The sequence below is a fragment of the Amblyraja radiata genome, chromosome 8, assembly GCF_010909765.2.
Source record: "Amblyraja radiata isolate CabotCenter1 chromosome 8, sAmbRad1.1.pri, whole genome shotgun sequence".
NCBI lineage: Eukaryota > Metazoa > Chordata > Chondrichthyes > Rajiformes > Rajidae > Amblyraja > Amblyraja radiata.
In genome coordinates this window covers 82,115,088-82,259,266 of record NC_045963.1, presented here as the reverse complement: position 1 = coordinate 82,259,266, position 144,179 = coordinate 82,115,088, and the positions used below count along the sequence as shown (strand labels likewise).

General features: G+C 47.6%; 2 protein-coding genes and 1 pseudogene across 2 annotated transcripts; 2 read left to right on the top strand and 1 right to left on the bottom strand.

The window, feature by feature from the left end:
• Window positions 1–30,658: 30,658 nt before the first annotated feature.
• pcsk2 (proprotein convertase subtilisin/kexin type 2) lies at window positions 30,659–91,555 on the top strand. Its single transcript, XM_033026352.1, has 12 exons — window positions 30,659–31,022; window positions 50,377–50,481; window positions 59,115–59,228; window positions 64,447–64,555; window positions 65,919–65,956; window positions 72,765–72,841; window positions 75,849–75,937; window positions 77,141–77,316; window positions 80,021–80,236; window positions 82,044–82,144; window positions 88,473–88,700; window positions 90,725–91,555. The coding sequence occupies exons 1-12, from the start codon at window positions 30,828–30,830 to the stop codon at window positions 91,218–91,220; spliced, it is 1,944 nt and encodes a 647-aa protein (XP_032882243.1). The 5' UTR covers window positions 30,659–30,827; the 3' UTR covers window positions 91,221–91,555.
• A 4,088-nt stretch (window positions 91,556–95,643) lies between these two features.
• Window positions 95,644–119,357, bottom strand: bfsp1 (beaded filament structural protein 1). The gene is made up of 7 exons (XM_033026351.1): window positions 118,858–119,357; window positions 112,511–112,571; window positions 111,271–111,366; window positions 108,247–108,336; window positions 100,327–100,538; window positions 98,434–98,522; window positions 95,644–97,121 (listed from the first exon to the last, which is right to left on the bottom strand). Exons 1-7 carry the CDS (start codon window positions 119,214–119,216, stop codon window positions 96,193–96,195), a joined length of 1,836 nt encoding a protein of 611 aa, XP_032882242.1. The 5' UTR covers window positions 119,217–119,357; the 3' UTR covers window positions 95,644–96,192.
• An 8,308-nt stretch (window positions 119,358–127,665) lies between these two features.
• On the top strand, window positions 127,666–127,742 carry LOC116976589 (annotated as a pseudogene).
• Window positions 127,743–144,179: the final 16,437 nt, after the last annotated feature.

Genomic DNA, 144,179 nt, shown 5'->3' with positions numbered 1-144,179 from the left:
CCACAGATTCACAACCCTCTGGGTGAAAAGGTTTTTCCTCATCTCCGTTCTAAATTTTAGTTTAGTGTAGTTTAGAGATACAGCGCGGAAACAGACCCTTCGGCCCATCGGGTCCCCGCACATTAACACTATCCTACACAAACTAGGGACAATTTACACATACACCAAGCCAATTAGCGCACAAACCTGTACGCTTTGGAGTGTGGGAGGAAACCAAAGATCTCGGAGAAAACCCGCGCAGGTCACGGGGAGAACGTGCAAACTCTCTGTACAGACAGCGCCCGTAGTCGGGATCGAACCCGGGTCTCCGGCGCTGCAAGCGCTGTAATGCAGCAACTCTACCGCTGCGCCACCATGCCCGCCTTTCATTGAAAAGTACTTTTTGCAATTGCTGGGCACAGGCAGGGTGTGGTGGCTTATGTGTTGTAAACACAAACTCCCAGGTTTTGACACCAATTTTATTAAAGGGTTGTGATCATCAAAAAAAATTTGAAGACGACAGCACAAAGAAGTCATAGAGACAGGCAACACAGAAACAGGCCCTTCGGCCCAACTTACCCATGCCCACCAAGATGCACCATGTCAGCTAATCTCATTTGCCTGCATTTGGCCCATATCATTCTAAGCCTTTCCTATCCATGTACCTGTTCACTTATCCTTTAAATGTTGTTATTGTACCTACTTCAAGTGAGTTGTCTGGCAAATTGTTCCATAGACCCACCACCCTCTGTGTGGAAAAAGTTGCCCCTCTAGTTCCTATTAAATCTTCCCCTCTCATCATAAACATGAAAGGCGGTCATGGTGGCGCAGCGGTAGAGTTGTTGCCTTGCGGCGAATGCAGCGCCGGAGACCCGGATTCGATCCCGACTACGGGTGCTGTCTGTGCAGAGTTTGTACGTCCTCCCCTTGGCTTGCATGGGTTTTGTCCGAGATCTTCGGTTTCCTCCCACACCCTAAAGACGTACGGGTTTGTAGGTTAATTGGCTTGGAAAATGTAAAAATTATCCCTGGTGTTAATGTGCGGGGATCGCTGGTCAGCACGGACCCGGTGGGCCGAAGGGCCTGTTTCTGCGCTGTATCTCTAAACCATGTCATCTGGTTCTTGACCCCCTTACCCTAGGTGAAAGACTCTGTGAATTCACCCTCTCTTCCCCTCATTGTACCTGTGTCATTTCTATCCCAGATTCAGGCACAGTTTCTTCCCAGCTGTTATCAGGCAACTGAACCATCCTATCACCAACTAGAGAGCGGTCCCGAGCCACCATCTACCTCATTGGAGACCCTCGGACTATCTTTAATCTGACTTTACTGGACTTTATCCTGCACTAAACATTATTCCCTTCATCCTGTATCTGTACACAGTGGATGGCTCGATTGTAATTATGTACAGTCTTTCTGCTGACAGGATAGCATACAGTAAAAAGCTTTTCACTGTACCTTGGTATACGGGACAATAAACTAAACTAAATCTTGAGCAGTCTGAATAAGGGTCTCGACACGAAACGTCACCCATTCCTTCTCTTCTGTCCCGCTGAGTTACTCCAGCTTTTTGTGTCTATCTTCTATTTCTTTTGAGATGTCCAATGAATCACACTCCACGCTGCCTGCTCCAAAACCGTGACATCAATTCTCCTTTGAAATTTACAATTGAATCTTCTTCCACTGTCTTTAGATGCATGAAACTGTATTTCTCATCTCTCTTTGGCTTCGTTTGCCAATTATATTCATCTAGATATGATATAAAACATATAAAATTATAAAAGGACTGGCCAAGCTAGATGCAGGAAAAATGTTCCCAATGTTGGGCGAGTCCAGAACCAGGGGCTACAGTGTTAGAATAAAGGGGAGGTCATTTAAGACTGAGGTGAGAAAAAACTTTTTCACCCAGAGAGTTGTGAATTTGTGGAATTCCCTGCCACAGAGGGCAGTGGAGGCAGGTACAGGATACTGAGTTGGATGATCAGCCATGATCATATTGAATGACGGTGCAGGCTCGAAGGGCCGAATGGCCTCCTCCTGCACCTATTTTCTATGTTTCAATGTTTCTAAATCACTGGATGGATTTAAGAGAGAGTTAGATAGAGCTCTAGGGGCTAGTGGAATCAAGGGATATGGGGAGAAGTCAGGCACGGGTTATTGATTTTTGTGGATGATCAGCCATGATCACAATGAATGGCGGTGCTGGCTCGAAGGGCCGAATGGCCTCCTCCGGCACCTATTGTCTATGTTTCTAAGACCCCTGGTTGCAACATTCCTGCCACAGCATTCCATTTCTTCCACAGTTGTTACCAGATCAATTTTCTCGAGCCAATTATGGAGTTAATTTTGAAAACACTGTCAGCAAAATATCACTGATTGATTCCTGAAGCATTCCCCTAGGATCATTGACCAATTTCAGTGTAAACTCCAGTCAGTAGCTATTCATTGTTGTAGAAAATGCAAGATGTACAAGGCTGCACCATTCATCTGTTGCTGATTGAGGTATTTGTCAAGAATACAGTAGTACCAAGGAAGGTGGCTCTAGAACAAGAATCAACAATGCTGCATTCCTTCTTGCGATACATTCCCTTTGATATTTAATTTAGTTTTCGAGATACAGCGAGGAAACAGGCCATTCGGCCCACCTAGTCCGCAACGACCAGCGATCCCCGCACATTAACATTATCCTGCCCACACTAGGGACAATTTTACATTCATACAAAGCCAATTAACCTACAAACCTGTATGATTTTGGAGTGTGGGAGGAAACCGAAGATCTTGGGGAAAATCCACGCGGTCACGGGGAGAATGTACAAGACAGCACCCGTAGTCAGGATCGAACCCGTGTCTCTGACACTGTGAGGATGCTGTAAAACGCCACTGTGCCGTATCGTTTGGGACAATACGGATTGGTGGGCCAAAGGGTCTGTTTCCACACTGTATGTCCAAAGTCTAAAGTCCAATTTCTAAAGCTCTGCCTTCATCATCATGATACCAACTAAACCACCTCCTAAACCAACTTCATAAGATAGACGCAAAACGCCGGAGTAACTCAGCGGGACAGGCAGCATCTCTGGAGAGAAGGAATGGGTGACGTTTCGGGTCGAGACCCTTCTTCAGACTGGATCTGGGAGAAACCACCCTCTCGTACTGCAACTGGATCCTCGACTTCCTGACTTATAGACCACAATCAGTGAGATCAGAGGAAAACATCTTCCAGGATAATTCTCAACACCAATGCCCTGCAAGGATACATTCTCAGCCCTCTACCACACACCCTATACACTCACGGCACTGCGGTCAAACTCTGCTCCAACTCCATTTACAAGCTTGTCAGTTCTTGGGACAAGATGGAGTCTTCTTCTTGTTGTCGAGTCCACACACAAGATTACAAGTTGTTCGGCCAGATCTGAACACACTTCTCGGCATCTGCACACATTTGTGTCTGTCTTGTCGCTTCTTGTGCTTCTTGTGTGTGGTGGTGGAAAGATCGATGGAAACAGGGCCGCGATCGACATGAACACTCTTCCCTTGACCCCACAAGATGGAGTATAGAAGGAAGATAGAGAGATTAATAAGATGGTGTCAAGATAAACAACCTCGCCATCAATGACAGCAAGACGAAGTAGCTACAGGAAATGTGCGTGTCAAGTCCAGAATGTACAAACTCCATACAGACAGCACCCGTAGTCTGGATCGAACCTGGGTCTCTGGCGTTGTGAGGCAGCTGTAAAGCACCACTGTGCTATATCTTTTGGGGCAATACGAATTAGTATAAATCTTTACTGACCAACACATTGAGGAGAAATCCATCTTTGATGGAACTAAATTTGTGTGTGAGAATTGGCCATTGGCTACTGTCAGCTGCTCCATTGTCTAACTCAACATTCAGTCTTGAATTAAGCCACGCGTTTACATGAGTTCCCACAAGTTAGTTGTCCGTGTTGTAAATATATTCTTATTTTATGTGTGAGTTACTACATAGCAATGTGTAAAGTCGGGTCAGGGGGAGTTGCCCCCGCGACAGGTACCATGTAATCCCGCGCTACCTGCTCCATGGTCGGATAATCGGCAACTAAACCGTCACCTCCACCTGGTTTGCCAGGTGAGGAGGGAGCTGTGGACCCCCAGCAGGACCAAAACCAAGACCTGTCAAAGGGAGGATGAGCTTCTAGCGAGCTGACGGCCATCCACACTTCAGTAGGAGTTGCGATCACTGTCGTACACGGCATCGTAAGGCATCATCATCGTTGATGGTTTCAACGATGAGTTGCTGTCAAGTTGGGAAAAGAGGAAGTACAATGGGATCTGGGGGCCCTTGTACATCAGTCTATGAAAGTAAGCATGCAGGTACAGCAGGCAGTGAAGAAAGCAAATGGCATGTTGGCCTTTATAACAAGAGGAATCGAATATAGGGGCTAAGAGGTCCTTCTGCAGTTGTACAGAGCCCTAGTGAGACCACACCTGGAGTATCGTGTGCAGTTTTGGTCCCCTAATTTGAGGAAGGACATTCTTGCTATTGAGGGAGTGCAGCGTAGGTTTACAAGGTTAATTCCCGGGATGACGGGACTGTCATATGCTGAGATAATGGAGCAGCTGGGCTAGTACACTCTGGAGTTTAGAAGGATGAGAGGGCATCTCATTGAAACATATAAGATTGTTACGGGCTTGGACACGCTAGAGGCAGGAAACATGTTCCCGATGTTGGGTGAGTCCAGAACTAGGGGCCACAGTTTAAGAATAAGGAGTAAACCATTTAGAACGGAGACGAGGAAACACTTTTTCTCACAGAGAGTGGTGAGTCTGTGGAATTCTCTGCCTCAGAGGGCGGTGGAGGCGGGTTCTCTGGATACTTTCAAGAGAGAACTAGATAGGGCTCTTAAAAATAGCGGAGTCAGGGGATATGGGGAGAAGGCAGGAACGGGGTACTGATTGGGGATGATCAGCCATGATCACAGTAAATGTCGGTGCTGGCTCGAAGGGCCGAATGGCCTACTCCTGCACCTATTGTCATTGTATCTATTCTACTGTATGATGATGATGAATGTGTAAAGAAAGCAAAACAACAAGACATTAGACAATCAACATGTTCTAATGTTTTTGTTTAACCTTTTGTTTAAAGGTTACAATGGCAGCTCCAGTCAATGGCCATCGAATGGCAAATGGAATGGGAAGACTGGATGGAGCTAAAGGTAAGACATAATGGAAGATACTGTAGATGCTAGTTTACACTGAAGATAGACACAAAATGCTGGAGTAACTCAGCGGGACAGGCAGCATCTCTGGAGAAAAGGAATGGGTGACGTTTCAAGTTGAGACCCTTCTTCAGACTGAGAGTCAGGGGAGTGGGAGTCTAGGGATATAGAGTTTGATCCTGACTACAGGTGCTGTCTGTACGGAGTTTGTACGTTCTCCCCATGACCTGTGTGGGTTTTCTCCGGGATCTCTGGTTTCCCACACTCAAGACGTGCAAGTTTGTAAGTTAATTGGCTTCTGTAAAATGTAAATTGTCCCGAGCAATGGTGGTAGTGTGCAGGGATCGCAGGTCGACGTGGACTCAGTTGGCCAAAGGGCCAGTGCCACGTTGTATCATGAAACAAAACTAATATCTAAGCAGGACCTGAACAGTCAGGATAGAACGTGGGTCTGGGGCGCTGTACGGCAGCAACTCTGCCACCGTGCCACCCCAGAGTTGTACAGAGATTTTACAATCTTCCTGTGACCATGAAGGTTTTCTCCGGGTACTCTGGTTTCCTCTCACATCCCAAAGGTGTGCAGTACAATCTCTGCCTGCCTCTGTTCCAAAATACTTGGTAATCCTCAGCTCCAGCCATTGCAGAAGACAGTCGGCTGGGGTCCCTGGCATCTGCCTCTCATCATAGATTCATACAGCATGGAAACAGGCCCTTCGGCCCAACTTGCCAACACCGGCCAACATGTCCCAGGTATACTAGTCCCACCTGCCTGCGTTTGGCCCATACCCCTCCAAACCTGACCTATCCATGTACCTGTCTAACTGTTTCTTAAATGCTGGGATAGTCCCAGCCTCAACTACCTCCTCTGGCAGCTTGTTCCAGACACCCACCACCCTTTGTGTGAAAAAGTTTCCCCCTCGGACTCCAATTAAATATTTTCCCCTTCACCTTAAACCTCTGTCCTCTGGTCAATAGACAATAGGTGCAGGAGTAGGCTATTCGGCCCTTTGAGCCAGCACCGCCATTCAATGTGATCATGGCTGATCATCCCCAATCAGTACCCCATTCCTGCCTTCTCCCCATATCCCCTGACTCCGCTATCTTCAAGAGCCCTATCTAGCTCTCTCTTGATAGTATCCAGAGAACCGGCCTCCACCACCTTCTGAGGCAGAGAATTCCACAGACTCACCACTCTCTGTGAGAAAAAGTGTTTCCTCGTCTCCGTTCTAAACGGCTTACTCCTCATTCTTAAACTGTGGCCCCTGGTTCTGGACTCCCCCAACATCGGGAACATGTTTCCAGCCCTTAGCGTGTCCAAGCCCATAGTAATCTTATATGTTTCATCCTTTTATCCTTCCAGAGTATTTTCGGCTCGACATTCTTTCTGCTTGGAGCAGTGTTGAGGATAAACAGCATTATTTATTTGAGTAATCAAAGATAAGATTTATTAAACAGGAGCAATTTTAATTGGGAACATTGTTATTCGTGGCAGTTAGATGTGTTCATGGATTGCATGTTAGTTGAATGGCCAGAGCTGCTGAATGCAATATTTTGCAGCTGCTTATCGAGCTATAGGCTTCACGCAGCTCTCAAATCTTTCAATTTCTAATCATTCTTTAACACACCCACCCAGAAATAAAGGATAGGCGCCTGCCTTATTAACATTTTAAGTGATTTTTCCATGGGGAACAACTGGAGGCTCTTACCGTTTAATTTGCTGTGATGTGTATTTGGGTGAGTCATCCCTGCCACAATGGTCCCACCAAGAGACCGCGGTTACGGCAACAGATACTGGTTAAAGCCCGATGTGATGAAAGGTCATCGTGGATTATATGTGGAGATTGTGTGTCTTCTCTTCAATAGCTACAATCTTGAGTTGAAACACTAATCAGAAACAGCATGCATTATTTAAAAGATTCAGTTGTCAACCAAATCCGTGGATTTTGCAAGCTTCAATTATTTAAACGTTTTTGTGCCAGTTTGTTGTTTGGGTATTAGCAGCAAAAACAGGCCCATCGTCCCACCGAGTCCGCGCCGACCAGCGACCCCCGCACATCAACACTCCCACACACACACACGCACACACACACACACACACACACACACACACACAAACACACACGCACACATACACACACACACACACACACACACACACACACACACACACACACACACACACACACACACACACACACACACACACACACACCCACACGCACACACATACACGGGACAATTTATAATTTTTACCAAAGAAATTCTCCGACAAACCTGCATGTCTTTGGAGGAAACCGGAGCACCCGGAGAAAACCCACGCAGGTCACGGAAAGAACATACAAACTCCGCACATACAAACACCCAGAGTGAGGATTGAAACAGGGTCTCTGGCTCTGTAAGGCAGCTACTCTAACGTTAAGATTATTAATGGTTCGGACACGCTAGAGGCAGGAAACATGTTCCCGATGTTGGGGGAGTCCAGAACCAGGGGCCACAGTTTAAGAATAAGGGGTAAGACATTTAGAACGGAGACGAGTAAACACTTTTTCTCACAGAGAGTTGTGAGTCTGTGGAATTCTCTGCCTCAGAGGGCGGTGGAGACCTGTTCTCTGGATATTTTCTAGAGAGAGATAGATAGGGCTCTTAAAAATAGCGGAGTCAGGGGATATGGGGAGAAGGCAGGAACAGGGTACTGATTGGGGATGATCAGCCATGATCACAGTGAATGGCGGTGCTGGCTCGAATGGCCGAATGGCCTACACCTCCTGCACCTATTGTCTATTGTCTATTGAAACTGAACATAGAGTTTGAATCTCCACAGATTGTTCCTGACTTTCCACTTTAACATCATCCATGGAATGGTTGTAGAAATCCACCATCAATAAATAGAAATGTAATGTCTGTTAAGGGGAAATGCTTTTAAAAACATTGAGTACAAATCTGCCGCTGTTATTTTCCACTGGATGTTTTCCACTCAGTCATTTATTGAATAAAAGCTGCCTATCTGTTATTGTTCATTGCACAGTGAAATTACAATATAATCCTGTGTTGAAATGATTTTCCTTATCGCTTTTCATCGCGCCAGCTGAATATCCTGTAGTAAACACAAAGAGCAGGCAGCCTTGCTTATGAAAATGAAACAGCATCAGCCATAACTTCAGTATCACCCTCACAGAACAAACGTTACCTGCTAAAACAACTTATTATTCAGACATTTAAGCATCGTAAAATATCCCAGCACATTCCAAAGCATTGTTAGGCAATAGAATTTGATAGTAAAGCCACATAGAGATATATTTAGGGCCTCCTCCACGGTCAGCGTGGGGCCAAACACAATTTGGAGGGACAGCACCTCATATTCCGCTTGAGCAGCTTCCCACCCCACTAGTTTAAATATTGATTTCTCTAACTTCAAGAGCCCTTGCATCCCCTCTCTCTCCGTCCCTCCCCCACCCTAGATGTCATACTAGCTCACTGCCAACAATTGACCATTGTGGGCTCCACCTTTCCTTCATCATTGTTACTTTTTTGCCTATCTTTCATTCGTCTGTTCTATATCTCTCTACATCACTCTCTAGATCGCTCGCTTCCCTCTCCCTGACTGTCAGTCTGAAGAAGGGTCTCCACCCGAAACGTCACTGAGTTGGATGATCAGCCATGATCATATTGAATGGCGGTGCAGGCCCGAATGGCCTACTCCTGCACCTAATTTCTATGTTTCTATGTTTCTATGTCACCCATTCCTTTCTCCCCAGAGATGCTGCCTGTCCCGCTGAGTTACTCCAGCTTTTTTTAGTCCATCTTCTGGTTTAAACCAACATCTGCAGTTCTTTCCTACACAAGATATATTAGGGCAGTTCAACTTACAGAGAACAATAGATTTATGGAATGCCTTTAATAGAGAAGAGAGAAGTAGAGAGGGTTAAACAATAAATATGGTTGATAGTTTTCCTAGCTGAATCCATGGTGGGACAATTACACTTGGAAATGATCTAGATTGGAAGAGTTGAGTAGAATTTGGAAGATTGTAGAGGTGTGGAGAGTTAAGGGCCTGTCCCACTAGGCTATTTTCATGGGATTGCCGGTGACTGTCATAGTCGTAGCAGGTTGCCGAAAAAACGGCGACTGGACCCCCCTCCGACATAAAATTTGAAATAGAATCATAACTTTAACAAAAACAAAAAACTAAGTCAGCACCGGCGACAACCTACATCACCTGGCGACAACTACGACAGCGCCTACGTCAGGAGAAGTCAAGCTACGCTCATTGGCGCCAAACCCGCTGTCGCCGACTGTCTCCGAAAAACATGTTGAAAACCCAGCGGTGACCAGAAAGACGCTACAACTATTTGGGCGACTGAGGAGACGACTCACGACCATACGTGGTCACCCCGGCAACCATGTGGCGACGGCCTGTAGTTGCCTAAAAATCACCGAAGTGGGACAGGCCCTTTACAGAGGCTGGGAGGAGTGTCGTGGAAGTGACATGCAAGAACTGAGGGGAAAGATTTAAACTGAGCACCTCATCATTCAGCATGTTCTTTAATTCAACTGAGACTACACATGCTCCCCCCACATTATTGCAATGAGATCAGAGTTTCACAATGTTCTGCTACCACTGAATGGGCACCATGACTGTAAGCAGTGCAATATCCAGCGTCTATGATGGCTCTTTAAACAGACGGAGTCATAGATTCGACATCTTTCCACTGACTGTTTAGCACGTAAGAAAAGCTTTTCACTGTACATCAGTCCACATCAGTCCAGCTGTCCAGGGTCTGAGCTCCCCAGAGGAGCAATGGTGAAGCTCAACAGACTTGGTACTGGAGTTGGGCGTTTCAATGCCAGCGTGTGGAGATGGGGGCTCCCTCCGCCAGAGCCCAGCCTGTGAATGTGGAGCAGAACAACAGACAGCCAACCATGTCATCTCTGGGTGCCCGCTCTACCACCCACCACATGGAGCTGTGTCAGGGCCTGGCAGACATTGACGCCAACACAGACAACAAGCTGGCTGCTCAACACCCACCCGGCTTGTGATCTAACTATTCCTTTGGTTTATTTATGTTTCACTCGCAAGAAGAAGAAGAATACACATGACAATAAACTAAACTCAAAAAAGTCATGAAGTCAGGAACCAGGCCCTTTGGCCCAACTAGTCTAGGCCAACCAAGATGCCCCATCTTAAGCTAGTCCCGTTTGGCCCACATCCCACAAAAGTCCCAGATATCTGAGATAGACAATAGACGATAGACAATAGGTGCAAGAGTAGGCCATTCGGCCCTTCGAGCCAGCAACGCCATTCAATGTGATCATGGCTGATCATCCACAATCAGTACCCCGTTCCTATCACAGGTTATTGGTTGGGGACGATCAGCCATGATCACAATGAATGGTGGTGCTGGCTCGAAGGGCCGAATGGCTTACTCCTGCACCTATTTTCTATGTTTCCTGCCTTTTCCCCATATCCCCTGACTCCCCTCCAGATGGAATCATGAAAGCGATGGATGGAAGTTTTATCCATCACCCTTTTTATTCTGTTTATTCTGAGCAAGCACAGCACAATTCACTGATGCATCGTCTTCCATGCTGTAGCATCCCTTAACAGGAACATTGCCTCAAGAATAACCCATTCAGCCCTCAAGCGCAGCCTATTATTCTGTGAGGCCATTGTTGATCTGTGTCTTAATCTATTCATCCCACTTGGCTTTACATCTTTCAATGCCGGGCTCCATATTCTTTTCTATTTTTAATTGGAAGATACTGCATTGAAACAGGCCCATTGGCCCACCAAGGCAATGCCGACCAACGTTCACCCATTCACACTAGTTCTATGTTATACCATTTTCTCTTCCACTCCCTACACATTTCTTCTTCTCCTCTTCTTAAGCCCTTTGCTCCTCTAGGGAGCATCGGCCATTGACTAAATGAGATTAAGTCTGAGGTCATCCTTCTCGGCCCCTCGGACTCAATCAAAATGATAGCAGGCAGCCTTGGAAGCCTTAACCCACTACTCAAACCTCACGTCAAAATCCTTGGCGTGATATTTGACTCAGCATTGAAATTTGACAAACAAGTCAATGCCGTGGTAAAAGCTAGCTTCTTCCAGCTTCGGAGGATAGCTCAAATAAAACAATTCCTCCAGTTTGATGACCTCGTAAAGATCATCCACACATTCATCTCCTCCCGCCTCGATTACTGCAACTCTCTTTTCACTGGCATCAGCCAATCTTCCCTGTCCCGCCTGCAACTGGTCCAAAATTCTTAAGGGGTTGGACAGGCTAGATGCAGGAAGTTTATTCCCGGTGTTGGGGAAGTCCAGAACAAGGGGTCACAGTTTAAGGATAAGGGGGAAATCTTTTAGGACCGAGATGAGAAAAGCATTTTTCACACAGAGAGTGGTGAATCTGTGGAATTCTCTGCCACAGAAGGTAGTTGAGGCCAGTTCATTGGCTATATTTAAGAGTGAGTTAGATGTGGCCCTTGTGGCTAAAGGGATCAGGGGGTATGGAGAGAAGGCAGGGGTGGGATACTGAGTTGGATGATCAGCCATGATCATATCAAATGGCGGTGCAGGCTCGAAGGGCCGAATGGCCTACTCCTGCGCCTATTGTCTATGTTGTTGGCAGTTCTTTCGAGATCTCCCCAGTTGAGCCCACTCTCAGCCACTTCTGTCTGGACACCTCTTCTCCAGCTGTTCCAGGGCCACCTCTGTTCATTTGTCTTCGGGGGTTCAATTTCAGGGCTTGCTAGGTGACGTTTGTGGCAGGTTTCCTGAGGGTGTGTCCAATCCAACTCCATTTTCACCATCGAATTGTAAGTCAATGGGCTCCTGGTTTGTTCTTCTCCACAGGTCCACATTGCTTACTTTGTCTCTCCACCGGATGTGAAGAATCCTCCCAAGGCAGGTGTGAATACACACTAGGGGCAATTAATGTTATGGCGGCCAATTGACCCGCAAACCCGCACGTCTTTGAAATTTGGGAGGAAGCCGGAGCACCCGGAGGAAACCCACATGGTCAATGGGGGAACGTGCGAACTCCACACAGACACAATGCCCATGGTCGGGATCCAACTTGGTTCTGGAGCGCTGTGAGGCAGCAACTCCATCAGCAGCGCCACAGTGCCGCTGTTTTACTATTTTACTTCGGAGTCACGTGAGTGACTACGTGAAGAACCCCGCCAGGACGCATGCGTGCCATATCGCTACACGCATTGCAACGAGTCACAGCAGGGGGAACGTCGTTCCCTTAGCGGCAGAATTTGAAAGCCGGGAACAGCAGGTAAGAAGACTCTGCGTTCCTTGCACTTACCTTACAGGTGGAGACATGGACCAGACCTACGAAGGCTGCGGAAAAGCTGGCGGGGGAGAACCGCGGAGTTGAGGGCAGCCAGCAGCAGCAGCTAACGGCACGCCAATCTCCCGTAATGGGAACAGCTGTGCCCGACTTCGCGAAGCAAAAAACTAACAGAGTCGTTGACTCCGATGAGTCCGACTCTGAATAGCCGCGACGGCCAGTGCCCGTGAGCATTGGAGCCGGTTGGAGCGGCTGCAGGAACTGGAGCAGCCGCGAGTGGCCAGTGCCCGAGAGCATTGGAGCCAGCTGGAGCGGCTGTTGGAACAGGTAAGTGGCAGTCTCCGGGAGATGGAGATTAGTCACAGTGGGCAGCTAGTAAGTCCTACAGCAGTACCTCTTGTAGGGCTGCACAGTGTTTCTCCCTCATCAGAGGGGAGTACAGGGGGTCAATTCTGGGCTGACCCTGAAGAGGGGTGCAGAACATACCCCTAGTGCACATGGGGTGCAAGAAAACCTATTGGATATGGTGTCCCAGTTTATTCAACCCGACCAAACTGGCCAAAACCTGGAACCTAAAATAGCTGCAAGTATCGACTACTTGTCATTCAACCAGCTATAAGGACAGGCATTATTGGACACCACAGCAAGACACTTACCACCAGGGAACTGCAAAACACTGAATGTTCCCAGTGTCAACCAGTGTACTTGAAAACATGTCGGAGCCTCAATCAGAGCCAGGGACTTGAAACTACAGAAAGTTCTGAAAGTCCTAATAGCGGGAATTACGGTTTTCGCCCGCACAATAAACAAAAAAGACATGACACAAGATCACCAGGATGCACTGGCTTTATTTTGCAACTACCAATACGAGTAAACAGCATTAGGAAGAAGTGCCATCCAACCGGCTTTAGACCCTAATTTGCAGGCCTATGCAAACCTGGAACCTCCAAACCACCAATATTACTATTTGGAGGCAACTTATCAAAACAGGTAAAAGAACTTGACGAAGAGGGTAAAACCCTGGGGCTCATTAAAGCAACGTCTAAAAACTACTTTGGCCAGAAAAAGCACCACTACGCACCACCAGTCGGCCAAGACAAACTGGTGAAAGCACAAAGGCCAGGAACACTCAACATCGGTCTTTTTAGGCCATGGCCCAGACCGGCCTTCCTGGGGAATGCGCTAACCCTCAACACCGACCCAACTACAGATCCAGACACCGGCGCCTCAACGTCCACGGAGGATGCCGAAAAAGTAACAAACCTACCAATAGTAACCATGGAGGTAGGTGGGTCTGGTTCCTTACGAGGTTGGTGGGAGATTACAATTCTATCTGGATGCATGGAATAAATTAACTACCGACACATATTTTCAGAAGTATAGGGTTATACCATAGAATTTATACAAAAACATAATCCTCCAGTTCAGCATGTACCGAACCGAATGTTCGTGCTTACAGGCAAAGAAAAATCAAAAGCGCATGCTGAACTACAGTGGCCATATAAAAAAGGAGTAATGGAGGAAACCCAACACGAATCACAGGAATTCGTGTCCAAAATCTTTATCGTAAACAAGATGATGGTTGCCGCATCATCATAGATTTGACTAATTTGAATACTTTCGTACTATATATTCATTACTAGATGGAAACCTTTGTTACTGCTAAGCAATTGATTTCCTAGGTTACTACATGGCAATCATCGTTTTAAAAGATGCTTACTATACAGTACCCATTAGAGGTGATCACAGATGTTATTTAACACAATGGATCATCTGGGGTTCACCCTTAACTCAGTTCACATGTCAGTGACTTTGCCGAAAGAAAAGGTTACAGCCTTAATGGAGGCTTGCAGCAAAATCATTGACATCACAAAACCATCCATCAGACTGGTAGCAAGAATAATTGGCATAATAGTGGCTGCGTTTCCAGCCACACAAATCGGACCTTTACATTATCAAAAATTACAGAGGGCTAAAATACGAGCACTCAAAAATTATGGTGGTCATTTTGACAGACCAATGAAGCTACCAACAGAGGCCATAATGGAACTAAAATGGTGGAAAGATAACATTAGGCATTGTTCCTATCCAAACATTATCAGCTACCCGTCTATGGAACTACATACTGATGCCAGTGCACTTGGATGGGGTGCTACCAATTCCATCTCCAGCTGTGGGGGAGATGGAATGCACAGGAGGTATCATTATTACAAACACTGGGCATAAACTACCTGGGAATGTTAAGTGCATTCCATGACCTTAAGTCATATTGTTCTGGGTTATATCACCAGCATGTTAGATTACAAATTGACAACACCACCGTGGTAGCATATATCAACCATATGGGTGGAAACAAATCGACATTATGTGACAATCTGGCCAACACAATTTGGCAATAGTGTATCCAGAGAGAGATATTTGGATATCAGCTACCTACTTACCAGGTAAACTAAATTTAGTGGCAGACAACAGGTCACGCAAATTCAATGAAAACACTGAATGGATGTTGGATAAAAAATGTATTTGCTGAAATTACAGCACGGTATGGCACACTAGATATCGACCTATTCGCATCCAGGCTCACACCAGCTATCGAATTATGTTCATGGGAACCAGAACCTGGGGCAGTGGCAACAGATGCATTTTCGCTGCATTGGGGGATTGTTTATTTGTGCATTCCCTCCTTTCTGCCTCATCAGTCGGGTATTTAGGAATATACAGCAAGATTCCGCGTCTGGTATTTTGATAGTACCCGATTGGCTTACTCAACCATGGGTCCCGGTGATACTCTACATGGTATTAGAACCATGCATCACCATCCATCATAGACCTAATTTATTGGTTCATCCCGCAACAAGGGAAAGTTACCCATGTCATAATTATATAAACCTATTAATTTGTAGAGTTTGAAAGCACCTCTACTACACCTGGGACTGACGGACCGAACAGTGGATATTATTTCAGCGGCCCACAGACAGGCCACCAAAAAACAGTACTCGGTGACATCAAGAAATGGGAAGTACTGTCACAACAATAAACATCACCCACAGATCTATGAACATCCCGTCTGTTCTGGAATTCCTGGCAAGCCTCCATTACAATGAGAGGCTCAGTCATAGAGCCATCAACTGCGCCAGAAGTGCTCTGTCAACATACCTGTGGCAAGGAACTGAGCGGCATTCTTTTGGGACACACCCTGGTAACCAAACTCATGAGGGGCATTTTTAATGTTAATCCCCCAAGAACCAGGTACTCCCAAATATGGGATGTGAGCATTGTACTGACCATGTTAAGAAACTGGTCTCCAGCTACAGCTCTGTCCCTACAGACACTGACTATGAAAACAGTCATGCTGATGGCCTTGGTCACGGCACAAAGGGTCCAGTCACTACAGAAACTAAGGCTGGACAACATGATTATTTCATCTGGAAATTTAACTTTTCACATCAATGAATTAGTCAAACAGAACAGACAGGGGTCAGCAGGCCTAAAAACAGAATTCAGGGCCTACCCGACAGATGATCGTCTCTGTATTGTAACACACTTACTATTATATATGGAGTATACTAAGATCATCAGAAGGAAAGAAATGGCACTTTTAATCAGCTACAAACAGCCACTCAAAACAGTGACAGTCCAGACCCTCTAGATGGCTGAAACAGGTCCTAATAAAGGCTGGAGTAGACACTAGCATTTTAAATCTCACTCCACCAGGGCTGCAGCTACATCGGCAGCTATGAAGTTGGATGTTCCTATGGACCAAATCCTCAAGACAGCAGGATGGTCAATGGAGAAAACTTTCCAACGATTTTATAACAAACCAGTCATTGAACCTGGAACATTTGCAGAAACAATTTTAAGTTCTGTAATATAATTTACCCCATAAATAGGGGCTATAATTTGGTGTTAATATATTTATCGTTGGATTTTCAATATCGTATTGATGTCTGATGATGTTAACACTATTCTCCCCATAATCAAGGCAGATGTGATGCATGGACTCGTTTCCACAGCATGAAATCACAGAGCTTTAAAATCTTCACGTAGTCACTCACGTGACTCCGAAGTAAAATAGTAAGATTAAACGAGAACTTACCAGTTTGAAGTTTGATCGTTATTTTATGAGGAGTAACGTTGAGGGATTACGTGCCCTCCGCTCCCACCCTTGATCATATACTCAACTGGTATCTCTTCTCTAATCTTACTATGTTTAGTCATTACAGTTATCTGTGATTTCACACCGCTGCTTTGAAGAATGACACGCATGCGTCCTGGCGGGGTTCTTCACGTAATCCCTCAACGTTACTCCTCATAAAATAACGATCAAACTTCAAACTGGTAAGTTCTCGTTTAATCTTACTATTAATTTATTTTAAAGTAAATTGTGTCTTACAAGTTTCGTTTATTTATTGTCACGTGTACCGAGGTACAGTCAAAAGCTTTTGTTGCGTGCAGTGGAAAGACTACATGATCTGAATGGTGGCCGATTAGGAAAAGGGGAGATGCAACAAGACCTGGGTGTCATGGTACACCAGTCATTGAAAGTAGGCATGCAGGTGCAGCAGGCAGTGAAGAAAGCGAATGGTATGTTAGCTTTCATAGCAAAAGGATTTGAGTATAGGAGCAGGGAGGTTCTACTGCAGTTGTACAGGGTCTTGGTGAGACCTCACCTGGAGTATTACGTACAGTTTTGGTCTCCTAATCTGAGGAAGGACATTCTTGCCATAGAGGTAGTACAGAGAAGGTTCACCAGACTGATTCCTGGGATGTCAGTACTTTCATATGAAGAAAGACTGGATAGACTCGGCTTGTACTCGCTAGAATTTAGAAGGTTGAGGGGGGATCTTATAGAAACGTACAAAATTCTTAAGGGGTTGGACAGGCTAGATGCAGGAAGATTGTTCCCGATGTTGGGGAAGTCCAGGACAAGGGGTCACAGTTTAAGGATAAAGGGGAAATCTTTTAGGACTGAGATGAGAAAAACATTTTTTACACAGAGAGTGGTGAATCTCTGGAATTCTTTGCCACAGAATGTAGTTGAGGCCAGTTCATTGGCTATATTTAATAGGGAGTTAGATGTGGCCCTTGTGGCTAAAGGGATCAGGGAGTATGGAGAGAAGGCAGGTACGGGATACTGAGTTGGATGATCAGTCATGATCTTATTGAATGGCGGTGCAGGGTCGAAGGGCCGAATGACCTACTCCTGCACCTATTTTCTATGTTTCTATGTTTCTATTACAATCGAGCCATTTACAGTGTACAGATACATGATAGGGGAATAACGTTTAGTGCAAGATAAAGCCAGCAAAGTCCGATCAAGGATAGTCTGAGGGTCACCAATGAGGTAGATAGTAGTTCAGCATTGCTCTCTGGTTGTGGTAGGATGGTTCGGTTGCCTGATAACAGCTGGGAAGAAACTGTCTCTGAATCTGGAGGTGTGCGTTTTCACTCTTCTGTACCTTTTGCCCGATTGGAGAGGGGAGAAGAGGGAGTGGCCGGGGTGCGATTGGGCCTTGATTATGCTGCTGGCCTTGCCGAGGCAGCGTGAGGTGTAGATGGAGTCGATGGAAGGGAGGTTGGTTTGTGTAATGGTCTGGGCTGCGTCCACAATTCGCTGCAATTTCTTACAGAATTCTGCTGGCAATTTGATCCTTGAGGCTGCAACTATATAGTTAGTGCTAAGTAATGACAACCAAACATTCTGATGGAATAGCCAGCATGTACATAGCTGCTTATGAAATAATAATCACACACAAACCAAAAAGCAGTGGGCAATCGGTAATGACATGTGGGCTGCCTGATTGATTATAACATCAAAGCAAGACCATCAGGCTAAATGATTTTTTTCAATTACAATCAACAATTCATCCATGGGCGAAGCTTTCATCTGTGAGTCACGGATAACAACAGTATAAACCTTTTTAGAATAATAGGGATATGATTATATTATATTGAACACAAGGAGAATTTTCATCCCAAGGGTCCATTATAACTATTCGGAGGAAACATTAGCCATCCATTTCAATAATCTGGTCTGTGGAATTCTCTGCCTCAGAGGACGGTGGAGGCCGGTTCTCTTGATGCTTTCAAGAGAGAGCTGGCTCGAAGGGCCGAATGGCCTACGCATGCACCTATTGTCTATTGCCTAATCATCTAATACCTTACAAATATTGAACTCTCACAAATTATTTTTCTTTCGCAGCCTAAGAATATTAGTTTTCCTCTGTGTGATTTTTCTTTTCATTACATAGAACATACCCAGTATTCCAGTGCTCAAAAATACATTTTATTTCCCATTTTTCCCGTGTCTTCTGATATGCGTGCATTATCAGCGAGGACTTCAATATCCGATCTTTCTGTCCTGGGCCTCCTCCATGGCCAGAGTGAGTCCCACCACAAATTGGAGGAGCAGCACCTCATATTTCGCTTGGGTAGTTTACACCCCAGTGGTATGAACATTGACTTCTCCAATTTCAGGTAGTCCCTGCTTTCTCCCTCCTTCCCCTCCCCTTCCCAGCTCTCCCACAGCCCACTGTCTCCGCCTCTTCCTTTCTTCTTCCCGCCTCCCCCCCCCCCACATCAGTCTGAAGAAGGGTCTCGACCCAAAACGTCACCTATTCCTTCACTCCATAGATGCTGCCTCACCCGCTGAGTTTCTCCAGCATTTTTGTCTACCAGCGAGCAATGGGAATTCATTTTCACTGTTGGCGAACTGTATATTATGGTTGGCCAAACCGTTCAACAATAAGGTTCAGAGTGCTGGAGTAACTCAGCGGGTCAGGCAGCAACTCTGAGAAACATGGATAGGTGATGTTTCGGCTTGCCGCGGGTGGCGCAGCGGTAGAGTTGCTGCACGCACCCCGCGCCAGAGACCTGGGTTCAATCCTGACCGTGGGTGCTCAACTGTACGGAGTTTGTATGTTCTCCCCGTACAGGTTGGTAGATTAATTGGCTTGGTGTAAATGTAAATTGTCTGTAGTGTGTGTAGGGTAGTGTTGGTATGCGGGGATTGCTGGTCGGCACGGACTCAGTGGGCCGAAGGGCCTGTTTTCGCTCTGTATCTCTAAACTAATCATCTTCTAACTGATTGGGATAGGGGAAACTCCAATCTCCCTGCTCCAACCAGTCCGAAGAAGGGTCCCAACCCGAAACGTCATCTGTCCATTCCTTCCACAGATGCTGCCTGACCTGCTGAGTTACTCCAGCACTTTCTTTTTAGCTCAAGATTCCAGCATCTGCAGCTTCCAGTGAGTCCAGGGTACTTAACTTGTTGGGAATGTAGAGAGAGAGTCAGATTCACAACTTCTTTACATATTCCTCCTGTATTTAAGTCCAGTTACACAGAAAGAATGACCTCTGCTTTTAAATAGTCCGTGCTTTCTCCCTCCTTCCCCTCCCCCTAGCCAGCTTTCCCACAAGTCCGCCTGTCTCCGCATCGTCCTTTCTTTTTCCCGCCCCCTCCCCCGACATCAGTCTGAAGAAGGGTCTCGACCCGAAACGTCACCTATTCCTTCGCTCCATAGATGCTGCCTCACCCGCTGAGTTTCTCCAGCATTTTTGTCGACCTTTGATTTTTCCAGCATCTGCAGTTCTTTCTTAAACAGAAGGAATGAGGGATCAGATAATTAACTTAAGAGTCACTTTAATTTCATGTTTCGTGTATCTTGTTGGTCGATCAATTGCCCCCTTGGTATAAATAAAGTTCTATTGTATCATCATCATCATCATACTTTATTAGCCAAGTATGTTTTGCAACATATGAGGAATTTGATTTGCCGTACAGTCATACCAATAAAAAGCAACAGAACACGCAAAATACATTTTAACATAAACATCCACCACAGTGACTCCTCCACATTCCCCACTGTGATGGAAGGTGAACAAAAGTTCAATCTCTTCCCTTCTTTGTTCTCCCGCGGTCTGGGGCCTCGAGCTTCCGTTGATGGGGAGATCTTGGCTCCAGTAGCCGGCGGCGAGCCGTCCACATCGGGGCGACCAGGCTCCTACATCGGGGGGAATCTCAGCTCCCCCGCGCCGGGCGATCTGACCCCAAGTTGGGGCTGGTCGAAACGTTCTGCGGCTTTGGAGCTTCCCATCATCGGTCTCTACCCGAGACTGCGAGTTCCTCTATGGTAAAGTCCGCAGGCCGTGGTTGGAGCGTCGATCCCAGACAAGGGATCAGCTCCGATGGTAAGTCCACGTCCCCGCGATGGGGCTCAAAGTCAGTCCCGAGCGAGGCCGCCAGCTCCACGATGTTAGGCCGCAGAGCGACAGGAGATACGATCCGGAAAACAGTCGCATCTCCGGCAAGGTAAGAGATTGAAAAAAAGTTTACCCGACCCCCTCCCCCACCCCCCACATAAAACAAACCAGAGAACATTAACATAAACTTTTAAAACGCACTAAAAATAACAAATAAAAGACGAAAAGACAGACAGACTGTTGGCGAGGCTGCCATCATGCGGCGCCCCCTGGTGGTATCGTATTGTATCGTTAACACTGAAATCCTTTCAAAGTGTCTGCCAAGTTAATTCCAAGACAATAAATACAGCACTTGTATGTCTTTCAGGCAAATCTTCTCACTCAACAGTAGTATGTTCTGCCTTCAACTCTGGTGCCAGGACTACCCCACATACAGATGGAAATGGGCCTTGTACTGACAGAAGGAACAGTGAACAGACTGATTCTCGCAAGAACAAGGTTGCAGAAGGTTTAGAAGAAGACAACCCGGGACATGTGGAGGCGGAAGAGAGCGACTCGGCGAGGCTGGAGGATCCGGAGGTGGCAGGCGCTGCAGACGAGAAGGAGGATGAAGAATCACTCGCCACGGACAGCACAGAGCACCTGGCCAAACAGATTCAGGTGATCATCAACTTGAGAGTGAACGTGGAAGAAGACAATGAGAAGGACCTGCACTCAGATGAGGCTCTCGAATGATTTACAGCACTTGTTTTATCACTAATGAAACAAGTATGACCTACAAAATCAAAACTCTTTCCTGCGTAACTTTCTCCACCCTAAGAAGTGCAAAAGGATTTTTAATCAATATTTGGTATACAAACATATTTTAGGTACAAGGTGTTGCTGTCAAAAATAAATAATTTTCGATCTTAGTTTATACTGTATAGAGCTGGGTCCCAAATGCAGAGAACATGTGATCGGCAAAGTCAATTTGACGATATTATTGTGCTGATGTGAAGAAGGAAAAACTATGACAACATGTATTTGTGAAGTCTTGAGTTGTCTGGACAATGCTCACTGAGGAAGCTTAATTCGGGTCGAGACGTCACCCATTCCCTCTCTCCCTAGATGCTGCCTCACCTGCTGAGTTACTCCAGCATTTTGTGTCTCCCTTATTTCTGTTAAGGAAACATGTTCCCGATGTTGGGGGAGTCCAGATCCAGGGGCCACAGTTTATGAATAAGGGGTAAGCCATTTAGAACGGAGATGAGAAAACACTTTTTCACACAGAGAGTTGTGTGTCTGTGGAATTCTCTGCCTCAGAGGGTGGTGGAGGCCGGTTCTCTGGATACTTTCAAGAGAGAGCTACTGTAGATAGGGCTCTTGAAGATAGCGGAGTCAGGGGATATGGGGAGAAGGCAGGAATGGGGTACTGATTGGGGATGATCAGCCATGATCACATTGAATGGGGGTGCTGGCTTGAAGGGCCGAATGGCCTACTCCTGCACCTATTGTCTATTGTCTATTGTTAAGACTGGTTTATTGTCTGAAGAAGAGCACCAGTTGGAATTTATGTAATATTTGGAGAGTTTCCTCCTGTGTTGCAAAGAAATGTGAATAATATGTTCAAAGATGATGGACAAACTTGGACTGTTTTTCTGTGGAACGTCAGAGATACAGAGGGGAGACCAGATTGAAGATCTTCAGACCATAAGTTGGATCATGTCATAAGATCATCGGTCTGAAGAAGGGTCTCAACCCGAAACGTCACCCATTCCTTCTCTCTAGAGATACTGCCTGTCCCGCTGAGTTACTCCAGCATTTTGTGTCTACCTTGAATGATAGGTGGATACAGGTGAGGGGGATTTTTGATTGGCAGTTCGTTGGACAAAGGCCAGAGAAGGAAAGTCTAAAGGTTTGAGATAAGGATAGAAGAGGTGTGAATTGTGAAGCCAGAGGAAAGAATATAGGTGGAAGGGGAGAAATGGGTGCATGTCCAGGTGGGACATGGGGAAGAAAGGGAGATTACTTCATGTCCGGCACAGGCATTGCGGGCCGAAGGGCCTGTTTATATTTTGGACTATTCAATGTTCTATTTTCTATGATAAAATATCCTTTGCTGCTTCACAGATCATCAGATAAAATATGACACCAATTCACATAAAAAGATATAATCATCTATGACCAAAGAGTTAGTAACGAGAAAGATTTTAAGCAGTTTGGAGAAGTTTTGTAAATAAATTCCACTCGGCTCAGTTTATTATCAGTCCTAGTGTAGGTGGACAAGAGATGTGTTCACTGAATGATGACTCGAAGTTGCTCTCATCTGTCCGCTTGCCAAAAGCAAATGCGAGGAGGGAAATGCATTCAATTTGTAGATCACTTGGAAAAAAAGACAGCATTTGACGAAACTCCCAAAGCCCGAGACCAAGGTTCGACCCTGACCTCAGGTGCTGTCTGTGTGGAGTTTGCATGTTCTCTCTGTGACCGTGTGGGTTTCTTCCAGGTTCTCCAGCTTCCTTCCACATCCCAAAGACGTGCGGTCCTGTAATCTAATTGGTCTTTGTGAATTGGATGTGGAAGTGGGATAGCATAGAATTAGTGTGAACTCAATGGGCCGAAGGGGACCTGTTTCCATGCTGTATCTCTAAACGAAACTAAACTCATCGTGCCAATTTGTTAAATTAGGAAATTGGAAAACATGAATGACTCTGCACTTATGATCCCTGTGAGTCTGATATTGACAGAATTCCTTAAGGTATATTCCAACACATTTTAATTGCTATAAATAGGTTTGCAGAAAATGATGATGAAAGTGTATTTTTTAAGATCCCATTTCATGGTGAAGGCTGGCAACAATGTCTTTAAATAGTGCAACTGACAACAGTCACGTTATATCATGTGAGAATTAAAAGTATTTTGTGTCCATGTGGAGCTCTATTTATATTTGCATCACTAATGTTTCAATTCGCAAATCTCTCCAGAAAGGTTACATTTCTGATCCAGTATGCCTTCTTTTTATAGCAAAAAGTCAGCTTTTAATCCAGCTCAAATAGAATACAAACAATAAATAAACTGCAAAATTAATTGTTACTTAATTGTTATATTTATTTTCTAACCTGCATATCAACTGTGACTGTGGACAAAACAAACGTGTCAAAGTATAGACGTGTGAAAACGCACACCTCCAGATTCAGGGACAGTTTCTTCCCGGCTGTTACCAGGCAACTGAACCATCCTACCACAACTAGAGAGCAGTCCTGAACTACTATCTACCTCATTGGTGATCCTTGGGCTATCCTTGATCAGACTTTGCTGGCTTTACCTTGCACTAAACGTTATTCCCTTATGAATGAATGATTAAGTTTATTGGCCAAGTATTCACATACAAGGAATTTGCCTTGGTGTTCCGCCCGCAAGTGACAACATGACATACAGTGACAGTTAAGAATGACATATAAAACATTAAACATTAATAATAAAACATTATTGATTAAACATGTGAATTAAATAAAATACCAGAGCAAAAGGAGGCTGCAGGTTTTTGGTTTTATGAGTAGAGCTACTACTCGTGGAAAAAAAGTTGTTTTTATGTCTGGCTGTGGCAGCTTTGACTGTCCGGAGTCGCCTTCCAGAGGGAAGAGATTCAAAGAGTTTGTGGCCAGGGTGAGAGGGGTCAGAGATGATTCTTAAGGGGTTGGACAGGCTAGATGCAGGAAGATTGTTCCCGATGTTGGGGAAGTTCAGAACAAGGGGTCACAGTTTAAGGATAAGGGGGAAATCTTTTAGGACCGAGTTGAGGAAAACATTTTTCACACAGAGAGTGGTGAATCTCTGAAATTCTCTGCCACAGAAGGTAGTTGAGGCCAGTTCATTGGCTATATTTAAGAGGGAGTTAGATGCGGCCCTTGTGGCTAAAGGGATCAGGGGGTATGGAGAGAAGGTAGGTACAGGATACTGAGTTGGATGATCAGCCATGATCATATTGAATGGCGGTGCAGGCTCGAAGGGCCGAATGGCCTACTCCTGCACCTATTTTCTATGTTTCTATGTTTACAGTTCATCAATGCAGGGAAGGTTGCAGCCAATAACCTTCTCAGCTGATCGGATGATTCGCTGCAGCCTCCAGGTGTCGTGCTTGGTGGCTGAGCCAAACCAGACCATGATGGAGAAGGTGATGACAGACTCTACGATGGCCATGTAGAATTGGACCATCATTGCCTGTGGCAGATTGTGCTTCCTCAGCTGCCGCAGGAAGTACATCCACTGTTGTGCCTTCTTGACTATGAAGTCGATGGTGGCCATATCATATATCTGTACACTGTAAATGGCTCGATTGTAATCATGTATTGTCTTTCTGCTGACTGGTTAGCACACAGCAAGGGCTTTTCACTGTACCTCGGTACACGTGACAGTAAACTAAACTAGACTAAAACTAAAATTACAAGTTATTGGTATTGAATGTGTTTGATTAAAATGCTCCTTTAATGACCTTGAAGGATAACAGTAATACTGATTTATGCCCAAAGCAACACATTAAACTTAGGGAATTAGCTGCCTCTGAGGATACTTCACTGCTCGGTGGACTGAAACTTTCCACTAATTATTTTTATTTACTCATGGTATGGTTCTTGGTTCTTGGTTCTTGTTTACTTGGTCCTCCAAAATATTCCAACTGGAATTTAAACTGGAGGTGGTGAAGGGAGGGATTAAGCCAGTAAGGGTTATTGGGAAGAAAGAGCTACTTTAAATTTAGTTGCATCAGGTTGGGTAACTATAGTAGGGTGGAGATTATTCCATGCTTTAATTGTGCGGGGGAAGAACAAATTGCTGTACACATCTGTCTTTGTAGCTGGGATCACAAATTGGATCGAATGCCCTCGTCTGCTCCTAATTGGTTTGGGGTTGGTGTAGGTCTTGTGATCTATGTCTAGCTGACCATTTAACATTTTGTAAAAACAGGTCAAACGGTGAGCTTCACGTCTGTCTTGGAGAGGGTTCCACCCCAGAGAATTCAGAAGTTTGGTGACACTCGCTTCTCTCTCATAGGTGTTAGTAACAAATCGAGCGGCCTGTCTTTGGACACGTTGGATGGATGAAATGTTTTTATCTGTGTATGGGTCCCAAGCTGCAACTGTGTAGTCCAAATGAGGTCGAACGAGGGTGAAATACAGCTTCTCCTTGACAGAAGCTGAACAATGATGAAAGTTGCGCCTCAGGAAGTTTAGGACACCTGTTGCTTTCACTGTTGCATGATGAGTTTGACCATTCCAATGCAGATCATTTTGCAATTTGATGCCAGGATACTTGGTTTGTTTGGATTCTTCAAGGGTGACACCAAGTATGTTGTAGGATGTGACGCCTGGATTCCTCTTTCTGGTGACACGCATGGTTTCACATTTGGAAGGGTTGAACTGCATGGAAGGTATGAAGACACAAAAATCTTAACAAGTGTTATATTTATCTTGAGACGACATGACACTAATTTCTATATTGAAAGCAAGCGATTGTGTTGAAAATGGAGACACAATAATAGCAGAAGCTGGAATCTTGAAAACAGAAAATGTTGGAGAATATCACCCATGATCAAGTTGAATGGCGGAGCTGGCTCGAAGGGCCAAATGGCCTACTCCTACACCTATTAATAATAATAATATCAGCGGGTCAGCCAGCATCCGTGGAGGGAATGGACAGACGACGTTTCAGGACGGACCCTTCAGAAGAAGAAACTACAGAGGATTCCCGACCCAAAACATCATCTGTCCATTCTTTCCACAGTTGCTGCCTGACCCACTGAGTTCCTCCAACATTTTGTGTTTTGCAATTGTATTGAAATCAAGTTCTGTTATAGACAATAGACAATAGGTGCAGGAGTAGGCCATTCGGCCCTTAGAGCCAGCACCGGCATTCAATGTGATCATGGCTGACCATCCACAATCAGTACCCGTTCCTGCCTTCTCCCCATATCACCTCTCAGCTATCTTTAAGAGAACCTATCTAGCTCTCTCTTGAAAGTATCCAGAGAACCTGCCTCCACCGCCCTCTGAGGCAGAGAATTCCACAGACTTTATCTTTTATTTTACATATATTTGTGATTTTAGTTTAGTTTAGAGATACAGCGTGCAAACAGGCCCAATGGACCACTGAGTCCGCACCGACCAGCGATCCCCGCACACTATGTTCCCGGTGTTGGGGGAGTCCAGAACCAGGGGCCACAGTTTAAGAATAAGGGGTAAGCCATTTAGAACGGAGACAAGGAAACACTTTTTCTCACAGAGAGTTGTGAGTCTGTGGAATTCTCTGCCTCAGAGGACGGTGGAGGCAGGTTCTCTGGATGCTTTCAAGAGAGAGCTGGATAGGGCTGAGTATATGTTGAGGAGATGTTTACGTGGATCACAGACTGTGCCATTGTCCTTGCTGGGTACATGCCTCTCAGTGACGCAAGCACTTGGATATTTGGATTATAGTTGGTCTTCATGCCACAGATGGTCGCCATGGTTAGATTACAAGCTCTGATCTTGGCATTAAAATTTGTAATTTGAGATGGAACATGCATGGCACGGTGGCTCAGCGGTAGAGTTGCTGCCTCACAGCGCCGGTGACCCGGGTTCCATCCTGACTGACTACGGGTGCTGTCTGTACGGAGTTTGTACGTTCTCCCCGTGACCTGCGTGGGTTTTCTCCGGGTGATCTGGTTTCCTCCCACACTCTAAAGACCTACAGGTTTGTAGGTTAATTAGCTTGGCATAATTGTAAATGATCCCTAGTGTATGTAGGATAGCGGTATGGGCCTGTCCACTTAGGCAGTCGCCTGAAAAAACAGCGATTGTCAGAGTGGAACACACACTCACACACACACACACACACACACACACACACACACACACACACACACACACACACACACACACACACACACTCACCCACACACACACACACACACACACACACACACACACACACACACACACACACTCACCCACACACACACACACACACACACACACACTCACACACACACACACACACACACACACACACACACACACACACACACACACACACACACACACACACACACATAGTTTCCTTCACCATCCCATTATGCAGGCAGGGGACAGGGCAAGCGGGGGGAGCACTGTCTAAAAATTCACATGTTGCAAAGCCAAGGTGATACAGACACACACCGCGATGAACAGGAATGTTGGCGCTGTAATTAAGACGGCTAATGCACAGTGTACGGTAAGTCCGTTAAAAGAGGGGGGAGAGGGGGGAGAAGAGGGGGGGGGGGAGATGGGGGAGAGGGGGGAGAGGGAGGAGAAGAGGGAGAAGGAGTGGAGACAACTTTTAAGAAGCCAGAGAAACACAACTGTGAAGCTCGGCGGACATTAACATTCACTTTAACGGTCGGTTATCCTTGGTTCTGAAAACTACTGCTTACCTTTATTTTTCACAATGAGCCAATGAAATTCACCGGTCAGCACCGGCTCCAACCAACAAGAACCTCCGAGAACCTTCGACCTCCTGGCGACCCACATACGGCACGAGAATTCTCGCTACTCTCCATGGCGGCTTCATACTAGTCGCTGCTAATTTTTCAACATGTTGAAAAATTCTCGTCGACCATAATGAGGCTGCGACTAGTTCCCAGAATGCGGGAACTCCTCACGACAATGATGGCGACTCCCCGGCAACCACCCGCGAACATGTGGCGACCATGTGGCTACTGCATAGTCTCCTGCAGTCGCCTAAAAAGTCACCTAAGTGGGACAGGCCCATTAGTGTGTGGGGATCATTGGTCGGGGTGAAGTCAGGGGATATGGGGAGAAGGCAGGAACGGGGTACTGATTGGGGGTGATCAGCCATGATCACATTGAATGACGGTGCTGGCTCGAAGGGCTGAATGGCCTACTCCTCCTGTTGTCTATTGTCTATAGTGCGATAAAATAGAACTAGTGTGAACAGGCGATTGATGGTCGGCGTGGACTTGATGGGCCGAAGGGCCTGTTTCTTTATATTAAACTGTACATCCTTATGTTTCATGGTGTCGATGGTTTTATAAAAGTAGATGACAACATTGAGATCTTTGAACTGGAGAAAATGGTGAGGAACACAAAGGACTGGAGGAACTCAACGGACCAGGCAGCACCTGTGGAATGAATGGACAGATGCTGGCTGACCCGCTTAGTTCCTCCAGCACTTCGCATTTTACTCAAGATTCCGGCATCTGCATTTCCTTGTGGCTCTCCACCATGGAAGGGATTTACAGGAAACGTTGCCACAAAAAGGCAACCTGTATTTCTTCACTCCATAACATAACGAAGAAGGTACAGGAGTCTAAAAACCGTGACCAGCAGGGTCAACAACAGCTTCTTCCCAACAACCATCAGGCTGTTGAACACTGTACACAAACCTCAACCATCTTTAGTTGTACCAATATGAGTTTAGTTTATTGTCACGTGTACTAAGGTACAGCGAATAGCTTTTGTTGAATGCAAACCAGTCAGCGGAAAGACAATGCATGATCAAGCCATCGAGAGAAGGTAGACAGAAATGCTGGAGAAACTCAGCAGGTGGGACAGCATTTATGGAGCGAAGGAATAGGTGACATTTCGGGTCGAAGAAGGGTCTGAAGAAGTCTGAAGTCTGAAAAAGGGTCTCGACCCGAAACGTCACCTACTCCTTCTAGATGCTGCCTCACCCGCTGAGTTTCTCCAGCATTTTTTTCCACCTTCGATTTTTCCAGCATCTGCAGTTCTTTCCATCAAGAGTGTACAGATACAGGATAAAGGGAATACTGTGAATAAGTGCAAGGTAAAGCCAACAAAGTCCGATCAAGGATAGTCCGAGGGTCACCAATCAGGTAGATAGTAGTTCAGCACTGCTCTCTGGTTGTGGTAGGATGGTTCAGTTGCCTGATAACAGCCAGGAAGAAACTGTCCCTGAATCTGTAGGTATTGGGGTAATTAATTGGGGTTCAGGACTGGGTACTGGGGTTATTCATTTATTGCAATTGTATTTATTATACATAATCCGCGTTTGTGTATTGTGTTTGCAGGCCTGGATTGCTGCTGCTAGGAAGATTTCCATTGTTGCTGTCGGTACAATTAAACATGTGTCCCAAGGAACTGCAGATGCTGGTTTAAACCGAAGATAGACACAAAATGCTGGAGTAACTCAGCGAGACAGGCAGCATCTCTGGAGAGAAGGAATGGAAGACGTTTTGGGTCAAGACTTCCTCAGATTGTTACTCCAGCATTTTGTGTCTATCTTCGGTTTAAATCAGCATCTGCAGTTCCTTCCGACCTAAATAATTTACACGGCCTGTCTTGACTTTGGTCTCACCCTGGTGTGAGATGATATCAATGATGCATTTTATTAATATGATATCAGCCCTACGCAGCCCCTTTCCCTCTCCCCTCCTCCCCTCTCCCTTTCTCTCCCCTCTCCCCCACCCCCCTCTCCTCCTCCTCTCCCCCTCTCCCCACTCCCTTTCTCCCCTCCTCCCTCTCCTCCTCCTCTCCCCCTCTCTCCACTCCCTTTCTCCCCTCCTCCTCTCCCCCTCTCCCCTCTCCCCTCTCCCCTCTCCCCTCTCCCCTCTCCCCTCTCCCCTCTCCCCTCTCCCCTCTCCCCTCTCCCCTCTCCCCTCGTCCCCTCTCCCCTCTCCCCTCTCCCCTCTCCCTCTCCCCTCTCCCTCTCCCCTCTCCCCTCTCCCCTCTCCCTTCTCCCCTCTCCTCTCTCCCCACTCCCCCTCTCCCCTCTCCCTCTCCCCCCTCCTCCCACCCCTCTCACCCTCTCCACCCTCCTTCTCTCCCCTCTCCCCTCTCCCTTTCTCTCCCCCCCCCCCCCCCCCCCCCTCTGCCCCCCTCCTCTCCCCCTCTCTCTCCTCTCTCCTCTCCCCCTCTCCCCCCCCTCCGCACTGAGCAGCGGGCATGTGATGTTTTTGACGCGGCTACGATGTGATCCAGTGAGATGTCTGTATGCTCTGTAGCCGGGTCCGGCGGGGGATGCGAGGCAGCATTTATTTAAAGCCGAGCGCGGAACCGCATTGTCCTCCCGGGCGGGTCATACTGACTGACTGGCTGTGCAGAGACGAGCGAGTGATTCCCCCAACCCCATCAGCCTGAGCCGCTCAGTCCATCTCACACCCCCTCGCCCCCCGCCTGCCCGTCCTGATATGAAGGTTGACCGTGTGAAGGAGGGGAGCTGCTCCCTCATCTGCCTCTTGCTCAATGCGCTTGTCTTTGCGGCGGCGGCAGCGGCCACCAGCCCGAAGATCTACACCAACCACTTCTTGGTTGAGCTTCACGGAGCTGGGGATGAGCTGGCCCGGAGCGTGGCCGCGGACACCGGCTTCACCGCGCTCAGGAAGGTAGGCAGCTTGCTTCCTCCGTCCCCACCCTCACCCCCCACCACTGCCCAACCCTCCCCACCTACACATGTATCAGCCTGAACAAGAGTCTCGACCCGAAACCTCACCCATCCCTTCTCTCCACAGATGCTGCCTGTTCCGCTGAGTTACTCCAGCTTCTATTCATGTACCATCTACATAAACACCATGCAGATAGACACAGAGTGCTGGAGGAACTCAGCGGGTCAGGCAGCATCTCTGGACAGAAGGAATAGGTGACGTTTTGAGTCGGAGCCCATTTTCAGTCTGAAGAAGGATCTCGACCCGAACGGTCACCTATCCATGTTCTCCAGCGATGCTGCTTGACCCGCTGACTTATTCCAGCATTCTGCGTCTCTCTACGGTGTAAACCAGCATCTGCAGTTCTTTCTTACACACACACATTCACACACACACACACACACACACACACACACACACACACACACACACACACACACACACACACACACACACACACACACACACACACACACAAACACTCTCTCTCTCTCTCTCTCTCTCTCTCTCACACACACAAACACTCTCTCTCTCTCACACACACACACTCACACACATACACACACACACACACACACACACACACACACACACACACACACACACACACACACACAAAGCTGGAGTAACTCAGCGGGACAGTCAGCATCTGTGGAGAGAAGGAATGGGTGACGTTACCGGTCGAAATCCATATCCCTGTTAATTTCCATTTCAAACGCAGACATCGCCCGGTCAAACAGACGCAACTACATTTAAGGTAGCTCTTCTTCTCAAATAATCATTTTTTGCTTTAGTCCATCCTCCACCACCGGCCAGTTTAAATTCCATTCGGAATATTTTGGAGGACCGAGTACCAAGAAGAAAAATAAAAACTGTGTGAAGAAGGGTCCCGACCCCAAACGCCGCCTGTCCATTCCCCTCCACAGATGCTGCCCGACCCGCTGAGCTGCCCCAGCCAGCACTTTGTGTTTTTGCTCAAGGTCCCGGCATCGGCAGTCCCTCGAGGCTCCACAACCTTGGTCTCGTTGAACGGGTTGTTGAGGGTGGTGAATCTGTGGAATTCATTGCCACAGAAAGCTGTGGAATCCACAAGTCAGTGGATATTTTTTTAAGGCAGAGATAGATAGAGTCTTGATCAGTACGGGTGTCAGGGGCAATGGGGAGAAGGCAGGAGAATGGGGTTAGGAGGGAAGAGATAGACCAGCCATGATTGAATGGCGGAGTAGACTAGATGGGCCGAATGGCCTAATTCCGCTTCTATTCCTTATGGCCTTATGAATTAGTTGCGGGGAGTTGTGACTGACGCCGACTCCAGTTTCCCCGGGCCGTTGGGTTAGCAGACTCGCGGCCCTTCGGTCGCTGCGAGGGATAGGCGCTATTTGGGGAGTTTTACATCAGAGCTTCTCAATCGGCCTTGCCAGCTTTAATCGGTGGTCGGTCCATTTCATTTCAAGCAATAAACCTGTCACGGCAACCTTCATCCAACCTGGTGAAAACACGCCCATAAGATCATAAGTGATAGGAGCAGAATGAGGTCATTCGGCCCATCTACTCCGCCATTCAATCATGGCTGATCTATCTCTCCCTCCTAACCCCATTCTCCTGCCTTCTCCCTATAACCTCTGACACCTGTACTGATCAGGAATCTATCGATCTCTGCCTTAAAAATATCCACTGACTTGGCCTCCAGCAGCCTCCTGTGGCAAAGAATTCCAACCTCACTTCCCAATGCAAAAATACCTCATCCTCTGGGCTAATTCACACTGGCCTGAATTCCCCATTAATCGAGCACCACATTCTCACTGGCTGAGAGACACACGACGTGCTGGAAGGGACTCAGCGGGACAGGCAGCATCTCCGGTCATCATTTTCTCCAGAGTTACTCCAGCATTTTGTGTCTATTTTTCGGTGTAAACCAGCATCTGCCGTCACTTCCTCCACATCCTCACACCATTCGATAGTGTCAAACGCTTCGTTAGTCGGCGACCCGATGAGAACTGTCGAGCGCCTTCATCCGTTCATCTACCGGGTGCATGTTTCATTGCCTGAAGTGAGCCTACATGTACATGAACAATGAAGGAATAGGGGGTCATCTGTGTGAAATGGAGCGTCAGCCAGGGTCGGGGGCGCGATACATCTTTCATCTGTTTCAAAGCAGCGAGTGTAAGGCACCTCCTCCACCAACCCCTTCCCCCTCTCCCCCTTCCCCTCTCCTCCGCCTCTCTCTTCCCCCTCTCTCCCCTGCCCCTCCCTACCCCCTCTCCCCTCCCCCTCTCTACCTCACCCCCTCCCTACCCCCTCTCCCCACCCCTCTTTACCTCCCCCTCTCCGCTCCCTTCCACCATCACCTCTCCTCTCCTCCCCTCCACCATCACCCCACCCGCCTGCCGCTCGATGTCACGAAACGCCAATCTGATCCACTGGCACACAGAGAATCATCCATATAGGGCGGCAGAGGAGTATTAAAGTCGCCGGCCTCTCTCTCTGCGTGGACATCGCTCAGGCTCCGGGCTCTTGATGTGATAATACGAGCGTTCAGCGTTCCCTGTAGCTAAAGAGGCCACGCTGACAATCCAGCGGCTGTACACTCTAGAGCAGGCTAGGAACCCCTGCTACAAGAGACTGCAGGTGCTGGAATCTTGAGCAAGACACAGGTGACGTATTGGGTGGAGGGTTCCTTCCAGAGTTACTGGACGCCTGTCCCGCTGAGTTACTCCAGCACTTTGTGTCCATCTTCCATTCTCAGAGACATAGTTTCCGTGCTTCATTGTAACGCTGCGCTCTCCGAGGTCCTGAAACTGTCTCTCACCTGGTCTCGCTGCAACTGTGAACGCCAGGACCCGGAAGGGGGAAGAAGAGACCCGGAATGTCACCCATTCCTTCTCTCCAGTCCTGCTGCCTATCCCGCTGAGTTACTCCAGCTCTGTGTGTGTGTGTGTGTGTGTGTGTGTGTGTGCGTGTGTGCGTGTGTGCGTGTGTGTGAGTGTGTGAGTGTGTGAGTGTGTGCGTGTGTGCGTGTGTGTGTGCGTGTGTGCGTGTGTGCGTGTGTGCGCGTGTGCGCGTGTGTGCGTGTGTGTGTGTGCGAGAGTGTGTGTGTGTGTGTGTGTGTGTGTGTACCCCAAACACAGAGTCTAATCTATTGCCTCTCTGCTCCTGAAACATAGAGCAAAATAATGAGTCAGCCAGGGGTGCCAATCCCTCTCGTTCCTTTGCCATAGATTTTCTGACTTTCCCCCACTTGGCAGTTCACCCCGATGGGAAAGCTGAAGCTACGATGAGACTTGGTCAGGAACGTCTCGAGGGCTTTATTGTCATATTGTGAAACGTCACCTATCCATGTTCTCCACAGATGCTGCCTGACCCGCTGAGTTACTCCAGCACTCTGTGAAACGTCACCTATCCATGTTCTCCACAGATGCTGCCTGACCCGCTGAGTTACTCCAGCACCTTGTGTCTATCTTTTTGTTCCGAGCGTTGATTAGAATCGAATTCTTCTTCGGCAGATCCAGCGATCAATTAAATGTCAGGGCACACCACGTTATTATTTTTAAATAGGCATTCCAAAAATCAATAAAAGCATTTTTTTTTCCTCTCTGAAGTCCTTAGAGTTTCTCCACGTTGAATAGAAAATAAAGACCATGACCATGTGGCTCCTGAAGTGGGATTCTGAGATTTCAAATATTTTACATATATCAATTATGATGGTGAATTACTCTTGGAAATCATAAACCCAGCAATCAGCCCAGCATGCAATAAAATAGTAAGATTAAACGAGAACTTACCAGTTTGAAGTTTGATCTGTATTTTATGAGGAGTTACGATGAGGGATTACGTGAAGAACCCGCTCAGTGCGCAGGCGCGGCATACTTCAAAGCAGCGGTGTGGAATCACAGATAGACACAGTTATTGAAGTAAACATAGTAAAGATAAGGAGACATCAGTTTATGAATTTGACCCATATTATTGAGGGTGGGAGCGGAGGGCACGTAATCCCTCATCGTAACTCCTCTAAAATACAGATCAAACTTCAAACTGGTAAGTTCTCGTTTAATCTTACTATTTTACTTCGGAGTCACGTGAGTGATTCCGTGAAGATTTCAAAGCTCTGTGATTTCAAACCGTGTAACAGTTATTACTACATCACTGCCGAAGTCTTTGAGGGAGGAAGTGTGTTATCGTAACCAACCAATGAATCTGTTTGTAGAAAAACACAATGGTATTTTTTAACAATAACAACAAAGAAATTAAATTGCTCACCTGGCCTTAAATTAAATATTTGCAGTCTGTGATATCTTTCCTGCAAATAAAACAGGTTTATCCAACGGCTTATTATAAAATTTCTGAACGGTCTTTCCCCCCACCATCCTGCTGTAGCCAGGATGTGGTTTATAGGCACGTCCATTCTTTTATCCATCGACGTGGATGCTGCCCTGGTGGAATAAAATTTGTACATGTTAGTTTTTATCCCAGCAGCTTTTAGCACCTGCTTGAGCCATCTCGAAATGGCTCGTCACCCGACCATAAGGTTTTTTATGACTGACCCACAAGGCTTTTCATCTCCCTCGAATATTTTGGTTGTGTCTATGTAGGATAATAGGGTCATGGCACATAACCGTGTTTCTGGCGGATAAGCCCGGAATTCCACGACTGGATTAGGTGTTCCTGGTCTGCTCTGTTTGATCATTCCCTGGATAACGACAGAGATCTGGTCTGGAGCTGTGAGCATGGTGTCCAGTCGCAATAGGTGTAGTGACTGGACCCTCTGTGCAGCTACAAGTGCCATCAACATGAGTGTTTTGAGCATAGATGGTTCCAGGTTGAGGGATCTGGCTGGTGGCCATCCCCTGAGGTATGTCAGGACCACACTGACATCCCATATATGGGTGTACCTTGGTCTAGGGGGTTAGAGTTGTAAATACCCTTCATTAGTTTGACCACCAGCTGGTGGGACCCCATGGCCTGTTGTCCTGGAGTTGGTTTTAAATAGACAGGCAGGGCAATTCTAGCTGTGTTGATGGCTCTGTAGCTGAGTCCTTCATCGTGGTGAAGGTTCGCCAGGAATTCCAGTACGTTGGTAACTGTAGCGGTTGAGTAGGTGGTCCCTGTATCCAAGCAGTACTTCATCCCATTTTTTGATGCTGGACAAGTGCTGTTTTTTAGTGGATGTTCGGAGGGATGCTGACATGGTGTCGACGGTTTGTTATGATAATCCCAGTCCCAGAAGTGGTTTGTGCAGAATCTGCAACCCAGGAGTTTGATTTTTTCATGGCACGGGTGGCTTGTGCCCGACACTGGGTGTTAACAACTCTGGGTCACTGGGGAATACCATCGGAGTTTCAACAACCATGTCATGGAGTATTGGGAACCATGGCTGTGTAGGCCAGTCGGGTACTATCAAAATACCTGAAGCAGAGTCCATTTGTATTGTGCGTAGTCCCCGACTGATGAGGCAGAAGAGAGGAAATGCATAGAAGAAGAATTCCCCCAATCCAGCGCGAACGCATCTACCGCTGCTGCCTCAGGGTCTGGTTCCCAAGCGACTTACATAGGTACCTGGTGATTTAGCCTCGATGCAAATAAATCGATATCTGGCGTGCCATATTGCTTGATAACTTTTGTGAATTTTTTTTTGGGGGTTTTAACATCCATTCGATGTTGTCATTAAATTTATGTGACCTGGTGTCTGCCACTGTATTTAGCTTACCTGGCAGGTAAGTTACTGATAGCCAAATATGTCTTTGGACACACCATTGCCAAATTGTGTTGACCAACTTGGCGCATGATACCGATTTTATGCCACCCATATGGTTAATGTAGGCCATCACCGTAGTATTATCTATTTATAACCAGACAGCAGAAGGCTCCCTGTGAAAGAAAAACCCGACGTCAGCTTACCTGACGGTCCGTTCTTTCACCTCCATAGCGGGAGCGCCTGACTCCCGCTGTGCCGCTGTTGCTCTGCTGGACGTAATGCCGCGCATGCGTGCTGAACGGGTTCTTCACGGAATCACTCACGTGACTCCGAAGTAAAATATATATTAAACTGTTAAACATTATCCGTGTTTCTCATGGTTCAATTGTGAAGTGAACACAGTCTTGGGTAAATCAACGCCTGATTGTTGATTTATTTTGCAGATTGCACTGAGATTTCTGTTTAATCTTTTGCTGAGGCAGCTGGATATTAATTGGCATTTAAAAGACACTTGGACAGGCACATGGATAGGAAAGGTTTAGAGGGATATGGGCCAAAGGTGGGGAAATGGGACCAAGCATCTTAGATGGGGAATCTTGGTCAACATGGATATACCACCAGGGGGCGCCGCTCGATGGCTGCCTCGCCAACAGTCTCTCTTTGTTGTGTTTTTAGTTTGTTATAAAATGTATGTTTTAGTTTATCTTTAGTTGTGTATTTGTGGGGGTTGGTGGGAAACTTTTCTTATCTCTTTCCTCGACGGAGATGTGACTTTTTCCATGTCGTAAATTGAAAAGACTAGGCTTGTATTCACTGGAGTTTAGAAGGATGAGGGGGTATCTTATAGAAACATATAAATTTATAAAAGGACTGGACAACCTAGAGGCAGGAAAAATGTTCCCAATGTTGGGCGAGTCCAGAACCAGGGGCCACATAGATAAGGAAGTGTAAGGTGTAAAAATATGACAACGGGGATGGAGATCCAGGAAAATGTAGAATGGAAATGGGAAGGTGTGACTAGTGGTGGGATCCCGTTGGAGGTGGCAGAAATGTTGGAGGATTATGTGGTGTATGCGACGGCTGATGGGGCGGGAGGTGAGGGCAAGGGGGGCTCTGCCCTTGTTACGACTGGGGGGAGGGGGAGCAGGAGCGGAGCTGTGGAATATCGAGGAGACCCTACTGAGGGCATCATCTATGATGGAAGAGGGGAACCCCTGTTCCCTAAAGAATGAGGACATCTCCGATGACCTGGTATGGAACACCTCATCTAGGGCGCAGATGTAGCGTAGACGGAGGAATTGGGAGTAGGGGATGGAGTCTTTACAGGAAGCAGAGTGGGAAAATGTGTAGTGCAGATAGCTGTGGAAGTCAGTGGCTTTATAATAGATGTCAGTTGATAGTCTGTCTCCTGTGATGGAGACGGTGAGAAGGAACGGTAGGAGAAGGTCCTTGTTTCATTCATGGCAGAGTTGTTTACGGTCATTTAGCGGTTACATAAATATCCTCTTTCAAAAGGGCCTAATGGTTTGCAATTTATCATTCTGTTTGCATATCTGCTCTTTTGAATACATGAATATATATTAAATATGTAACAGTTAAAAGATAGCTGTGTGTGGGAGTATGAACGCCTTGCTCTGGCAGGTGATGATCACCAGCAGCTATTTCTGAATTAACATGTCGTGGCCCACAAAAGTAGATTGGGCCCTAAATGTCCTGCCAGAGGACTGCTATACGTTAGAGTCACGAGTCACAAGGCATGAATCAAGAGAGCTTTATTGTCATATGGGACGACAGATGGCACAATGAGCTAAGTGTTCGGCTGGCAACCGGAAGGTAGCTGGTTCGAATCCCGCTTGGAGTGCATACTGTCGTTGTGTCCTTGGGCAAGACACTTCACCCACCTTTGCCTGTGTGTGTGGATGTAATTATGTGAAGCACTTTGGGGTCAATGCAGGTTGACTAAAAATGTGCTATATAAATAAAGAAATTTAATTTAATTTAATATGTCCCGTAACCGATCAATGAAATACTAACTTGCAGCAGCACAACAGATCTGTAAACATAATACTCTGTAAAACCCAGAATACACAACAAAATAAAAGCTCAGTGTACATATATATATATATACTGAACTTTGTTATTGTCGTCCATATATATATATATATATATATATATAGACACACACACACACACACACACACAGACACACACACACACACGCACACACAGACACACACACACACACACACACACACACACACACACACACACACACACACACATGCACACTCACGCACACACACACGCACACTCACACTCACGCACACACACACTCACACTCACACACACACACACACACACACGCACATGCACACTCACGCACACACAAACTTACACACACACTCACACTCACGCACACATACACACGCACACACACACGCACACGCACACGCACACACACACACACGCACATGCACACTCACGCACACACACACACACACACACGCACACTCACACTCACGCACACACTCACACACACACACGCTCACGCACACACACACTCACACACACACACACACACACACACACTCACACTCACACACACACACACACATGCACGCACACACGCACACACATGCACACGCGCACATACACATATACACGCACACGCGCACACACACACACATGCACGCACACGTACACACACACGCACACACATACACACACGGTGATCTTATAAAGGTGTATAAGATGATGAGATGAATAGATCAGGTAAATGCACAGATCCTTTTACCTAGAGTAGAGGAACCAGAGTAGAGGACATAGGTTTAAAGTGAGGAGGGAAAGATTTAATAGGAACCTGAGGGGTGATTTATTTGCACAAAGCGTGGTGGGTGTATGGAAGGAGCTACCGGAGGATGTAGTTGAAGCAGGCACTATCACAGTCAGAAACATTTGGACATGTACATGGATAGGACAGGTTTAGAGTGGTATGGGCCAAATGCAGGCAGGTGGGGCATGTTGGTCGGTGTGGGCAAGGGTGGCCAAAGGCTCTGTTTCTATGCAGTATCACTCTCTGACTCTGACTCTAATCAAAATGGGATCAGTGATTTAACAACTAACCTTTCCAACCTTTTCCCTGTTGCAAAAATCATTGGAAACATTTGAGTTGCAGCGCGGCTATTATCTACGTATATCCCAAGTCATAATTACTGCTACATTACTGCTTAACATTCTCTGCAGCCCTGAAAAAAACAGATTTTTGGACATTTCATTTTTATTAAATAACAGCATTTTAATTCACCCCGTTGTGGGTAGAATGTGGAGGCTTTGGAGCGGGCACAGAGGAGGTTTACTGTAATAATGCCTAGACTAGGGGGTAGTAGCTACAAGCAGAGGCTGGACAGACTTGCATGGTATCACTGGAGATTGAGGGGAGACCTTGTCTCCAATATATAAATATGTAATATTATGAGAATCATAGCTAGGGTATAACTCCACACCTGTAGTATTGTGTGCAGTTTTGGTCCCCTAATTTAAGGAAGGACATTCTTGCTATTGAGGGAGTGCAGCTTAGGTTTACAAGGTTAATTTCCGGGATGGCGGGACTGTCATATGCTGAGAGAATGGAGCAGCTGGTCTTGTATACTCTGGAGTTTAGAAGGATGAGAGGAGATCTCATTGAAGCATGGAAGATTGTTAAAGGGGCTGTCCCACTTGGGCGACCTAAACCGCGAGTTTGCCCTCGACTCATACTCGCAGCGTGGTTGACACGAGGTCCTCGGAGGTCTTTGTAACTCTCCTTCATGCTCAAGAGTAGTCCCCGAGTACTTGAGGCCTCAGCTAGGTCGCGGCGTAATTTTCAACATGTTGAAAAATGCCCGCGAGTAAAAAAAGGGTCGCCATGGAAAAAATCGACACTTTTTTTACTCGTGGGTTTAGTCGAAGTAGGTCGTAGTAGGTCGGCATGTTAGTCGTAGGTTATCAAAGGTAATCGAAGGTAGTCTTCATCATAGTCGAAGGGAGATCGATGGAGGTCGTCTTCACTCTCCACTATTCGGTGTCCAATTTTCCCGAAGTTAGTCGTAGCTAGTCGTAGCTAGTTGAAGCTGGTCTTCAACGTAGTCGAAGGAGGTCTTCAACATGTCATCTCCTAAACTCTTCTAAACTCGCCAATTAGGTCGCCCAAGTGGGACAGCCCCTTAAGGGTTTGGACATGCTAGAGCAGAGGTAGGAAACATGTTCCCGATGTTGGGGGAGTCCGGAACCAGGGGCCGCAGTTTAAGAATAAGTGGTAAGCCATTTAGAACGGAGACGAGGAGACACTTTTTCATAGAGAGTGGTGAGTCTGTGGAATTCTCCGCCTCAGAGGACGGTGAAGGCTGGTTCTCTGGATGCTTTCAATAGAGAGCTATATACGGCTCTTAAAGATAGCGGAGTCAGGGGATATGGGGAGAAGGCAGGAACGGGGTAATGATTGGGGATGATCAGCCATGATCACATTGAATGGGGGTGCTGGCTTGAAGGGCCGAATGGCCTACTCCTGCACCTATTGTCTATTGTCTATTGTTAAGACTGGTAGTAGGTCGGCATGTTATTCGTAGGTTATCGAGGGTAGTCGAAGGTAATCGAAGGTAGTCGTAGATAGTCTTCAACATAGAAACATAGAAAATAGGTGCAGGAGGAGGACATTCACAACTCTCTGGGTGAAAAAGGTTTTTCTTAGTCTTAAATGACCTCCCCTTTATTCTAAGACTGTGGCCCCTGGTTCTGGACTCGCCCAACATTGGGAACATTTTTCCTGCATCTAGCTTTTTAAAGTCCTTTTATAATTTTATATGTTTCTATAAGATCCCCCCTCATCCTTCTAAACTCTAAACATAGTCGAAGGAGGTCTTCAACATGACACTTTTTCAAACTCTCCTAAACTCTTCTAAACTCGCCAATTAGGCCGCCGCAGTGGGACAGCCCCTTTACAAATTCGAAGGAGAAAATGGATTCGGATTGGACACATCCTCAGAAAACCTGCCACAAAGATCACCTGGCAAGCCCTGAAATGAAACCCCCGTGGAACAAGGAACAGAGGTGGCCCCAGGTACAGCTGGAGAAGAGGTGGCCAGGCAGAAATGTCTGAGAGTGGGCTCAACTGGGGAGATCTCGAAAGACAATAGACAATAGGTGTCTATTAAGGTTGCTGGTTTTGGAGTAGATTTAATTTCCATGATTTATATCATCTGGAAATTATTTGCTGCAAACTATTTGATATTTGAAGCTTTGCATTTGATTAAATGGCAACCTCATTAATGGAAATCCCAATCGCCCTTTAATCCCCAGGAATAACATATGCGTCACATTATACCACGCATTTTTTGAAGCTATGAAGGGAATTGACGACTTAGTAAATTGAGAAAGCTCCTTCCGAAGCAAGTGCTGGATCAATGGCGTACACACCAATAACATGTCAGAATTGTTGTGAAGTTTAAAGCCCCTGTCCCACTTAGGCCATTTTTTCGGCGACTACCGGCGACTAGGCTGTCGCCACATGGTCGCGGGGTGACGCCTGTATGGTCGTGAGTCGTCTCCTCAAGTCACCTAAAGAATCGTAACGTTTATCTGGTCGCCACTGGATTTTGAAATGTTCAAAACTTTTCAGCGACTGTGGGCTTGACGTAGCTTGTCTTTTCCTGACGTTGGTGCTGTCGTAGGTTGTCGCCAGGTGACGGTGGTTGTCGCCAGGTGATGCTGGTTGTCGCCAGGTGATGGTGGTTGTCGCCAGGTGACGGTGGTTGTCGCCAGGTGACGGTGGTTGTCGCCAGGTGACGGTGGTTGTCGCCAGGTGACGGTGGTTGTCGCCAGGTGACGGTGGTTGTCGCCAGGTGACGTTGGTTGTCGCCAGGTGACGGTGGTTGTCGCCAGGTGACGCTGGTTGTCGCCAGGTGACGCTGGTTGTCGCCAGGTGACGCTGGTTGTCGCCAGGTGACGCTGGTTGTCGCCAGGTGACGCTGGTTGTCGCCAGGTGACGGTGGTTGTCGCCAGGTGACGCTGGTTGTCGCCAGGTGACGCTGGTTGTCGCCAGGTGACGCTGGTTGTCGCCAGGTGACGCTGGTTGTCGCCAGGTGATGGTGGTTGTCGCCAGGTGACGGTGGTTGTCGCCAGGTGATGCTGGTTGAATTTGGTGAATTCCATTGGTGACTACCTACGTCAACCGGCGACAGGTAGCGGCGACTGGATTGTCTTCAGTTGTCACCGACAGGGTCGTTGCTTGACGTAGCTTGTCGCGGGTGGACGTAGGTTGTCCTTGGTGTGGTCGTCGGTGGACGTCCTATTAGGTCACCGGTTGTCGGTAGCTTGCCGTAGCTTGACTAGGTGGTAGGTTGTCATAGCTTTTCGTAGACATTGTCGTAGGCGGGGGGGGGGGGGTCCAGTTGCCACTTTTTCGGCGACCTGCTAAGACTGTGACAGTCGCCGGCAACCGGCGACAAAATTGCCTAAGTGGGACAGGCCCTTTAAGGTCATAAGGTCCCACATCCCAAAGACATGCAGTTTGTGTGTTATTTGGCCCTCTGTAAAATTACTCCTAGTGTGTAGGGACTGGATTTGAGTATAAGAGCAGGGAGGTTCTACTGCAGTTGTACAGGGTCTTGGTGAGACCACACCTGGAGTATTGCGTACAGTTTTGGTCTCCCAATCTGAGGAAAGACATTCTTGCCATAGAGGGAGTACAGAGAAGGTTCACCAGACTGATTCCTGGGATGGCAGGACTTTCATATGAAGAAAGACTGGATAGACTCGGCTTGTACTCATTAGAATTTAGAAGATGGAGGGGGGGATCTTATAGAAACTTACAAAATTCTTAAGGGGTTGGACAGGCTAGATGCAGGAAGATTATTCCCGATGTTGGGGAAGTCCAGAACTAGGGGTCAAAGTTTAAGGATAAGAGGGGAAGTCTTTTAGGACCGAGATGAGAAAATCATTTTTCACATAGAGAGTGGTGAATCTGTGGAATTCGCTGCCACAGAAGGTAGTTGAGGCCAGTTCATTGGCTATATTTAAGAGGGAGTTAGATGTGGCCCTTGTGGCTAAAGGGATCAGGGGGTATGGAGAGAAGGCAGGTACAGGATACTGAGTTGGATGATCAGCCATGATCATATTGAATGGCGGTGCAGGCACTAAGGGCCGAATGGCCTACTCCTGCACCTATTTTCTATGTTTCTATGAGTAATTGGGATAACATGGAACTAGTGAGAATGGGTGATCGATGATCGGCATGGACTTGATGGGCCGAAGAGCCTGTTTCCATGCTGCATCTATAAACTAAACTAATTACAGCAGTATCTTGGTTTGCTGGGCCTTCGTTGAATCTCTTTCCCTGCAGAACGGCCAATGTGGTTTTTTTTCTGCTGTAAAAGCTGATGTCATGGATAAAATATTCAGGACAATCTAAGCACATGAACAAAGGTGGGTTGTGTAGATTAGTGCCCACAGGCGTATGAGAGAGCTCTTTCCCTCTCTCCATTAGATTAGTAGCGTGCATGTGGAGATGAAAGCACTTTGAGCTACCTCGACAGAGTTGCTAATAAAAGACTATAGATTCTAATCACTTTGTGTCAGCCTGATCTTCATCCAACAGGTTGGTAAGTAATGCAGGCATGTTATTACAGCGAAACTACCTTCTGCCACCAGCCCCATCTGCCAGCACCCCCCCATCTGCCACCACCCCCCCATCTGCCACCACCCCCCCTTCTGCCAGCACCCCCCCATCTGCCACCACCCCACCCCCATCTGCCAGCATCGAACAATCAGATTGCAAAATATATCTTGACTCCTGCTCCAAGCTCCAAAATCTATTCCCAAAACGATGCACAGAGTTCAATAACTACACCAAGGGTGGCACGGTGGCGCAGCGGTAGAGTTGCTGCCTCACAGCGCCAGAGACTCAAGTTCGATCCTGACTACGGGTGCTGTCTGTACGGAGTTTGTATGTTCTCCCCGTGACCACGTGAGCTTTCCCCGGGTGCTCCGGCTTTCTCCCAGACTCCAAAGGCGTACAGGTTTGTAGGTTAATTGGTTTGGTGAAAATTGTAAATTGTCCCTCGTGTGTGTGTGTATAGGATAGTGCTAGTATATGGGGATTGCCGGTCGGGTGGGCCAAAGGGCCTGATTCACCACTGCATCTCTAAACAAAACTAAATTAAATTAAGATGTCAATACAGGTCTGCGGAAGGATCTCGACCTGAAACTTCACCCATTCCTTCTCTCCAGAGATGCTGCCTGTCCCGTTGAGTTACTCCAGCATTTTACTCCAGCTAAAAACATGTCTGTGGCTATCCCCATGTTAATGTCTCTAACAGCAACAGGGGATGAGAAATTTCACTCAGACTTAAAAGAAGCTGTTAACTGGAATGAGGTAAGGAAGGGGAATTGTCAATTCCTTTGTCATATTAATCACGCCTCTAACGAGAAATATATAATGACAGTAAATCACTACTTCATATGGGAGAGAATAAATGATTCATTGGGACTTACAGAGCGTGAAAACTACCGGGGGCCTGGTCTAAAGCCACGTATGAATAAACATTTGTACGTGCGGGGAGAAACCAGGGCTGGCGATGAGTCAGATCAATAACAGAAAAGTAAAGAGATATCGTCACATGTCCAACCTACCTGTGAAACTGAAATAATGGCAACATTATTTTCGCAAATGCCTGAGTCAAGTCAAGAGCATTTTATTGTAATACTGGACCAAGTGGGACCCGTTGGGTCGCGTTCCTTCAACGCGCGGTTGTGGGGGGTGGGGGGAGGGGGTGAGAGGGGAGGGCCTGCAGTGTCACACACATACACTAACCACCCCCCCCACACACACACTAACCGCCCCCTTTGATATTATATTAATCTTATTCATTTGCTCCTTTTTCCCATCCCCCGCCCTATCCACTCACGCATAGCCCCTAACTGTGCAGGCGCGGTTAGAGAGAGAGAGGGAGGGGGATAGAGAGGGAGGGTAAAGGGGGTAGAGAGGGAGAGGGTGAGGGGGGCAGAAAGGGAGGGTTGAGGGAGGGGGGTAGAGATTGAGGGGTAAGGGAGGGGCGCGCGGCATCACAGGTGGGGGCTGGTCTCCGAATGCAATACTCCACCACTCACCCATAGGTCCTAATTCTCACCACTCCCTAGAGAGGGGGGGGGGCAGAGGGAGAGGAGGGCAGAGAGGGAGGGGGGGGGGCAGAGAGGGAGGGGGGCGGAGAGGGAGGGGGGGGGGCAGAGAGGGAGGGGGAGGGGCGGAGATGGAGGGGCAGGGGGCGGAGAGGGAGGGGGAGGGGGCAGAGAGGGAGGGGGGGGGGCAGAGAGGGAGGGGGACATGCCCAAGTCAAGAGTCAAGAGCATTTTATTGTCATATGTCCCAAAACAGAACAATGAAATACTTCCTTGCAACAGCCCATAGAATATGTACACATCATACTCTGTAAAACCCATAATGAATATATATATTTTAAAATCAGTATATATACAAAATATACAAACAGACAAGTAAATCAGCAATGGCAGTGTCAGACAAAGCGTTATATACAGCACAGAAACAGGCTCTTCGGCCCAACTCCTCCATGGAGACCAAGATGACCTATCTAAGTTTGTCCAATTTTCCCAGCAGTTATCCACACATGATACAGTGTAGGAGGATGAGGGGAGATCTTATAGAGGTGTACAAATCATGAGAGGAATAGATTGGGTAGATGCGCAGAGTCTATTACCCAGAGTAGGGGAATCGAGGACCAGAGGACATAGGTTCAAGGTGAAGGGGAAAAGATTTAACAGGAATCCATATAACCATATAACAATTACAGCATGGAAACAGGCCATCTCGGCCCTTCAAGTCCGTGTCGAACACTTATTTTCCCCTAGATCCATCTACCTGCACTCAGACCATAACCCTCCATTCCTTTCCCGTCCATATACCTATCCAATTTATTTTTAAATGATAAAATCAAACCTGCCTCGAATAATCCGAGGGGTAACTTTTTCCCACAGAGGGTGGTGGGTGTATGGAACAAGCTGCCAGAGGAGGTAGTTGAGGCTGGGACTATCCCAACGTTTAAGAAACAGTTGGACAGGTACATGGATAGGACAGGTTTGGAGGGATACGGTCCAAGCGCGGGCAAGTGGGACTAGTGTAGCTGGGACACTGTTGGCCGGTGTGGGCGAGTTGGGCCGAAGGGCCTGTTTCCACACTGTATGACTCTATGACTATAACTCTAAGTGTAGTGGGCATTGTGAAAGGGCAACACAGTGGTGCTGTAGGTTGAGTTGCTACCTCTCAGAGCCAGAGTCCCGGGTTCAGTTTAGTTTAGTTTATTGTCACGTACACCGAGGTACAGTGAAAAGCTTTTTTGTTGCGTGCTGTCCAGTCAGCAGGAAGTCAATACATGATTACGTGCGTAAGAAGGAACAGCAGATGCCAGCTATTTACAATATATATTAATGATTTGGATGAGGGAATTGAAGGCAATATCTCCAAGTTTGCGGATGACACTAAGCTGGGGGGCAGTGTTAGCTGTGAGGAGGATGCTAGGAGACTGCAAGGTGACTTGGATAGGCTGGGTGAGTGGGCATATGTTTGGCAGATGCAGTATAATGTGGATAAATGTGAGGTTATCCATTTTGGTGGCAAAAACAGGAAAGCAGACTATTATCTAAATGGTGGCCGACTAGGAAAAGGGGAGATGCAGCGAGACCTGGGTGTCATGGTACACCAGTCATTGAAAGTGGGCATGCAGGTGCAGCAGGCAGTGAAGAAAGCGAATGGTATGTTAGCTTTCATAGCAAAAGGATTTGAGTATAGGAGCAGGGAGGTTCTACTGCAGTTGTACAGGGTCTTGGTGAGACCACACCTGGAGTATTGCGTACAGTTTTGGTCTCCAAATCTGAGGAAGGACATTATTGCCATAGAGGGAGTGCAGAGAAGGTTCACCAGACTGATTCCTGGGATGTCAGGACTGTCTTATGAAGAAAGACTGGATAGACTTGGTTTATACTCTCTAGAATTTAGGAGATTGAGAGGGGATCTTATAGAAACTTACAAAATTCTTAAGGGGTTGGACAGGCTAGATGCAGGAAGATTGCTCCCGATGTTGGGGAAGTCCAGGACAAGGGGTCACAGCTTAAGGATAAGGGGGAAATCCTTTAAAACCGAGATGAGAAGAACTTTTTTCACACAGAGAGTGGTGAATCTCTGGAACTCCCTGCCACAGAGGGTAGTCGAGGCCAGTTCATTGGCTATATTTAAGAGGGAGTTAGATGTGGCCCTTGTGGCTAAGGGGATCAGAGGGTATGGAGAGAAGGCAGGTACGGGATACTGAGTTGGATGATCAGCCATGATCATATTGAATGGCGGTGCAGGCTCGAAGGGCCGAATGGCTTACTCCTGCACCTAATTTCTATGTTTCTATGTTTCTATGCCTGTTTAAACCAAAGAACAATTTACAGTGTACAGATACATGATAAGGGAATAACGTTTAGTGCAAGGTAAAGCCAGCAAAGACATCCTGATTTTGGGTGCTGTCTATGTGGAGTTTGCTCATTCTCCCTGTGACCGTGTGGGTTTCCTCTGGGTGCTCCGGTTTCCTCCCACATCTCAAAGACGCGCGGGTATGTAGATTGATTGGCCCTCTGTAAAAATTGCCCCTAGTGTGTAGGGAATGGGGGTGGCATAGAACGAGTGTGTGTGAGTGATTGAAGGATGGCATGAACTCGGTGGGCCGAAGAGCCTGTTTCCGTGCTATATCTCTAAACTAAACTACATTCAGGTGATGCAACCAATGGAACAAACATTCGGTAATGAAGAAGCTGTTGTGGATATTTAATTAACCGTGAAGATAAAGTTATTAATTTTGTTTTCACAGGTTCACAAGTCTTAGGAGTAGAATTAGACCATTCAGCCCATCGAGTCCAGTCTGCCATTCAATCATGGCTCCTAATCCAATGTTCCTGCCTCCTCCCCATAACCATGCCTTGACAGCCGTATTGTTACTTACTTACTTCCTGCCTATTCAGCCTCCTGGCATGTAGGGCAGCAAGGAAGATCCTCCACTCCTGTGTGTTCTGGGCCAGCCTCTGGACACTACCCCAGGTCAGGTCAGCTCCATTCTTCTCATTTTCTCCTCTACAGTTCCACGCCAGGTGGTTCTTGGGTCTCCCTCTTTCTTTTAGTCAAAAAATGTATTCAATTATTTAAAAAATAATATTACACACAATAAAACAAGCCAGAGCCCACCACTATAATACAATACAAACATATATCCACAATAAACTACGATCCAGCTATGTTACACACCTTGTCAAGGAAGCATTCAACACCCTGCAGAGCCCAGCGGTCCCGGAACTCCCCCAGGGTGCCCGTGGACAGGGCGTATTCCCTTTCTAACCCCACCCGGGCACGGACATATCCCCGGAAAAGGGGCAGGCAGCCGGCTCGGGTAGAGCCCTCCTCCACCTGGCGCCTTGACTCGTGGGTGCCCAGCTTGGCCAGGCCCAGGAGCAACCCAACCAGGACATCTTCAGCCCTACCCTCTCCCCTACCTGGGCACAGGGTGTCCAAAGATGAGGATGGTGGGGGAAACATGCAGCCAGAAGGCAAGGAGCAGCCCCTTTAGATATTGGAACAGTGGCTGCAGCCTCACACACTCCATGTACACGTGGTACACAGACTCTTCCAGCCCGCAACAGTGGCAGGCGGCTGGCGAGTCTGTGAACCACGAGAGAAACAGGTTGCGGGGAACACCTCGATGCAATCCCCTCCACCCCAGGTCCCCAATGTAGAGGGGGGAGAAGAATCCCTGCGTAGAGGGACCCCAACCAGGGGCCCCCCTCGTGACCGGAAGGCAACACCGACCGCCACTTGGTGTCTGGATAGTGGACCAGGGCGAGGAAGTGCAGGGTGTGGAGGAGGAGCCTGTACAGGACACGCCTCCCTGCGTCTCAGAGGGAGATGAAGGGTGTCGAGGAAAAGCGACTCAAATTGTGTGGGACCGGCTCCCGGGATGGATTACAGAGCCTGAGTCCGACGAATACTTCCGGCTGAGCGGGGACTTGCTCAGCTGCAAGTACTCCACACGTTTGAACCCCCCCTGACAACCGGTGGGGCGGTGGTTCTCCCTCTTTTTCTTTTCCCATCCGGTGTCCAGTGCCGGGCTATTCTTGGGATGCTGTCTGCTTCTCTTTCACCATTGACATTCATCCTAGCAGCTGTCGATAGCCCTGGATGTCCATCACACCCAGTAGTGTTGATGCCTTCAGTTGCTGTTTGTGTAACACATGTGTTTTACCAGACAGGGTTGTTAGCTCCTGTGCTCAACCACCAACCTGGAGGACCAGTGGATCGATCGCTCTTCGTCTCACCTCTACCCTTCCACCTGTCCAGCACGGGAGACCCTAACAGGAGATGAATCTCCCGCTGGTGTAGCTCTAGGGGTCACTGAGACACACAAACTCCCCGACCACGACAAGATTGCAATCCCACGGGGAGAATTTAATAATAAGGAACAACAAAATAATATAATATTTTAAAAAATAATGTTTCAGCTTATTCTCTGTAATGTGACTGAGTTTGTTTGTTTGTTTATTTAACTGCAGCTTCCGTTTGCTGAGGGACTCTATCACTTCACTCACAGTGGCATCCCAAAGGCCAGGACAAGACGCAGCATTCACCACACGTACTATCTGGAAAGAGATGCCAGGGTAAGCCAATACATTTCCCTATCTCGTAGCAACTTTTCCTTATGCCCCTGTCCCACTTAGGCGATCTTTTAGGCGACTACAGGTGACTAGGCTGTCGCCACATGGTTGCCGGGGTGTCGCCTGCATGGTCTCCTCAGTTGCCCAAAGAGTCGTAACTTTGTTCAAACCTTTTCTGTGACAGTCAGCGCCCGTGGGTTTGACGCCAACGATCGTCGCCAGGATGACGTTGGTTGTCGCCGGGTGATGACTTCGGTGAATTCCATCGGCGACTACCTACATCAACCAACGTCAACCGGCGACTGAATTGTCTGACCTTGCCGTAGCTTGTCGCAGGTGGACGTATGTTGTCGTAGGTGTGGTCATAGGTGGACGTCCTAATGGGTCGCCGGCTGTCGGTAGCTTGCCGTAGCTGGACGTCGACTAGGTGGTAGGTTGTTGTGGACATTGTCGTAGTGGGGGGTCCAGTCGTCGGTTTTTCTGCGACCTGCCACGACTTATGACAGTCGCTGAAAAAATTGCGTAAGTGGGACAGGCCCATTAGGCAACAATTATTAACCTCGAAGAGAGACACAAAAAGCTGGATGTAACTCAGCGGGACAGGCACCATTCTCCTGCCTTCTCCCCATAACCCCTGACACCCGTACTAATCAAGAATCTATCTATCTCTGCCTTAAATATATCCACTATATATCTTTAAGAGTATTTCTCTTGAAAGCACTCAGAGAAATGGCCTGCACTGCCTTCTGAGGCAGAGAATTCCACAGATTCACAACTCTCTGGGTGAAAAATCACCTCTCATCCTTCTAAATTCCAGAGTATACAAGCCCAGCCGCTCCATTCTCTCAGCAAATGACAGTCCTGCCGTCCCGGGAATTAAACACGTGAACCTACGCTGCACTCCCTCAATAGCAAGAATGTCTTTTCTCAAATTAGGGGACCAAAACTGCACACAATACTCCAGGTGTGGTCTCACTAGGGCTCTGTACAACTTTCAGAAGGACCTCTGTGCTCCTATACTCAACTCCTCTTGATTTAAAGGCCAACATGCCATTCGCTTTCTTCACTGCCTGCTGAACCTGCACGCTTACTTTCATTAACTGATGAACAAGGACCCCCAGATCTCATTGTACTTCCCTTTTTCCCAACTTGACTCAATTCAGATAATAATCTGACTTCCTTTTATGCTACCAAAGTGGATAACCTCACATTTATCCACGTTAAATTATCCACATCCATGTACCTGTCTAAATGTTTATTTGACGTTGGGATAGTCCCAGCCTCAACTACCTCCTCCGGCAGATTGTTCCATACACCCACCACCTTTTGTGTGAAAATGTTACCTTCCAGATTCCTAGTAAATATTTCTCCCCTTACCTTAAACATTGGCATCATGTTGGGCACAGACATTGTGGGCCGAAGGGCCTGTTCCTGTGCTGTATTGTTCTATGTTCTATCTTCTGCAGTGATAACTTTGTTCTGCGTACTATTCAAACGCATCATACAATAATCGGCTGTCACTCTAAACCAGTATGACTGTCCTCTCATGGAGGACGCCAGTGCGAGAATTTGTTTAACGTGGGGAGACTGGTGCACAGACAGACACCACACGTGGGGTCCTTGACAGATCTGGGTCAGGATCCAGTGGCATGGAGTCCAAGACGACCGGAGACCCTTTTCTGCTGCAGCCTTCATCCGCCTTCCCAGCCGTTGTGACGCTCCACTAAGGTCAGCCATCGTCCTCCGCCTGTTCCACCGTTGAGGTCTTGGTTGGATTGGCTCTTTGTCAGAGACCTCCCCCTCGACCTTACCGCCATGGGTGGCCCTGCCAGGAGCATAGCTCCAGACGGCATTGCTCTCAGATAATACCACATAAATAAAATCAAGAGAATCTCAGGTACAATAGGTGGAGCAAAGGGGAAGATACAGTGCAGAATATAGTTCTCAGCATTGTAGCGCATCAGTTCCACAGACAAAGTCCGCAATGGGGTGGAGGTGAATCGGACAGTACCCTAGCTTATGGAAGGACCGTTCAGAAACCTGATAACAGAGGGGAAGAAGCTGTTCCTGAGTCTGGTTGTGTGTGTTTGCAAACTCTGTATCTTCCGGCAGCTGGGATCAGGGAGAAGAGGGAATGATTGGGATGCAATTTTATTTGTCAACTGAAGAAGGGTCTCGACCAGAAACATCACCTATCCATTTTCTTCAGAGATGCTGCCTGACCTGCTAAGTTACTCCAGCACTTTGTGTCTATCATTCTGATAAACCACTGTTGAAGCCTCTCCAAAGCCTCCACATCCTTCCTGTAATGGGGGTGACCAGAACTGCACGCAATACTCCAAATCCAGTCGAACCATCATTTTATGAAGCCTTTTAAAAAAAAAAGACATTAAAGGGTTTATTTCCAACATCCTTTGAATATTCTATCTTTCCATTATAGTTTTACTGGAACTGGGAAGGAATAAACTGTTTGTTTAGAGAATCAGCACGGAAACAGGCGCTGTGATGATGTAAGTCAGTAACATTAGCGCTGCGCCACTGTGCCGCCGTGTGGAGTGGCTGGAGGTGGAAGATCATATTGTGAATCGTACAGGAAAGCGGTCGACTAGAGTCTGTGTTCCTAAACGCCATGCAGTTTGACAGTCTCCGTGGAGGCAGACTGAAGCATTTACTGAGATGAAGCCAGACGTAAATTGTTAAAATTGCTGTATTTTGCAGCCAGGGTCTGATTTTGCGGAGGAGCAGATTGCATCAAATCTTACCTTAATTCAATTCACTGCCATCAAGCAAAAAAAACCCCAGCATCTTAAAGCAGTGACCATTGTGGCAGTGTAACTGAGCAAGCTTCACTTTGAGGTGAGTGGGTGATTTTGCCCCGGGCTTTAGGCTTGAGCAGTGGTTTGTACTGGCGACCTGGCTGTCGGCACCCGTCATGGGTCGTTGTAGGTCGGCGAAAATGTTTAGCATGTTGAAACTCCAGCGGCGACCAGAAAGACGCTACGACTCTTTGGGCGACTGAGGAGACCATACAGGCGACACCCTGGCGACATGTCGCGTGGTACATGAAGCCTGTATGGTCGTGAGTAGTCGACCAAAGAGTCGGACATTGTTCTGGTCGCCGCTGGATTTTCAACATGTTGAACATTTTCGGCGACCTGTAACGACCTATGACGGGTGCCGGCAGTCGCCAAAAAAGTCGCGTAAGTGGGACAGGCCCATAGGCGTCAGAATCCTGCTCCGTCACTTTGTGGCAGCACGGTGGCGCAGCGGTAGAGTTGCTGCCTCACAGCGCCAGAGACCCGGGTTCAATCCTGACCACGGGTGCTGTCTGTACGGAGTTTGTACGTTCTCCCCCGTGACTGCGTGGGTTTACTCCAGGAGCTCCGGTTTCCTCCCACACTCCAGAGACGTACAGGTTTGTAGGTTAATTGTCTTCGGTAATAAAAATTGTGAATTGCCCCTAGTGTGTAGGATAGTGCTAGTGTACAGGGAGCGCTGGTTGGCACAGACTTGGTGGTCTAAAAGGCCTGTTTCCACGCTGTATGCCTGAAAGTCTAAAATTAAAGATATCACAGCTAAATAAACCCACTGTCTAATTTTAAGTCGCTAATTGATCTAGTAACTACTGCTGGTTGTGGGAGCTGCCAAAGGATGTGTTTCCGAACTTCGCCCTTGAATGTCCTACAGTATCTCTGCACTTTCCCTTGCAACCGCAGGAAATGCTACACTTGTTGCTTTACCTCCCCCCCCCTTGACTCCATCCAAGGACCCAAGCAGTCTTTCCAGGTGAGGCAGAGGTTCACCTGCATCTCCTCCAACCTCATCTATTGCATCCGCTGCTCTACATCGGTGAGACCAAGTGTAGGCATGGCGATCGCTTCTCCCAACACCTCCGCTTGGTTCGCACTAACCAACCTGATCTCCCAGTGGCTCAGCACTTCAACACCCCCTCCCATTCCGAATCCGACCTTTGTGTCCTGGGCCTCCTCCATGGCCAGAGTCCCACCGCAAATTGGAGGAGCAGCACCTCATATTTCGCTTGGGCAGTTTAAACCCCAGCGGTATGAACATTGACTTCTCCAATTTCAGGTAGTCCCTGCTTTCTCCCTCCTTCCCCTCCCCTTCCCAGCTCTCCCACAGGCAAGCCTACTGTCTCCGCCTCTTTCTTTCCTCTTCCCCCCCCCCCCCCCCCCCCCCCCCCCCCCCACCTCCACATCAGTCTGAAGAAGGGTCTCGACCTGAAACTTCACCCATTCCGTCACTCCATAGATGCTGCCTCACCCGCTGAGTTTCTCCAGCATTTTTGTCTACCTACAATATGTGTTCTTTTGGCTTTTCACCTCATGAGTTTTGGTTGCCCCGTTATAGCAAATAAGTTGTTAATGTGGAGGAATTTCTTTAGTCAGAGGGTGGTGAATCTGTGGAATTCATCGCCACAGAAGGCTGTGGAGGCCAAGTCAGTGGATATTTTTAAGGCGGAGATTGGCAGATTTGTTATTAGTACGGGTGTCAGTGGTTATGGGGAGAAGGCAGGAGAATGGGGTTATGAGGGAGAGATAGGCATTGATTTTATGGTAGAGTAGATTTGATGGGCCGAATGACCTAATTCTGCTCCTAGAATTTATGACCTTATGTTCCGTAAAGGGTCTGTCCCACTGTACGAGGTAATTCCAGAGCTCTCCCATAGAAACATAGAAACATAGAAACATAGAAATTAGGTGCAGGAGTAGGCCATTCGGCCCTTCGAGCCTGCACCGCCATTCAATATGATCATGGCTGATCATCCAACTCAGTATCCCGTACCTGCCTTCTCTCCATACCCTCTGATCCCTTTAGCCACAAGGGCCACATTTAACTCCCTCTTAAATATAGCCAATGAACTGGCCTCGACTACCCTCCCGAGTTAAAAAAAAATCAAACTCGTGGTAAGTACGTAGAATGAACGTAGCAGGTACGTTGGAGCTCGGAGACGTCTTTTAGCGGCTCGCAATGCTAACGGCAGGTACTCGGGAAATGCGGTAAGCTCGTGAAGATTGTCCACGAGAGCCCCGAGTACCTACGAGCGGCTATCTCCGAGTTCGAATCAGGGGAAACTCGGGAGAACTCTTGAATTACCTCGTACAGTGGGACAGGCCCTTAAAGCTGCAAGCCCGTTGAGAGGAAACTAGGAATCACTAAACCCTGGGTGATTCCCCTCTGTTGTAAACGCTTTTATTACAATACTTCAGTTTTCAGGGAAAGTAGAAACCAAAGTGATTCAGTCCCTTCAGACTAAAGTCAAGTGGCTGAGGCCAAACTACAAGCCTATGCATAGGTTGCAAATGGATTAAATTGGATTGGAAAACAGGCATGAAATACATACTGTGATTTCTGAATGTAATGTACCTCATGCAAGCAAAGGTTGCTCTGCTTTTCACTCGAGAATAACCCTGAATGCTTATTTCATTTGATAAAGAAGATGATTGATATGAAATGAGGTGTTATGGAAGACTTATTCAGCCTGGGAAAGCATCCAATATTACCAAGATTTATGACACAGAGGAGAAGACGCAGGCTGGTCTTATCCATTCGAACAGATTCACAGTGTTATCTCGTAGTGACCAAAAAGCTGCTGATAAATACGTGCTTATAAAAATGAAAATTAGATGCCATTCTTTTAATCTAACACAGAAAATGCTGAAAGATTTCTGGCAAAGGGTTTCAATCTGAAACATTAATTGTTTCTCTTTGGACAGATGGAATTCTTTGCCACGAAAGGCTGTGGAGGCCAAGTCAATGGATATTTTTACGGCTGAGATAGATAAATTCGTCATTAGTACGGGTGTCAGTGGTTACGGGGAGAAGGCAGGAGAATGGGTTCGAGGGGGAGTGTTAGATCAGCCATGATTGAATGGCGGAGTAGATTTGATGGGCCGAATGGCCTATTTCTGATCCTCGAACTGATCCGAGGAAGGTTACCCATATTTTTTCTGTTTTTTGTTTTCGATTTCGAGTGTCGGCAGTTATTTTTTGATTGACCAATTCTTTTAATCCTGTCATAGAGTCATGGTGATACAGTGTGGAAACTGGCCCTTCGGCCCAACTTGCCCACACCGGCCAACATGTCCCAGCTACACTTGTCCCACCTGGCCACGTTTGGTCCATATCCCTCCCAACCTGTCCTATGCACGGATAAATGCACCATGTGATGTGTAATCTGTAATACTAGATAACTAGATCATAATAGTGCAAAACTGAATATATAGTGCAAAGACAACAAGGTCTATAATAGGTCGTAGTTACTGAGATATTGGTTTGGGTTGAAGGTAGACACAAAATGCTGTAGTAACTCAGTGGGACAGGCAGCATCTCTGGAGAGAAGGAATGGGTGATGTTTCAGGTTGAGATCCTTCTTCAGACAGCTCGACTCGAAATATCACCCATTCCTTCTCTCTAGAGAGGCTGCCTGTCCCACTGAGTTACTCCAGTATTTTGTGTCTACCTTCGATTTATACCAGCACCTGCAGTTCCTTCCTGCACAGTAGTGGTTAGTGGTGTTGATTGATTGACATTGATCGATCGATCAATTGATTGACTGACTGACTGATTAGTTGATTGGTTTGTTGGTTTGTTGGTTGATAGATACAGCATGGAAACAGGCCCTTCAGCCCACCAAGTTTATGCTATGACCCCATTCACGCTGGTTTTGTCTGATCCCACTTTCTCATCCACACCCAACGCACTGGGGGGCAATTTACAGAGGGGCCAATTAACCTACAAACCCGCACGTCTTTGGGATGTGGGAGGAAACCGGAGCACCTGGAAGAAACCCACGTGGTCACAGGGAGAACGTGTAAACTCCACACAGACAGCACCCATGGTCAGGATTGAACCCGGGTTTGTGGCGCTGTAAGACAATAGGTGTACCAGCTTCCCCAGATCGATCAACGTGTCCTAGAGCCCGCTGGTCGCTGGGAAGAAGCTGTTCTTGAACCTGGAGGCCATGGTTGTCAGGTTCCTGTACCTTCTTCCCCATATTACGAATGAAATGAGAGTGTGGCCGGTGTTGTGTGGGTATTTACTGAGGCTGGCTGCCTGCCTGCCTGCCTGTTTGAGGCAGTGCCTCCTATAGATCCCTTTGATGCTGGACATTCATATGCTGGATGATCAGAATGTTTGTTTAAGGTAGACAAAAGTGCTGGAGAAACTCAACGGGTGAGGCAGCATCTATGGAGTGAAGGAAATAGGTGACGTTTCGGGTCTTCAGTCCGAAGAAGGGTCTCGACCCGAAACGTCACCTATTCCTTCGCTCCATAGATGCTGCCTCACCCGCTGAGTTTCTCCAGCATTTTTGTCTACCTTTGATTTTTCCAGCATCTGCAGTTCTTTCTTAAAAATAAAGTTTGTTTAAGTCGGTCGAGAATGTGTTGTTTGTCCGCTGCTCAGAATTTGTGCTCTTTCGGTGAATGATTTAGTTCAGTTTATTGTCACGTGTACCGAGGTACAGTGAAAAGCTTCTGTTGCGTGCTACCCAGTTAGTAGAGACAATACATGATTACAGTCGAGCCACAGTGGCTGAATAATGTTCAGTGATTACCCCACACACGAACACTATCCTACACACTAGGGACAATTTACAATTTTTTACCAAAGCCAATTAACCTACAAACCTGTACGTCTTTGGAGTGTGGGAGGAAACCGGAGCACCCGGAGAAAACCCACGCAGGTCACGGGGAGAACGTACAAACTCAACAGACACACAGCCCAAGGTCTCGGAGAAGATCTTGGGGAAAACCCACGCAGGTCACGGGGAGAATGTACGAACTCCGTACAGTCTGCACCTGTAGCCAGGATTGAACCTGGGCCTCCGGCGCTGTGAGGCAGTGACTATACAGCTACGCCACCGGGCCTCGGTAAGGTTTGAGGGGGATGTGGACCAAATACAGGCAAATGAGACTAGCTGAGTTTGGCATGTTGTCTGTCATGGACAAGCTGGTCAAGAGGGCCTGTTTCCACACTGTATAACTCTATGAGCACCTTGTCATTCCAATGAAGCCCTTATGGCGGGCGAATAAACGAGCCACGCGTGGTGAAAACAAAGAGAACTTTATTGCGCAGGGAACGATATCAACACACACGCGAATGGGGGAGTGATGACCCAGGTCAATAGACAATAGGTGCAGGAGTAGGCCATCCAGCCCTTCGAGCCATTCAATGTGATCATGGCTGATCATCCCCAATCCGTATCCCATTCCAGCCTTCTCCCCATATCCCCTGACTCCGCTATCTTTAAGAGCCCTATCTAGCTCTCTCTTGAAAGTATCCAGAGAACCTGCCTCCACCGCCCTCTGAGGCAGAGAATTCCACAGAGTCACAACTCTCTGTGTGAAAAAGTGTTTTGTTTCTGTTCTAAATGGCTTGCCCATTGGTCTCCAGACTTATGCTAGGGCACACCTCTCTCTAAACCTTGTGACGACTGCTTCCTGCCATCGCCCAGTCACGTGACCCCACTCCCGACTGCCAAGGGTTCGAATACAGGTGGCCTGACCACCGGGTGGCGCCACACCCTTCTCTTTTAAGTAACATCGCCATCGTCATTAACCTTGATCCCAAATGAAAATGTGTAAATCTGCTCCTGTATGTTGTTGATCTTGCAGGTGAAGCATGCGGTGCAGCAGGAAGCTTTCAACAGGAAGAAGAGAGGATACCGCAGCATCCATGACATCGGTATCACCATGAACGATCCTTTGTTTACCAAACAATGGTATCTTGTAAGCAACATTTGATTCACATATATCACATTTAACGGCCCGCCCCGCTTACGCGAATATTACAAAGGTAGACAAAAATGCTGGAGAAACACAGCAGGTGAGGCAGCATCTATGGAGTGAAGGAATAGGTGATGTTTCGGGTCGAGACCCTTCTTCAGTCTGATGTTGGGGGGGAGGGGGGAGCGGGAAGAAGAAAGGAAGAGGCGGAGACAGTGGGCTGTGGGAGAGCTGGGAAGGGGAGGGGAAGGAGGGAGAAAGCAGGGACTACCTGAAATTGGAGAAGTCTATGTTCATAACGCTGGGGTGTAAACTACCCAAGCGATATATGAGGTGCTGCTCCTCCAATTTGTGGTGGGACTCACTCTGGCCATGGATGAGGCCCAGGACAGAAAGGTCGGATACAGAATGGGAGGGGGAGTTGAAGTGCTGAGCCGCCGAGCCAAAGAGACTCTTTGGATGACTACTCACGACCATACAGGCGTCACGTGTCAATCATGTCGCGGGGTGACGCCTGTATGGTCGTGAGTAGTCACCCAAAGAGTCGTACCTTTTTCTGGTCAACGCTGGATTTTCAACATTTTCGGCGACCTGCTGCGACTATGACGGGTGGATAATGTCAGACACATTTATCTATTGTTTTTTATGGTCATAAGTGATAGGAGCAGAATTAGGACATTTGGCCCATCAAGTCTACTCCGCCATTCAATCATGCCTCCACAGCCTTCTGTGGCAAAGATATCCACAGATTCACCACCCTCTGATTGAATAAATTCCTCCTCATCTCCTTCATAAAAGAACGCCCTTTAATTCTGAGGCTGTGCCCTCTGGTCCTGGACTCTCCCACTAGTGGAAACCACCTCTCCACATCCACTCTGTCCAAGCCTTTCACTATTCAGTAAGTTTCTATGAGGTTTCCCCCTCAACCTTCTAAACTCCAGCGAGTACAGGCCCAGTGCCGACAAACGCTCATCATATGCTAACCCACTCATTGCTGGGCTGATTGTCGTAAACCTCCTCTGGACCCTCTCCTGTGCCAGTGCATCTTTCCACAGATATGGGGCACAGAATGTTTATACTTATTCCTCGAGAGAAAGGATGGGTTACTTTTGGCTCAGAACCCTTTGGGGAAATGGAACAAGCTGCCAGAGAAGATAGATGAGACTGGTACTATAATTCCCAAAACCTCGAAGGGCCGAATGGCCTACTCCTGCACCTATTGTCTATTGTCTATTGTCCAATGTCTATTGTCTATAACAACATTTAAAAGAAGATAGACACAAAATGCTGAAGTAATTCAGTGGGACAGGCTGCTGAGTTACTCCAGCATTTTGTGTCTATCTTCAGTGTAAACCAGCATCTGCAGTTCCTTCCTAAACATTTAAAAGACATTTGGACAGGTATATGGACAGGAAATGTTTAGTGGGACAAACACAGGGCAGGTGTGAGTAGTGGAGAAGGGTGGCCTTAGTCAGTCTGTACATGTTGGGCCGAAGGGCCTGTTCCTGTGCTGCATGACTCTGTGACTCTATTTGTAATCACCTGTGTATTCAGTAGACTGATGACATGTCTGTTAACTTTCCCTGCAAGGCGGAACGGTGGCACATCGGGTAGAGCTGCTGCCTCGCAGCGCCATAGACCCGTGTTCGATCCAGACCTCAACTGCCATCTGTGTGGAGTTTGCACATTCTCCCCGTGGCTGCGTGGGTTCCCTCCGGGCGCTCCGGTTTCCTCCCGCATCCCAAAGGCGTGTGGGTTTGTAGGTTATTTGGCCGATGCAAATTGTCCCTAGTGCGTAGGGAGTAGATGAGAACGTAGAATAAAAAATATATTATGGATTCCTGGGGCTAGGGTAGTTAGACCAATTCAAAGTTGACTGATTATCGGCCGATGGAAGTGGCAAGGAAAACCCTAGCCAAGTGAGCAACACGAACACTGTCCTCTCTCCACTTCCTTGAACACAGAATTACATGGTATTTTATACTGTTCTTTTGTCACCTAAGCACATTCTAAAGACATTAGTCATGGTCAGAGGTACAGTCAATACACATTACTATAGGATGCATCTGAGTTTGTCTCTTGTCAATCATCAGTTGCATCAAAGGCATCGGTCATTTGGTACAAGGCAGTCGCATCAAAGGCATTGGCCAGAAGGCAGTGGAGTCCGTCACTGGATGGATTTAAGAGAGAGTTAGATAGAGCTCTAGGGGCTAGTGGAATCATGGGATATGGGGAGAAGTTAGGCACGGGTTATTGATTGAGGACGATCAGCCATGATCACAATGAATGGCGGTGCAGGCTCGAAGGGCCGAATAGCCTCCTCCTGCACCTATTTTCGATGTTTCTATGTTTCTATCAGTCACTGCAAACCTCAAAGGCATCGGACATTGTCTCAATACCCCTCACAGGGACTAGTCTGGGCTTCTCTCTCTCATCAATTGGTAGACGCATTTCAAAGTAATCGGTCATTGTCTTAATACACAGCAACCTGAGGCAAGCCTGGGCCTGCCTTTCTGTATCAATCTACTGTTGAAAAGCTTGCGTTAAGATGAAATATAAGTGTAATCTAGCCCAGGAATCCATAATATATTTTTATATTTTTAACAGCATTTAGCCTAATCAGGCATGGACTCGGTGGGCCGAAGGGCCTGTTTCCATCCTGCAGCTTTTAAATAAAACATCCAGACCCTCATTTACAAAAATTCCCTCTCAAAACATCTCTGAAAAATGATAGACACAAAATGCTGGAGTAACTCAACGGGTCAGGCAGCATATGTGCAAAAATATTAGGGTCAGGACCCTTCTTCTGAAAAAAGAACCCTACTTACTGATATAAGACACAAATTTCTACAATGCCCTCCAATATCACCTTGTGTGCTTTGAAATCACACTTTGTTTGGGAACACTCCTTGAGGCAGTTCTATGATTTTATGAATATATGCATTTTTTCTGCTGAAGTAGCCTCATAAATACCACTTGCTATTGTTGCCGTGGCAACGTGAATGGATGGGGAGGCACAAACTTCATCGTGCCAGCATTGCTAAAAGCTAAATTCTCAATGAGTAAAATTGCATGTCAGTCCCTCGAGATGATTAAACATTCATTTTGGTGGTTTTCTTCATTGAGATACGAGTTAGATGATTATCAGTACATGTGGTCATGTTGGCGCAGCGGTAGAGTCGCTGCCCTCCAGCGCTCACAGCACCAGAGAACACGGGTTCTCCCCGTGACCTGCGTGGGCTTTCTCCAAGACCTTCGGTTTCCTCCCACATTCTAAAGACGTACAGGTCTAGAGGCAGGAACCATGTTCCCGATGTTGGGGGAGTCCAGAACCAGGGGCCACAGTTTAAGAATAAGAAGTAAGCCATTTAGATGAGGAATAGTATAGTTGCTGCCTCACAGAGCCAGAGACCCAAGTTCGATCCTGCCTACAGGTGCTGCCTGTACGGAGTTTGTACGTTCTCCCCGTGACCTGCGTGGGTTTTCTACGGGTGCTCCGGTTTCCTCCCAGATTCCAAAGGCGTAGAAGTTTGTAGGTTAATTTGTTTGGAATACTAGTAAATTGTCCCTAGTGTGTGTAGGAATGCGTTAGTGTGCGGGGATCGCTGGTTTGCACGGACTCGGTGGGCCGAAGGGCCTGTTTCCACACTATATCTCTAATCTAAACTAAATTTGGACAGATACATGGATAAGAAAGGTTTAGCGGGATATGGGCCAAATATGGGCAGGTGGGACTAGTGTGGATGGGATATCTTGGTCAGCATGGGCAAGATGGGCCGAAGGGCCTGATTCCACCTTGTATGACCCTTCACAGATGCTGCCTGATCCACAGAATTCCTCCAGCAATTCGTATTAGGTTCAGATTTTAAGCATCTGCAGCCTTTTGTGTCTCAAAGTAAAAAATAACAGGAAGGGTCTAATTTCCTCGCTAAGCTTTTCAGACCCAAATAATCTAACGCCCTGCAATAGATAGAAAAGTTCTATACAATTTTACCCCCGTTATTTAGTTTTGGTTTGGTTTACAGATACAGCATGAAAACAGGCTCATCAGCCCTCCGAGTCCACGCCGACCAGCAATCCCCGCATATTAACACACACTAGGGACAATTTTACATTTATACCAAGCCAATTAACCTACAGACAATAGACAATAGACAATAGGTGCAGGAGGAGGCCATTCTGCCCTTCGAGCCAGCACCGCCATTCAATGTGATCATGGTTGATCATCCACAATCACTACCCCGTTCCTGCCTTCTCCCCATATCCCCTGACTCCGCTATTTTTAAGAGCCCTATCTAGCTCTCTCTTGAAAGCATCCAGAGAACCTGCCTCCACAGCCCTCTGAGGCAGAGAATTCCACAGACTCACCACTTTCTGTGAGAAAAAGTGTTTCCTCGTCTCCTTTCTAAATGGCTTACCCCTTATTCTTAAACTGCGGCTCCTGATTCTGGACTCCCCCAACATCGGGAACATGTTTCCTGACTCTAGTGTGTCCAAGCCCTTAACAATCTTATATGTTTCAATAAGATACCCTCTCATCCTTCTAAACTCCAGAGTGTACAAGCCCAGCTGCTCCATTCTCTCAGCATATGACAGTCCCGCCATCCCGTGGATACCCTAGAGCTCCACAGAACCAGGCTAAGACTTATCGCAATTTACAAGGAGATTCACAAAATCACGCCATCAAACATCCTAGAGCAGCAACCGCCATGAAAAAGACAAATTAACGGTCCCTACATCATCAACATTGCTACCAATATTCCCTTTACCCAAGGACGATAAGGAATGGAATGTTACCACCCAACACACGTGCTGCTCCCGATCTTAATTCATTTAAAAAGGGGATTGAGCAACTAGATCTCCTCAACTTGGTCGAAAAGGCCCACTTCAAAATGTAATCGCTATGCTACTCACTCCGACATGCACAAGATAACCACTGTTTGCGCAGTAATCAACCAGAACCAGAACCAGAACCAGGTGTCCAGCGCTGCAAGGCAGCAACACTACCTCTGCGCCACTGTGCGCCCTAACCTGCGTGAATGAGTGATCGACGGTCGGCATGGACTGGGTGGGCAGTAGGGCCTGTTTCCGTGCTGTATACCTAAAACTAAAACTTAATGAAAACCACTTGCGCGTGGTGACTAGAGTTAACGCTAGCGTGTAATGCCAAGGAACGTCTGGTGCCAATAACAAGACCTGTTTCATATTTTTGTCACATTAGGTCAACACTGGGCAAATTGATGGAACTCCTGGATTAGACCTCAATGTGGCAGAGGCCTGGGAACTGGGTTACACGGGGAAAGGAGTCACCATTGCAATCATGGATGATGGTAAGCGCTAAATGAGAATATCTCCCGACGGTCTGCACCTCCGGGTCAATGCCTGTGGACGGTTATAGTGTTGCCAACTGTCCCGTATTAGCCGGGACATCCCGTATATTGGGCTAAATTGATTTGTCCCATAAGGGACCCTCCTTGTCCCGTATTTGACCGCTACTCCTCTGGTCGAGGGGAGTGTCGGGTCGGAGCGCCGCGTCCGGCCCCGCCTCACCCGTCCCGACGTAGTGCAGCCTATGGAGTGCAGCAACAGCAGCAGCAGCACCTCGCCCGTGGCCCCGTCGGTCGGTCGGCAGCCCGGTCAGCAGTCCGACCTTCGGACCTTCGCTTACCGCCGACACCACCACCACCCCTCCTTCTCACGGCCGATCATCGGTTCACGAGTTGGACGGGGCACCGTACTGCGGGGCCTGGGACAAAACTCCTCAGCTGGCCCGCCGGCTGGGCTTTGTGTGCAGTCCAGCACCCGGGCCAACTCATCATTCACCCAGCCACGGTCAACGAATCGCCGTGGGGAATTTGTCCCGTATTTTGACCTTTTGTCCCTTATTTGGGAGTGAGAAAGTTGGCGACCCAAACACTTTCACTACATGATGTATTTTGAGGAGGGGAAGCTTTGTGTTTTGGCATCTTTGCTAATCTCTGTGTAATTGTTTGCCGGCTTAAAGATGTGTATAAACCATATCTCATTCTGAAGTCATTACATGGACATGTTTTGCTCCACAAGTGGCTGCTACCAGTGAGTGGAGCAGAGACTGGAGTCCATCTTGGACACATTACTGGAGTAACTCAGCGGGTCAGGCAGCATCTCATACGCTCATAAATTCTAGGAGCTAGAATAAGGCCATTCGGTCCATCAAGTCTACTCCACCATTGGCTGAGCCACCCTACACTCTCAACCCCATTCTCCTGCCTTCTCCTCATAACCCCTGACGCCATTACAAATCAAAAATATGCCACCCTCCACCTGACAAGTGTCCATTGACTTGGCCTCCACAGCCATCTGTGGCAATGAATTCCAAAGATTCAACACCCTCTGACAAAATTAATTCCTTTTCATCTCCTTTTTAAAAGTACGTCTAAAATTACGTGCCATTTCGGGCAGGACCTTTCTTCTCGACCTGAAACGTCACCTATCCAAGTTGACCAGAGATGCTGCCTGACCTGCCGAGTTACTCCAGCACTTTGTGTCTTTCTTTCTTGTGTATTAACCAGCATCTGCAGTTCTTTGCTTCTACAGCATGAACGTGCGATTATGCCTTGTATACCACGGTGTTTGTAGCTCAGCTGGTTAATGCTTTGGAGATTCACCATCCTCACCCTTCAATAGTTTAACCTATTTATTATTTAATTGCAGGAATCGATTACTTACATCCTGACTTAGCAGACAACTATGTAAGTACCCAATAGGTTTCCCTGTCAGTTTTATTATAACTTTTGTTATGAAATGTCGATTCATTGATAAATGACACAAGTACCAAGATTTATTTTTAATACAAAATGCTTTTATTCAGAACAAACAAAAATACAGAGTAGTAACAGGATCAAAGAATGCCTATATTAGTAGTTTATAAACAAAGTTATCAAATTAAAATATTAACATTTCTATCTATAATACATTCGACCTCCCGCGGTGACCATCGTTCACAGAAGGCCTCCAGAGTCCCCGTGGACACCGCATGTGTGTTCCCTCTCCAGGGACACGCGGGCACGGACATAACCCCGGGAAAGGGGAAGGCAGCCGACCCCTGTGCGACCATCGACTGCCCGCTGCCTGGACCCGCGAATGGCCATCTTGACCAGGCCCAGGAGCAGACCGACAGGGAGACCCCTTCAGATACTCGAACAGGGGCTGCAACCTCTCACACTCCATGTAGACGAGGAACACGGTCTCTTCCTCACCGCAGAAGTGACAGGCGGCGGACGAGTCCTTGAACCGGCTCAAGTACCTATCACAGGCCACGGCTTTGTGCAACACTCTCCACCCCAGGTCCCCGGTGTAGAGGGGGAGGACTCCCTTGTAGAGAGACCTCCACTGGGGACCGTTCCCCTCGTCAGGTGGTAGCACGGACCGCCAGGGTGTGTCTGGATGGAAGACGAGGGCGAGGAAGTGGAGAGTGTGCAGGAGCAGCCTGTACAACACGCGTCTCTCCGCGTCACGGAACAGCAAGCTGGGCATCTCGGAAAGGCAGCTCATATTGCGTGGGACAGGTACTGAGATGGGTGCTGTAGTGATGCAGTTGCTGCCTCACGGCACCAGAGGCCCAGGTTCAATCCTGACCTCAGGTACTGTCTGTGTGGAGTTTGCAGGTTCTCCCCGCGACTGTGTGGGTTTCCTCCGGGTGCTCCGGTTTCCACCAACATCCCAAAGAACGTGCGGGTTTGTTGGTTAATCCACCCTCTGTAAATTGCCCCTGGTGAATAGAGAGTGGATGAGAAGGAACGAGTGTGAACGGGCGATCGTTGGTCGGTATGGACTCGGTGAACCGAAGGGCCTGTTTCCATGCTGTATCTATGAGATAAAATACAGTGGATAAATGATTGAAGGCAGACACAAAAAGCTGGAGTAACTCAGCAGGACAGGCAGCATCTCTGGAGACAAGGACAATAGACAAATAGGTGCAGGAGGAGACCATTTGGCCCTTCGAGCCAGCACCACCATTCAGTGTGATCACGGCTGATCATTCACAATCAGTACCCCGTTCCTGCCTTCTCCCCATATCCCCTGACTCCGCTATCTTTAAGAGCCCTATCTAGCTCTCTCTTGAAAGTATCCAGAGAACCTGCCTCCACCGCCCTCTGAGGCAGAGAATTCCACAGATTCACAACTTTCTGTGAGACAAAGTGTTCCTCATCTTCGTTCTAAATGGCCGACCCCTTATTCTTAAATTGTGGCCCCTGGTTCTGGACTCCCCCAACATCGGGAACATGTTTCCTGCTTCTATTGTGTCCAAACCCTTAACAATCTTATATGTTTCAATGAGATACCCTCTCATCCTTCTAAACTCCAGAGTGTACAAGCCAACCACTCCATTCTCTCAGCATATGACAGTCCCGCCATCCCGGGAATTAACCTTGTAAACCTACGCTGCACTCCCTCAATAGCAATGGGTTGGGTTGATAGGTACTTGGCCATAAATAATACACTTCATAAGTGCAAAGAGTAGTCTGGCACTGTTCCCAAACTTTCCCAATCATGTATCTGTACATGAATGGCTAGATTGTAATCATGTATTGTCTTTCCGCTGACTGGTTAGCATGCAACAAAAGCTTTTCACTGTACCTCGGTACACGTGACAATAAACTGAACTGTAAACTGTAAACTGACCTGCGGAGTCACTGAGATACCATCAGGAAACGGCTTCCCACGTACAACTGCTACATTCAGCCGCTACACTTAAACACCTTGCAGCTTCCATCGACACAAATACCGCAATCTAATTCCTTTTTTCACAATTAATAATGAAAGGCAATTATACAATGATGTCACTGGCACACATTTTCAAAACTAACATGAAATAAAATTACAATCCTGCTTCAGTAAACCTCCAGAATAAGCAAAACAGTAACACACACACTAGAGATTCAGTCTGAATCAGGGTCTCGACCCGAAACGTCGCCTATTCCTTCGCTCCATAGATGCTGCCTCACCCGCTGAGTTTCTCCAGCATTTTTGTCTACCAGATATTTCTGATACATTAATCCCGAATATCTGATACTGTCTGATTTCAAAATGATTTCTCTCAACATGGCTTAGAGGAGATTTTCATTTTTCAATGCGGAGTCTTGTCTGAACAAGTATCAGATTTATTGCAACGGAAGAAATGGCCTTTCAGCTGTGAAATATTGAATGTCAAATATAACCCCAGGCTTATCAAAAGAAGGTCAATGATAGAGGTAATGTGTTTTAAAGCTGCTTTGTATTCTCAATTTCATCTTAGAATAAATGCTAAATTGATCAAAGATCACTGGATTTATTTTATAACAATCTTGGCTTTTCCCATTATATTATGGAAAATTCAGCTAAATTCAAATATATCAGTACTAGGGTTAATTGGCTTTGGTAAATTGTAAAATTGTCCCTAGTGTGTGTGTGTGTGTGTGTGTGTGTACATTAGTGTACAGGGATTAATCGCTAGTCGGTGGGGACTCGGTGGGCCTAAAGGCCTGATTCCACGCTGTATCTCTAAAGTCTAAAGCAAAACAGAATATTATTTCTAAGGGGAGGAACTGCAGGTCTTCAGAAGCTCGTGTCTTTGTTCATGAATTATAGAACATTTCCATTCAATCAGGAACAGGCAGTAAATAGGGGAAGTGTGGGCTGAAGTCTCTTTTCGTGTTGTATAGATCTATCACTATCACTCTACAGTAGATTCAAGTCAAGTCAAGTCACATGTATTCATCACATACACAATGAAGTGCAGTGAAATGAATTTGACAGCAGTGGTACAATAAAAAAGAACACACAATACACAATAAAAATTTAACACAAATTTCCACCACAGAATTCATCACTGTGGCGGAAGGCACAAAGTTTAGTCAGTCCTCCTCCATTTTCTCCCGTGGTCGGGACCGCAACCCTCCACAGTTGCCGCTGCGGGCGGCCAGATGTGCAGACGAGGTAAGTCCTGAACCGGTGCTTCCCCACCGGAGACCGCAGCTTCAAGTTGGTGCAGGCCGCAGGCCGGCGGTCAGAGCTCCTCTCCAGGGATCCCCGGCGAGGGATCCCGCTCCGGATGGTAAGTCCCTGCCACATCCGTGATAGATGTAGGCCGCGGGCCGGCGGTGGGAGCTTTTCTCCTCCCGGGGTCCCCAACGAGAGATCCCAGGCTCCGGACGCCGCGCCAGCTGGAGCTCCACAGACCGCGGCTTCAGGCTGCCGCGGGCCAGTGCCCCCACCTGTTGGTTGGTTGGTAATGCAGGCTTCCAGGAGTGCAAAAGTAGGGAAAGGTCACCTTCTAGCTGCAGCCTGCATATTTGTGAAAATGGATATTAACCTTGAAGAACGTATACATCAAATTCACAAGACTGATTCATAAGCTTCTGAGAAGCTTCGGTTTATAAAGTCTACTCCACCATTCAATCATGGCTGATCTCTCTCCCCTGCCTTCTCCCCATAAACCCTGACACCCATACTAATCAAGAATCTATCTTTCTCTGACTTAGAAATATCCATTGACTTGGCCTCCACAGCCTCTGTGGCAAATAATTCCGCAGATTCACCACCCTCTGACTAAAGGAATTTCTCCTCACCTCCTTCCTAAAAGAACGTCCTTTAATTTTGAGGCTGTGACCTCTGGTCCTAGACTCTCCCACTAGTGGAAACATCCTCTCCACATCCACTCTATCCGAGCCTTTCACTATTCTGTACATTTCAATGAGGTCCCCACCCCCCCCCCCCCTCATTCTTCTAAACTCCAGTTTAAGGCACTAGCCCAATTATTTCCTGATTCTTAACGCCTTGTCCACTGATGGTGTAATACATATTTCTTGTGAAAGTAATTGCCAGAAATATATATGAAAAATTAAGTGAACTGCGTTTTATTTCATTATTTTTGACGTGAAGCAGATTGGGTTTCAGCAAGGCAAAATGATCATATGTACCCGTTTTGGAATTTCACTTTGTAATTTGACAAGAGTGTTGGAGAAACAGAGGCAGGTTCACTAGGGATTGTCAATTGCGTTTGTTGATTTTTCTTCTAATTCGATCAGGGAGCGATGATTGGTACAGGGCCTGGTGGAGCAGCAGATTCATATGTTGCCCTTGTCACATTAAACTTCACTTTACCCTGGACACAGATCTTGCTGTTGTTGAGGAGGCTCTTGATCCACTAACAGCCGAACCATACTGAGCATCCCACAAAGAACTGCAGACGCTGGTTTGGCACCAAAGATAGACACAAAGTGCTGGAGTAACTCAGAGGGTCAGGCAGCATCTCCGGTGACAGTGAAGAGAATCTGAAGCAGTGTCCCGATCCGGAACTTCACCTCTCCATGTTTTCCAGCGATGCTGCCTGACCTGCTGAGTTGAGTTTAGTTTATTGTCAGGTGTACGTTGAAAATCCTTTGTTGCGGGCTAACCAGACAGCGGTAAGACAATCCATGATTACAATCGAGCCATTCACCCTGACTCATTCGCTAATGCATTCATAAGCTCATAGGTTGTAGGGGCAGAATTAGGCCATTCGGCCCATCATGTTTACTCCGCCATTCTATCATGGATGATCTATCTTTCCCTCTGCAATGACCTATGACGGGTGCCGGAAGTCGCTGAAAAAGTCGTGTAAGTGGGACAGTCCCATAATTCCTCCCTCTTCGCCATTCAGATGCTCCTGGACACTTGCCTATTTGAACAAATGCACCCAGTTTCCCTGTCTAACATTCCTCAAGTGTCAAATTCTGTATCATTTTACTATCGCAAAGCTACAAGGACAAAGCTGTTTCTACTCAAGTCTTTTTCTTCCAACAATAATGTTAATCTTTAATCACTCAACGGCAATTACTTTAAACTGACATTTAAGTTGACGTTTTAACTTAAATGTCAGTTTAAAGTAATGGCCGTTGAGTGAACCCCATGGGCAGTCACGACCAAAGTGTTGGACCTGTCGTTAGCGTTATGAGTTCCGACAATCCCGCTAGGTTAATTCTATGCGATTACCACGAGTTTGAATTGTTTTAAACTCGGGATCACTTGTGGGTGGACCCGCACCGTGAGACAGGGCCTTTACAAGTTCAAATGAAATCAATAATACTTTTGCAGCAGTGGCCTTCAGTCCTTTGTCTTACAGAAGATATATTGGTGTTTTTAACAGTACAGTGAGGATTGAATAGAAGGCATGGTACCTCCAACAAGGAGCAGCAGCTGTGGCAAATTCCATCATTTTGCTGCTCAGACGGCTTCAGCAGCACAGGAAGTGTCGTTTATCAGCTGAAGTGAAATGTGCCTTTAAGCCCCTGTCCCACAGGCCATTTTTTCGGCGACTACAGGCGACTAGGCTGTCACCACATGTTCGCGGGGTGACGCCTGTACGGTCGTGAGTCGTCTCCTCAAGTCGCCCAAAGAGTCGTAACGTTTTTCTGGTCGCCGCTGGATTTTGAAATGTTCAAAACCTTTCGGCAACTGTGGGCTTGACGTAGCTTGTCTTCTCCTGACGTAAGCGCTGTCGTAGGTTGTGGCCAGGTGCCGACTTCGGTGAATTCCATCGGCGACTACCTACGTCAACCGGTGACAGGTACCGGCGACTGAATTGTCCTCAGTTGTCACCGACAGGGTCGTTGCTTGTTGTAGCTTGTTGCGGGTGGACGTAGGTTGTCGTAAGTGTGGTCGTAGGTTGACGTCCTAATGGGTCGCCGGTTGTCGGTAGCTTGCCGTAGCTTGACTAGGTGCTAGCTTGTCGTAGACATTGCCGTAGGGGGGGCAATCGCCTAAATGGGACAGGCCCTTTAGTTTAGGAAGGAACTGCAGGTGCTAGTTTACACCGAAGATAGAAACAAAATACTGGAGTAACCCAGCGGGACAGAAATGGGCGACGTTTCGGGTCGAGACCCTTCTTCAGGTCACCCATTCCTTCTATCTGGAGATGCTGCCTGTCCCACTGAGTTACTCCAGCATTTTGTGCCTTAAGGACCTGTCCCACTGTACAAGCTAATTCAAGAGTTCTCCCGTGTTTCTCCTAATTCGAACTCGGAGATTTACGGTAATAACCGCTCGTAGGTACTCGGGGCTCTCGTGGACATTTTTCGCAGTGCTGAAGAGCTTACCGCGTTTCCCGAGTACCTGCCGTTAGCGTTACGAGCCGCTAAGAGATGTCCCCGAGCTTCGATGTACCCGCTACGTACATTCCACATACTTACCACTAGTTTGATATTTTTTTAAACTCGGGAGAGCTCTTGAATTACCTCATACAGTGGGACAGCCCCTTAAGTTTAGTTTAGAGAAACAGGCCCTTCGGCCCATCGAGTCGACGCCAACCACGATCCCCGCACATTAACACTACCCTACACACACTAGGGACAATTTTTGTAAGCTAGCATCTGCACTTCCTTGCCTCTCCCGATTACGTGAATCTCCCCTCTCCCATCAGGCAAAAGGTACAGAAGTGTGAAAACGCACACCTCCAGATTCAGGGACAGTTTCTTCCCAGCTGTTAAAAAGTATTTTATCCATTTAAGTTTACATCTTATGTTTCTTTTTATCTTGCAGAACGCAGAAGCCAGCTATGACTTCAGCAGCAATGATCCCTATCCCTACCCCCGCTACACGAAGGATTGGTTTAACAGGTAGATGGACACATAACTCAGGCATTCCTTGTGAGCTCAGGAAGTCTCTAATGGATGCTTGTATGAAGGAGTATACAGACTGAATATGATAGGAAACTGAATGGTGATCAATGATAGTCGAGAGCACTATCTGCCTGCGTTATCTTGAGGCATTGATTTTCTTAACCACGCGTTCTAACTAAAGCATTTGAAAGTACTTTGTATTATACTTTTTCATCCATTTACTATTGAATTTGTCTGTGGGAGTTTAAAGTCATGTTTTTCATGCTACTGATGCACAAATGTGCTCAGACTTACCTTTTGATCAATTATCTCGCAGCTGGATATAGAGAAAGGACTTGTTTTTCTGCTTAGATGGTACATTAGAGTCTCGACCCGAAACGTCACCCATTTCTTCTATCCAGAGATGCTGCCTGTCCCGCTGAGTAACTCATTCAAGAAGGAACTGCAGATGCTGGAAAATCGAAGGTAGACAAAAGTGCTGTAGAAACTCAGCGGGTGCAGCAGCATCTATGGAGCGAAGGAGATAGGCAACGTTTCGGGTCGAGTCCCTTCTTCAGACTGATGCAGGGAGGGGGGGGGGGGCGGGGAGAAGAAAGGAAGAGGAGGAGCCAGAGGGCTGAGGGAGAGCTGAGAAGGGGAGGAGACAGCAAGGGCCACCGGAAATTGGAGAAGTCAATGTTTATGCCGCTAGGGTGCAGACTGCCCAAGCGGAATATGAGGAGCTGCTCCTCCAATTTCCGGTGGTGCTCACTCTGGCCATGGAGGAGGCCCAGGACAGAAAGGTCGGATTCGGAATGAGAGGGGGAGTTGAAGTGCTGAGCCACCGGGAGATCAGGTTGGTTAATGCGGACCGAGCGAAGGTGTTCGGCGAAACGATAACCAAGCCTATGTTTGGTCTCACCGATGAGTAACTCCAGCTTTTTATGAATTTCTCTAGTTTGGTTTAGTTTAAGGGCCTGTACCACTTGGGCGATTTTTTCGGCGACTGCTGGCGACTGTCACAGTGGCAGCAGATCCCCGATAAAGCGGCGACTGCTGGCGACTGTCACAGTGGCAGCAGATCCCCGATAAAGCGTCGACTGGACTCCCCCCCCACGCCAATGTCTACGACAAGCTACGACAACCTACGTCCACCCGCGACAAGCTACGCCAACCTACCCCCTAGTCGACGTCAAGCTACCGACAACCAGCGACCCATTAGGACGTCCACCTACGTCCACACCTACGACAACCTACGTCCACCCACGACAAGCTACGACAAACAACGACCCTGTCGGCGACAACTGAAGACAATTCAGTCGCCGGTACCTGTCATAGGTTGACGTAGGTAGTCGCCAATGGAATTCACCGAAGTCAGCACCTGGCGACAACCTACGACAGCGCCTACGTCAGGAGAAGACAAGCTACGTCAAGCCCACAGCCGCCGAAAGGTTTTGAACATTTCAAAATCCAGCAGCGACCAGAAAAACATTATGACTCTGTAGGCGACTTGAGGAGCCGACTCACGACCGTACAGGTGTCACCCCGCGACCATGTGGTGACATCCTGGTCGCCTGTAGTCGATACCTAAAGATTAGGCAGATATTTTAGTTTAGTTTAGTTTAATTTGATAAAAAGAGAAGGGGAGACGAAATGGGTAACAACTGGAAGAGCCAATAGGCGTTGCTGGAACAAGTGCAAGGTTTTGGCAAATTAGTTGCCGAGACTACGCTTGGTCTCGCTGGAATCAAGTAGTCCACGCGGGGAACTGTGGGATGTTGTCTGTGGGTCCAGGACAAGGGGTCACAGCTTAAGGATAAGGGGGAAATCCTTTAAAACCGAGATGAGAAGAACTTTTTTCACACAGAGAGTGGTGAATCTCTGGAACTCACTGCCACAGAGGGTAGTCGAGGCCAGTTCATTGGCTATATTTAAGAGGGAGTTAGATGTGGCCCTTGTGGCTAAGGGGATCAGAGGGTATGGAGAGAAGGCAGGTACGGGATACTGAGTTGGATGATCAGCCATGATCATATTGAATGGCGGTGCAGGCTCGAAGGGCCGAATGGCCTACTCCTGCACCTAATTTCTATGTCTATGTTTCTATGTTGTCTCCTCGATGGAAAAACGTTTCGGGGGGTGATGGGGAGGTGGGAGAAGAGGGTAGTTGTTTGTAGGATGGTTCGCGGGCGGTCGCAGTGGCGCAGCGGTACAGCAAATGCAGCGACGGAGACCTGGGTTCGATCCCGACTACGGGTGCTGTCTGTACGGAGTTTGCACGTTCTCCCCGTGACCTTGTGCTCGGTCCACTAAGGCCACTGGATTTCTTGGTTGCCAATAAATTCATGTTCATAAGTGATAGGAGCAGAATTAGGCCATTCGGCCCATCAAGTCTACTCCGCCATTCCATCATGGCTGATCTATCTCTTCCCCGTAAACCCGTTCCCCTGCCTTCTCCCCACATCCCCTGACATCCATACAAATAAGAATCTATCGATCTCTGCCTTAAAAATATCCACTGACTTGGCCTCCACAGCCATCTGTGGCAAAAAATTCCACAGATTCACCACCCTCCGAATAAGAAATTCCTCCCCATCTCCTTCCTGAAGGAAGGTCCTTGAATTCTGAGGCTGCAAATTATTTTACGAAATAATAAAAAATCTTTTAAACTCCCATTCACGTACTGACCCTACTTGAATAGACAATAGACAATAGGTGCAGGAGTAGGCCATTCGGCCCTTTGAGCCAGCACTGCCATTCAATGTGATCATGGCTGATCATCCCCAATCAGTACCCCGTTCCTGCCATCTCCCCATATCCCCTGACTCCACTATTTTTAAGAGCCCCATCTAGCTCTCTCATGAAAGCATCACCTCTCTTGAAAGCATCACCAGTCGTCACCAATCCGTGTTCTCCAGAGATGCTGCCTGGCCCGCAGAGTTCCTCCAGTACTTTGTGATTTTCTTTTTTGTGAACCAGCACCTGCAGTTCCTTGTTTGACCTGTGACTTTGGGATTTTCTCGTGCAGCCACGGAACACGGTGCGCCGGGGAGGTTTCTGCAGCGGCCAATAACAACATATGTGGTGTGGGGGTGGCGTACTCCTCCAGGGTGGCAGGTAAGGCGTTTCCTCACGGACCTGCAGTCCGAATAAACCGAAGGACCAACAGCTTCCCAACCGAACATTTAATTTCTGCGTGAATAGCAAAGTTAAACCAAGGGCGGCACGGTGGCGCAGCGGTAGAGTTGCTGCCTCACAGCGCCGGAGACCCGGGTTCCATCCTGACCACGGGTGCTGTCTGTACGGAGTTTGCACGTTCTTACCGCGACCTGCGTGGGTTTTCTCCGGGATCTCTGGTTTCGTCCCACACTCCAAAGACGTACAGGTTTGTAGGTTAATTGGCTTGGTATAAATGTAAATTGTCCCTAATGTGTCCCTGGTCAGTGCTGGCTCAATGGGCCGAATGGCCTGTTTCCGCGCTGCATATCTAAACTAAACTAAGCAAAGGCGCAGCTTGTCGAGTTCATTAGTTCGTAAGTGATTGGAGCAGAATTAGGCCATTCGGCCCATCAAGTCTACGCCATTGAATCATGGCTGATCTATCTCTCCCTCCTATCCCCATTCTCCTGCCTTCTCCCCATAACCCCTGACACCCGTACTAATGCAGAATCTATTAATCTCCATCTTGAAAATATCCACTGACTTGGCCTCCACAGAATTCTGTGGCAATGAATTCCACTGATTCACCACCCTTAGACTCAAGAAATTCCTCCTCATCTCCTTTCTAAAGGTACCTACTTTAATTCTGAGGTTATGGCCTCTGGTTCTGGACTCTCCCACCAGCGGAAACATCCTCTCCACATCCACTCTATCCACAACTGCCACCTCACGGAGCCCAGAGACCCAAGTTTGATCCTGACCTTGGGTGCTGTCTGTGTGTAGTCTGCACGTTCTCCCAGTTGCCACATGGGTTTCATCCGGGTGCTCCGGTTTCCTCCCACATCCCAAAGATGTGCGGGTTTGTAGGTTAATTGCATTCTGTAAATTGCCCCCAGTTTCACCCAGAGAGTTGTGAGTCTGTGGAATTCTCTGCCTCAGAGGGCGGTGGAGGCCGGTTCTTTGGATACTTTCAAGGGAAAGCTGGATAGGGCTCTTAAAGATAGCGGAACCTATTGTCTATTGTGTAGGGTGTGGATTAGACAGTGGGATAACATAGAACTACCTGTAGTATGAACGGGTGATCGCTGGTCGGTGTAGACTCGGTGGGCCGAAGGGCCTGTTTCCGCGCTGTATCTCTGAACTAAACTAAACATCTCCTAGGCATTCGTATGTTGGACCAACCCTTCATGACGGACATCATTGAAGCATCTTCCATCAGCCACATGCCTCAAGTTATAGACATCTACAGTGCTAGTTGGGGACCCACTGATGATGGTAAAACTGTAGATGGACCTCGTGAGTTGACCTTGCAGGCCATGGCCGATGGGGTCAATAAGGTAAGTCCTGGGGTCAAGGGATTTATTGTTGAGTCGCCGATAACTTTGCACAAAGACGCCAATCTCCCACACTGATATGAAGACAATAGACGATAGACAATAGGTGCAGGAGTAGGCCATTCAGCCCTTCGAACCAGCACCACCATTCAATGTGATCATGGCTGATCACCCCCAATCAGTACCCCGTTACGGCCTTCTCCCCATATCCCCTGACTCCGCTATTTTTAACTCTGTCTAGCTCTCTCTTGAAAGTATCCAGAGAACCAACCTCCCACCGCCCTCTGAGGCAGAGAATTCCACAGACTCACAACTCTCTGTGTGAAAAAGTGTTTCCTCGTCTCCGTTCTAAATGGCTTACCCCTTATTCTTAAACTGCGGCCCCTGGTTCTGGACTCCCCCAACATCGGGAACATGTTTCCTGCCTCTAGTGTGTCCAAACCCTTAATTATCTTATATGTTTCAATAAGATCCCCTCTCATCCATCTAAACTCCAGAGTGTACAAGTATAGAAGGGCTGGATACCCCCTGGAAATATATACTGGAAGCAGCGCAAGATTGCTTAGTTGATTAAAAGATACAGCATGGAAACAGGCCCTTCAGCCCACCGAGCACGCTGACCATCCATCACCCGTTCACGTTAGTTCTATAATACACCACTTTCGTGTCCACTCCCTACACACGAGGGGCAATTCACCGAGGGCCGATTAACCTACAAGCCCGCACGTCTTTGGGACGTGGGAGGAAACCGTAGCTGAGTTACTCCTGTACTTGGTGACCGATGGATAGCATTGGCCGGGGGGAGGGGGGCTGAAGGGCCACTCGGGCAGCTTACAACCCAGCGGTATGAATATTGATTTCTCTAGCTTCAAGTGACACTTGCTTTTCCTCTCTCTCCGTCTCTCCCCCACCCGAGTCATGGTCGTACTAGTTTCATTGTTGTCCTGTTGAGTTTCACTGTCTGTATAACTCGTTACCACCTACCCCACCACCAACAACGGACCATTGTGGGCTCCACCTTTCCTTGGTCATTGTTGCTGCTGCCTTTGATCTATATTTTTTGCTTATCTTTCATTCATTTGTTATTTGCACCTTTTCATATCTCTTGGTTCCGTCTTTTCTGACTCTCAGTCTGAAGAATGGTCCTGACCAGAACCGTCACCTTTCCATTTTCTCCAGAGACGCTGCCTGGACCCGTTGGGTTAGCCCAGCTTTTTGTGTCTGGCTTCAGTGTATTTCCTTGTTGTAATCTCTAAACTAAACACACAGACGCTCTCCTCCTGTGGTTCTGTGTTGTGCATTGAGCAATTATCGTACCTGACGGATGGACAGGTGAATACAAACGGTATCGAAGTGTGAAAATGGGCACCTCCAGATTCAGAGACAGTTCCTTTTTTTAGTTTATTTCGTTTTGAGAAAGAGGCCCTTCGGCCCACCGGGTCCGCGCCGACCAGCGATCCCCGCACATTAACACTATCCTACACCCACTAGGGACAATTTTTACATTTACCAAGCCAATGAACCTACAAACCTGTACGTCTTTGGAGTGTGGGAGGAAACCGAAGATCTCAGGCGAAAACCCACGCAGGTCACGGGGAGAACGTGCACACTCCGTACAGACAGCACCCGTAGTCGGGACCGAACCCGGTTTACCGGCGCTGCATTCGCTGTAAGGCAACAACTCTACCGCTGCACCACCGTGGCCACTCTGAAAGATAGGGCAATATTTCATCCCAAAGATAGACACAGAATACCAGAGTAACTCAGCGGAACAGGCAGCATCTCTGGAGGGAAGGAATGAGCGATGTTTTGGGTTGAGCCCTTCTTCACACTGAAGAACTCGGCGTGCCCCACTGAGTTACTCCAGCATTTCGTGTCTGTGTTCGGTTTAAACCAGCATCTGCAGTTCCTTTCTACAACAATAGACAATAGACAACAGGTGCAGGAGTAGGCCATTCGGACCTTCAAGCCAGCACCGCCATTCAATGTGATCACGGCTGATCATCCACAATCAGTACCCCGTTCCTGCCTTCTCCCCATATCCCATGCCTCTGCAATCTTCAAGAGCCCTATCTAGCTCTCTCTTGAAAGTATCCAGAAATTTCTTCCCAGCTGTTATCAGGCAACTGAACCATCCTACCACAACCAGAGAGCAGCGCTGAACTATTATCTACCTCATTGGTGACCCGAGGACTATCCTTGATCGGACTTTGCTGGCTTTACCTTGCACTAAACGTCATTCCCTTATCATGTATCTGTACACTGTGGACGGCTCGATTGCAATCAATAGACAATAGACAATAGGTGCAGGAGCAGGCCATTTGGCCCTTCGAGCCAGATTATTCTTAATAATCTTATATGTTTCAATAGGATTCCCTCTCATCCTTCTAAACTCCAGAGTATACAAGCCCAGCCGCTCCATTCTCTCAGCATATGACAGTCCCGCCATCCCGGGAATTAACCTTGTAAACCTACGCTGCACTCCCTCAATAGCCTCAAATTAGGGGACCAAAACTGCACACAATACTCCAGGTGTGGTCTCACTAGGGCCCTGTCCAACTGCAGAAGGACTTCTTAGCTCCTATACTCAACTCCTCTTGTTATCTATGGTATTTCCGCTGACTGGTTAGCACTCAACAAAAGCTTTTCACTGTACCTCGGTGCACGGGACAATAATCTAAACTGATTCATGTGTTGTGTTCCTCAGGGTCGGAACGGCAGGGGGAGTATTTACGTGTGGGCTTCGGGTGATGGTGGCAGTTACGACGACTGTAACTGCGATGGCTACGCATCCAGCATGTGGACCATCTCCATCAACTCGGCCATCAACGACGGTCGCACCGCGCTCTATGACGAGAGCTGCTCCTCCACGCTGGCTTCCACCTTCAGCAACGGGAGGAAGAGAAACCCGGAGGCTGGTGTGGTGAGTGTGGCTCTTTAGCGACACAGTGCGGAACTCACACTGAACTTATTTTCTCTCTCTCTCTCTCTCGTTTATTATATTGTGCTGCTGCAAGCAAGGTTTTCATTGAAGTTAAGGGTCTGTCCCACTTGGTGATTTTTTCGGCGACTGACGGCATCACATCAGTGTCGCCAAAAGATTTTGAACATTTCAAAATCCGGCGGTGACAAAAAAAATGCAATGACACTTGAAAAACACCGCGCATCAATACGCCATCGCGGCACATCACGTTGAAATATTTTCGGTGGCCTGATACGTCAGTCAATGATTCCGGCAGTTGCCGATAAAATCAGCAAGTGGGAACTCAGCGGGACAGGCAGCCTCCATGGGGAAAAGGAATAGGTGACGTTTCGGGTGGAGACCCTTCTTCGGACTAGTCAGGGGAGAGGGAAACGAGAGATATAGACAGTGATGTAGAGAGATAATGAACAATGAATGAGCAACAAGTTCGGTGTTCTATCTGGGACATATGACAATAAAACAGTCTAGACTATACTGACTCTTGAAACAGGCTCTTCGGCCCACTGAGTCTGTACCGCACCGACCCCTGTACACTAGCACTATCCTACACACGCCAGGGACAATTTACAGGCCAATTAGCCTGCAAACCTGCACGACTTTGGAGTGTAGGAGGAAACCGGAGCACCCGGAGAAAACCCATGCAGGTCACGAACAAACTCTGTATATGTAGGCGGCACCTGGAGTTGGGATGGAAGCCGTGTCTCTGGTGCTGTAAGGCAGCAACTCAACCGTTGCCCCACCTCGAGTCTCATTGTTCCAATCGACCTTCGTTGTGCAGTCACCAGCTGAGATTTTATGAATGAAGGAATGAATGAATGAATGAATGAAGGCATTAATGAAGGAATGAATGAAGGAATGAAGGAATGAATGAATGAATGAATGAATGAAGGAATGAATGAATGAAGGAATGAAGGAATGAAGGAATGAATGAAGGAATGAATGGATGAATGAATGAATGAATGAAGGAATGAATGAATGAATGAATGAAGGCATTAATGAAGGAATGAATGAAGGAATGAAGGAATGAATACGTCATTACCACACGTGACAAGTCACAGTCAGATTCTTTGCTCGCGTACCCGAGGTTTGCCAATAGCGCCACATAAAGTTACCAACTACCCCCCCGCCAGGACCCTTTTGTCCTTTCCCCCTCCCTCTGCCTGGTCCCCCAATGTCCACTGTCCTTCCCCCCTCCCTCACAATAGACAATAGGTGCAGGAGTAGGCCATTCAGCCCTTCGAGCCAGCACCACCATTCAATGTGATCATGGCTGATCATCCACAATCAGTACCTCTTTCCTGCCTTCCCCCCATATCCCCTGACTCCACTATCTTTAAGAGCCCTATCTAGCTCTCTCTTGAAAGTATCCAGAGAACCGGCCTCCACCAGCCCTCTGAGGCAGAGAATTCCACAGACTCACAACTCTCTGTGAGAAAAAGTGTCTCCTCGTCCCCATTCTAAATGGTTTACCCCTTATTCTTAAACTGTGGCCCCTGGTTCTGGACTCCCCCAACATCGGGAACATGTTTCCTGCCTCTAGCGTGTCCAAACCCTTAATAATCTTATATGTCTCACGTTGGTCCCCCCACGTCGGATTCTCCATTGTTCCTGCTGGCCGTGATGTCCACATGGACAGGGGCTGTAGCTGCTGATGATGTTTACCATTGAGAAGCCCCAGCATGCGGGGGATGGGCTGTTTACTTTGGCTGACGTCCTAATCATTCATTATAATTGCTTTCTTCGAAAGGCAACGACTGATTTGTACGGCAACTGTACTCTGCGCCATTCTGGGACGTCTGCTGCCGCTCCTGAAGCTGCCGCTGTCTTTGCCTTAGCTTTGGAAGCCAAGTATGTATGGCCGGTTTTATTCATGATGTTACACTACCTCCCTGATTCATTATTTGTCTGTTACTGTGGTCACGACACCCTGTTAACTCATTGTAATCTTCAGTTTAGTTTCGTTTAGTTTAGTTTAGTGCCATAGAATTCAGTGAATCATTCGATCAGTTGAGAAGGAGATAGATAGATAGATAGATAGATAGATAGATAGATAGATAGATAGATAGATAGATAGATAGATAGATAGATAGATAGATAGATAGATAGATAGATAGATAGATAGATAGATAGATAGATAGATAGATAGATACTTTATTAATCCCCTCAGGGGAATTCAGATGTCCAGTAGCCAACACAGTCAGAACGTAAAGCAGGCAATACATAAAAGAAATAAATACTTAAAAATAACCCAATAAATAACTATTAAAAGTGAAAAGCAAAGCTGCACAATATTGGCTGCAACCTTCCCTCCATTGATGAACTGTACACTGCAAGGGCCAGGAAGCGAGCGGGCAAGATCATCTCTGACCCCTCTCACCCTGGCCACAAACTCTTTGAATCACTTCCCTCTGGAAAGCGACTCCGGACAGTCAAAGCTGCCACAGCCAGACATAAAAACAGTTTTTTTTCCATTCAATAACCAAATATCTGTAGCCTCCTTTTGCTGCTCTGGTATTTTATTTCATTCTTCAAATGTTTAAATTATAATGTTTTATTCTCAATGTTTTAATGCTTTATGTTTTTTTCTTAATGGTTTACTGTATGTCGTGTTGTTACTTGCGGGCGGAGCACCAAAACAAATTCCTTGTATGTGAATACTTGGCCAATAAACTTATACATTCATTCATTAATTCAATGTGGAAGCAACTTGCCCATGCTGACCAACATGCCCCATCGACACTAGTCCCACCCTGACCAACATGCCCCATCTACACTAGTCCCACCCTGACCAACATGCCCCATCTACACTAGTCCCACCCCGACCAACATGCCCCATCTACACTAGTCCCACCCCGACCAACATGCCCCATCTACACTAGCCCCACCCCGACCAACATGCCCCATCTACACTAGTCCCACCCCGACCAACATGTCCCATCTACACTAGTCCCACCCCGACCAACATGCCCCATCTACACTAGTCCCACCCCGACCAACATGCCCCATCTACACTAGTCCCACCCCGACCAACATGCCCCATCTACACTAGTCCCACCCCGACCAACATGCCCCATCTACACTAGTCCCACCCCGACCAACATGCCCCATCTACACTAGTCCCACCCCGACCAACATGCCCCATCTACACTAGTCCCACCCCGGCCAACATGCCCCATCTACACTAGTCCCACCCCGCCCAACATGCCCCATCTACACTAGTCCCACCCCGACCAACATGCCCCATCTACACTAGTCCCACCCCGACCAACATGCCCCATCTACACTAGTCCCACCCCGACCAACATGCCCCATCTACACTAGTCCCACCCCGACCAACATGCCCCATCTACACTAGCCCACCCCGACCAACATGCCCCATCTACACTAGCCCCACCCCGACCAACATGCCCCATCTACACTAGTCCCACCCCGACCAACATGCCCCATCTACACTAGTCCCACCCCGAACAACATGCCCCATCTACACTAGTCCCACCCAGACCAACATGCCCCATCTACACTAGCCCCACCCCGACCAACATGCCCCATCTACACTAGTCCCACCCCGACCAACATGCCCCATCTACACTAGTCCCACACCGACCAACATGCCCCATCTACACTAGTCCCACCCCGACCAACATGCCCCATCTACACTAGTCCCACCCCAACCAACATGTCCCATCTACACTAGTCCCACCCCGACCAACATGCCACATCTACACTAGCCCCACCCCGACCAACATGCCCCATCTACACTAGTCCCACCCCGACCAACATGCCCCATCTACACTAGCCCCACCCCGACCAACATGTCCCATCTACACTAGTCCCACCCCGACCAACATGCCCCATCTACACTAGTCCCACCCCGACCAACATGCCCCATCTACACTATTCCCACCCCGACCAACATGCCCCATCTACACTATTCCCAACCCGCCGAACATGCCCCATCTACACTAGTCCCACCCGACCAACATGCCCCATCTACACTAGCCCCACCCCGACCAACATGCCCCATCTACACTAGCCTCACCCTGACCAACATGCCCCATCTACACTAGTCCCACCCCGACCAACATGCCCCATCTACACTAGTCCCACTCCGACCAACAAGCCCCATCTACATTAGTCCCACCCTGACCAACATGCCCCATCTACACTAGCCCCACCCCGACCAACATGCGCCATCTACACTAGTCCCACCCCCCTGACCACATGCCCCAACTACACCAGTTCCCCCCCGACCAACATGCCCCATCTACACTAGCCCACCCCGGAACCAATATGCCCCATCTATACTAGCCCCCCCCGACCAAACATGCCCCCTACACTCGCCCACCCGACCAACATGCCCCATCTACACTAGTCCCACCCCGACCAACATGCCCCATCTACACTAGTCCCACCCCGACCAACATGCCCCATCTACACTAGTCCCACCCCGACCAACATGCCCCATCTACACTAGTCCCACCCCGACCAACATGTCCCATCTACACTAGTCCCACCACGACCAACATGCCCCATCTTCACTAGCCCCACCCCGACCAACATGCCCCATCTACACTAGTCCCACCCGGACCAACATGCCCCATCTACACTAGTCCCACCCCGACCAACATGCCCCATCTACACTAGCCCCACCCCGACCAACATGTCCCATCTACACTAGTCCCACCCCGACCAACATGTCCCCATCTACACTAGTCCCACCCCGACCAACATGCCCCATCTACACTAGCCCCACCCCGACCAACATGCCCCATCTACACTAGCCCCGCCCCGACCAACATGCCCCATCTACACTAGCCCACCCCGACCAACCTGCCCCATCTACACCAGTCCCACCCCGACCAACATGCCCCAACTACACTAGTCCCACCCCGACCAACATGCCCCATCTACACTAGTCCCACCCCGACCAACATGTCCCATCTACACTAGTCCCACCACGACCAACATGCCCCATCTACACTAGCCCCACCCCGACCAACATGCCCCATCTACACTAGTCCCACCCGGACCAACATGCCCCATCTACACTAGTCCCACCCCGTCCAACATGCCCCATCTACACTAGTCCCACCCCAACCAACATGCCCCATCTACACTAGTCCCACACCGACCAACATGCCCCATCTACACTAGTCCCACCCCGACCAACATGCCCCATCTACACTAGCCCCGCCCCGACCAACATGCCCCATCTACACTAGCCCCACCCCGACCAACCTGCCCCATCTACACCAGTCCCACCCCGACCAACATGCCCCAACTACACTAGTCCCACCCCGACCAACATGCCCCATCTACACTAGTCCCACCCCGACCAACATGCCCCATCTACACTAGTCCCACCCCGACCAACATGACCCATCTACACTAGTCCCACCCCGACCAACATGCCCCATCTACACTAGTCCCACCCCGACCAACATGCCCCATCTACACTAGTCCCACCCCGACCAACATGCCCCATCTACACTAGCCCCGCCCCGACCAACATGCCCCATCTACACTAGCCCCACCCCGACCAACCTGCCCCATCTACACTAGCCCCACCCCGACCAACATGCCCCATCTACACTAGTCCCACCCTGACCAACATGCCCCATCTACACCAGTCCCACCCCGACCAACATGCCCCATCTACACTAGTCCCACCCTGACCAAAATGCCCCATCTACACTAGTCCCATCCCGACCAACATGCCCCATCTACACTAGTCCCACCCCGACCAACATGCCCCATCTACACTAGTCCCACCCCGACCAACATGCCCCATCTACACTAGTCCCACCCCGACCAACATGCCCCATCTACACTAGCCCCACCCCGACCAACATGCCCCATCTACACTAGTCCCACCCTGACCAACATGCCCCATCTACACTAGTCCCACCCCTGACCAACATGCCCCATCTACACTAGTCCCACCCCGACCAACATGCCCCATCTACACTAGTCCCACCCCGACCAACATGCCCCATCTACACTAGTCCCACCCCGACCAACATGCCCCATCTACACTAGTCCCACCCCAACCAACATGCCCCATCTACACTAGTCCCACCCCGACCAACATGCCCCATCTACACTAGTCCCACCCCGACCAACATGCCCCATCTACACTAGTCCCACCCCGACCAACATGCCCCATCTACACTAGTCCCACCCCGACCAACATGCCCCATCTACACTAGTCCCACCCCGACCAACATGCCCCATCTACACTAGTCCCACCCCGACCAACATGCCCCATCTACACTAGTCCCACCCCGGACCAACATGCCCCATCTACACTAGTCCCACCCCGACCAACATGCCCCATCTACACTAGTCCCACCCCGACCAACATGCCCCATCTACACTAGTCCCACCCCGACCAACATGCCCCATCTACACTAGTCCCACCCCGACCAACATGCCCCATCTACACTAGTCCCACCCCTGACCAACATGCCCCATCTACACTAGCCCCACCCCGACCAACATGCCCCATCTACACTAGTCCCACCCCGACCAACATGCCCCATCTACACTAGTCCCACCCCGACCAACATGCCCCATCTACACTAGTCCCACCCCGACCAACATGCCCCATCTACACTAGTCCCACCCCGACCAACATGCCCATCTACACTAGTCCCACCCCGACCAACATGCCCCATCTACACTAGTCCCACCCCGACCAACATGCCCCATCTACACTAGTCCCACCCGACCAACATGCCCCATCTACACTAGTCCCACCCCGACCAACATGCCCCATCTACACTAGCCCCACCCCGACCAACATGTCCCATCTACACTAGTCCCACCCCGACCAACATGCCCCATCTACACTAGCCCCACCCCGACCAACATGCCCCATCTACACTAGTCCCACCCCGACCAACATGCCCCATCTACACTAGCCCCACCCCGACCAACATGTCCCATCTACACTAGTCCCACCCCGACCAACATGCCCCATCTACACTAGCCCCACCCCGACCAACATGCCCCATCTACACTAGTCCCGCCCCGACCAACATGCCCCATCTACACTAGCCCCCCCCCCGACCAACATGCCCCATCTACACTAGTCCCACCCCGACCAACATGCCCCATCTACACTAGCCCCACCCCGACCAACATGCCCCATCTACACTAGCCTCACCCCGACCAACATGCCCCATCTACACTAGCCCCACCCCGACCAACATGCCCCATCTAAATTAGTCCCACCCCGACCAACATGCCCCATCTACACTAGCCCCACCCCGACCAACATGCCCCATCTACACTAGCCGCACCCCGACCAACATGCCCTATCTGCATTAGTCCCAACTGCCTGTGTTCAGCCCCTCTGTACAAAAACAAATGCCCATATTTTCATGTCATGAGAGTAGTTCATCGAGTCTACTCCGCCATTCAATCATGGCTGATTTATCTCTCCCTCCAAACCCCATTCTCCTGCCTTCTCCCCATAACCCCTGACACCCATACTAATCAGGAATCTATCTATCTCTGCCTTAAATATATCCACTGACTTGGCCTCCAGAGCCGTCTGTGGAAAATTAATTCCACAGATTCACCACCCTCTCACTAAAGAAATTTCTCCTCATCTCCTTCCTAAAGGAACGTCCTTTTATTCTGAGGCTGTGACCTCTCGTCCTAGACTCTCCCACCAGTGGAAACAGCCTCTCCACATCCACTCTATCCAAGCCTTTCATTATTCTGTAAGTTTCAATGAGATCCCCCCTCATTCTTCTAAACTCCAGCGAGTTCAGGCCCATTGCCGTCAAACACTCATCATATATTAAACTAATTCCGGGGAACTGTGGAATTCTCTGCCTCAGAGGGCGGTGGAGGCCAGTCACATCCAGATACTTTCAAGAGAGAGCTAGATAAGGCTCTTAGAAATAGTGGAGTCAGGGGATTTGGGGAGAAAGCAGGAACGGGGTACTGATTGGGGATGATCAGCCATGATCACATTGAATGGTGGTGGTGACTCGAAGGGCCGAATGGCCTCCTCCTGCACCTATTGTCTATTGGATCATACGCATTGCTGGCCACTTGGTTTTGAAAGTCAGTGTGTAAAAGTGAGACTTGCCATCTGACGTCTGTCTCTGTCAGCAGGCTTGCCGACTGTCACAGTGACTCCCCTCCCCTTCTGTCCCTGCAGTCGCAACCTGACATGGAGGGACATGCAACACCTGACAGTGCTGACGTCCAAACGCAACCAGCTACACGACGAGGTCCACAGGTGGCGGAGGAACGGCGTGGGCCTGGAGTTCAACCACCTCTTCGGCTATGGAGTCCTCGATGCTGGTGCCATGGTGAAAATGGCCAAAGACTGGAAGACGGTCCCTGAAAGGTTCCACTGCATCGCGGGGTCGCTCCAAGAGCCGCAGTAAGTGGTGGCTTCATAGAGTCGTACAGGCCAACTTACCCCTAGAAGGCCCCACCGATTGTTGCCAACTGTCCCGTATTAGCCGGGACATCCCGTATTTTGGGCTAAATTGGTTTGTCCCGTACAGGACCGCCCTTGTCCCGTATTTGACCGCTACTACTCGGGTCGTTGGGACTGTCGGGTCGGAGCACCGCGTCCGGCCCCGCCTCACCCATCCCAACGTAGTGCAGCCCATGGAGTGCAGCAGCAGCAGCAGCAGCAGCAGCAACGCCTCGCCCGTGGCCCCGTCGGTCGGTCGGCAGCCCGGCCAGCTGTCAGACCTTCGGACCTTCGCTTACCGCTGACACCACCACCACCCCTCCTTCTCACGGCCGATCATTGGTTCACGAGTTGGACGGGGCGCCGGACTTTGCGCACGTCATCGCGCGGCCCAGGCCAAAACTCCTCAGCTGGCCCGCCGGCTGGGCTTTGTGTGCAGTCCAGCACTCGGGACAACTCATCATTCACCCAGCCATGGCCGAGTCGGTCAACGAATTGCCATCGGGAGTTTGATCCCATATTTTGACCTTTTGTCCCTTATTTGGGGGTGAGAAAGTTGGTGACCCTAGTCCCATCTGCCCACGTTTGTGGTCCTTTGTGCCTGCAGGTTTGGAGATAGTACAAGAGCTAACACAAAGTGAGGTGCCTTTACTGTGAATACTTGTGGAGGGAGAAACATCATTTCAGATCCACGACCTTTCAACAACCTGACAAGCTAAGCCTGTTTCTCTCATCCTCAGATGCTGCCTGATTTGCTGGGTATCCCCAGTATTATATGTTTATCACATATGTACATCCAAAATCTGCACCTAATATGTGGAGGAAGGGACAGCAGATGCTGGTTTACACTGAATAGAGACACAAAATGCTGGAGTAACTCAGCGGGACTGGCAGCATCTCTGGAGATAGGATTATGTGATGTTTTTGGTGGACACCTTTCTTCAGACTGAGAGTCAGGCTTTTTGGGAGAAGGTCAAACCGGGCCATGCAGGGCACAATAAGGATGGAAGTTGTGGAGGGCAGACAGCCAGAAATGATAAAATCAAAGATGGAACCTGACTCTCAGTCTGAAGAAGGGTCTCGAACCGAAAAGTCACCCATTCCTTCTATCCAGAGACGCTGCCTGACCCGTTGAGTTACTCCAGCTTTTTGTGTCTATCTTCAGTATCTACATTACTAGTACACAAACTGGAGCACCTGGAGGAAACCCACACAGTCACAGGGAGAACGTGCAAACTCCACACAGACAGCACCTGAGGTCAGGATCGAACTTGGGACAGGGTGCTGTGAGGCGACAGCTGTACCAGCTGCGCCACTGGGCAGCCCAAATGGCCAGTGATTCCTTTATTCATATAATTTATAATCATAAATCAATAATCATATCATTACCAAAACGCTTTTCAATGTAACCTCGGTACATGTGCCAGTAAAGTCTGTGGAATTCTCTGCCTCAGAGGGTGGTGGAGGCCGGTTCTCTGGATACTTTCAAGAGAGAGCTAGATAGGGCTCTTAAATATAGCGGAGTCAGGGGATATGGGGAGAAGGCAGGAACGGGGTACTGATTGGGGATGATCAGCCATGATCACATTGAATGGCGGTGCTGGCTCGAAGGGCTAAATGGCCTCTACTCCTTCACCTATTGTCTATTGTCTAAACTAAACTAAATTAATTTCCACACACGCATTAGGATGTCCTGAAAATTTGGGGGAACAAATGGGTTTAGTTTAGTTTGGAGATACAGCGCGGAAACAGGTCCTTCGGCCCACCGAGTCCGTCCGCACCGACCAGCGATCCCCGCACATTAACACTATTCTACACACACTAGGAACAATTTTTACATTTACACCAAGCCGATTAACTTACAAACCTGTACGTCTTTGGAGTGTGGGAGGAAAGGGAAGATCTCGGATCTCACCGCCCACTAATGTATGAATCCATGAGTCTTCCTTTCCTTAAACATGCCTTTCTTTTACTCACACGCGCAGGGCGATCTCTTCGGAAGGCAAGTTGATCCTAACGATCTCTGCCGACGCTTGTGAAGGGAGGGGTGACTTTGTCCGCTACCTGGAGCACGTGCAGGCCGTGATCACGGTGAACGCCACGCGGCGCGGAGCGTTGAACATCAACATGACCTCGCCAATGGGCACCAAGTCCATCCTGCTGAGCCGGAGGTCCCGGGACGATGACGCCAAGGTGGGCTTCGACAAGTGGCCCTTCATGACCACTCACACCTGGGGCGAGGACCCCCGGGGGACTTGGGTCATGGAGGTGGGCTTTGTCGGAGACGGGCCGCAAGAGGGCGTCCTCAAGGAGTGGACTCTGATGCTGCACGGGACTCAAAGCGCCCCTTACATTGACCAAATAGTGCGCGACTACCAATCCAAGCTGGCCATGTCCAAGAAGGAAGAACTGGAGGAGGAACTGGATGAAGCGGTGGAGAGGAGCTTGAAGAACCTTCTGAAGAAGAACTCTCCTCAGTAGATGTTGCATGTCAGTCTTATACCCCCAATATTGTCCCAGCAGCTTTGTGGTTTAAAACTGCTGACATCAATGTTTCCTGTAGCAAACACATCATCAAGCTTTGTCGCAATCTTAAAAACCCATCTGTTGTATATTGTCAGTAAATAATTAAATTTAAATGACAATTTTTTTACACGGATACTGTTAATTCCGCAAATTTTAACGTACAGTTTGTGACAACCGTAGAGGAAACTCGGTGTGTGAGATTTAAAACTAGCGACACCGTGACAGGTTTTCTTTATGTTTTTTGTGGTAAATGTTTATATATATATATATATATAAAAGTGTGTTTCCAATGGTTTGAGCATATTTCTTCTCGCTTACCCAAGTTGAAAGCATACTTTTCTTGGCTGGAAGAGCTAAAGGCGTCACGGTGGCGGAGACCCGTGTTCGACCTCGACTACGGGTGCTGTCTGTGTGGAGTTTGTACGTTCTCCCTGTGACTGCGTGGGTTTTCTCCGGGTGCTCCGGTTTCCTCCCACACTCCAAAAGCATAGGCTACTTTTGTTTGTTAAAATTGTACATTGTCCCTGTTGTGTGTACAGGATAGTGTTAGTGAGCGGGGATCGCTGGTCGGCGCAGACTCGGTGGGCCGAATGGCCTGTTTCTGTGCTGTATCTGAGTATATATATTTGAGTATAGGAGCAGGGAGGTTCTACTGCAGCTGTACAGGGTCTTGGTGAGACCACACCTGGAGTATTGCGTACAGTTTTGGTCTCCAAATCTGAGGAAGGACATTATTGCCATAGAGGGAGTGCAGAGAAGGTTCACCAGACTGATTCCTGGGATGTCAGGACTGTCTAATGAAGAAAGACTGGATAGACTTGGTTTATACTCTCTAGAATTTAGGAGATTGAGAGGGGATCTTATAGAAACTTACAAAATTCTTAAGGGGTTGGACAGGCTAGATACAGGAAGATTGCTCCCGATGTTGGGGAAGTCTTAAGGATAAGGGGGAAATCCTTTAAAACCGAGATGAGAAGAACTTTTTTCACACAGAGAGTGGTGAATCTCTGGAACTCCCTGCCACAGAGGGTAGTCGAGGCCAGTTCATTGGCTATATTTAAGAGGGAGTTAGATGTGGCCCTTGTGGCTAAGGGGGTCAGAGGGTATGGAGAGAAGGCAGGTACAGGATACTGAGTTGGATGATCAGCCATGATCATATTGAATGGCGGTGCAGGCTCGAAGGGCCGAATGGCCTACTCCTGCACCTAATTTCTATGTTTCTATGTTTCTATCTCTAAACTATATAAAATATCCAAAAGCTCTTTACATTCTGAGTGGATGACATTTCATTCATAGCCAATAAAGTCTTAGAGAAATACAGCACAGAAACAGGCCCTTCGGCCCAACTCATCCATGCCGGCCAATATGCCCCATCTATGCTAATCCCATTTTCCCACATTTTGCCCTTTTTCCCTTAAACTTTTCCCATTCAATAAATCTATCCAAGTGTCTTTTAAATGCTGTTCTAATCCCAACTAGTGCCTCAGGCAGCTCATTCCATATACCCACCACCCTCTTTGTGAAAAAAGTTACCTCTTGGGTTTCTGTGAAATCTTTCGCCTCTCACCTTAAACGTAAGTCGTTTGTTTCCTTCACTCTGGATAAAAGACTCAGTGCCTTCATGCTATCTGTTCCCCACATTGTGATTTTACACACTTCTATAAGGTCATGGTGGCGCAGCGGTAAAGTTGCCGCCTTACAGCGAATGCAGCGTCGGAGACCCGGGTTCCATCCCGACTACGGGTGCTGTCTGTACGGAGTTTGCACGTTCTCCACGTGACCTGCGTGGGTTTTCTCCGAGATCTTCGGTTTCCTCCCACATTCCAATTGTTAATGTGCGGGGATCGCTGGTCGGTGCGGGCTCGGTGGGCCGAAGGGCCTGTTTCTGCGCTGTATCATTCATCAGTCTGAAGAAGGGTCTCGACCGGAAACGTCGCCTATTCCTTCGCTCCATAGATGCTGCCTCACCCGCTGAGTTTCTCCAGCATTTTTGTCTACCATTGATTTTTCCAGCATCTGCAGGGGTGGGGGGAGGGGTGGGGGAGGGGTGGGGGGAGAGGGGAATGAGGGGCAAGATGAGTAGACAGTCTCTTACAAATCCTTCCACAAGGATTTCACCCAGAGAGTTGTGAATCTGTGGAATTCTCTGCCACAGAAGGCAGTGGAGGCCGATTCGCTGGATGTTTTCAAGAGAGACTTAGATAGAGCTCTGAGGGCTAAAGGAATCAAGGGATATGGGGAGAAAGCAGGTACGGGTATTGGTTGTGGATGATCAGCCATGATCATATTGAATGGCGCTGCTGGCTCGAGGGGCCGAATGGCCTACTCCTGCACCTATTGTCTATGTTTCTATGTTTAATCTCCTGCTGTCCTGGTGTTGACGCACCCTATCCACCATTGAAGACATGCCCTATCTAGCTCTGTCTTGAAAGTATCCAGAGAACCTGCCTCCACGGCCCTCTGAGGCAGAGAATTATATAGCCGGTGCAAAACGTTTAACATATAATTGTCACATTAATGCAAGAAAATCATCAATAATCCACTTTGCAAAATCAAACAGCAAATCATACAGAAACCAATAATTATGAAGACATAATTAGATTTTGTGATGGTGAGCTGTTCATATTTGTCAACACACAGATTGGTGCCATGGGATCTTGTATTTCCAGACCTGATGTACAGGACCTGTAAAATACTCGTTGGCAACTCCATTGTCAGCGTGGCATCTCGATGTGATTGCAAAGGGAAATGTCAGCCTACAAGCGCAACAAATGAACCCTCAGCAGTGTCGATCTGGAGAAGAACTCTTTGTTTTAAAGCACTGAGATAATTGAAAATATAATTCAACGTTTGCATTCACTGATTCCAGAGGGGTGGGAGATTGCAACCTTCACGTGGTCCGCCCTGTTTAGACGAATGCAATCAACCTGGCGTGCACAATCAAATAAGATCAAATAGATCAAGTTGTCCTGCAACTTTGGGCTGTGCAAGCCACACGCAAGAAGAAGCAGGTTAATTCCAGAGCAGTAGTAATCTTCATTTGAAGTTGTACAACTAAAATTATACAATTACGCAACACAGAAATGGTGCGTCACGGTGGCGCAGCGGTAGAGCTGCAGCCTCACAGCGCCAACAACCCAAGTTCGATCCCGACCACGGGTGCTGTCTGTACGGAGTTTGTACGTTCTCCCCGTGACCTGCGTGGGTTTTCTCCGGGTGCTCCGGTTTCAATCCCACACTCCAAAGACGTACAGGTTTGAAGGTTAATTGGCTTGGTGTAAGTGTAAATTGTCTCTAGTGTGTGTGGGATAGTGTAAGTGTGCGGAGCGAATTTGGTGGGCCGAAGGGCCTGTTTCCACGCTGTATCTCTAAACAAAACTAAACTAAACTAAAACAGGCCTGTTAGCCCAACTTGTCTATGCTGACCAAGATGCCCCATCCCCGCTAATCCCACCTGCCCGTGTTTGGCCCAATTGACCCATGAATTGTCCACCTGATTTAAACTAATGCACATAAACGTAAATGGGACCACTAACAAAGTCAGTTGTTCATTCATCATCGTTGAAAACATCAGTGGCGCTGGTTTCCGACGGGAACGGTGACGGACGCACCACACATCTCTGTCGCCCAGTTCCTGCCGACTTCCGCCGCTTGAAGTATAGGATCTTGGTGTGTGTGTTTTATCATCGTTCCTTACAATGCCGTGTACGACAGTGATCGCAACTTCTACTGAAGTGTGGATGGCCATCGGCTCGCTAGGAGCTCATCCGCCCTTTGACAGGTCTTGTTTTTGGTCCTGCTGGGGGTCCACAGCCCCCTCCTCACCTGGCAAACCAGGTGGGGAAGACGGTTTAGTCACCATGGAGCGGGTAGCACGGGATTACATGGTACCCGTGGCGGGGGGAACTTCCGCTGAAAAGTATCACACAATTGGAAGAGGGAATCAGCCATGTAAGAATTTCGACACCAACAGATCAGAACTTATTGTGTGTAAACAAAAATGCTGGAGAAACTCAGCGGGTTAGGCAGCATCTATAGGGCGAAGGAGTTAGTGACATTTCAGGTCGAAACCCTTCTTCAGACTGATGTGAGGGTGGGAAGAAGAAAGGAAGAGGCGGAGACATTGGGCTGTGGGGGAGCTGGGAAGGGGAGGGGAAGGAGGGAGAAAGCAGGGACTACCTGAAATTGGAGCAGTCAATGTTCATACGGCTGGGGTGTAAACTACCCAAGCGAAATATGAGGTGCTGCTCCTCCAATTTACACTCAGGGCATGGAGGAGGCCCAAGACAGAAAGGTCGGATTCGAAATGGGAGGGGGAGTTGAAGAGAACTTATTGTGAAGTTATGCAAACTATTTCATCAAAGACAACTTGTGCAGATAAACCTCAACCAGTTTGATTTATTATATTTTGTTTTACAAAACACATATATACTGATCACTGGAAGATATTCAATCATATTTTCACTCCGGGCTTCTGCATCATGTAAACCAGTTAAACTTTCTAAAATCATTCTACCTTATTTTTGCACACTTCACAAATAAGATTAAGTATAATTGTTCTTAAATATTCCCTGGAAAAAGTTGTCAATATAAATCCACATTTCTCCTATTAAAACCTTAAAATGGACTCCATTTACTTTGGAAACTAAATGTTAATCACGACATGAACTGAAGCTCTTAGGAGATAATTTAACAGTGTCATCTTTACAAATTGTATATATATTAATGTTTTTAAAGATACTCAATCAGCCATTTCCATCAATTGCACACAAATTATTAATTGCTAATCTACTTGGTATTAACTTGAGTTCTGAAAATTCAATGTTACAAAAAATGTACAGTTTTTAGCTATGAAAAGTAAAGCATTACAATTTTTTTTGTCAAGTACAATTTTTTTTAAATATATGCTTCGTTGAACGGCAATAATTTAAATCTTTGCTTTCATATCTTGCTTTGTCTTTTCCACGGTGGTCTCAACAATTGTGGAAGTCTCTTCGTAACCTTGCAGTTTATTGTCCGTGAATGTCTCGACAGCCTCGATCATTTCGATCTTTTCATAGTACTTGTAATTCGGTTCCTTCAGAGGTCTGTCGCCCGACGAGGCTGGGTGAGAAGTCGCCATCAGCCTGTTTTGCTGCTCGCACGTTTTGTGTTCTTTGTGGGAGGCGGGCAATTTGGAGCCCAGGTCGTCCGAGCCCCCTGGGTCTAGGTTGGGCACGGATGGGCCACTGGGTATTGGCTTGTTGTCGGCTGGCTGTGGAGGTTCTGGCGCAGATGGCGGTGGGGCTGGGAGCGGTGCGGGCGGTGAAATTGGAGGCTTCTTGGGTTCCCGGTTGGCGTCCGATTTGTTGTCATCTGGCTTCTTGTCCTCGGCCTTGTCCTTGTCCTTCTCGCCGTCAGAGTCGTGCCCGCTTTCTCCCTCGCCGTTGCCCCCGTTGTAACTCGGCGGCTCGGCCGGGTCTGGCTGGGGACGAAAATCCATGGGGCCGGGATGTTGTTGGTCATCAAAGGTGACGATGACTTGGCTCCTTGCTGGGACCAACGCACAGAAGAATGGATCGGTGTAGCTGGACTCCCCCGTGACCAGCACCTGGTGCCCTTTGGTGTAGAACGCTGCTGCTGGTACCTCTGGTCGCCGGTGTTTTTTCATCCTCTCTCTCACCATGTTACACAAGGCATCATAAGCTCTACTTATCTGGGCTCCATCCGGCACGTCATCCAAGCCCACATCCCACACTCCATCTCCTTCCTCTTTGTCTTCCTCGTTTCCATTACGGACGTTGACTTCTGAATACTTTCCCGGGTCTCTCTCCTCCTCACCGGCATCTGAAGACAGGACGTCTTTGCTTTTCACTCCTGTCCATGAAAAAGGCATTTGACTTGCGCTATAAGACACAGCTAAAGAGACACAATAGACAATCTTGGCAGATCTACCCCCATTCTCCTGCCTTCTCCTCATGGCCATTGGTCAAGCAGCATTTGTGGAGGGACAGTAGGTGCAGAAGTAGGCCATTCGGCCCTTCGAGCCAGCACAGCCATTCAATGGGGGGGCGGGGTGTGTGCGTGCGTGTGTGTCTATATGTCTGTGGAATTCTCTGCCTCAGAGGGCGGTGGAGGCCGGTTCTCTGGATGCTTTCAAGAGAGGGCTAGATAGGGCTCTTAAAAATAGTGGAGTCAGGGGATATGGGGAGAAGACAGGAACAGGGTACTGATTGTGGTTGATCAGCCATGATCACATTAAATGGCGGTGCTGGCTCGAAGGGTCGAATGGCCTACTCCTGCACCTATTGTCTATTATCTCTATATATATATATACACACACACAAACACACACGGATATATATATATATATATATATATACTGTATACACACACATATGCACACACAGATATATGTATATACTGTTTCTCACATACATATACACACACACATAACTTTCTGCACGTATAAATATATAAATTGAGTTGGATGATCAGCCATGATCATATTGAATGGCGGTGCAGGCTCGAAGGGCCGAATGGCCTACTCCTGCACCTATTTTCTATGTTTCTATGTTTCTATGTAAATCTCAGGTAGGCACAAAATGCTGTGTACCTTCGATTGAAACCAGCATCTGCAGTTCTTTCTTACACATATATATAAATCTTTCTCCACGTGTGTATACATACACCCACACACACACCCACACCCCAACACATACACACACCCACACTCACACACACACACACACACCACACACACACACACACACCACACCACACACACCACACTCACACACACACACACACACACACACACACACACTCACACTCACACTCACACTCCACACTCACACATACACACACCACACACACACCACACACACACACACACACACACACACACACACACACACACACACACACACACACACACACACACACACACACGCACCCACGCACATACGCACACACGCACACACGCACACACGCACACACACACACACACACACACACACACACACACACACACACACACACACACACACACACACACACACACATATATATATGTCGAGTGAGAATCAGGTTTAACATTTTGGGTCATTGATCAGTCGTGAATCTGAAACAATGTTTGTCTCTCTACAAATGTAGCAGTAATGACACCTTCCTCTAACTCGACTCTTACCCTTGCCCTCAGGAGCATCTTGTTCACACTCATACGGAGATCCTGCGTCCAGCACGCTGATTTCTTCTTCACTGACTGTGGATTGCAATCTGAAAAAACAAAAAAATGAAACTTGTTTTGTGGTTGGGTTAACTGCAGATACTTTGGAAACAAAAAATGGTTAAAAAAAACCCCGCCATCAACTCATCACAAACAGCTTCCAGCTTGACATTGGTGGGAAATGTGGACCTGGATGTTTAACATGTAACTGAACAGACAATAGGCAATAGGTGCAGGAGTAGGCCATTCGGCCCTTCGAGCCAGCACCGCCATTCAATGTGATCATGGCTGATCATCCCCAATCAGTACCCCTCCAATAAAGTTCCTCCTCCATTGTTAAATTGACCTATGGTGAACCTTACTTCCAGAAAGGAGATGAGGACAAAGTGCTTGAATCAGAGGGTGGTGAATCTGTGGAATTATTTGCCACAGAAGGCAGTGGAGGACATGTCAATGGATATTTTTAAGGTGCAGATTCTTGATTAGTACGGGTGTCAGGGGTTATGGGGACAAGGCAGGAGAATGGGGTTGGGAGGGAAAGATAGATCAGCCGTGATTGAATGGCAGAGTAGACTTGATGGGCCGAATGGCCTAATTCTGCATTATAACCTATGAACATAGATCATATCTTGTCAAAACAGGGACACAAGCACAACCCTGCTTCATGTTGGATGTGCTGAAAATGTACTGGTGGGAGAGGCTAGGACCAGGGGGCACAGCCTCAGGATAAAAGGATGATATATCTTTCCCTCTCAACCAAATTCTCCTGCCTTCTCCCCATAACCCCTGACACCCGTACTAATCAAGAATCTGCCTTCAAATTTTCCATTGACGGCCTCCACAGACTTCTGAATGAATTCCACAGATTCACCATCTTCAGACTAAAGAAATTCCTCCTCATCTCCTTCCTAATGGAATGTCCTTTTATTCTGAGCCTGTGACCTCTGGTCCTAGACTCTCCCACTAGTGGAAACATCCTCTCCACATTCACTCCATCCACGCCTTTCACTATTCGGTAAGTATCAATGAGGACACTCCACATGTGTGGTTTCACCAATCACATATATCTCCTGGTTGCCAAACACTTTAACTACCCCTCCCATTCCCAATCTGACTTTTCTGTCCTGGGCCTCCTCCATTGTCTGAGTGAGGCCCAGAGCAAATTGGAGGAACAGCACCTCATAGTCCGCTTGGGTAGTTTACACCCCAGAGGCATGAGTTATGATTTCTCTAACCTCAAGTAACCCTGGCTTTCCCTCTCCATCCATCCTTCCCCCATCCTAGTTCTCCGACGTTCTACTCTCCTCCTGATTAAATATTACTGATTGTATTACTTGTCACATTCCCCTCAGCTAACAAAGAAACATTCTTCATTTCCTTAGCCACATCTGCTTTGATGTCCTTTTCACATCTTACCCATCCATGTCTCTAGACTCCCTCTCTCCTGACTCTCAGTCTGAAGAAGGGTCTCGACTCGAAACATCACCTGTTCCTTCTCTCCAGAGATGCTGTCTGGCCCACTGAGTTACTCTAGCTTTTTGTGTTTATCTTAGGTGTAAACCAGCATCTGCCGTTCCTTCCTATGCATCTGGAAGTTCTAATTGTGTTTCAATTGTAGAAATTGTCCCCACATCCATCAGCAATGTAGACTATAGTCTAATAGACCACTGCAGGCCACACAAATCTTGGTGCCGTAACTCAGATACGTGCGTTACTTTTGTGCCGAGCTACTCCAGCTTTTTGTGTCTATGTACAATGGGCATCTCGCTGGCTGTGTCGCCCTACGACTGCAATTTAGAAGGAACCTTTCGCTAACTCTGGAGCATTGGAACGGTAATAATCCTTGGAGCCTACCGATAATCGTCATCGGCCACAAATCGCTTGTAACGCTCCAGCTCGTCCTCCAGAGAGTGTTGGTACATCACGACCTGGTGACACTCGCTGGCGCACAGCTCCAAGCTCAACGCTGCCTCCTCCGTCTTTTTACGCAGGTCGTCAATTTGCTCGTTGTACGACTGCACTTTGTCCATGTAATGTCCCTCCGTCGGCCCATCTTGCACTGCAGCCTTCAGGCACAACAAAAGGAAAATTACTCATCGATACCATCTACACTTTAGTTTAGATTAGCAATCTAGTAATAGAGAGTCATCGAGTGATACGGTGGTAACAATGGGTGACGTCTCGAGTCGAGACCCTTCTTCAAACTCAGTCTCCACCCAAAACGTTACCCATTCCTTCGCTCCATAGATGCTGCCTCACCCCGCTGGGTTTCTCCAGCTTTTTGTCTACCTTCGATTTTTCCAGCATCTGCAGTTCTTCCTGAAACAATGTGGAAACAGGCCCTTCGGCCCAACTCACCCACACTGGCCAACAATGTCCCAGCTGTCCTAGTTCCACCTGCCTGCGCTTGGTCCATAACCCTCCAAACCTGTCCTATCCATGTACCTGTCTAACTGGGATAGTCCCAGCCTCAACTACCTCCTCTGGCAGCTTGTTCCATACACCCACCACCCTGTGTGAAAAGGTTACCCCTCGGATACCTATTAAATCTTTTCCCCTTCAGCTTAAACCAATGTCCTCTGGTCCTCGATTCCCCTACTCTGGGTAAAAGACCCCGTGCATCTAATCTAGTAATGAGATCAAGTAATGAGTTATGTCGCATGGAATCAAAGTTCCTTCACTTGGATCGCGGTGAACCCTTGGAATTCTCTCTCTCACCAGCTTGCTTCACTGTTTAGTTTAGTTTAGAGATACAACGTGGAAACAGGCCCTTCTGTCCACCAAGTCCACGCCGACCAGCGATCCCCGTACACTAACACTATCCTACACACACTAGAGACAATTTACATTTGTACCAATAGACAATAGACAATAGACAACAGGTGCAGGAGTAGGCCATTCGGCCCTTCGAACCAGCACCGCCATTCAATGTGGTCATGGGTGATCATCCACAATCAGTACCCTGTTCCTGCCTCCTCTCCATATCCCTTAACTCCGCTATCGCTAAGAGCTCTATCTAGCTCTCTCTTGAAAGCATTCACAGAACCTGCCTCCACCGCCCTCTGAGGCAGAGAATTCCACAGACTCTCAACTCCCCGTGTAAAAAAGTGTTTCCTCATCTCCGTTCTAAATGGCTTACCCCTTATTCTTAAACTGTGGTCCCTGGTTCTGGACTCCCCCAACATTGGACTCCCACAAGCCTATTAGCCCAAAAACCTGTACATCTTTGGAGTGTGGGAAGAAACCGGATCGCCCGGGGGAAACCCCCGCAGGTCACGGGGAGAACGTACAAACTATGTACGGACAGCAACCGTGGTCAGGATGGAACATGGGTCCATGGCGCTGTGAGGCAGCAACTCTACCGCTGCGCAGCCCCCGTGATGCCCACATATTATGTGTCGATAAAACACAGCTCTTTACTGAGGAAGGAATATTAACAACTATGGCAGCTGAAGGTATTGGTCTGACTAGTTGTAGCAGTTATCTGCTCCAATGGGCTGTTTGTTTCATAACTGTGGGCGATCTATGATATCATCAACTATAATATTGTCCACATCTCATTATAAATCTGGCAGAAATTAATTCTCCAGGGTAGTGGTGACAGAGTACAAAACAGTGGGAGGGTTTTGGACCAGAGGTCACAGCCTCAGAATTAAAGGACGTTCCTTTAGGAAGGAGATGAGGAGGAATTCCTTTACATAGAAACATAGAAATTAGGTACAGGAGTAGGCCATTCGGCCCTTCGAGCCTGCACCGCCATTCAATATGATCATGGCTGATCATCCAACTCAGTATCCTGTATCTGCCTTCTCTCCATACCCTCTGATCTCCTTAGCCACAAGGGCCACATCTAACTCGCTCTTAAATATAGCCAATGAACTGGCCTCGACTACCCTCTGTGGCAGAGTTCCAGAGATTCACCACTCTCTGTGTGAAAAAAGTTCTTCTCATCTCGGTTTTAAAGGATTTCCCCCTTATCCTTAAGCTGTGACCCCTTGTCCTGGACTTCCCCAACATCGGGAGCAATCTTCCTGCACCTAGCCTGTCCAACCCCTTAAGAATTTTATAAGTTTCTATAAGATCCCCTCTCAATCTCCTAAATTCTAGAGAGTATAAACCAAGTCTATCCAGTCTTTCTTCATAAGACAGTCCTGACATCCCAGGAATCAGTCTGGTGAACCTTCTCTGCACTCCCTCTATGGCAATAATGTCCTTCCTCAGATTTGGAGACCAAAACTGTACGCAATACTCCAGGTGTGGTCTCACCAAGACCCTGTACAACTGCAGTAGAACCTCCCTGCTCCTATGCTCAAATCCTTTTGCTATGAAAGCTAACATACCATTCGCTTTCTTCACTGCCTGCTGCACCTGCATGCCTACTTTCAATGACTGGTGTACCATGACACCCAGGTCTCGCTGCATCTCCCCTTTTCCTAGTCGGCCACCATTTAGATAATAGTCTGCTTTCCTGTTTTTGCCACCAAAATGGATAACCTCACATTTATCCACATTATACTGCATCTGCCAAACATTTGCCCACTCACCCAGCCTATCCAAGTCACCTTGCAGTCTCCTAGCATCCTCCTCACAGCTAACACTGCCCCCCAGCTTAGAGTCATCCGCAAACTTGGAGATATTGCCTTCAATTCCCTCATCCAGATCATTAATATATATTGTAAATAGCTGGGGTCCCAGCACTGAGCCTTGCGGTACCCCACTAGTCACTGCCTGCCATTGTGAAAAGGACCCGTTTACTCCTACTCTTTGCTTCCTGTTTGCCAGCCAGTTCTCTATCCACATCAATACTGAACCCCCAATGCCGTGTGCTTTAAGTTTGTATACTAATCTCTTATGTGGGACCTTGTCGAAAGCCTTCTGGAAGTCCAGATACACCACATCCACTGGTTCCCTCCTATCCACGCTGCTAGTTACATCCTCGAAAAATTCTTTCAGAGGGTGGTGAATCTGTGGAATTCTTTGCTACAGAAGGCTGTGGAGGCCGTCAGTGGATATATTTAAGGCTGGGATAGAGAGATTATTGATTAGTACGGGTGTCAGGGGTTATGGTGAGAAGGCAGGAGAATGGGGTTGAGAGGGAGAGATAGATCAGCCATGATTGAATGGCGGAGTAGACTTGATGGGCCGAATGGCCTATTCTGTTCTTATAACGTATGAACATGAACTAAATTTGATGTGCAGTCTCAACCCTAACTAATCTCTTTTATGCTTTTAACAAGGTTTTTTTTTTATCATTGGACACAGAAGTCAGATTTTAAATAGTGCTGCAGTGGTGACCTTTACATGAAATCCAGATGCCATTTAATCTATATGTATGGAACAAAAACAATATTCAAGAGTATTCTTTTCCTGTTTCATAATAAAATATATTGGAACGGATGGCCGAGAGGTTTGAACTAGTTATGTGGAATATGCATAATGTGAGAACGGCATTGAGGTGCAGCGGTAGAGTTGTTGCCTCACAGCGCCTGAGACCCGGGTTCCATCCTGGCTACTGGTGCTGCTGTCTGCATGGAGTTTGTACCTTCTCTCCATCACCATGTGTGTTTTCTCCGGGTGCTCCGGTTTCCTCCCACATTCCCAAGACAAGACGTATAGGTTTGTAGATTAATTGCCCCCATGTGTCGGAGAGAGCTAGTGTACAGGGTGATTGATGGTCGGCGCAGACTCATCAGGTCAAAGGGTCTTTTCCCCACGGTGTATCTCGAAACTGAATTATATTCTGCATACAGTTTAGACTTTAGAGAAACAGCACGGAAACAGACCCTTCGGCCCATCGAGTCCACGCCGACCAGCGATCATCCCCTACACTAGCACTATTCTACACACTCGGGACATTTTGCAATTTACACAAGCCAATTAACCTACAAACCTGCGTGTCTTTGGAGTGTGGGAGGAAACCGGAGCACCCGGAGAAAACCCACACAGTCACAGGGAGAACGTACAAACTCCATATAGACAGCGCCCGGAGTCAGGATCGAACCCGGATCTCTGCCTCTACCTCACGGCTCTGCCTCTACCTCTTTGCCATTTGATGGCATATTTTTTCAGAAGTGCCAATGCAGAGTAGTAAATTACAAGGTTAATTCCCGGGATGGCGGGACTGTCATATGCTGAGAGAATGGAGCAGCTGGGTTTGTATACTCTGGAGTTTAGAAGGATGAGAGGTGATCTCATTAAAACATATAAGATTGTTAAGGGTTTGGACACGCTAGAGGCTGGAAACATGTTCCTGATGTTGGGGGAGTCCAGAACCAGGGGCCATAGTTTAAGAATAAGGGGTAAGCCATTTAGAACGGAGACGAGGAAACACTTTTTCACACAGAGAGTGGTGAGTCTGTTGAATTCTCTGCCCCAGAGGGCGGTGGAGGCAGGTTCTCTGGATGCTTTCAAGAGAGAGCTGGATAGGGCTCTTAAAAATAGCGGAGTCAGGGGATATGGGGAGAAGGCAGGAACGGGGTACTGATTGTGGATGATCAACCATGATCACATTGAATGGCGGTGCTGGCTCGGGGCCGAATGGCCTACTCCTGCACCTATTGACTATTGTCTATTGTCTAAATTTTCCAAGACAAATAAAAATTTTAATCCACGACTATCAGGATTAATGGGTATTACTGTAAGTCCAAAATTACTTACACATTTACTGGCTGACAGGCATCCATATTGAGACAAATAGCCGGGGAAGAATAATAAAAATAAATTAAATAGTAATAAAAGTCACCAGGCTTTATACAGTCATGTATTTGTGCCCAAGGTAGTTTAGTGCCATCTAGTGCATGGTTCACAAACACAGCTGCATTGCACATTATAACCACAACTTGTGATCAAACTGCATTATTAATGCAATTATAAATGACCAAAGATGCTTTGTAAGACCATTATCAAACAAAGTTTGAAACACAGCCTATCATGCATAGAATTGTAAGACCAGTCAAAGAGGTAGGTTTTAAGGAATGTCTTAAAAGTTTAAAAATGAGCAGGGTACGTTTTGTTACACAGGTGGGTTTGGTGCCTGGAACGCACTGCCAAGGGGGGTGGTGGAGGCAGATACGATAGGGGCGTTTAAGAGGCTTTTGGAAAGGCACGTGTACCTGCAGGGAACGGATGGATACGGTTCATTTAATTGAACTCTGTATCTTCGCCTCTCGGACCAGTGGACTATTGATGGTATATCTGTGCTGTTTGGATCGATTACAAAATGAAGTTTTTCACTGTACCTCAGATAATAACGTGCAGGGAGGTGAGATTTGTTTACCTCGGCATTTTGTTGGTGAAGGCATGGTGTGTCGAAGGGCCTGTTCCATGTGCCTGAGTTGCTTGTGCTTTGACCTCTGAACCAAGGGGCGGCTCAGTGCCGCTGCGGTTTCCTCCCACATTCCATAGACATGTGGGTTTGCAGGTTAATTGGCTTGGTATAATTGTGAGTTGTCCCTAGTGTGTGTAGAATAGTGTAAGTGTGCGGGGATCGCTGGTTGGTGCGGATTTGTAGAGAGTTACTTTGCCCCATTGTTTAACCCAGGTATGCTGGATGTACATTACATACCAACGGCATGAATTTTAAGTCCCGTCTCTGTTACGAACAGGGGTCGCTTAGTCATTTAAGCCCCTGTCCCACGATGCGAGTTTACCCAAGAGCTCTCCCCAGTTTAAAATAATCAAACTCGTGGTACGTACCTCATCACCAGTATTTTTTTTACTCTTGGAAATTTTTCACACTGTTGAAAAACTTCATGAGTTTCCGCATTTCCCGAGTACCTGCCGTTAGCGTTACGAGCCGCTATGAGACATCCACGAGCTCCGACGTACCCGCTACGTACATTCTACGTACTTACCACAAGTTTTTTTTAACTCGGGAGAGCTCTTGGGTAAACTCGCATTGTGGGACAGGGCCTTAAGTTGTAGAATCATACTGCACGGATCCAGGCCATTGGTGTTATATTGACGTTATATATGACCATGCCGACCAACATGCCCCATCTACACTAGTCCCACCCCGACCAACATGCCCCATCTACACTAGTCCCACCCCGACCAACATGCCCCATCTACACTAGTCCCACCCCGACCAACATGCCCCATCTACACTAGCCCCACGCCAACCAACATGCCCCAACTACACTAGCCCCACCACGACCAACATGCCCCATCTACACTAGTCCCACCCGACCAACATGCCCCATCTACACTAGTCCCACCCCGACCAACCATGCCCAACTACACTATTCCCCCCCGACCCAACATTGCCCCATCTACACTAGTCCCCACCCCGAAAAACATGGCCCCATCTACACTAGCACCATCTGCCTGGTTTTGCCCATTTACCTCCAAACATTTCCCATCCATGCTGAAAAATGGGAAAGACAAGAAAGATGGTAGATGTGCTCGGCAGGTCAGGCAGCATCTGAGCATGGGGCAACAGAGTTTAAACTTCCACTCATTTCTTTCCCGTCCTGCTGCCACCCCCGGCCCCCCCCCCCCACCCCCCCCCCCCCCTCTCTGTACTCATTTGAAAGATGATCCATGGACATCTTCTCTGACAAGATCTCCACCCAAGAAGAAGATATGCCACTCTGACAGGGGATTGATTCATAGAGTCGTACAGTACAGAAACAGGCCCTTCGGCCCCATTTGTCTGTGGGTGCTGAAGTTGAGGAATTCATCGCTGCAGATGGTAGTGGAATACCTAACAAGACATTAGGTATTTTTAAGGCAGAGATTGATAGGTTCTTGAATAGGAACGACGTCAAAGGAGAGAAGGCAGGAGAATGGGTTTGAGAGGGATAGTAGATCATCTATGGTGAATGGTGGAGTAGGGTCGATGGGCTGAATGGCCTTATGCTGAACAAGCCCCATCTACATTAGACCTACCTCCCACATTTGCTCCTTATCCCTCCGAAACCTTTCCTATTCATGTAGACAATGGACAATAGGTGCAGGAGTAGGCCATACGGCCCTTCGAGCCAGCACCACCATGCAATGTGATCATCCCCAATCAGTACCCCATTCCTGCCTTCTCCCCATATCCCCTGACTCCGCTATCTTTAAAAGCCCTATCTAGCTCTCTCTTGAAAGTATCCAGAGAACCGGCCTCCACCGCCCTCTGAGACAGAGAATTCCACAGACTTTATTGTCACATGTACCGAGGTACATAGAAAACATAGAAAATAGGTGCAGGAGGAGGCCATTCGGCCCTTCGAGCCAGCACCGCCATTCATTGTGATCATGGCTGATCGTCCCCTATCAATAACCCGTGCCTGCCTTCTCCACCGCCCTCTGAGGCAGAGAATTCCATGGACTCACCGCTCTCTGTGTGAAAAAGTGTTTCCTCATCTCCATTCTTACCCCTTATTCTTAAACTGTGGCCCCTGGTTCTGGACTCCCCCAACATCGGGAACATGTTTCCTGCCTCTAGCGTGTCCAAACCCTTAATAATCTTATATGTTTCAATAAGAACCCCTCTCATCCTTCTAAACTCCAGAGTGTACAAGCCCAGCCGCTCCATTCTCTCAGCATATGACAATCCCGCCATCCCGGGAATTAACCTTGTAAACCGACGCTGCACTCCGTCAATAGCAAGAATGTCTTTCCTCAGATTAGGGGACCAAAACCGCACACAATACTCCAGGTGTGGTCTCACTAGGGCCCTGTACAACTGCAGAAGGACCTTTTTTTTATTAAACATTGGAGATAGGAATCACAAGGTAAGGAAGGCACAAAAGATAATTTCCTTCGGTTCCACGCAATGCTGCTTACCTCCGAGCTTGCCGGCGTTGGGTAGTCATTACTCGTGGCCGGGTGGACTTGCTTTAGGACATTCATGTAACTCTGAATCTCAGACAGATTCTGTGGAGAGAGAAGAGCGGAGAAATGGATGAGAACGTGAAACACACTTGGCCTGAAACAGTCTTAGAACTGAAATTTGAATTGTACGATACGATAAGATAGAACTTTATTTATCCCAGGAGGGGATATTGATCTGCCAACGGTCATAAACACACACAAAACACAAAATACATGAAACATGAAATCAAAGTGACGAGTGGAAAGGATTGGGGATGTGCAGAGACTGGGGAGAAACATAGAAACCTAGAAAAATGGGTGCAGGAGTAGGCCATTCGGCCCTTCGAGCCAGCACCAGCACCGCCATTCAATATAAACATGGCTGATCATCTAAAATCAGTACGCCGTTCCTGCTTTCTCCCCATATCCCTTGATTCCGTTAGCCCTAAGAGCTAAATCTAACTCTCTCTTGAAAACATCCAGTGAATTGGCCTCCACTGCCTTCTGCGGCAGAGAATCCCACAGATTCACAACTCTCTGGGTGAAGAAGTCTTTCCTCATCTCAGTCCTAAATGGCCTACCCCTTATTCTTAAACTGTGACCCTGGTTCGGGACTCCCCCTCAGGTGGGGGGTGGGGGAGGGGAGTCAGTCTCAGTCTACCCCACGACAGAAGGGGGAGGAGTTGTACAGTTTGATAGCCACAGGGAAGAAGGATCTCCTGTGGCGTTCTGTGCTGCATCTTGGTGGAACCAGTCTGTTGCTGAAGGTGCTCCTCAGGTTGACCAGTGTGTCATGGAGGGGGTGAGCTGTATTGTCCAGGATGCTCTGCAATTTGAGAAGCCCATGGTGCAGAAACATTGTGGACATTAATAAAATATGGATATTCTCATTCTGGAACTTTAGAAAAAAAGAATCCTGTAGAATTTCAGGATCACGTTACTTCTCCAAACAAGAATGATATGTAATTCCATAAAAGCGTCAGAATTTAGAATACATTTAAATATCATCTCAATTTTCGGCCCGTTTCAATTATTGCCTTATAACATTATTCCTTTCTATCTAATCTGGATTAGGAGTGATAAATTAGTTAGTGTTGATGTTTACACCAGTCACGTACTTACTCTCATTCCATCTGGAAATCAGTCTGAAGAAGGTCCCGACCTGAAACGTCACCTATCCATGTTCTCCACAGATATTGCATGAATGCTGAGTTACTCCAGCACTCTGTGAAACGTCACCTATCCATATTCTCCACAGATGCTGCCTGACCCGCTGAGTTACTCCAGCACTCTGTGAAACGTCACCTATCCATGTTCTCCACAGATGCTGCCTGACCCGCTGAGTTACTCCAGCACTCTGTGAAACGTCACCTGTCCATCTTCTCCACAGATGCTGCCTGACCCGTTGAGTTACTCCAGCACTCTGTATCTTTGAAATGTGTAGGAAGGAACTGCGGATGCTGGTTTAAACCGAAGATAGACACAAAAGGCTGGAGTAACTCAGGCAGCATCTCTGGAGAGAAGGAATGGGTGACGTTTCGGGTCGAGACCCTTCTTCAGACTTAAATCTTCTTCTCATCTTCTTCCTAAAGGAACGTCACTCTAGTCCTAGACACTCCCTCGAGTGGAAATATCATTTCCACACCAACTCTATCCAGGTCTTTCCTGTGATCTATAATCTCTCGCATCTAGGGAACAATCCCACTCTACCTACCGAGACTTGACTTCCTTCCTAAAATATTGTGCCAGAATTAGACACAGTTCTCCAGCTAAGGTGTAGCTAGGTACATTAAATGTTCACATTATATTCTGTTTTCAAAATTCATTTATCCATTTATACTTGAGTTACAACCATGAACAACTCCATACCTCGAAGACCAAGTTCCCAGATACTGTAGGAAGGAACTGTAGATGCTGGTTTCAACCGAAGTTTGATATTAAAAGCTGGAGTAACTCAATAGACAATAGGTGCAGGAGTAGGCCATTCGGCCCTTCGAGCCAGCACCGCCATTCAATGTGATCATGGCTGATCATCCCCAATCAGTACCCCGTTCCTGCCTTCTCCATATCCCCTGACTCCGATGTCTTTAAGAGCCCTATCCAGCTTTCTCTTGAAAGTATCCAGAGAACCGGCCTCCACCGCCCTCTGAGGCAGAGAATTCCACAGACTCACAACTCTCTGTGAGAAAAGGTGTTTCCTCGTCTCCATTCTAAATGGCTTACCCCTTATTCTTAAACTGTGGCCCCTGGTTCTGGACTCCCCCAACATCGGGAACATGTTTCCTGCCTCTAGTGTGTCCAAGCCCTTAACAATCTTATATGTTTCAATGAAATACCCTCTCATCCTTCTAAACTCCAGAGTATACAAGCCCAGCCGCTCCATTCTCTCAGCATATGACAGTCCCGCCATCCCGGGAATTAACCTTGTAAACCTACGCTGCACTCCCTCAATAGCAAGAATGTCCTTCCTCAAATTAGGGGACCAAAACTGCACACAATACTCCAGGTGTGGTCTCACTAGGGCTCTGTACAACTGCAGAAGGACCTCTTTGCTCCTATATTCAAATCCTCTTGTTATAAATGATGTTAGGACGTGTGGTCTCACTAGGGCTCTGTACACCTGTACACAATACTGTAGGTGTGGTCTCACTAGGGCTCTGTACACCTGTACACAATACTGCAGGTGTGGTCTCACTAGGGCCCTGTACACCTGTACACAATACTGCAGGTGTGGTCTCACTAGGGCCCTGTACACCTGTACACAATACTGCAGGTGTGGTCTCACTAGGGCCCTGTACACCTGTACACAATACTGCAGGTGTGGTCTCACTAGGGCCCTGTACACCTGTACACAATACTCCAGGTGTGGTCTCACTAGGGCTCTGTACACCTGTACACAATACTCCAGGTGTGGTCTCACTAGGGCTCTGTACACCTGTACACAATACTGCAGGTGTGGTCTCACTAGGGCTCTGTACATGTGATGTTAGGACATACCTTCATGTTTCTTTCTTTAGTGCTGTCTATGTCTTCCTGCAGGAATTGAGTACGAACCTGGAGCTCCAGATTCTTCAACAAGGCTTCATTGGTATCCTGTGGAGAAGTCAGATTTTCATGACGTTTGCACAGACCTAAAGGTTCATTCATGACGGTGAGAAGCAGACCTCACATTGACTAAGTACATGAATGTAGACGATAAAACTCAAACAGGATTAGACAATATCAACACAGGAAGGATGTTTCCAAACGCTCATGATTTCAGAGACAAGGGACAACATCTCAAGTAATGGGATAGATCGCACGGAACCAAAGTTCCTTCACTTGCATACGATACGATATGATAGAACTGATCTCTTAAAAACACAAAATACATGAATTAGAATTAGAATGTATTAGAATGTCTTTATTGTCATTCAAACAGGTCTGAAGAAGGGTCTCGACCTGAATCATCGCCCATTCCTTCTCTCCAAATCTAAATGGTCACCTACTGTGGCATCTGTACCCAGAGCAACCGATCACTGGCCATGTCCCAAAACCCCTACAGTCCTAGTGATACTATACACAGTGTACTCATATCATAGTCATAGGCTCGTTGGCCGATGGAACTGGGAGCTGGAGACGTCGGCCACGAGGATGGAGGGCAGGTGTGAGGGTGAACCGGGGTAATGCCCCCCCCCAGCACCTTCAAGGTCGGCTGCAGGAGGTGCCCGTGGGACACTAAGATGGCCGGGCGAGGAGAGGAGAGGAGAGGAGAGGAGAGGAGAGGAGACGTGGGTTTGCGGGAACCCCTCCAGTACAGCAAGCAGCGGGCCGACCGGACTTTGGACTTTGAATAAATGGCGGCAAAAATGTCGGTGTCCACTTGTGTAATGTACGCAGAAATAATTTCCCAGTGCAGTTGCACCATAAAGGCGGTCGCGGTGACATAGCGGTAGAGTTGCTGCCTTACAGCGAATGCAGCGCCGGAGACCCCGGTTCGATCCCGACTACGGGTGCTGTCTCTACGGAGTTTGTACGTTCAACCCGTGATCTGCGTGCGTTTTCTCCCAGATCTTCGGTTTCCTCCCACACTTCAAAGACGTACAGGTTTTGTAGATTAATTGGCTTGGTATAAATGTAAATTGTCCCTAGTGGGTGTAGGATAGAGTCAGTGTGCGGGGATCGCTGGTCGGCGTGGACCCGGTGTTTCCACGCTGTATCTCTAAACTAAACTAAGTGTGAATGTGAACCAGCTCACCTTCATCAAGGTTACAACAGTGTCCTGCAAATTCTCTTGATGTTCACATTCCGTCCTGTAGCTAGAAGGAGGAATAAAATGTTAGAAGTACAGTGTGTGCCCAACATGGTCACTATACCCCTGGCATACAGAAATAAAGCACAGAACTGAAACCACAGCAACTCAACATTGCTCCATGTAACCATAGTGTACAGAATCAGTTCCAGAGTGATACAGTGTGGAAACAGGCTCTTCGGCCCAACGTGCCCACACTATCCAACATGCCCTATCTACACTAGTCCCACCTGCCCGCGTTTGGCCCATATCCCTCCAAACCTGTCCTATCCATGTAACTGGCCAACTATTTCTTAAATGATGGGATAGTCCCAGCCTCAACTACCCCCTCTGTAATAAATTGTTCCTATTCCTCGTGACTTTCTACAGCAGAGGAACATTTGTAAGACCATTTTTTGGTTTCATGTAGGCACAGTGAGGATTACACTGAAAGTATACTTAAAACGGCCATTTTACCAACAAATGTCGCCTATCCATTCCCGCTACCAATACTGCCCTTCAAGTTCCTCCAGCACTTTGTGTTTTGCTCAAGATTGCAACACACAGTTGTAGAGTTGCTGCCTCACAGCACCAGAGACCCGGGTTCGATTCCGACAACGGGTGCTGTCTGTACGGAGTTTGTACGTTCTCCGCGTGACCTGCGTGGGTTTTCGACGGGTGCTCCGGTTTCCTCCCACACTCCAAAGACGGACACGTTCGTAGGTTAATTGGCTTTGGTAAAGATTGTAAATTGTCCCTAGTGTGTAGGATTGTTAAGCATATGGGGTGGGGGTCAAGGAAAGAGTGTTCACGTCGATCGCGGCCGTGTTTCCACCAATCTCTCCACCACCACGCACAAGAAGCACAAGAAGCAACAAGACAGACACCATTGTGTGCAGATGCCGAGACGTGTGTTCAGCTCTGGCAGAACAACTTATAATCCTGTGTCGGCTTGATATCTCCTTCGGTAGGGAGATAAAGTCAGCCTTAAACCCCCAAGTTGTTGCTTAGATTATGATTTGGATTTATTTCAATAGTGACTTTCACGTCGTCAGCGTCTGACTCTGCCATTAATCATATCGGAATAATATTTTGGTTTTTGACTCTTTCTTTAAATCCCTGGGGTGTAAAAAACATTCTACAAACCAAACTGACTTTATTTTCTTTCTCTTTTGTGCAACTGACTCTAATTAGTAATAAAAACAGTAAGTGCTGGGAAAGCACCCATTGTGGTGGATCAGTGCATGGTCTATGGAGAGAGAGAACGGGAGCTCATGTTTCAGGTCAAGAACACACAGTGCTGGAGGAACTCAGTGGGTCAGGCTGCAGCAACTTCCTGAGAAGGCTTAGAAAGTGCAGCAAGTCCTCCACAACTCTCACCAACCTCTACAGATGCGCCGTAGAAAGCATTTCATCGCGATGCATCACAGCTCGGTTTGGGAACAGCTCCGTCCAAGACCCGCAAGAAATTGCAGCGAATTGTGGACGCAGCCCAGACCATCACACAAACCAACCTCCCTTCCATTGATGAGGGGGGGGGGGGGATCTTATAGAAACATATAAAATTATAAAAGGACTGGACGGGCTAGATGCAGGAAAATTTTTCCCAATGTTGGGCGAGTCCAGAACCAGGGGCCACAGTCTTAGAATAAAGGGGAGGTCATTTAAGACTGAGATGAGAAAAAACTTTTTCTCACCTCAGTTGTTAATTTATGGAATTCCCTGCCACAGAGGGCAGTGGAGGCCAAATCACTGGATGGATTTAAGAGAGAGTTAGATAGAGCTCTAGGGGCTAGTGGAGTCAAGGGATATGGGGAGAAGGCAGGCACGGGTTATTGATAGGGGACGATCAGCCATGATCACAATGAATGGCGGTGCTGGCTCGAAGGGCCGAATGGCCTCCTCCTGCACCTATTTTCTATGTTTTCTATGTTTCTATGACTCCATTTACACCTCACGCTGCCTCGGCAAAGCCAGCAGCAGCATCATCGACCAGTCGCACCCTGGCCACTCCCTCTTCTCCCCTCTCCCATCGGGCAAAGGTACAGAAGTGTGAAAACGCACACCTCCAGATTCAGGGACAGTTTCTTCCCGGCTGTTATCAGGCAACTGAACCATCCTACCACAACCAGAGAGCAGCGCTGAACTACTATCTACCTCATTGGTGACCCTCGGACTATCCTTGATCGGACTTTGCTGGCTTTACCTTGCACTAAACGTTATTCATTGATCATGTATCTGTGCACTGTAAATGGATCGATTGTAATCATGTATTGTCTTTCCGCTGACTGGATAGCACGCAACAAAAGCTTTTCACTGAACCTAGGTACACGTGACAATAAACTAAACTGAATAAACTAACCTGAACTGATCTATGGAGGACATGGATAGTAAACGTTTCGCGTCAGGACCCTTCTTCAGGTTGATACATATCCCTTTGCGAATACTTGTTGAAGCTTCTCTCTACAACACTCCCCACCATTGACTCCATCTACACTTCACGCTGCCTCGGAAAAGCAGTCTTCTTCTCCCCGCTTCCGTCCGGCAGAAGGTGCAGAAGCTTGAAAGTGCGCACCGCCAAACTCAGGAACAGCTTCTTCCCCTCTGTTATCAGGCTTCTGAACGGCTCTTCCATAAGCTAGGGTACTGTCCGATTCACCTCTACCCCATTGCGGACATTGGACTTTGTCTGTGGAACTGATGCTCTACAATGCTGAGAACTATATTCTGCACTCTGTATCTTCCCCTTTGCTCCACCTATTGTACTGGAGTTCGGCTTAATTGTATTTGTGTATATTTATCAGTAAAAGTTGCGATCACTGTCGTACACGGCATTGTAAGGAATGATGATAAAACACACACACCAAGAACCTATACTTCCAGCAGCGGAAGTCGGCAGGAACTGGAGGACAGAGATGTGTGGTGCGTCCGTCACCGTTCCCGTCAGAAACCAGCACCACTGCGTCGCTCATGTTTGCAACGATGATGAATGAATGAATATTATTATCTGATCTGATGACATGCGAAACTGTACCTCGCTACACGTGACAATAATGAACCTAGACCTTCAGTATTAGTTGAGCCCTGGGACAAAATAAAGGCACATTGAATTCTCCAACTTTAGATAACCACTTCAAATCAAAAACCCCCTCTCCTTTCTGCCCCATAAGCCCGCTCACTCCTCCGACAATCAGTCTCAGGATGGGTCCCGTCCTGAAACATCACCTGTTCATGTTCTATGGACCATAGACAATAGGTGCAGTAGTCGGCCATTTGGCCCTTCGAGCCAGCACCGCCATTCAATGTGATCATGGCTGATCATCCCCAATCAGTACCCCGTTCTCTATGGCTGCTGCCTGACCCGTCGAGTTACTCCAGCACTTGTGTCTTTTCTAAGAAAATAAATTATTGTATACACACGGAATTGCAGATACTGTATTACAAAGACACAAAGTGCTGGAGTAAGTCAGCAGGTCAGGCAGCATTCCTGGACAACATGTTTAGTTTACTTTAGTTTCGAGATAAAGCCTAGAAACAGGCCCTTTGGCCCACCAAGTCCATGCCAACCTAATGATCATCTGTACACCAGCTCTATGTTGGAACAAAGTACTGGAGTACTAGTGGGTAAAATAACTTTCTCCACAGATGCTGCCTGACCCGCTGAGTTACTCCAGCACTCTGTGAAACGTCACCTGTCCATGTTCTCCACAGATGCTGCCTGACCCGCTGAGTTACTCCAGCACTCTGTGAAACGTCACCTATCCATGTTCTCCAGAGATGCTGCCTGACCCGCTGAGTTACTCCAGCACTCTGTGAAACGTCACCTATCCATGTTCTCCAGAGATGCTGCCTGACCCGCTGAGTTACTCCAGCACTCTGTGAAACGTCACCTATCCATGTTCTCCACAGATGCTGCCTGACCCGCTGAGTTACTCCAGCACTCTGTGTCCATCTTTGGCATAAACCAGCATCAGCAGTTCATTGTTTCTACGTTCTAGCTTGATGTCATCCTAGTTTCGCATCCTATGCACCAGGAGCAATTTTGCAGAGGACATTAAATTTGCGATGTGGGAGGAAACAGGAACCAACCCAGCGGAAACCCACGCGGTCACAGGGAGAACGTGCAAACTCCACACAGACAGCACCCAAGGTCAGGATCGAACCTGGGTCTCTGGCACTGGTTGGTTGAGCACTGTGCCGCCCATGGATAGGTGACGCTTGGGATCGGGACCATTCTTCAGACTGATTGAAGTGGGTGGGGGGGGGGGGGGAGAGAGCTGGAAGAGGGGAGGGTGGCAAATTAAATCCTTGGTATGGCCTCCTCTACATCGGTGAGACCAAGTGCAGCCGAGGCGATCGTTTCTCTGAACACCTCCGCTCAGTCTTCCGATTTCCAAACATTTTCAACTCCCCTTCCCAGTCCCACACCGATCTTTCTGTCCTGGGCCTCCTCCATTGTCAGAGTGAGGCCCAGCGCAAATTGGAGAAACAGCACCTCATATTTTGCTTGGCCAGCTTACACCCCAGCGGTATGAACGTTGATTTCTCTCATTTCAAGTAACCCTTGCATCCACTCTCTCTCTCTCTCTCTCTCCGTCCCTCCTGGTCATCCTACCAGTTCCACTGTTCGCATCCTTGTATCCCCCACCTCTTCCCCAGCCAACAATGGGCCATTGTGGGCTCCACCCTTCCCTTGGTCATCTGTTGCCGGCCCTGATTTCTTCTGGCCGTTTCCTACCTTCGGTTCCCTCTGCTCCCAAAGTGCTGGAGTAACTCTGCAGGTTAGGCAACGTCTCTGGAGAACATGGATACATGACGCTTCAGGTTGGGACCCTTCAACTTTCATATCTGAGGAAGGTTCCTGAAAAAGCTTTTCACTGTACCTCGGTAAACTGACCTGAGCTGAAACATCACCGACCCTTTTTCTCCAGAGGTGCTGCCTGAGCCACTGAGTTACTCCAGCACTTTGTGTATATCCTTGGTATAAACCAGCATCTGCAGTTTCTTCCTACATATCACCCATACATGGGCCGCGGAACTGGGGTGGCTGCAGCCCGCCCACTTTTTTGGCTAGACATGTTTCAATGTCTCCGGCTTTGGACGAGGCGCTGCTGTGCTCTGAGCAACCTGGCCGTGGGTGTTGGAGAGCCGGGGTGGAGGAAGGGATAGAAGCAGAAGCAACGGCGGGGACAGATGCGGACGGGGAGCCGGGGCTGGCGAGTGTTTGCCGGGCTGGCGAGTGTTTGCTGGGCTGGCGAGTGTTTGCCGGGCTGGCGAGTGTTTGCTGGGCTGGCGAGTCGCTCGCTGCAGCTCCGGCCATGGAGCAGCCTCAGTGCAAGAGTCCCGGACCATCGGAGGCGTCGGAAGCGTTACGCCGCTGCCGTGAGAGTTTCTGTGCCGAATTCGCCCAGGTGACCGGCATGGACCAGGCTGCGGCTCGGTGCATCCTGGAAGACAACCAGTGGCTGCTGGAAGTAAGTATCAAGCACTGGATAGAAACGGTGGAAGATAGTGGACTTCAAATGGGGGTGGTTGGTGAAAGCGTCCTGCTTGCCTGCTAGATTTTCACTCACTGTAACTGCAGGAAAAATGTTCCCGATGTTGGGGGAGTTCAGAACCAGGGGTCACAGTTTAAGAAAAGGGGGTTGGCCATTTTGGACTGAGATGAGGACAAACTTACTTCACCCAGAGAGTTATGAATCTGTGGAATTCTCTGCCACAGAAGGCAGTGGAGGCCAATTCACTAGATGTTTTCAAGGGAGAGTTACATTTAGTTCTTGGGGCTAGCGAAATCAAGGGATATGGGGAAAAAACCAGGAAAAGGGTACCAATTTTTGACGAACAGCCATGATCATATTGAATGGCAGTGCTGGCTCGAAGGGCCGAATGGCCTATTCCTGCACCTATTTTCAATGTTTCTATGCTTGAGTATATGGCAATAAAACTCGACCACTTGATTTTGAAGCATTCATGCACAGTGGAGGTATAATGTAGTCATAGAGTGATACAGTGTGAAAACAGGCCCTTCACCCAACTTGCCCACACCCGCCAACATGTCCCAGCTTCACTACATGCTTTTGGCCCATATCCCTCCTAACCTGTCCCATCCAACAGTCTAACTTTTTCTTAAATGTTGGGATTGTCCAAGCCTCAACTACCTCCTCTGGCAGCTTTTTCCATACACCCACCACCCTTTGTGTGGAAAGGTTACCCCTCAGATTCTGATTAAATCTTTTCCCCTTCACCATGAACCTATGCACTGCGAGGCAGCAACTCTACCGCTGTGCCACCCTCCTGTATCAGCAGATCGTTACCTGGTGCGATAGTCATCCAGGGCTCTCTGCGCCTCCTTCAGCTCCTGTTCCAGACAGTTCAGTTGGTTGTGAAGGTCCCAGATACTATGCTGGTTCTGCTGGATCTGTTCGGTGAAGACCTCCTCCAGCCCCGAGAGCTCTTTGACTTGCCGCAGACTCTCCAGTTGTCTCCCGAACGAGGTGGTGCCTTGGTCGAAGGTCCGGGTGCGGTTGACATATCTGCTGAAGTGCACGTTGAACTCTTCCAAGCTTTGCAGGCTGGTCCTGGTGGTGATGTCCTTGTCACGCCAGGCCCTGAACATACCCGGCTTCTCGTCTCTCGTCCTCTCCACCTCCCCAAAGGCAAACGATTCGGCCATTCTCGAAGGGCAAGGTCGGCTCTCTCTAGTCTACACCCGATGGCAGGACTCTGTGGATCAGAGTGGATGCATTGGGAAGCCCTCTCCGCTGCAACGCACCAAACAGTGTTTCAAGAGCCAGCGTACACCTCTCCACTGGAATAAATACATTTCCAGTCAGTGCCGGGCTCCAGGGCACACGTGCTTGTCTACCTTTGTCCAGCCTTCCAGCTCTTTTCCCATTACATTGTCAATGAGTTAATTATGGATGGACAGAGCATTTCACAGCTCATGTGGATTAATAAAGTGCCTCCACAAAACACACAGAAAATTCCACAAGCATACACAGTCAGCTCATCTGCTTCAAACTTGCAAACTGTGCCCAAATGATTTGTTTACAATGACCGGCACAATGTGTTGCTCAGCACTTTGCAGAATTGCAGTAAACACTGAATAAGCATAATGATGAGTGCAATGTCAACATAGAGCTTGGTTTAGAAATACAGCGATCCCCGCACATTATAGGCAATAGACAATAGACAACAGGTGCAGGAGTAGGCCATTCGGCCCTCATTCAATGTGATCATAGAAACATAGAAATAGAAACATAGAAATTAGGTGCAGGAGTAGGCCATTCGGCCCTTCGAGCCTGCACCGCCATTCAATATGATCATGGCTGATCATCCAACTCAGTATCCCGTATCTGCCTTCTCTCCATACCCTCTGATCCCCTTAGCCACAAGGGCCACATCTAACTCCCTCTTAAATATAGCCAATGAACTGGCCTCGACTACCCTCTGTGGCAGAGAGTTCCAGAGATTCACCACTCTCTGTGTGAAAAAAAGTTCTTCTCATCTCGTTTTTAAAGGATTTCCCCCTTATCCTTAAGCTGTGACCCCTTGTCCTGGACTTCCCCAACATCGGGAGCAATCTTCCTGCATCTAGCCTGTCCAACCCCTTAAGAATTTTATAAGTTTCTATAAGATCCCCTCTCAATCTCCTAAATTCTAGAGAGTATAAACCAAGTCTATCCAGTCTTTCTTCATAAGACAGTCCTGACATCCCAGGAATCAGTCTGGTGAACCTTCTCTGCACTCCCTCTATGGCAATAATGTCCTTCCTCAGATTTGGAGACCAAAACTGTACGCAATACTCCAGGTGTGGTCTCACCAAGACCCTGTACAACTGCAGTAGAACGTCCCTGCTCCTATACTCAAATCCTTTTGCTATGAAAGCTAACATACCATTCACTTTCTTCACTGCCTGCTGCACCTGCATGCCTACTTTCAATGACTGGTGTACCATGACACCCAGGTCTCGCTGCATCTCCCCTTTTCCTAGTCGGCCACCATTTATATAATAGTCTGCTTTCCTGTTTTTGCCACCAAAATGGATAACCTCACATTTATCCACATTATACTGCATCTGCCAAACATTTGCCCACTCACCCAGCCTATCCAAGTCACCTTGCTGTCTCCTAGCATCCTCCTCACAGCTAACACTGCCCCCCAGCTTAGTGTCATCCGCAAACTTGGAGATATTGCCTTCAATTCCCTCATCCAGATCATTAATATATATTGTAAATAGCTGGGGTCCCAGCACTGATCATCCCCAATCATTACCCCGTTCCTGCCTTCTCCCCATATCCCCGCTCCGCTATCTTTAAGAGCCCTATCTAGCTCTCTCTTTAAAGTTTTTTTACTACTATCCTACACACACACACCCACTAGGGACAATTTAAATGTATACCAAGCCAATTAACCGACAAACCTGGACGTCTTTGGCGTGTGGGAGGAAACCGAAGATCTCACAAAACTTACAAAATTCTTAAGGGGTTGGACAGGCTAGATGCAGGAAGATTGCTCCCGGTGTTGGGGAAGTCCAGGACAAGGGGTCACAGCTTAAGGATAAGGGGGAAATCCTTTAAAACTGAGATGAGAAGAACATTTTTCACACAGAGAGTGGAGAATCTCTGGAACTCTCTGCCACAGAGGGTAGTCGAGGCCAGTTCATTGGCTATATTTAAGAGTGAGTTAGATGTGGCCCTTGTGGCTAAGGGGATCAGAGGGTATGGAGAGAAGGCAGGTACGGGATACTGAGTTGGATGATCAGCCATGATCATATTGAATGGCGGTGCAGGCTCGAAGGGCCGAATGGCCTACTCCTGCACCTAATTTCTATGTTTCTATGTTTCTATGATCTCGGAGAAAACCCACGCAGGTCACGGGGAGAACGTGCAAACTCCATACAGACAGCACCCGTAGTGGGGATCGAACCCGGGTCTCCGGCGCTGTGAGGCAGCAACTCTACCGCTGCGCCACCCTGTCACCCTTTGCTGGTGGGTGAGAAGAGAATAAGGGGCCACAGTTTAAGAATAAGGGGTAAGCCATTTAGAACAGAGATGAGGAAAAACTTTTTCACCCAGAGAGTTGTGAGTCTGTGGAATTCTCTGCCTCAGTAGGCAGTGGAGGTTGAATCCCTGGATACTTTCAAGAGGGAGTTAGATAGGGCTCTTAAAGATAGCAGAGTGAGGGGATATGTGGAGAAGGCAGGAACGGGGTACTGATTGTGGATGATCAGCCATGATCACATTGAATGGCAGTGCTGGCTGGAAGGGCCAAATAGCCTACTCTTGCACCTATTATAAAGTAAAGTAAGCATGCAGGTACAGCAGGCAGTGAAGAAAGCGAATGGCATGTTGACCTTTAGAGGAGGAATCGAATATAGGTCCTTCTGCAGTTGTACAGAGCCCTAGTGAGACCACACCTGGAGTATTGTGTGCAGTTTTGGTCCCCTAATTTGAGGAAGGACATTCTTGCTATTGAGGTAATGCAGCGTAGGTTTAAGAATAAGGGGTAAGCCATTTAGAACGGAGATGAGGAAACACTTTTTCTCACAGAGAGTGGTGAGTCTGTGGAATTCTCTGCCTCAGAGGGCGGTGGAGGCCGGTTCTCTGGATGCTTTCAAGAGAGAGCTAGATAGGGCTCTTAAAAATAGCGGAGTCAGGGGATATGGGGAGAAGGCAGGAACGGGGTACTGATTGTGGATGATGAGCCATGATCACATTGAATGGCGGTGCTGGCTTGAATGGCCGAATGGCCTACTCCTGCACCTATTGTCTATTGTCTATTGTCTGTAGAAAGCCAGCGGATCCGCGGGGCTGTAGACCGCCAGCAGATCCGCGTGGCTGGAGACCGCCAGCGGAGCCACAGAGACACGGAGCAACGGAACGGCAGAACACCAGCGCGCACCAAGCCAGCTCGGCCGACCGGAAGCACCAACAGACAGCGATGCGGAAGAAAGCACCACCGGGGACACAGAGGTGGGTTAAAGGCCAGGTTAGAGCTAGCCCCACACAGGCCAGGTTAGAGATAGCCCCACACAGGCTAGGTTAGAGCTAGCCCCACACAGGCTAGGTTAGAGCTAGCCCCACACAGGCTAGGTTAGAGCTAGCCCCACACAGGCTAGCGATTCCTAGCCTTTCCCTCGCCAACGTGCGCTCACTGGCAAACAAAATGGACGAACTCCGGCTAAGGATCACCTCCCACAACTGGATCAAAGACTGCAACATCCGGATCTTCACGGAAACTTGGCTCAACACTGACGTTCCTGATAGCGCCATCCAGCTAACGGGGCGTCATTTACTCCGAGCGGACAGGACATCAGACTCTGGTAAGACCAGAGGTGGGGGTCTGTGCATTTATGTAAATAAAGCATGGTGCACAGACTCCACCATCATCGAGAGTCACTGCTCAGCTAACCTTGAGTTCCTCTTGGTTAGATGCAGACTGTTCTATCTGCCCAGAGAGTTCACCTCCACTGTTGTGACTGCAGCCTATATCCCTCCTGATGCTAATGCCAAGCTTGCAATGAAAGAGCTGCATACTGCCATTAGCAATCAACAGACGCACAACCCCGAGGCAGCCTTCATTGTTGCGGGTGACTTCAATCACTCCAACCTGAAGACTGTACTCCCCAAATTTCACCAACATGAATCCTTCCCCACTAGAGTAGACAAGACACTGGACAAAGTCTACACTAACATGGCTGAAGCTTACAAAGCCGTCCCCCTCCCCCACCTTGGTCAGTTTGATCACCTTTCATTGTTCCTGCTCCCTAAGTACTCCCCACTCATCAGCCAGGTGAAACCCACTGTGAGGACAGTTAAAGTCTGGTCAGAGGAAGCGGACTCCACACTTCAGCAGTGTTTTGGAAACTGACAGGAAGGCGTTTGCAGCCCAGGCCACCCTTGACTCCCACACGGACATTGATTCCTACACATCCTCTATTCTGGACTTTATAAACTCCACCATCAATAGTGTCACCTCCCTCAAACGGGTGACCATATTCCCGAATCAGAAGCCATGGATGAACAGCGAGGTCAGGCTACTGCTGAAAGCACGGGACACCGCTTTCAGGTCAGGCGATGCTCGAGCCTACAGTTCATCCAGGGCTAACCTGAAGAGGGGCATCAAGAAGGCCAAGCACTGCCATAAGCTCAGGATTGAGGAGCACTTCAACAACAACTCCGACCCCCGACGCATGTGGCAAGGCATCCAGGCCATCACAGACTATAGACCCACCAACACCTCCTCCACATCCAGCGACGAATCCTTCCTTGAGGAGCTTAACCACTTCTATGGCCGCTTCGACAGGGACAATCTAGAGACAGCCATCAAGGCTGTGCTCCCTGCTGATCACCAACCCCTCACACTCACCCCCTACGACGTGTACGTGGCACTGAGTAGGACTAATGCACGTAAGGCTGCTGGCCCTGACGGCATCCCCGGGCACGTCCTCAGGGCCTGTGCTGCGCAGCTGACAGACGTCTGGACTGACATCTTCAACCTGTCACTTGCCCAAGCAGTTGTCCCCACGTGCCTTAAAACCACCTCCATCGTGCCAGTGCCAAAACACTCCACTGCGGCAAGCCTCAACGACTTCCGCCCAGTTGCACTTACCCCCATCATCACCAAGTGCTTCGAGAGGCTGGTCCTGGCACACCTCAAAGGCTGCCTACCCCCCACATTGGATCCCTATCAGTTTGCCTACCGCAAGAATAGGAGTACGGAGGATGCCATCTCAACGGCACTTCACTCCGCCCTCTCCCACCTCGACAACAAAGACACTTACGTAAGAATGCTGTTCATCGATTACAGCTCAGCATTCAACACCATTATACCCTCTAAACTGATCACCAAACTCGGTAACCTGGGCATCGACCCCTCCCTCTGCAACTGGATACTGGACTTTCTAACCAACAGACCCCAGTCTGTTAGGTTAGACAAGCACACCTCTTTAACCCTCATCCTGAACACCGGCGTTCCACAGGGCTGTGTGCTGAGCCCCCTCCTCTACTCCCTCTTCACCTACGACTGCACACCTGTACATGGTACTAACACCATCATCAAGTATGCAGATGACACAACAGTGATTGGCCTCATCAGCAACAACGATGAGTCGGCCTACAGGGAGGAGGTCCAGCACTTAGCAGCATGGTGCGCTGACAACAACCTGGCCCTTAACTCCAAGAAGATCAAGGAGCTCATTGTAGACTTCAGGAAGTCTAGGGGCGGCACGCACACCCCCATCCACATTAACGGGACGGAGGTGGAACGTGTTTCCAGCTTCAGGTTTCTGGAGGTCAACATCTCTGATGACCTCTCTTGGACCCACAATACCTCAACTCTGATCAAGAAGGCTCACCAGTGTCTCTTCTTCCTGAGGAGACTGAAGAAGGTCCATCTGTCTCCTCAGATTCTGGTGAACTTCTACCGCTGCACCATCGAGAGCATCCTTACCAACTGTAACACAGTATGGTATGGCAACAGCTCTGTCTCCGACCGGAAAGCACTGCAGAGGGTGGTGAAAATTGCCCAAAGCATCACCGGTTCCTCGCTCCCCTCCATTGAGTCTGTCCAAAGCAAGCGTTGTCTGCGAAGGGCGCTCAGCATCGCCAAGGACTGCTCTCATCCCAACCATGGACTGTTTACCCTCCTACCATCCAGGAGGCGCTACAGGTCTCTCCTTGACGGACCAGCAGGTCTAGGAACAGCTTCTTCCCTGCGGCTGTCACTCTACTCAACAACGTACCTCGGTGACTGCCAATCCCCCCCCCCCCCCCCGGACACTCCTACCACAGGAAAAAAGAAGTCTATGACTGTATGCATGTAAACAGATTTATTTATTGAAATCATATTCTATGTCGCTCTTCCAGGGAGATGCTAACTGACTGCATTTTGTTGTCTCTGTACTGTACACTGACAATGACAATTAAAGTTGAATCTGAATCTATTGTCTAAAGGGAATAATATTTAGCACAAGTTAAAGTCCAGTAAAGTCGGATTAATGATAGTTACAAGGTCTCCAACCTGACCTCTAGATTCTGCATGATGTTGCCTGAGGTATATTCACTCACTTTAACCATAGCTTCTCCATTGCCATGGATGATAATGATGTCCATCAGTACCTCTGTCCTCACCCCCTCCTCTCCCAGCTAAGGGCAAGGAGGTGACCACCTTTGACGCCAATGCACCAACGTTTGAAATTTCCGTCTCCAAAATTCTACCAGCAGAGAAATCTTCTCCTCCATCCGCTTTCAGCATTGCAAATGGCCTGTTCCTTCATTGACACCTTAATCCACTCTCCCACGTCCACCAATACCTTTAGGAAGGAGATGAGGAGGAATTTCTATCGCCAGAGGGTGGTGAATCTGTGGAATTCTTTGCCACAGACGGCTGTGGAGGCCAAGTCAGTGGATATTTATAAAGCAGAGATAGATGGATTTTACTTCAGAGTCACGTGAGTGATTCCGTGAAGAAGCCCCGCCAGTCCGCATGCGTGTTAATTACGTCATTCGCATGGCGAAGCACCGGACTGGCAGGCACGTCACTCCTGCCAGCGGTAAGTTTAAACTTACAGGTAAGTTTTTAATACTTACCAGGTTGTGTTTTCTTGCAGGAACCTCTTCTTACAGAGTTTTCCTGCTGGATGTTGTAGCGCAGTCGGACGAGCCGCGGGGGAACCGGCTTTGGGCTGTGGGGAGACCCGGTCCAGACCGAGGAAGACGGGTAGCCGGCGGGCGTTGGGTGCGCTACTCCTGCAGCTGACAAGGCGGTCAGCGACTTCCAGACCGCTGAGGTTTCCGTGGAGGGGTAAGTCCATGAGAAAAGTGGTATCAGGGTGCCGACTGTGAGCACCGTGGCTAGTCCTGTGGGCAGGGAAAGCCATTTAAAAGTAAGCCCATGGACTCCGATGGGCCAGGAGGATTCTCCTCCCACTAGAAGCAACCTCTGTGGACGTCTGGTAAAGATGGAGCACCTGATGGAAAGGATGCTCCATCACAACATGCTCCAGGAGGAGCTTTATATCCGTGGGTCACCCCATGGGCCCGTAGCAACAGCTTCTGGTAAGGGCTGTATAGGGAAGATCTGCTCCATGAAGAGGAGCTTTATATCCACGGGTCCTCTTGGGGGCCCATGGCAGCAGCACCTGTAGATGGGCTGCATAATGTCTCCCTCATGGAGGAGGTGAGCTTACCGGGGCAGTTTTGTTCTGACCCTGAGGTTGGAGGTATTGCAGAGAATACCCCAAGGCATGAAAGCCAAGAAGGGCTGTTGAGCCAATAAAAAGAGCTCCATCACGATATGCTATAGCAAAAGGAGCTTTATATCCGCGGGTCTCCTCGGGGACCCGTGGCAGCGGCACCTGTTGAAGGGCTGTCTGGGAAGAGCTCCTGATGGAGAGGATGCTCCATCACGATATGCTACAGCAAGAGGAGCTTTATATTCGAAGGTCTCCTTGGGAGACTCTGGCAGCAGCACGTATAGAATGGCTGCATGATATCTCCCTTTTGGAGGAAGTGAACAATCGGAGTCAGTTTGTTCTGACTCCGAGATCGAAGGTATAGCTGGTGAGCATACTACGGGGCAGGGGCCTGTGGCAGCACCTGTTCAGGGCTGTCTACGAATCTCCCTCTCTGTGGAGGGGAGTGCGAGTGGTCAGTGAAACCAACTTCAAAATTCAAAAGTATGTCTGTGGAACGTACTGGAATAAATGCGTATGGATTCAAGGGAGTCCTCGCAAACGAAGGTGGCGGAATACCCGGAAGGGGCTAGAGTTCCCCTCATGCTATAAATGCCGGGAATTAACAATGCTTCAGGGGTGACATTAAAGACCTTCTCTTGAGGTAAGACCTATTCAACAGGTAAAACCTGGATAAAGAAGCAAAAGCTGTCGGACCAATCGAGGTACCAACAACGAGCAAAGCTTCATCGTTGCGGCAACAACACACCCCACGCCTCCGGTGGTAATAAGCAGTTCACTGAAGCTGGTGGCAGCATGAGAGTTGGACAGAAGTCTTAAATCTGAGACCCAAGTCGGGCTCAGGAAAAATATGGGACCATCTACAAGTTGGTAATATTTACACTTGTTTTGTACTAATGATAATGATAACATGTGTTTAGTTTATGTGTTGTATGAAAGTAGCATCCCCCTTGACAAGGATGGAAGGGGTCTTAGTGGCCTTACAACTACGGCCGTCATTTTCGGCCAGCTCGCTCAGAGCCCCCCTCCGCCTTTCTGGACCGGAGGATTTTTCCCATCGATGAAAAATCAGAGAGATATTAATGTTTTTAAAAGATTTGCCATTCTCTCTGCTGCCCCTGCTGGTGGGACTATAAAACCCAGACGTGGTGTGCCTCACTCACTCTTCAAGATGGAGGAAGCCAGAGGGTCACGTTTCTCTGAGCTGTGAATAACACTGAACACATGTCTACTCAACTGTGGGTGCCCTTAATATGGTTCTAAAATGCATGCAAAAAGTGTCTATTGGTTCTAAAATGCTTGCAAAAAGTGTCTATTGGTGCTAAAATGCTTGCAACAAGTGTCTATTGGTTCTAAAATACTTGCAAAAAGTGTCTATTGGTTCTAAAATGCTTGCAAAAAGTGTCTATTGGTTCTAAAATGCTTGCAGAAAGTGTCCCTATTGGTTCTCAAATGCTTGCAGAAAGTGTTTCTATTGGTTCTAAAATGCTTGCAAAAAGTGTCTCTATTGGTTCTAAAATGCTTGCAAAACGTGTCTCTTGGTTCTAAAATGCTTGCAAAAAGTGTCTCTTGGTTCTAAAATGCTTGCAAAGAGTGTCTCTATTGGTTCTAAAATGCTTGCAAAGTGGCTCTATTGGTTCTAAAATGCTTGCAAAAAGTGTCTATTGGTTCTAAAATGCTTGCAAAAAGTGTCTCTTGGTTCTAAAATGCTTGCAAAAAGTGTCTCTTGGTTCTAAAATGCTTGCAAAAAGTGTCTCTATTGGTTCTAAAATGCTTGCAAAGTGGCTCTATTGGTTCTAAAATGCTTGCAAAAAGTGTCTATTGGTTCTAAAATGCTTGCAAAAAGTGTCTATTGGTTCTAAAATGCAAAAAGGGTCTATTGGTTCTAAAATGTTTGCAAAAAGTGTCTATTGGTTCTATAATGCTTGCAGAAAGTGTCTTTTTTGGTTCTAAAATGCTTGCAAAAAGTGTCTCTAATGGTTCTAAAATGCTTGCAAAAAGTGTCTATTATTTCTAAAATGCTTGCAAAAAGTGTCTATTGTTTCTAAAAAGCTAGCAAATAATGTCTCTAATGGTTCTAAAATGCTTGCAAAAAGTGTCTATTAGTTCTAAAATGCTTGCAAAAAGTGTCTATTAGTTCTAAAATGCTTGCAAAAATTGTCTATTGGTTCTAAAATGTTTGCAAAAAGTGTCTCTATTGTTTCTTTAATGCTTGCAAAAAATGTCTCTATTGGTTCTAAAATGCTTGCAAATAGTGTCTCTATTGGTTTTAAAATGCTTGCAAATAGTGTCTATTGTTTCTAAAATAACCATATAACCATATAACAATTACAACACGGAAACAGGCCATCTCGGCCCTACAAGTCCGTGCCGAACAACTTTTTTCCCTTAGTCCCACCTGCCTGCACTCATACCATAACCCTCCATTCCCTTCTCATCCATATGACTATCCAATTTATTTTTAAATGATACCAACGAACCTGCCTCCACCACTTCCACTGGAAGCTCATTCCACACCGCTACCACTCTCTGAGTAAAGAAGTTCCCCCTCATGTTATCCCTAAACTTCTGTCCCTTAATTCTGAAGTCATGTCCTCTTGTTTGAATCTTCCCTTTTCTCAAAGGGAAAAGCTGATCCACATCAACTCTGTCTATCCCTCTCATCATTTTAAAGACCTCTATCATGTCCCCCCTCAGCCATGATCATATTGAATGGCGGTGCAGGCTCGAAGGGCCAAATGGCCTACTCCTGCACCTCATTTCTATGTTTTAACCTTCTGCGCTCCAGAGAATAAAGGCCTAACTTATTCAACCTTTCTCTGTAACTTAGTTGTTGAAACCCAGGCAACATTCTAGTAAATTTCCTCTGTACTCTCTCTATTTTGTTGACATCCTTCCTATAATTGGGCGACCAAAATTGTACACCATACTCCAGATTTGGTCTCACCAATGCCTTGTACAATTTTAACATTACATCCCAGCTTCTATACTCAATGCTCTGATTTATAAAGGTTAGCATACCAAAAGCTTTCTTTACCACCCTATCTATATGAGATTCCACCTTCAAGGAACTATGCACGGTTATTCCCAGATCCCTCTGTTCAACTGTATTCTTCAATTCCCTACCATTTACCATGTACGTCCTATTTTGATTTGTCCTGCCAAGGTGTAGCACCTCACATTTATCAGCATTAAACTCCATCTGCCATCTTTCAGCCCATTCTTCCAAATGGCCTAAATCACTCTGTAGACTTTGGAAATCCTCTTCATTATCCACAACACCCCCTATCTTGGTATCATCTGTATACTTACTAATCCAATTTACCACACCTTCATCCAGATCATTGATGTACATGACAAACAACAAAGGACCCAACACCGATCCCTGAGGCACCCCACTAGTCACCTGCCTCCAACCCGACAAACAACCATCCACCATTACCCTCTGGCTTCTCCCATTCAGCCACTGTTGAATCCATCTTGCTACTCCTGCATTTATACCCAACAGTTGAACCTTCTTAACCAACCTTCCATGAGGAACCTTGTCAAAGGCCTTACTAAAGTCCATATAGACAACAGCCACTGCTTTACCCTCGTCAATTTCCCTAGTAACCTCTTCAAATAATTCAAGAAGATTAGTCAAACATGACCTTCCAGGCACAAATCCATGCTGACTGTTCCTAATCAGACCCTGTTTATCCAGATGCTTATATATATTATCTCTAAGTATCTTTTCCGTTAATTTTCCCACCACTGAAGTCAAACTAACAGGCCTATAATTGCTAGGTTTACTCTTAGAACCCTTTTTAAACAATGGAACAACATGCGCAGTACGCCAATCCTCGGGGACTATTCCCGTTTCTAATGACATTTGAAATATTTCTGTCATAGCCCCGGCTATTTCTACACTAACTTCCCTCAATGTCCTAGGGAATATCCTGTCAGGACCTGGAGACTTATCCACTTTTATATTTTTCAAAAGTGTCAGTACTTCTTTTACTTTGAAACTCATAGTATCCATAGCTACTCTACTAGTTTCCCTTACCTCACATAATTCAATATCCTTCTCCTTGGTGAATACCGAAGAAAAGAAATTGTTCAATATCTCCCCCATCTCTTTTGGCTCTGCAGATAGCTGTCCAATCCATCTCTCCAATGGACCAATTTTATCCCTCGTTATCCTTTTGCTATTAATATAGCTGTAGAAACCCTTTGGATTTACTTTCACCTTACTTGCCAAAGCAACCTCATGTCTTCTTTTAGCTTTTCTAATTTCTTTCTTAAGATTCTTTTTACATTCCTTATACTCCTCATTCATGTCATTTACTTCATGCTGCCTATAATTATTGTAGATCTCCCTCTTTTTCCGAACAAGATGTCCAATTTCCCTTGAAAACCAGGGCTCTTTCCACTTTTTACTGTTTCCTTTCAAACGAACAGGAACATAAAGATTCTGTACTCTTAAAATTTCCCCTTTAAATGTCCTCCATTTCTCTTCTACATCCTTCCCATAAAACAAAATGTCCCAGTTCACTCCTTTTAAATCATTTCGCATCTCATCAAAGTTAGCCTTTCTCCAATCAAAAATCTCAACCCTAGGTCCAGTTCTGACCCTCTCCATAATTATATTGAAACTAATGGTATTGTGATCACTGGACCCGAAGTGCTCCCCAACGCATACCTCCGCCACCGGTCCCGTCTCATTTCCTAACAGGAGGTCCAGCACTGCCCCTCCTCTAGTAGGTACCTCTATGTATTGCTGCAAAAAAACATCCTGCACACATTTTACAAACTCCAAACCATCCAGCCCATTTACCGAATGTGTTTCCCAGTCTATGTGTGGAAAGTTGAAATCTCCCACAATCACTACCTTGTGCTTACTACTAATATCTGCTATCTCCTTACATATTTGCTCTTCCAATTCCCGATCCCCATTTGGCGGTCTATAATACACCCCTATAAGTGTTGCTACCCCTTTCCCACTTCTCAGTTCCACCCAAATAGCCTCCCTAGATGAGCCCTACAATCTATCCTACCAAAGCACTGCTGTAATATCTTCCCTGACTAGTAATGCAACACCTCCACCTCTTGCCCCTCCAATTCTATCACACCTGAAGCAACAAAATCCTGGAATATTTAGTTTCCAATCACAGCCCTTCTGCAACCATGTTTCACTGATCGCCACAACATCATACTTCCAGGTGTCTATCCAGACTCTAAGCTCATCCACCTTTCTTACAATGCTCCTAGCATTAAAATATGCACATTTAAGAAACCTCCCGCCTCTTATTCTCTGTTTATTTCCTTTTTTTTTCTTTCTCCTCTTGTGCCCGAGTGCTTCCCTTTTCTGCTTCCTGCCTCCCATTCTGTCTACTAGCTTTCTCTATTTGAGTCCCTCGCCCCAACCGTTCTAGTTTAAAGTCTCCCCAGTTGCCTTTGCGAATTTCCCCGCCAGGATATTGGTCCCCCTCGGGTTCAAGTGCAACCCATCCTTTCTGTACAGGTCCCACCTTCCCCAAAAGAAGTCCCAATGATCCAGAAACTTGAATCCCTGCCCTCTGCACCAGTCGTTCAGCCACGCATTTATCCTCCACCTCGCTCCATTCCTACTCTCACTGTCGCGTGGCACAGGCAGTAATCCTGAGATTGTTACCTTTTTGGTCCTTTTCCTTAACTCTCCTCCCTTGCTTGCAAAAAGTTTGCAAAAATGCTTGCAAAAAGTTATTGGTTCTACAATGCTTACAAAAGGTGTCTTTTTTGGTTCTACAAGGCTTGCAGAAAGTGTCTATTGGTTCTAAAATGCTTGCAAAAAGTCACTATTGGTTCTAAAATGCTTGCAAAAAGTGTCTATTGGTTCTAAAATGCTTGCAAAAGGTGTCTATTGGTTCTAAAATGTTTGCAAAAAGTGTCTATTGGTTCTACAATGCTTGCAGAAAGTGTCTTTTTTGGTTCTAAAATGCTTGCAAAAAGTGTCTCTAATGGTTCTAAAATGCTTGCAGAAAGTGTCTCTATTGGTTCTAAAATGCTTGCAAAAAGTGTCTATTAGTTCTAAAATGCTTGCAAAAAGTGTCTATTGTTTCTAAAATGCTTGCAAAAAGTGTCTCTATTGTTTCTAAAATGCTTGCAAAAAGTGTCTATTGGTTCTAAAATGGTTGCAAAAAGTGTCTCTATGGGTTCTAAAATGCTTGCAAAAAGTGTCTATTGTTCCTAAAATGCTTGCAAAAAGTGTCTCTATTGGTTCTAAAATGCTTGCAAAAAGTGTCTATTGGTTCTAAAATGTTTGCAAAAAGTGTCTCTATTGTTTCTTTAATGCTTGCAAAAAGTGTCTCTATTGGTTCTAAAATGCTTGCAAATAGTGTCTCTATTGGTTCTAAAATGCTTGCAAATAGTGTATTGTTTCTAAAATGCTTGCAAAAAGTTATTGGTTCTGCAATGCTTACAAAAAGTGTATTTTTTGGTTCTACAATGCTTGCAAAGAGTATCTATTGGTTCTAAAATGCTTACAAAGGGTGTCTATTGGTTCTAAAATGCTTGCAAAAGTGTCTCTATTGGTTCTAAAATGCTTGCAAAAAGTGTCTCTATTGGTTCTAAAATGCTTGCAAAGGGTGTCTATTGGTTCTAAAATGCTTGCAAAAAGTGTCTATTGTTTCTAAAATGCTTGCAAAAAGTGTCTCTATTGTTTCTTTAATGCTTGAAAAAAGTGTCTCTTGGTTCTAAAATGCTTGCGAAAAGTGTCTCTATTGGTTCTAAAATGCTTGCAAATAGTGTCTCTATTGGTTCTAAAATGCTTGCAGAAAGTGTCTCTATTGGTTCTAAAATGCTTGCAGAAAGTGTCTCTATTGGTTCTAAAATGCTTGCAGAAAGTGTCTCTATTGGTTCTAAAATGCTTGCAGAAAGTGTCTCTATTGGTTCTAAAATGCTTGCAAAGAGTGTTTCTATTGGTTCTAAAATGCTTGCAAAAAAGTGTCTATTGGTTCTAAAATGCTTGCAAAAAGTGTCTATTGGTTCTAAATGCTTGCAAAAAGTGTTGATTGGTTCTAAAATGCTTGCAAATAGTGTCGATTGATTCTAAAATGCTTGCAAATAGTGTCGATTGGTTCTAAAATGCTTGCAAAAAGTGTCTAATGGTTCTAAAATGCTTGCAGAAAGTGTCTCTTTTGGTTCTAAAATGCTTGCAAAAAGTGTCTATTGTTTCTAAAATGCTTGCAAAAAGTGTCTATTGGTTCTACAATGCTTGCAGAAAGTGTCTTTTTTGGTTCAAAAATGCTTGCAAAAAGTGGCTCTAATGGTTCTAAAATGCTTGCAGAAAGTGTCTCTATTGGTTCTAAAATGCTTGCAAAAAGTATCCATTAGTTCTAAAATGCTTGCAAAAAGTGTCTATTGTTTCTAAAATGCTTGCAAAAAGTGTGTCTATTGGTACTAAAATGTTTGCAAAAAGTGTCTATTGGTTCTAAAATGGTTGCAAAAAGTGTCTATTGGTTCTAAAATACTTGCAAATAGTGTCTCTATTGGTTCTAAAATGCTTGCAAAAAGTGTCTATTGGTTCTAAAATGCTTGCAAAAAGTGTCTCTATTGGTTCTAAAATGCTTGCAAATAGTGTCTCTATTGGTTCTAAAATGCTTGCAAATAGTGTATTGTTTCTAAAATGCTTGCAAAAAGTTATTGGTTCTACAATGCTTACAAAAAGTGTATTTTTTGGTTCTAAAATGCTTGCAGAAAGTGTCTTTTTTGGTTCTAAAATGCTTGAAAATAGTGTATATTGGTTCTAAAATGCTTGCAAAAAGTCTCTATTCATTATAAAATGCTGCAAAATGTGTCTATTGGTTCTACAATGCTTGCAGAAAGTGTCTTTTTTGGTTCTAAAATGCTTGCAAAAGGTGTCTATTGGTTCTAAAATGTTTGCAAAAAGTGTCTATTGGTTCTACAATGCTTGCAGAAAGTGTCTTTTTTTGTTCTAAAATGCTTGCAAAAAGTGTCTCTAATGGTTCTAAAATGGTTGCAGAAAGTGTCTCTATTGGTTCTAAAATGCATGCAAAAAGTGTCTATTAGTTCTAAAATGCTTGCAAAAAGTGTCTATTGTTTCTAAAATGCTTGCAAAAAGTGTCTATTGGTTCTAAAATGCTTGCAAATGGTGTCCATTGGTTCTAAAATGGTTGCAAAAGGTGTCTATTGGTTCTAAAATGGTTGCAAAAGGTGTCTATTGGTTCTAAATGCTTGCAAAACGTGTCTATTGGTTCTAAAATACTTGCAAAAAGTGTCTATTGGTTCTAAAATGCTTGCAAAAAGTGTCTATTGTTTCTAAAATGCTTGCAAAAGGTGTTTATTATTTCTTTAATGCTTGCAGAAAGTGTCTTTTGGTTCTAAAATGCTTGCAAAAGGTGTCTATTGGTTCTAAGATGCTTGCAAATAGTGTCTCTATTGGTTCTAAGATGCTTGCAAATAGTGTCTCTATTGGTTCTAAAATGCTTGCAAAAAGTGTCTATTGGTTCTACAATGCTTACAAAAAGTGTATTTTTTGGTTCTACAATGCTTGCAAAAAGTGTCTTTTTTGGTTCTACAATGCTTGCAAAGAGTGTCTATTGGTTCTAAAATGCTTGTAAAGGGTGTCTATTGGTTCTAAAATGCTTGCAAAAAGTGTCTCTATTGGTTCTAAAATGCTTGCAAAAAGTGTCTCTATTGGTTCTAACATGCTTGCAAAAAGTGTCTATTGGTTCTAAAATGCTTGCAAATAGTGTCTATTGGTTATAAAATGCTTGCAAAAAAGTGTCTATTGGTTCTAAAATGCTTACAAAAAATGTCTCTATTGGTTCTAAAATGCTTGCAAAAAGTGCCTCTATTGGTTCTAAAATGCTTGCAAAAAAGTGCCTCTATTGGTTCTAAACTGCTTGCTGCCAGTCCACCAGCCATGAGTAAGTGAAATGCCAGCCCACCAGCTGTAAGTGACTGAAGTGCCAGCCGACCACCCATGACTTAGTGAACTGCCAGCCCACCTGCCATGACTCGCTGAACTGCAAGTCCAAAAATCCATTCAGTCCACAATGTCCATACTAGCCCTCTGGAAACCAGTCCCTTCAGCGCACAACAGACTGGGTGACTGAGCTGCCCGGCCAGTGACTGAGCTGCCCGGCCAGAGTGACTGAGCTGCCAGCCCAAGAATCCATTCAGCCCACAATGTCCATACTAGCCCTCTGGAAACCAGTCCCCTTGACCCACAACACACATACTAGCGCTGCAGAAAGCCCCCCCCCCCCCCACTCCCCCACTGGCCAGCAATATTCGAATTGGTGCAGAGGTGGAATATTGCATTGGGGGAACCAGCCCTCCCATGTGAAGCTGGGACCCAACGGGTCCCACTTAGTCTAGTATGTTGCTAAAATCAACCGTTTCAGCCTCAAACTATGTTTAAGAAAATGAAGTTGTGAGGCAGCAACTCTACCGCTGCGCACCCATGCTGTCAGACAATGGGAAATCATACATTCATAGGTTCATAAGTCATAGGAGTAGAATGAGACCATTCGGCCCATCGAGTCTACTCCGCCATCCAATCATGGCTGATCTATCTCTCCCTCTCAACCCCATCCTCCTGCCTTCTCCCCATAAACCCTGACACCCACACTAATCAAGAATAGTAAGATTATATTAACAGTAAGATCCAATTTCCAAGCTGTATCTCTAAATTAAATCTAAACTAGTTTGTAATTAATCATACGGTTCAGGCCTTCCACGGGAGATCTTTGCAGAAAAACTGAAGGATTGTAAAGATAATGAAACATAGTGTAGAGCACTTTGAATTAGAAAGGAGGTGAGGAGGAACTTCTTTAGTCAGAGGGTGGTGAATCTGTGGAACTCATTGCCACAGAGGGCTGTGGAGGACAAGTCAGTGAATATTTTTAAGGCAGAGATAGACAAATTCTTGATTAGAACGGGTGTCAGAGGTTATGGGGAGAAGGCAGGAGAATGGGAATAGGAGGCAGAGATCAGCCATGATTGAATGGCGGAGTAGACTCGATGGGCCGAATGATCTAATTCTGCTCCTATAACTTGTGAACTGGTAAAACACGAAAACTGAAATTAAACAAAAAGGGGAGAAGTTTTCTCTGTGCAGCAGGTTGCCAGCGGAACACTAGAGGGCAGCATAGCAGCAGATCTGGGCGATCTGATCAGATGTACCATAGATAGACTACACAATGCTGGAGGAACTCAGCGGGATAGGCTGCATCTCTGGAGAGAAGGAACGGGTGATATTTCGGGTCGAGGCTCTTCTTCAGACTGACTAACAGGCTCGGGCAGCTTGCAGCCCAGTGGTATGAATTTTGATTTTTCTAACTTCAAGTAACCCTGCATTCCCTCTCTCTATCCCTCCCCCACCCAAGTCGTACCAGCTTCTCGTTTTCACCCAACAAACAGCTAACAATGGCCTGTTTCCTTTATCATTTCTTTTTTGCATATCTTTTATTCATTGTTTGTTTTTTCTCCATGTCTCTCGTTTCCCTTATCCCTAGCCAGTCTGAAGAAGGGTCTCGACCCGAAACGTCACCCATTCCTTCTCTCCAGAGATGCTGCCTGTCCCGCTGAGTTACTCCAGCATTCTGTGCAGTTCCTTCCTACACGTAATCAAAGACTTGTCCCACCCCGGTCATTCCTTCTTCTCCCCGCTCCCGTCCGGCAGAAGGTACAGAAGCTTGAAAACACGAGCCACCAGACTCAGGAACAGCTTCTTCCCCTCTGTAATCAGGCTTCCGAACAGTTGGTTCATAGGCTACTGTCTGATTCACCTCTACGCGTGACAATAACCTAAACCTATCTATCGTAAGCAATAGGAGTAGAATTAGGCCATTCGACCCATCAAGTCTACTCCGCCATTCGACCATGGCTGATCTATCTCTCCCTCCTAACCCCATTCTCCTGCTTTCTCCCCATAACCCCTGACACCCGTACTAATCAAGAACCTATCTGTCTCTGCCTTCAAAATATCCATTGACTTGGCCTCCACAGCCGTCTGTGGCAAAGAATTCCACAGATTCACCACATCTATGGTATGAGAGACTTGGAAGTTGACGTCACATCAATTCTTTGGAAACTGAAGGGTAGGATCTGATCACAGTCAACTTCTTAGGAACAAATTGTACCTAGAATCGCAGCTCTATCAAAGGCTGTTTTCTTCCTCTGAGAAGCAAGGAACTGCAGATGCTGGTTTACAAAAAGGATGCAAAGTTTAGTTTAGTTTAGTTTATTGTCACGTGTACTGAGGTACAGTGAAAAGCCTTTATTGCATGCTATCCATTCAGTGGAAAGACAATACATGATTACAATTGAGCCATTCACAGTGTACACATACATGATAAGGGATTAACGTTTAGTGTAAGGTAAAGCCAGCAAAGTCCGATCAAGGATAGTCCGAGGGTCACCAATGAGGTAGATAGTAGTTCAGGACTGGTCTCTCTGGTTGTGGTAGGATGGTTCAGTTGCCTGATAACAGCTGGGAAGAAACTGTCCCAGAATCAGGAGGTGTGCGTTTTCACACTTCTGTACCTTTTGCCTGATGGGAGAGAGGAGAATGGAGAGTGGCCGGGGTGTGACTCGTCCTTGATTATGCTGCTGGTCTTGCCGAGGCAGCGTGAGGTGTAGATGGCACAGCGGTAGAGTTGTTGCCTTACAGCGCCGGAGACCCGGGTTCAATTTGACTACGGGTGCTGTCTGTACGGAGTTTGTACGTTCTCGCCGTGACCTGCGTGGGTTTTCTCCGAGATCTTCGTTTTCCTCCCACACTCCAAAGACGTACAGGTTTGTAGATTAATTGGTTTGGTATAATTGTAAATTGTCCCTAGTGTGTGTAGGATAGTGTTAATGTGCTGAGATCGTAGGTCGGTGCGGACTCGGTGGGCCGAAGGGCCTGTTTCCACGCTGTATCACTAAACAAAACTAAATGTGTAGGAACGACGTGGAGACTGGTTTAAAAGCTGGAGCAACTCAGCAGCAACTCTGGAGAGAAGGAACGGGTGACGTTTTGGGGCGAGATCCTTCTTCAGACAAACATGGATAGGCTACGTCTCAGGTCACGACCCTTCAGCTTCAAGTTCAAGTGAGTTTATTGTCATGTGTCCCTGTATAGGACAATGAAATTCTTGCTTTGCTTAAGCACACAGAAAATAGTAGGCATTTACTACAAAACAGATAAATGTGTCCATATACCATGATATAAATATATACACACATGAATAAACTGATAGTGCAAATAACAGAAAGTGGTTGGTAATAATCAGAGTTTTGTCCGAGCCAGGTTTAATAGCCTGATGGCTGAGGGGAAGTAACTATTCCTGAACCTGGTTGTTGCAGTCTTCAGGCTCCTGTACCTTCTACCTGAAGGTAGCAGGGAGATGAGTGTGTGGCCAGGATGGTGTGGGTCTTTGATGATACTGCCAGCCTTTTTGAGGCAGCGACTGCGATAAATCCCCTCAATGGAAGGAAGGTCAGAGCCGATGATGGACTGGGCAGTGTTTACTACTTTTTGTAGTCTTTTCTTCTCCAGGGCGTTCAAATTGCCGAACCAAGCCACGATGCAACCGGTCAGCATGCTCTCGACTGTGCACCTGTAGAAGTTCGAGAGAGTCTTCCTTGACAATCCGACTCTCCGTAATCTTCTCAGAAAGTAGAGGCGCTGATGTGCTTTTTTGATGATTGCATTAGTGTTCTCGGACCAGGAAAGATCTTCAGAGATGTGCACGCCCAGGAATTTGAAGCTCTTGACCCTTTCAACCATCGACCCGTTGATATAAATGGGGCTGTGGGTCCCCCTCCTACTCCTTCCAAAGTCCACAATCAGTTCCTTGGTTTTGCTGGTGTTGAGGGCCAGGTTATTGCACTGGCACCATATGGACAGTTGCTCGATCTCTCTTCTGTACTCTGACTCATCCCCATCAGTGATACGCCCCACAATAGTGGTGTCGTCAGCGAACTTGATGATGGAGTTCGCACTGTGGTTCGCTACGCAGTCATGGGTATAGAGTGAGTACAGCACGGGGCTGAGCACGCAGCTTTGAGGTGCTCCCGTGCTGATTGTTATTGAGGCTGACACATTTCCACCAATACGAACAGACTGTGGTCTGTGGACGAGGAAGTCAAGGATCCAGTTGCAGAGGGATGCGCAGAGACCCAGTTCTGCGAGTTTGGTAACCAGTTTGGAGGGGATGATTGTGTTAAATGCCGAGCTGTAATCAATGAATAACAGCCTGACATATGAGTTTTTGTTGTCCAAGTGGTCCAGTGCGGAGTGGAGGGCCAGCGAGATCGCATCCACCGTTGATCTGTTGTGGCGGTACGCGAACTGCAGTGGGTCCAGGTTTTTGTCGATGTAGGAGTTGATTTGCTCCATGATCAACCTCTCAAAGCACTTCATCACCACCGGCGTTAGTGCCACTGGTCGATAGTCATTGAGGCATGTCACCTTACTCTTCTTGGGCACCGGTATAATTGATGCCCTTTTAAAGCAGGTGGGGACCTCAGACCTCAGAAGTGAGAGGTTGAAAATGTCCGTAAAAACTCCCGCCAGTTGGTCCGCACAGGTTTTTAGAACACGACCGGGTATACCATCAGGTCCAGGTGCTTTTCGGGGGTTCACCCCCCTGAAGGAATGCCTGACATCGGCCTCTGTGACTGAGACTGAAATGCCATCGCAGCGAATGGGGGATCGGGAAGGCACATCAGTATTTTCCCTGTCAAAGCGTGCGTAAAACGCATTGAGCTCGTCAGGGAGTGATGTTACACCGACATTCGAGCTGCCTCCTGGTTTTGCCTTGTAGGAGGTGATTGCATTCAGACCCTGCCACAGCTGCCGAACATCTGTCTCGTCCTCCAGTTTGGAGCAGAAGTCCCTTTTGGCCTTTTTGATGGCCTTACCAAGGTCGTATCTGGTCTTCATGTAGGCCACTGTATCATCGGAGGTGAATGCCCTGTGTCTGGGCTTCAGGAGAGTGCGGATCTCAAAGTTCATCCAAGGTTTCTGATTGGGAAACACTCGGAAGGTTTTTGTAGGGATGCAGTCCTCCACACATTTCTTTATGAAGTGTGTAACGACTGTGGCATATTCGTTCAAGTCCGTTGCCGAGTCCTTGAACATTGCCCAGTCTACAGACTCCAAACAGTCCTGGAGTTGTTCTTCTGCCCCCCCCGACCAGCTCTGTGCTGTCCTCACTTCTGGGGGTGCGCTCTTCAATTGCTGCCTGTAGGCAGGAAGAAGCAGCACCGCGGTATGGTCGGACTTACCGAAGTGAGGGCGAGGGATAGAACGATAGGCATTCTTGATGGTGGTGTAGCAGTGGTCGAGGGTGTTAGGTCCTCTGGTGCAGCAGGAGACATGTTGGTGGAAGTTGGGGAGTGATTTCTTGAGGTTCGCCTTATTGAAGTCCCCAGCAATGGTGGTAAATGCCTCGGGGTAAGACGTCTGGTGTTTGTTGACCACGGCCTGCAGCTCCTCCAGTGCCAGACGGACGTCTGCCTGGGGTGGGATGTAGACCGCGGTCAGGATAACGGAGGTGAATTCTCTCGGGAGGTAGAAGGGACGGCACTTCACCACCAGATGTTCAAGGTGTGGAGAGCAGGAGTTGGACAGGACTGCCACGTCTGAACACCACGCAGAGTTGACCATGAGGCAGACGCCCCCTCCTCTCCCTTTCCCAGATGCCAGGGTACGGTCCATGCGGTGGATGGAGAACCCTTCAGGCTGGACCGCTGAGTCTGGGGAGCTGGGGGTAAGCCATGTCTCTGTGAAACAGAACACAGAGCATTCCCTCAGCTCCCTTTGATAAAGCAGCCTTGCCCTTAAGTCCTCCACTTTGTTTTCAAGGGACTGTACGTTGGCCAGTAGGATAGTAGGGAGAGGGGGCCGAAGTCCCCTGCGCTTCATTCTGACCTGGAGTCCTGCCCGACGGCCACGTTTCCGGACACAATGGAGGCTTCCCCTTTGTTTCCAGGTACTGTACTTGCTGTACCTGCTGTTTCTGCGGACCTGCGCTGGAACGGGGATTCCCTCACAGACGGCAGCTCCAGCTCCGTAACGAACAGGGGTCCCCTCAAAGTCGGCAGCTGCAGCTCCAGCTCCGTTGTTGCTGGGAGATCCAGCCCGTCGGCTCTGGGGGTCATCCCGGGGTTTCTTGTCTGAAGAAGGTTCCTGACACAAAACATCACCTATCCATGTTAGAAACATAAAAAATAGGTGCAGGAGGAGGCCATTTGTCCCTTCGAGCCAGCACCGCCATTCATTGTGATCATGGCTGATCATCCACAATCAGTAACCCGTGCCTGCCTTCTCCCCACATCCCTTGATTCCGCTAACTCCTAGAGCTTTATCTAACTCTCTTTTAAATTCATCCAGTGAATTGGCCTCCACTGCCCTCTGTGGCAGAGAATTCCCCAAATTTACAACCCTCTGGTTGAATTTTTTTTTCTCATCTCAGTTTTAAATGGCCTCCCCTTTATTCTTGGACTGCGGCCCCTGGTTCTGGACTCGCCCAACATTGGGAATATTTTTCCTGCATCTAGCTTGTCCAGATCGTTTACAATTTTATAAGTTTCTATAAGATTCCTTCTCATCCTTCTAAATTCCAGTGAAAACAAGCCCAGTCTTTCTAATCTTTCCTCATATGACAGTCCCGCCATCCCGGGGATTAACCTCGTGAACCTACGCTGCACTCCCTCAATAGCAAGGATGTCCTTCCTCAAATTAGGAGAGCAAAACTGCACACAATACTCCAGGTCTCACCAGGACCCTGTACAACTGCAGAACGACCTCTTTACTCCTATACTCATATCCTCTCATTATGAAGGCCAACATGCCATTAGCTTTGTTTAAGAAAGAACTGCAGATGCTGGAAAAAAAATAGAAGGTGGACACAAAATGGTGGAGAAACTCAGCGGGTGAGGCAGCATCTATGGAGAGAAGGAATTGGCGACGTTTTGGGTCGAGACCCTTCTTCAGCTTTCCTCACTACCCGCTGTACCTGCATGTTTACTTTCAGTAAAGGGCCTGTCTCACTTGGGCGTCATTTGCGCGTCACGCAGATGGCGCACGAAGATTTTGTGAATCCCAAAATCTTGGGGCGCCGCGCGCAACATGGCGTCGCTTCCTACGTCACCGCGCATGTGTAATGCACACCATGCGCGCGTCGTGCGTTGTGACGCGTAAATGATGTCGCCTAAATGACGCGCGAATGACGCCCAAGTGGGGCTGGCCCTTTACTCTCCATAGAAGCTGCCTGAGCCGCTGAGTTACTCCAGCACTCTGTGTCAATCTTTGGCATAAACCTGCATCTGCAGTTCTTTTGTTTCAACATGTCACCTGAGCCGCTGAGTTACTCCAGTACTCGGAAATATAAGCTGCAGCATTTGGTAATAGTGTTAGCTGGCAGTGGGTGATTATTCAGTACATTACAGGAACTTAATATTCAAAAGGATTTAAAATATGCTCTGCAAATCAGCTTAAATATTAGAGCGTCCCAGAGGCCTGTAAATGAGTATAATTAGCGGAATTCAATGAGAGATCATTTCATTGTGAACTTATGGTCTGTTTCCAGTCTGCTGTTTATTTAAACAGGAGCATAGGATGTAGAAATGTGATCAGGGATGTAATTTGCATTTTATATTCTTTCTTCTTCTGAGTCAGTTGCTGAGGGAAGTGTGGAGGTTTAGTTCAGTTTAGAGATACAGCGCGGAAACAGGCCCTTCGGCCCACCCACACCGACCAGCGATCCCCGCACACTAACGCTATCCTGCATACACTAGGGACGATTTTACGTTTTGCACCAAGCCAATTAACCTGCAAACCTGTACGTCTTTTGTACTGTACCTGTACTGAAAATCCACGCAGGTCACGGGGAGAAACATATAAACTCCGTCCAGACAGCACCCACAGTCAGGATTGAACCCGGGTCCCTGGCTCTGTAAGGCAGTTGCTCTACCCGCTATGCCACCGTGCCGCACCAGGAGATAGGTCTCTGGCATGGCCTTTGGAAGCTGTGCTAGAGAGCAAGGTGCTGGATCTGATTCAGTTAAGAACTTCGAACAGTACAGCACAAGAACTGGCCCTTCGGCCCACCACGTCCGTGCCAGCATGATACCGCAACAAAAGCTTTTCACTCCACTTCGGTACAGGTGACAACAAACTAATCTAATCTCCTCTGCCTGCACCTGACCAATATCCCTCCACTCCCTGCATATCCACGTGCCTATCTAAAAGCCTCTTAAACGCCACTATCGTATCTGCCTCCACCACCACCCCTGGCAGCGCGTTCCACGCACCCACCACCCTCTTTGTAAAAAACCTGCCCCGCACATCTCCTTTAACGTTATCCGTCTCACCTTAAAGCTGTCAAAAAGTCATGGAGTCATACAGTGTAGAAACAGGCCACATTGATCAACATGTCCCATCTACACTTGTCCCACCTG

What these genes read in the sequence shown, in the direction of transcription:
- pcsk2 (XM_033026352.1), top strand. Translation starts at nt 30,828, where the DNA reads ATGAAGGTTGACCGTGTGAAGGAGGGGAGCTGCTCCCTCATCTGCCTC. An exon ending in CATTGCAATCATGGATGATG is followed by an intron (nt 64,556 to 65,918) that starts GTAAGCGCTAAA and finishes ATTTAATTGCAG; the next exon opens with GAATCGATTACTTACATCCT. An exon ending in CTGACTTAGCAGACAACTAT is followed by an intron (nt 65,957 to 72,764) that starts GTAAGTACCCAA and finishes TTTATCTTGCAG; the next exon opens with AACGCAGAAGCCAGCTATGA.
- bfsp1 (XM_033026351.1), bottom strand. Translation starts at nt 119,216, where the DNA reads ATGGCCGAATCGTTTGCCTTTGGGGAGGTGGAGAGGACGAGAGACGAG. An exon ending in CTGTTGTAACCTTGATGAAG is followed by an intron (nt 111,367 to 112,510) that starts GTGAGCTGGTTC and finishes ACTTCTCCACAG; the next exon opens with GATACCAATGAAGCCTTGTT. An exon ending in GTGGCCGATGACGATTATCG is followed by an intron (nt 98,523 to 100,326) that starts GTAGGCTCCAAG and finishes TTGTTTTTTCAG; the next exon opens with ATTGCAATCCACAGTCAGTG.